The sequence below is a fragment of the Muntiacus reevesi genome, chromosome 1 (assembly GCF_963930625.1).
Source record: "Muntiacus reevesi chromosome 1, mMunRee1.1, whole genome shotgun sequence".
Taxonomy (NCBI): Eukaryota; Metazoa; Chordata; class Mammalia; order Artiodactyla; family Cervidae; genus Muntiacus; species Muntiacus reevesi.
Genome location: NC_089249.1, coordinates 54,814,411 through 54,954,768, shown reverse-complemented (window position 1 = coordinate 54,954,768; position 140,358 = coordinate 54,814,411). Strand labels below are relative to the sequence as shown.

The window sequence follows — 140,358 nt, the reverse complement described above, 5'->3', positions numbered from 1 at the left end:
TTCAAATTCCTGTCGCAGCAGATGACAAATTTCCACCTGTTACAGGACTCTGGGGCTCGCTCAGTCTAGTGTGGAATCAGTGAATGGTGGGTAGGAAGGGGCTCTGCTATGCTCACTGCCCGAGGGCTTACAAGCTGCTTTAGTGGCTGTAGGGTCAAGCCATGCCCTGAAAAGGCAGCCCAGGTCAAAGAATGACATGCTATGGTGCTCTCTTTTGCTCTCTTTCTTATTTCTTCTCTGCATGCTACTTGGAGAAAATATTTGGGGTGTTTGTTCCAACCCACCCAGCTTTGAGAGTAAAAAGACCCGCCAAGCCCTGCACACTTGCATGCAGGCCAAGTTCAGTATGTTCTTGGAGCGCTATACTATTCTTAGAGCTCTATATGTGGTGTTCTATACATTTGGCTTTTTGCTGGAAGGGAAGGCAAATTTAATGAGTGATGGCTGCCTTGGATGGCTACCAACAGTTCTCTAAGTCATTCCAAGCAACCGGCCTTCCTTCTTTCCCTTGAGAGGTTGTTCTGTGATCCCTGAAACACATTGCGTTGGCCTGGACAAAATCCAATGCAAAGGGAATTTCTGCAAACAATTCTGCGATGACCCACAAGCTCTGGGTGACATAGCCAGCTGGATCGGCTCCAATTCTGATTTCCGTGGCTCGGGAGAAGTTCCTTTACCCTTTGCACTGGCCTCTCATTGCTGTGAGACATTGGGAAGTGTTTGGAAAGCGGTCTCCTGTTCCCAAACTTATAATCAGGAAGAGTCCCTGTAAAAAGAACTGAATTCAAAAGACAAGAGGACAGCTGACAGCTGATACGGCTCACTTGGGCAGCGGGTGTGGCCACAGCCAAGGCCAAGAGCACTTGGGGGGAGGGGAAGTTTCTAGAGAGTGCTGATTATAGAGGACAGGCTCGTAAGCATTTATTACACATTTGGTAGCATTTATTGTGTAACAAAGCCCTTGTGACAGAAGCTATGCCGCTTCTAAATCACATCTCATTTCTTACAACCACACTTCCTGAAAAGTTTGTAGGGAAGCCCTGGACACCCCCAACCCCCCCTCAACCCCCTCTGGCCAAAGCGTGACCCCCAGGGAGGTTCACAGGGGCACCAGACGTGCTGTAAATAACAGCTACCCTTCGGTGAACACCGCTATGTGTCAGACACTGTACTGAGGGCTTTATGTGGATCACGGTGGCGGTTAATCTTCACGGCAACCATGGTTGTCCCCATTTTCCAGGTAGGGAAACTGAGGTTCTGAAGGGTGATTAACTTGTGCCAGGTCACCACAGTTAATAACCTCACCGCTGAACCCAGGCCCTCTGACCCCAATGAGTCAGTTCTTTTCCCTGCCGCTATGTTGTCCTGAGGTGTCTACCTTGGAACTGCCACAGTGCCCATGGACAGTCAGCCTCCGAGCCTTTGTTAGCTCAACCGCATGCTCTTTTCCCTACAGACTCGGGGAAAGAGGCACACCCCTTCCTGGCTCAGTTACTGCCTCTGGGATGTCCCTGATGGTCCAGAGATTAAGAATCTGCCTTCCAATGCAGGGAAACTAAGCCTGCACACCTCACCTGAGACCTGATGCAGCCAAAAACATATATATATATATATATATATTTATTTAAAAAGGACTTCTCTGGTGGTCCAGCAGTAAAGAATCTGCCTGCCAGTGGACATGGGTTTGATTCCCAGTCCAGGAAGATTCCACATGCTGTGGAGCAACTAAGCTCATGTATCACAACTGCTGAGCCCACGAGCCGCAACTGCTGAGTCTGGTGCCTAGAACCTCTGCCCTGCAGCAAGAGTAGCCACGGCCTGAGAAGCCCATACATGGCAACGAAGAGTAGCCCCCGCTCACCGCAACCAGAGAAAGTCCACGCATAGCAGCAAAGACCCAGCACAGCCAAATAGAAATAAATAAATAAAATTTAAGAAAGAAAAGTAAAGACCAACTATACATAAAAAAAAAAAATTACTGCCTCTGATGGTCCTTCTTCTGCATCCAGTTGGGACCTGTCTCCTCTTCCACTGCCTTCAGAATAGCCTTCCTTCCTGCCTGCCTGCCCTTTCCCTCTTTTTTTCCTTTCCTCAGCTTCTTAAATAATGCCTTGTGACCGTCTCCACCACTACTCTCTCTGTATCCCAGCTTCTAGCCCACACTCTGTATTGAAACTCACTTCTCAAAGCTCATCTATGACCTCTTTGTGGCCAAGATCCAAGAGACGTTCTCAATCCTTGTTTCCATGGCTTCACCACTATGTTTTACTCTGAGAATCTTCTCTTGATTCCTCAAAATAGCCAGCTCCCCTCCTACCTCTACAACTGTTCATGCTCTTTTTCATACCCCCTCTTTCTCTCAGCTCCTTCTAAGGAGTCTGTCTCTCTTCTCTCCTTATGTTGCCTTCCAGGGGTGTGGTGGGGGGGTTGGGGGAGTGGAGAGCAGGATCATTGTCCTCCCTCCACCTCAGACATCCCAATTTCATCTCTCCATCCCCAGCCTTCATTCTGCAGGCCGCTTGCGGTGTGATCTTGTGCCAGTCATATAAACTGTCTGAGCTTCAGCTTCCTCATTTCTAAAATAAGGGTACTGGATCAGATTTGTTATTCTGGACTCGAAGATAATAGCAAGACCCCAAGTTTGTAAGCACATGCTCTGCCAGGCGGGACTGGTCATGCGAAATGAAAGCATGGGGCTCCTTGTTCCAGAATTATGAAGAATTTCAAGACAGCAACAGCAGAGCATTACATCAAATGTGGGACGCTCTGCCTTCTGGGTGCAGGGCCCATGGGAGCCCTCAAGTTGCATGCTCACGAAGCTGGCCCCAGTGCCAAGTACTGCTGTGTAATTATATAGGTATTAACTTATTCAATCCTCATAGCAATCTTATGAGGTCAGTACGGATGAGGAAACCAAGGCAGAGAGAGGTTAAGTAACTGTCCAGGGTCACAGTTTTTAATTGGTAGGGCTGAGGAAACTTACACCTGTTGGCTGAGGTGGCTGGGAGATCTACACGGGAAGGATGGTTCCCTCCTGCAGGAGGACTTCCTGGTGGCCTCTTAGCCAGGACACACCCATTCCTTCCTCAGTGAGTTTGTCTGCACGGGTGCTGCTGCCTTGGTTCCCCCTTCCTCCTTCCCCAGTTCCGAGGTGTACACTTCTTTCAAGGCTCAGGTCCAGTCCCTGTTCCTCTCAGGGGCTTCTGGAGCAGAGAAGCCAGGCCCACATCTCCATTCCCTAGATTTTCTCACTTCCCTGTGTAGAGTCAGACCCAGCCCAGGCCTGGCCGTAGGGACTGTTCATAGCTTCAGAGCCCTGACTTAACCCTCACTTACACTCTTGAGGCTCACTGATCATACGAGGCTGGAGAGAAAACTTCTTTAAATCTCTCCCCGCAACCAAACAACAGCTTGTGATAGAGTCTGTCTCCCCCACCAGACTGGGGAGGCCTGGAGGGCAGATATTGTAACTGAAGGACATAGAGAAGATTGTATGGTGTTTAAAACTCTCTTGAAAGAGTTCTGTCTAGGCTCTGGACATTTTCCTGGAATGTCTTGCCTCCTTCTCCCCTCTCCCATTCACTCTTCAGGTGTTGGTTCAGAGATTACCTCCTCCTCCAGGAAGTCTTCCCTGACCTCTACCTCCAGGTTGAGTTAAGTTCCTCCTTTGGCCTGCTACACCCTCTTTGCTTCTCCATCATCACGCTTGCCTTCTGTGTCCATCTTCTAGACATGGTTATTAACACCTTGAGGGCAGAGACCAAGTCTCTCTTATTACAGTGCCTGGGGCACAGGAGTTTCTCAGTAAGTTTGTTTGGACTAACAGATGAATAAAAGCAAATGTTAAACACATGTTGGTTATTATGGCCCTCAGCACAGGGCTGGGCACCTTATGTAAACATAAGGACACTTATGAGAACTTATGAAATAGGTGAAAACCAACAACCCCAGAATTTTTGTTAGGAATGAAGCTCAGTGGCAGCAATCTTGTTGGGGGTGTGGGCTGGGGGAGTCCTCTTGGTGGAACAGTGGCAAAGCAGTGAAGGATCGCAGTGGTGACAGTTGGCAATTAGAGCTGGGAAGCGGGAGGAAAGTGGCCCTGGCCAGGGGTCCACCTGGCTTGCAGGCCAAATCCAGCCACTGCCTATTTTTGCACAACTCTTGAGCTGAGAATGATTTTTACAATTTTAAAAAAGTGGGTGGGAAAACAAAAAAATGGGTAATATTTTGGCAGGCAAAAATGATACAAAATTCAAATTTCACGGTCGACAGTTTCATTGGAAAGCCACCTCACTGGCAATCACAGTGCTTTCAGGCTTTACTGCTGCAGCGGATGTGGTTGTCACCGACCCCCTATCCTCCACGTCCCGAAAGTCTAGAACATCTACTCTGTGGCCATTTATAGGAAGTTTGCTGAGCCCTGGCCTCAATCTTCTTCGGTCAGCCCCAGGAGGAACGCGAGGCGCTGCGAGCAGCCGCCAGGGGTCAGCATCGCCCCGCGGAGCCTCAGCCGGGCGCTTCTTCCGGACCTGCAGCCTCCGGTCCTGCGCACCCACGCCGGCCCTGGGGCTCCTCCCGGTCCATCCCCGGGAGATGCCGGCTGTTGTGGCCGGCGAGTGCGCGGAAAGGGTTAGAAGGAAGCTGGGAAGGGTCAGGAGCGTCGTGGAGGGTTCGGGACTGGCCCGGAGGTTCGGCGGGCCTGTCTGATGTCCTTGGTTTGGGTTTTATTTGTATTTTGTATAGGAAGGAGTCGCCAAAAAAAATGAAAAAAATTTTTTTACCCCAAACTAATCGGTCAAGAAAGGTTTGGGACTTTTGCACAACCAGTTAAGACGGTGGCCCTCTTGCAGGCTTGCAAGTAACAAATGCTGAGAGCTGGAGTGGGGGTGGGGTAAGCGGGCACCGAGGAGCTCGGGCCCTGAACAAAGGGCGCCGCGTGGCATCTCTGGAACTTTCCTTCCTCTTTCTTTGAGAACCTAGACCTGGAAACTTCTTCCAGGTGAACCACGTGCCAACTGTATACTGTGCTCAGTCGTGTCTGACTCTTGCAGCCCCATGGATTGTAACCCACCAGGCTCCTCTGTCCGTGGGCTCTCCCAGGCGCGGGAATACTGGAGTGGGTTGCCTTTTCTTCCTCCAGGGGATTTTCCAGACCCAGGGATCCAACCCTCCTCTCCTGTGTCTCCTGCCTTGTCAGGAGGATTCTCTGCTGCTGAGCCACCTGGGAAGCCTGTGTTGGGCCAACTACTCACCATTGAAAGTGGCCATTTTCCCGGGAGGGAGCAGGGGAGAGCATCTAGAAGAGAATGTCCCAAGAGGGAAATGCTCCCCCGGTGCCCCCCCACCCCCACCCGGAGCCACACACCACCAGAGGCATCAGCCCTTCTATCTCAGCCACTGAGCTGAGTGCTTCACTCCCCGGGGCCTCAGGAGAGTGGTACCAAGACTATCCCCATCATACTCGGATGGATGTGGAGCAGCTTGCTGGGTCATTTAGCTGATGTGTGCCGGAGTGGGGAAGCCTGCCTCCCTGCTCTGTACTCTCACTGCCACGAGCCTCAGTGAAGATGACAGCCAGCAGGATGGGCCCCCCATGCTAAATCTGCGAGGGACTCCCTTGCTCACCATTCATCCCCAGGCCTGGCACGCAGTAAATATCCATTGAATGAACAGATGAATAAAGCCTTCCAGGTACCGCAGTGAAATGCCTTTCCTTGTCCAATCGCCCAGCTTCCAAGACTTCCAGGAGATGAGCCAGGGAGTCCAGCCGCTCCTCAGAAAGTGAGGGCCCCCAGGCACTGTTCTTGGCTCTTAGCACAGGATGGGAGGTGCTTTTCCCGTGCTTGTGCCCAGAGGACCGTGGCCTCTGCGGGCATGCTGCCTGTTCTTGCCTTTCCTCCCTTCCTCCTCCAGGTTCCCCAGGCATTTGCTGACTTCCATAACAGGTCCTAGCAGGTCTATGACATGGACATCTGCCCCTAGAGCTGCTTTCTAGTGGCTGCAGACAAGTGGCTATCACTTGGAGAGACCATGGGATGCAGTGACAGTGCTCTAGGAGGGTCTGAATAACCAGGTTCGAGCCCTTCCCATGACTTGTTGGACGGCTGTGGACACATTTCCTCACCTCAAGGCCCATGTCCTCCTCTTCTGCTTTTGTGTTAGCCTTTGCAAGAAGCACATAGACAGGGTCATTCCTGAGCAGCCAGAGAGGCCTGGAGACCTGGGCAACGGGGAGATGAAGGCTGTCCAGTGAGGACACACAGTGAAAGGAGAAGCCTTCCCAGATTTGATCAGGAAGGACTCCAAAGTCCTTAAGAAATTAAATCCTGTTTGGTTTCCCTGTCCAGTCTCAGGAGTTAGGAATAAGACTGAAAGGTCAAAGGGACTTCGCTGGTGGTCCAGTAGTTAAGACTGTGCTCTTCTAACACAGGGGACACAGGTTCAATCCCTGGTGAGGGAACTAAGATCCCACATGCCGTGTGTCAGAACCAAAAAAAAAAAAAGACTGAAAGGTCGTGATCGATTCCAGAGCTTCTGACACCACCCACAAGTATGAGCCTGACTTATTCTCTGTATCACATGGCTGTCAAGTGTTCAATCATCTAATGAGTCATTACTAAGCAGATACTGCGGACACGATGGTGAAGCAGAAAGACAGTGTCCCGCCTCCAGGCACAGAATGGGTGTGTATCGTTTCAGGCAGAAGCATAGAGCGGGGAGTGGGAGGCAGGGCCTTCCTCATTTCAGAGCTGGGACGGCAGAAGCTTCACAGAGGAGGGTTGAGTCAGTCAGGCCTGTCCAACTTTTCAAAGCCTTCTGGCTGATCCAGCAATGCCCTCCTCCCTGCCCCTCCACCCCCGCGCCCCAGAGAACACGCTAACATCCGTCCCACCACCTCCTAAGGTGTGCGTCCTCTCCACCTCGGCCTGGCTCAGCTTCCTGAACCCAGGGGGCCTGTTCTGCACCACACCTCCTTCTGCTGCTGCAGCAGCAGCGCAGACGATGACGGTGACAGCCGCTGGGTCCTCCAGGCGGGAAGGACGGTGGCGCACAGCCAGGCGATAAACTATACACATAGCGCATGGCAGGGCTAATTAGCTGCTAAGGGGGCTTCGTCAGTGTTTACTCGGGACGTGTCATGGCACCCCAAGGAGCAGTCCCCACTGGCCTGCATGGAGGAGAGTGGATGTCTCTCTGCTGTCAGCCCTGGCTGCCTTTGGAGGTGGGGACGTGGCTGGGCAACACACAGGTGATGCCCATCGGTGCTGTCTGTGTAGGACTTTAACTGAGACTGAAGGAGGGGGAACAGACTGGGAGGAAACGCGGCAGGGCTCTGAGTGGAGGAAGACAGATGTGTGCACATAAACACACCTGTTCCGGGGAGTCCAAGGCGGGGACCAGCTAAGCTAGGTAACTAGAATGAAGATGGAAGATGCTATTGTGTCAGTCACAGAAAGCAAAATCTTTGGCAAGTCAACCAGTCTCTCTGGGCCAAAGTGTCCTGTCAAACAAAAGGAATGGGTTTGCAGGAGATACGCCCAGGAAAGCAGCCCAGGGAGGAGCACGTGGCCTTTTCAACTGAGCTCAAAGAGCTCTCTTTCAACTGGGACCATTTAAACCCCCTGCGACACTTGGCAACATCGGGAGCTATTTTTGGTGGTCTCACCTGAAGGGTGCTATAGCTTCCCCGGTGACTCAGACAGTCAAGAGTCCGCCTGCAATGCAGGAGACCTGGGTTCAATCCCTGGGTTGGGAAGATCCCCTGGAGGAGGTCATGGTAACCCACTCCAGTATTCGTGCCTAGAGAATTCCATGGACAGAGGAGCCCGGCGGGCTACAGTCGATGGGGTTGCAAAGAGCTGGACACGACTGAGTGACTAAAACACACTTCCGTTGTGAAGGTGCTTCTGGTAGTCAGTAGGGGGAGGTTGGGGCTGCCGCTAGGCATTCTACCGCACGTAGGACAGACCCTCTCCCAAGAGAGAATTTGGGGTCCAGGTGTCACTGGTGTTGAAGGCAGGAAGCCCTCAGCTGGAGGACAGACCTGGGTCTGCGGGGCTGTAGGACCGTGAACAGTGTCCTCCTGGTCTGAAAAACAGAAGCGGTTAAGAGCTGAGTTGCTTATCACACAACTTTGTGAGGCTCAGTCTCCAGAACTGGAGGCTCCAGGCTTTGGGAGGCTGCAGGCTCAGAACGGGAGAACTTCCTGTTCACTTTGGAAAGGGCCTTTCCCTGAACTTTTTCTTAGATCGAAACCTGCGGGTATAGGACTTCCCTGGTGGTTCAATGGCCAAGACTCTGCCATCCCAATACCGGGGGCTGGGGTTTGATCCCTGGTCAGGGAACTAGATGCTACGCTGCAACTGAAGATCCTGGGGGGGGGGGGGATTCCTGAGTGCTGCAACCAAGACCTGGCACAGCCAAATAAGTAAACAAATATAAAAAAGAAAGAACGAGATCTTCGGGTAACTGAAGCACCTAGCACAGTGACTGGCATACAGGAGGTGTTCGTAAGTTAAAAAGAGAAAAAAAAAGTCACAGCAAAAAGAAAAAATAGCCCCCACCCCACTTCTGGTCTGATTTCCTCCCTGTCTCAAGGCTGCCTTCTTGGTCTAGCCTTTCTTTCTCTTAGGGTCCATACAGGCACAGAGTAGTTCTGTTGGCTGAGGCCATCTCAAAAGCACCCCTGAAGGATCAGGGCTAACCAGGCCCCGAGGATGGCTGACAAGGGAGACTGGGAAGTTTTGCAAAATGTCAAGGGAAAGCCCCCCACCCCCAACCCCCATGCAGGAGTCCGGCCTTCTCGCTCCAACGGGGCGAGGTTGCAGACCTCAAGGGCTTCTGCTCCCCCGAGGTCGGTCTCTCAGGGGGCTGTGCTGGTTGGTGGCACTGTCTAGAGAGGCCGCACTCTGAGAGTGGGCAGCTTGGCGACCGGGGCGAGGTGGGGGCCGAGAAGCCAGGCCCCGCACCCAGAGCACTGTTTCTTCCCCATTCCTCCCAGAGCCCTACTGACGTCACCAGCCTTCTGGAAGCTGCTGCGGAGGGACCAAGGGCATGATCCATCCTTGAACTTGCCGTCCAACTGGGAAGGCCAGATGTCCCCCTGAGATTTGATGACAGAGGGAATATTTCACCAAGTGTGTGCAAGTGCTGGAACCGAGAAGCTGAGAGGCAGAACAGAGGGGCTGGAGCTCAGGCAGACAAGCTGCTTTTAGGACTGCAGGGTCCTCAGCCACGAGGCCGGCTCGCCCGAACCTCTGTAAGGACGGGGAGCGGTGTCCTGTCACAGGCCAGCGTTCTTCCTGGGACACTGCACTGTGTCCTCCTCAACGTGTGGTCTCCCACCCCGCTTGGCTTCTCTGCAGAGAGTGAGAACCACCCTGGGCTGGCTCAGCGAGAAGCCGGGGCAGGATGGACAGCCTGGCTCAAGGCTGCAGAGACTTGGGACCTCTAGTCTGGAGCCTCCTGCATGTCAGCGGAGGGAAGGGAACTAGGCCTCCTTAGGGTGGGAGACAGGAAAAAGATTTGGTGGGCTTACTTCTTCTTCTAGGGGAGGCACGGGCAGCCCTTGGCGCAATCACTTAGGAGCTGGTCCCTTCCTCTGGCCTCCAGAGGTGTCCGCTCTCTCCACACAGACACCTTGAGCTGAGGCGGAGCCGCCCCCGCCACCTCGTTTGCCACCTCCCCGCTCCTTGCCCCTCTAGAACAAGCAGGGCCACGTCGCCAGGCCTTGGTACATAAGGAAATAGTTCCCAGGAAGTGTTTAATCCTCACACAAGCTCAGGGAGTTGGGGTGGGGGGTGGGTCAGGTCCCTCAGCCCCCTACCCCCTTCGGGAACCAGGTCCTCCCTTCCTTCCCCTGCCCTCCTCCTGCCCACCTGGGAGGCCAGGCTCCTCTCGGAGGACGCTTGGGGCTCCCCTGCTCCCACTGCCACCAAATGCAGGTGTTTGCACCACCTGAGCATGTGACTCCTCCCCAAGGTGCTGCTGGTGTCCAGGGTTTTGCAGAAGGAAAGAGGCAAGGACGAGAGTTTGGCTCAGAAGGTAGGAGGCTGGGAGAGGCTGAGCGTGGTGCTTTCGCAGTTGCCGTAGCCCTGGGCTCTCCAGGCCCCCCATCAACCCAGCCAGAAGTGGGGGCCGGCCTCAGTCCCTGTGGTCCGGCGGTTTCTCTGCTGTCCACTCACCAGCTCTCTCCGCAGATCTGCTCTGTCACATATATGAAGAGGGGGCAGTGTGCGAATTTTAGCTGGTCTTCCTGGCCTGGCATCATGGCATTTAGGCCCGGGCCCTTAGAAGCCAGGGAGGCTGAGGCGCCTCGGTACAGTCCGGCTTTGGCAGGAGGTCAAGGCTGGTCTTTGGCCAATGTGTAACTAGAGAAGGCATGCACATCCTGGCTGGTGAGAGGGACCGAGGGCCAGCACTGGGTCCTAGGGTGGAGGGAAGGCAAACACTCCTGAAGATGGGGCCCAGCCTCCCACACCACCAGAGCATCAGCCAGGGTCTCCCTGCTTTGAAGCTGCAGATCAAGGCACAAAAGGTGGGGGGCGGGGAGGGGGGCTCAGGTGAAGGCACCTGGGGAACCACCACATCGGCTTGCAGCAGCCAAGGAGACCTGGACCATTCAGGGTGGTGCTGGGGAGGGAAAGGAGACCCTAGCACCAGGGCTCTCAAAATGTCAGGGTCAAAGTTTGCCCTCGATCCACGCAGAGTCTAGAGTAGGAGCCTGCAGAGACAGGCCAGGAAGGCCACAGTCCCAGCCCCCAGCCATCCTCACTGAGCCTCCCACCTCGAGTTCAGACGCTCAAGTGAGAAGCAGCTCGGGTTCCTGGCTCAGAGCCCTGTCCTCGTCCCTTCTATTCCACCAGACCTCTTGGGGAACCAGCAGCACCAGGAAGCCCAGGGAAGGAGAGACCAGGGGACTGGAGCTGCCCCGGAGACCCCATCACATTCAGGTATAAAGATGTAGGCTCACCCCACCTGGGGGCCTGCAGAGTGAGGCTGGCTCAGGGGAGGCAGCGGGCTGGGCATAAAGGAGAGCAGACACTAGTGAAGCTTCCACTTCATGTAAACAAGGGGTGAGCCCGGCCTGGCCACGACAGCCTTGTGGAGGCATGCGGTTGACTTGAGATGCTGCAGATCCTCACATCCAGGATACAGGGTCCCTGAGGCCAGGATGGAGGCTGCTGGGGTGGAAGGCCAATAGGGTCCGATGTGCAAACTGGCACAGGGTTTGAGCTGTGTCTCCAAAGGACAGGACGGGGGCGTCCACAGGTCCTCCGATAGCTGGCCTGCGGCTCAGGAGATCACGCAGTTGCTATTCTTGGCAGGACTGGGACTGCCTTTACCTGCAGAGACAAGGCACACAAGTGAGGGAAGTGTAGGTGAAGCACTCACTGGGCTGGCCTCCAGCACCTCTCCTATGCACCGACCACACTTCAAATTTGGGTGCTCGGGTCACTGTCTCCCTCCCAAGCTGCTGAAACCAGCTCCTAGGATCCTTAGGAAAGCAAAATGAAAGGTCCTGTCCTGATGGCCTTATCAAGACCACCTCTGGTTGGGACATCAAGGGATCTGCCATCTCCTGGCCTCAGTAGGGTGGTCTGTGCATGTGTGCTTAGCCATGTCCGACTCTTTGTGACCCCATGGACTGCAGCCTGCCAGGCTCCTCTCTGTCCATAGCATTATCCAGGCAAGAATACTGGAGTGGGTTACCATTTCCTACTCCAGGGGATCTTCCTGACCCAGGGATTGAACCTGCGTCTCCTAGGTTGGCAGGCAGGTTCTTCACTCCTGAGCTACTCTGGAAGCCCCAGCAGAGGCTCTATGCAGCATCACAGCTCACAAGCGCAACCACAGTCACTTTCGAGAATCCTTGGGGTGGCACTGCTGGGACGGGGTGTCCTCTGCCCGACCTGACAGTGGGGACAGTGGGGTCAGCAGCCCCCAGAGCTGGCAGCGCCTATGCCAGTGCCTGGCCTGCATGGTGGTGCAGACCCCAGGCTTAGGGGGCACAGGGAGCCTTTCATCAGGAGGAAAGAAGGGGGAGCGAGACACAGCTCTTCTCTTCCCAGGCCCCTTCCATGTGCTTCCACTGCCTTTATATCCCAGGCGGAGGCCGGCTGGGTTCCTGCCCTCAGACCAGCATCCCGTTGTTGCGAGGAGCCCTCCTGGGGTACTGACTGCCTCTGTCCTCTTTCCTCCAGTTCCTCTCCACACCGCCAGGGCCAGAGTCATCTCGCGGCACTCACACCACCTTCCTGTATCACCTCAGCTGTGAATTTCACAGGGGTGGCGTCGGCCTCTTCTCCTGGGCCACTAGCAAGAATGACGCTGAAAAGGTCCGAGTAGAGCCCTTCCTCTGTCCGGCCGGGTAGGGCTCAGGCCTTGGGACTCTCTGAGTGTCCAGCTGAACCTCCCTGGAGGCCATCCAGGAGCAGGTGGAGCACTGAGGAGGAGGGAGGGGAGCCGGATGACCGTGCCCACTGGCCATGGCTCCAAGGGGCCCAGAGCTGGGTGGTCCTCCAGTCTCCATCCTCCCGGGGTGCTGAGGCTGCCTCTAGGGCCCTCCGTGTCACAGAGTCCCCTCACTTTGTCCACTGCTGCACCAGGAAATGAGGACAATGTCTGGCACAGAGCAGACAGTGCACAGATATACACTTGCTGAAAACAATGAACAATCACACAGAGGCAAGCTATGTACAGGTTCATGCCAATACTAACAGCAAGAGCAACCACAGTGGCAACAATGGATGGGGACCGAATCACGTACATGCCCTCACCCATGTAGATGGTGACAGAAGCCCTGGCCGGGCCCAGGAGAAACCAGCAGGGCAGGAGATTCTGACAGCTGCCAACAAGACCAAGGACACCTGCTTCTTCGCTTCCCGGTGGGAGGATCCTCAATCAGCTCCCCTCATCCGTGCCACGTGACGGAGGAGGCCCTGGCTGGCAGTGGTGCTCAGGTTTATGGAATCAAAGCGCAGTCTGAGAACATCAGCTGAGGCCTGACCTCAGGTTTGTTGTGGTTTAGTCGCTAAGTCGTATCTGACTCTTTGTGACACCACAGACTGCAGCCCGCCACGCTCCTCTGCCCATGGCATTCTTCAGGCAAGAATACTAGAGTGGGTTGCCATTTCCTTCTCTAGGGGATCTTTCCGACTCAGGGATTGAACTTGCGTCTCCTGCATTGGTGGGCAGATTCTTTACCTCTGAGCCACAGGGGCAGCCCTCCTGAGCTCAGGTCTGACACTGAGTGTTCAAACTCCATCTTGGCCAGACAGCAGTTGAGGAGGCTCACCCTGGAACTGGAGGCTTGACCCCTGAAGGAGCTCTGAACCCTGGCAGCATTTACTGGGCCTTCCATCCCACACAGGGGACCAGACTGCCACCCGGAAAGTGACGCGGGTAAATCCGAAATCTGGGAGCCCAGCGAGCACAGCCCTAGGAGCCAGACCACACTGCCAGCCAGGGTGGCCCATCCACGCGTGAATTGGGTACCTGGGAGAGCTCTGGAAAGGCACCTGTGGCTGCAGTCACGGCAGAGAACTCTGGGAACAAAATCCTGGGCTCTGGACTTCCCTGGTGGCCCGCAGGTTAGTTAAAACTCCGCGCTTCCAGTGCAGGGGTTGTGGATTTGATCCCTGGTGGGGGAAGCTGGGATCCCACATGCTGTGCAGTGCAACAACCAAAAATAATAATAAATTTAAAAGCCTGGGCTCAGAGGCTCTTGGATGAGGGTGACCCAGAGGCACTCTCCTCTTCCTCTGCGCCCGTGGGCACTTGGGGGAGAGTCAGCCATGTATCCAGGCCTCTGGCCCTTCCAAATAGCCCTTAAAGACAGACGGAAGATGCCCACCCTAACCTTCCGGAGACCACGTGACACTCTGTGTAAGGCCCTGGGAGGCAGGAGACCTGCCGCCCTTTTCTCCTCCGTGACTGAGGACACAGGACCTCGCCTCTCTGCACCTCGGGGGTCTCGTCTGTAAAATGGCGCCATCAGGCAGGGTGGCCGTGCGAGGGCGTTTAGCACCGTGTCCACCCAGCACACTCCAGCTGCTCAGCCAAAGCCTGTGCCTTCCTTCCTCCTCTTACCCTGCTGCACAAAAGTGCTGACCGTGTCCCAGGGACTTCTCCAGGGGGACGAAGGGTGGGGGCGCTTCAGGACACCCCCTGGAACCTCTTCCCCCGACCCGGCAGCCCCCAAGGGCAGAGCCTTGTCACCAGATCTGCTGCTCCAAGGGCCCCTGTGTGGGACAACATTCGGGCACTTGTTTAAAATGCAGATTTCTGAGCCCAGCCCGGTGGGACCGACTCCTCTCTCTTTTCACCAGGCTCTCCAGTGACTGCGGTCCCCTGAGGTGGGGTCTCTGCCCCCGAATCCGGAGCTCCTGGATGGCTGCAGGTGGCCAGCTCAGGGAAGATGCTGACCGGCAGCTAGCACAGGGGCAAGGAGAAAAGCTGCAAGGAAAGGTGCCCGGCTTCCACCAGCAGAGGGAGCTGTGGGCCTTCAAACCACCTGACTGCCCGCAGCCGGCCCGCCAGACCCGAAGGAAGGGATTTCAGAAGGCTCTCCCCGGGGCCCACACTTGGGTGTGCAAAACTCTGCATGCTGTTTGACAACTGTATACTTCTTATCAAGCAGTTTTACAGGTTGTCAGTTCTCAGCCTTCCTATTTTTCTCTCTTTCACCCACTCTGTCATCGTCCCGGGCTCTCTGCCTTGAAAGAGGGCAACAGAGACAGAAAGGATGGAGTCAGAATTGGAGGGGTCTCTGGACCACCCCCTCCCCAACCCCACAAATTCAACCCATCTCTCCTCTTCTCAACCAGGAAACAGCCCCAGGGAGGTGAAAGGATGTGCGCCGGCTTTGGGAACCAGGTACTAGGAGCCGAGATCCGTCTGATAGCTGTTTTGATGCTGCTCTCTGAGTTCACTGGAGGAGAGGGGTCCTTTCCTTGGAGGGGCCCTAAGGGAGCAGTTAACGTCATTTCCTCCTTGATGGTGGTTCCATGCATGCTAGGATTGCTAGTTCCAACCTCAGGGACCCCCGTCTGTCGGTAACCTGACCCTCTGGCATATGAAGTCCTGCTAATAAGCTTTTGCTGCCTGACAGGAGGCAGTAAGCCAGTCAAACATTTGGGAGGCTGGAAGCCACCCAAAGGGCCTTTGGGGAGAGGAGTCTGTGCTTCCTGCCCTGCCTTCCAGAGGAAAGGCCCCAAGAGGGGCTTGAATTGCAGGTCCTCGGGGCGGGCTGCCTGTCCAGGTGTGCGGACACTGTGCTGGATGAGGCCGCTCTGCGTGTCTCCTAAGGGACAAAGCAGGGCTACTGTGATCTCGCCAGACATCCCCGGCGTGGGCCGCTGCACTCTCGCCCTTCTCTGTCTGTCTCTGGTTCTCGCTCTCTGGGTTTCAGGCACTCAGGGATGGAGCAGGTACAGGGCACGGTACCCGGCTGCTCGGCTGGCTACTGGCACCCCGTGAAAACACTCAAGAGAGCAGCAGCATCAGTGACCGTCCAAGTCATCCAAGCAGGGGCACCGATGCTGAGACTCACTGAAGCAAACAGGAAGGGAGAAGATGATGGCCTTTTGTTTCTATGGAGACAGCACCTTGGGGTGAGGGGCTGAAGGAAGAGAAAGCTTCTATCGCACCTCCAGTCAGGACGTGGCAAACGGTCCCTTTTGTGGTTGGGCCCACCCCTCCCCTTCCCTTCCCTGCCAGGTGTTCACCATGGCAACCCTTCTTCCAAACAAGAGGTGCAGAGCCGCAGCAGCAGCATCTGGTGTTGGGGTAGCCGGGGAGTCCCGGGGGGATGGGACAGGCCCAGCTCCCCCTCCCTGGCAGGACATGGGCCCTGGCCTGGCTTTGTCCTGGCCCCTCTACCACTTCCTGTGCCCCGGGACCACGTCTTTCACCTCTCTGAGCTTCCATCTGCCACCTCCGTGGTTGTCGTGAAAGCCAAGTGAGTGAGGCTGCGGCACATGGAGGTGCTCAATAAATGCTTCCTGGCCGAATGTAGCTCTAGCTCTGGCACTGCTGTTGTACCCAAATTCTCGGACGCTCCAGGCCTGTCCTAATTCTAAGAGGCACGGACTTAGTCCGTCAGGCTCTGGAGCAGAGCTGGGGAGTCAGTGGAGGGGAAGACCTGCACTCCAGTCAGGATCAGGTCAAAGCCGGGGCCTGGAGGGTACCCAGGAATCCTGGAACGCAAGGCCCTGCCATCACCTGCCTGACCAGCCAGGGAGCCTGGTCTCACGGCTGCAAAGCCCCACAGCCAAGGAGGGAGACATCCCAACATGGAAACCCCTTCGATCCCAGAGATGCTGACATGAGAAAAGGTGCCGGCAGCAGCCCTGGCTGTCCCCACCCCCAGCCAGAAAAGGCCACTCTGGAGGCCGTTCCAGAGAAAGATAAAGGCCAGGACCTCTAGGGCATCCCAGAAAGATGCCCACCCACCCCCGCGTCCCAGAAAGATACTACCAGCAGGAACGATCTCTCCCAGAAGTAAGCAGCATGGCAAATACCACGTATCAAATGAACAAAGGAAGGAGCCACGTCCAACTTTTACAAAAGAAGTGAGGAAAAGTGGATCAGGGCATTGGTGGGGTGTGTCTGACCAGGACAACACCTGATCCGGCAAGGAATGAAAAGCTGAGGAGGAGCTCTAGGTTCAGAGGCGGTTTACAGGGGAGTTGCTTCCCCGGCCTGTGGTACTAGTAACAAGAGCTCCCCGACGACTGCTGCGCCCAGCTCTGTCCTGAGCACTTCATGTCCTCGGAGCAGCTGGGCCAGGCAGGATCACTCTCCCCCGCCTTTGGAGAAGGGGAACCTGGAGCTCTGAGCTGCAGTGCTGGCCCCAGGCCACACACGGGCAGAGGCCAGAGCGGGATGGGGACACGGGAATGGTGGGGCCTAGAGCTCTGTGCTCTCCTGCCCGGAGGCTGCCTGTCTGCAGAATCCGCAGCTACTGGAGCAGGGTCAGAGGCCTGGGGAGCCCTGGCCTGGGGATGGTGGCGGACGACTCACCTGAGATGTCGGCACTGGAGCCCTCGTTGGGCCTCTTCCCCGTCATAAACTCCGCTTCAGCCAAGGCCTTGGGGGAGAGGGTGCTGGCCGTGCCGTTGGGTGCTGCGGGCCTCTTGGACCGTCGGCTGAAGATCCTGCTGCTGAAGCGCCTGCCCTCCTTGGCCAGGGTGGCCTCCCCGTTGGCGGCTTCTCCCTTGCTGTGTCGGGCAAGGGCCTCTCGGGGTCTGGACTTCAGGTCCGTGTGCGGGTGGGAGACCCCCCGGCCGTCCCTCCGACTCAATTCTCCCAGGGGCACTGGCTCCACGGGGGGCAGCACCTGCTCCAGGGTGGCCAGGTCGTGCAGGAAGCTCTCCAGGCGCCGGGCCGACTCGCCCTTGCTGCCCTCCTCCTGCCCCTCGGCGCGGCCGCTGGCCTCTTGCTGCTGCCGGGCGGCCCAGCGCATCATCTCCCCGGGTGGGGGGCGGCTGCCCGCCACCAGGGCGTACTTGGGGTTGATCAGCTTGCGCGCCACGGTGGAGGAGTAGTGGAGGCCAGGCCTGCCAGCGCCTCCTGCCAGGCCCAGCTGCTGGTACAAGTTCACCTCCTCGGAGATGGCGTACAGCTCCCGGAACTCCACATCGAAGGGCTCCACGTGCTGCCCCGTCAGGAGGAGGAGGAGGTTCCTGTCCACGTGGGAGGAACTCCAGGTGAAGCTAGGAACACGGGGGCAGAAAAGCAAGACACGTGGTGCCCAGGGCTGCAGCCACGCCCTGCCAGCCGCTGCCTGGCTAACCCATCTCAACACCCCCGCCACCCGGCCCAACCCGATCCACCAGGGAGGCTGGACGCCTTGCTGCCTTTGTGCCAGCTGTTTTCCTTCCACGGACCCAAATCCTCCCTTGGGTCCAGGTCTTGGCCTCACGTGCAGAAAAGCAGGCAGTGGGTGCAGGGCAAGGGTGAGAGAAGTCAGGCCTGGATCCAAACCTGCTTTCTGCCCTGCCTGCCTTGTAAAACGTGAGGCGTGTGGTCAGAGCCGTTGTGCGGCTAAAGTCCAACAACGTCGTGTACAGAAGGTTTCTCAGTTCCTGGCACAAACATACATTTAAAAGTAGAATCTGCAGCTGCCACTACTGTTACTAGCATTTCATTTCTTATTAGTTCTTCTCTGAATTTTTAGAGCACATGGCATCTGCAAAGCACCATACTTTAACCACGTAAGAGGGCTGATGCCGTTTATTAATTGTTCCATCTGCTGGGGTCTCTTCTAGCCTCAGAATGCAGCCTGCTGTTGTGGACCGTGGAAGGCAGGCAGTGCTGAATGCTCAACAGAAGTTGACCATCTTTCTCGAATAGTCCATCAACCAGAGAGTTTGAGGGAAGGGGTTGGCCGGGGGGCTATTCTTTGCCATCAGAATAGACAGTGGCTCTTAGACTTACGACACTTAGGACCGTGGAGGCTCCAGTCTAGCATCCTTCTGAACGTGAACATTTCTGACCGAGAACAAAGACCGCCCCCCTGCCCCAGGGCCCAACTCACCTGAAGGATCCAGTGGCTACTTTGTCCCCATCTACCATGAGGAACTTTGATGACAGGGTCCCCTTGATCTTCCCCATGGGCATGTAGAAGCCCACACCTGTCACAGAGCGGACACGGATATTCTGTTGGGAAGAGGAGAAGGGCACTGTCACTCAGGCTGGGGGCCTAGAAGCTCTGTGCCGAGTATCTTCTTGGGCAAAGGATGGACCCTCTTGTCTACGGGGTCCTGCCTGCTGGCTCCTATCTGCACTTGACTCTGCTTCCTATGGCCCGAGGAGGTCAGCAAATCTTGCTTTGGGCACGGACAGGCCCAGGGCAGCCCTGGTTTGCTCTCAAAGCTCCTCGGCAGAGAAACACAACCCTACCTTCAACCCTGACCGTGACTCCGCGGGCTGAGCACCCAAGACTGGGCCAGAGCCTTCCCCCTCAGCAGTCTTTTAGGATAAAATGTTAAGCTGGGTGTGCAGTTTAGGGTTATCAGTTCACGAGGTGCGGTTTTGGACAGAAGGAAGGGGGTTGGCAGTGCTGCTCCCCTGGACCCCTGAACTGGGGAGCAGGCCGAGGAAGGGGCAGAGGGGGTTTTCATCCCACTTCCTTCCCACCCCCCACCCTGCCCCAGGGGTACAACTTACCCGAACACGGAAGTCAGGGAGCTCCAGGCCCTGACACATCTCCAGGAAGTAGCTCACGCCCGCCTCGTCCAGGATGATGTACACTGGGACCCGGCGCTTGGAGGCGGCATCCACAATGTCTTGGAAGATCTCGCCATCGGTGAAGAGGTCCATAACCAGAGCAATGACCTGGACCGGAAGGGGTACTGGTAAGGCACGTGGTGACTACACCTCTAGAGAGTCACGCCGTGGCCTGCGGAGGACCAGCGGGGCTGGGGTAATTGGTGCCCAAGAGTCAGAAATGCCATCTGCACCCCCCCGCGCCCTCTGAGCACAACTGGGCAGGCGATGGGCGCTCTGCTCTGGGAAACGAAGATGGTGCAGAGGGTGCTGGCCATGCATCCTTGACAAATCCCCAGTGCCTATCCTGGGGATTTCCCAGCAGCTCTTCAGAAGCCGTATCAGGGGAGATCTAGGAGGCTGAGGAGAGCTGGTCCTGGTGTCCTTGGGAAATAAGCAGGCTCAAGAGGCTGCAGTCACGGAGAGGCGTAGGACAGACAAGCTCCACAAGCTGCAGATCTGGTCAGATGCGACTTTCTCTGCAGACCCGAGCGCTTTGATGTCCCTGCAGCTGTGCAAAGCCCCGCGCTTCCCTGAGCACAGATTCGGGCACCGCTCCAGTTGGCTCAGGCTCCCTGGGCCTCCAGGGGTCCAGCCATCCTGCTCCATCCCCACAACAAGGTCCCTGCCTCTGCTGGCTGTTTAGTCACTAAATCGTGTCTGACTCTTGTGATCCTACGGACTGGAGCCTACCAGGCTCCTCTGTCTGTGGGATTCTCCAGGCAAGAATACTGGAGTGGGTTGCCATATCCTATGCTAGGGGATCTTCCCGACCCAGGGATCAAACCCAGGTCTCCTGCATTGCAGGCCGATTCTTTACCATCTGGGCCATGACTTCCAGAAGCCAGTCTTGATTAGTCATCCTGGGAAGGAAGGCCTTCTGCAGCCTGAGGCAGCTTTGCCTTTCTTACCTCAGCCGCCTCACTTTCCGACACAAACAAACCTTGTTCCAGGACTTCCCTGACAGCCCAGTGGATAAGACTGTGCTTCCACTGCAGGGGGCACTGGTTTGATCCTTGGTCAGGGAATTAAGATCTTGCATGCCATGTGGTCAAACAAACAAACAAAGAAACAAACAAAAACCCTTCTTCCACTCCAGAGGCAGGGTTTTCTTGCTGGCCCCAAGCACTGAGTCTGTGATGCAGAGGAAAGGGCATGCTTTGGGGTCAGAGAGGTCTGATTATAACCACTTTCCATTCCTGTAACCTTAGGCAAGTCCCTTAACCGTGATGAGCCTCTGTTTCCTCATCTGCCAAGTGTGGATACTCTGTACCTGGTACATTTGGCATCAGGATTAGCAATGACATCTGTAAGCATCAAACACAATGCCTCAATTAATGATAACCACCGTGTGATTGAAGGAGGCTGCTCATGGTTGTAACTGAATGCCCAAACTCTGAAGTCGGGCAGACCAGGCCTGGTACACCAACGCCACTGCTGACTCATCAGTGCCCAGCTTCCTTGGCAGCAAAATGGAGCTAATAGTAGCACCTGTCTCAAAGGGCTGTTGAGAAGGCTTAGAGAAGTAAACTGTGAAAGCGTTTAGCAAAGTGCCTGGCGCATGTTAAACTCAGTAAGTGCATCCTCCGCCACCATGACCTCCATGTGTGCTCTGCCATTATCTTTCCCTCTAAAGACCACCCCCAACACCATTTATGCAGTGTTACAGAAGGCTCTGCTTAGCGCCTACATTTACTGTTTTTTAACAGTATAATTGCTCTGGGTTTCCTTGGTGGCTCAGACAGTAAAGAATCTGTCTGCTAATGTAGAAGACCCGGGTTCAATCCCTGGGTCAAGAAGATCCCCAGGAGCAGGGCATGGCAACCCACTCTAGTATTCTTGCCTGGAGAATTCTACGGACAGAGGAGCCTGGCGGGCTACAGTCCATGGATTTGCAGAGTCAGACACGACTGAGCAACTGTCACACACGCACACAATTGCATTACAGAGTTGTGGTAGTTTTTGCCGTACAACAACGTGAATCAGCTACATATATCTCTTGAGCCTTCTTCCCATCCCTGTAGGTCCTCACAGAGCACTGAACTGGGCTCCCTATGCTAGACAGCAGCTTCTTGTTAGCTATCTATTTTACACACGGTAGTGTATATATGTCAACACTCTCAATTCGTCCCACCCTCTCCTTCCCCACTGTGTCCACAAGCGCTCTACATTGAATACTCAATCATTCACATAAGTAACATTTGCTGAGCCCCACTGGCAGAGGGAGGACCTAAAGACAAATAAACTGTAGTCTCTAACTTCAAGGGCTTAATCCAGTTGGAATCATAAGACATCTACACAGAATAATATGACATAAGGGAAAACGAGATAAATGCCTTACGAGATGCACAAATGACACACGGTGTGAATTCAGAGGAGTGGGAGGAAGAGAAGGAGGGATTTGGGGGGGGGGGGGAGTTGAAAGATTACTTTCAGTCAGGGGAGACACAAAGGTTTCACCAAGGAAGCAGAAAACTGAAGAACGGGCAGCCTTGGGCACCATGAGAAATGAGCAGAGAATAAAACCAATCGGGGAAGCGGGAAGGGCTGCCATGCACGGGCAAGTAGGTTGTGCACTGCACCCAGGGCTGAGGGGGTGAGTGGGAGCTGAGCCTGCTGAGGAAGAGAGGCCCTTTTCTAATCTGCACACGGGTGCCACCTGGGCTACCCAGGGCCCAGGAGACGAATGTTCCAGGCGAAGGACACAGCACAAGCCATGGCCCTGAAGACAGGCGTGACTGACAAAAACAGAGGAGATACAAGCAAAATCTGCATGAGAAAAGAGAAACAACCATAGACATGTGAGGGCTTCCCTGGTGCTTCTGACGGTGAAGAGTCTGCCTGCAGTGCGGAAGACCTGGGTTCAGTCCCTGGGTGGGGAAGATCCCCTGGAGGAGGAAATGGCAACCCACTCCAGTATTCTTGCCTGGAGAATCCCCATGGACCCAGGAGCCTGGCGGGCTACAGTCTGTGGGGTCGCAAAGAGTCGGACATGACTGAGCGACTAACACTTTCACTTTCACAGATATATTCACTTTTTAATAAATTCTTACTATTCAAGAAAGGGTAAAAATGGTAAAAAGAATAGGACCATATACACATTGATGAATTTGAAAATGATGTTGATAGGCATAAAAGTGAACTAAACATATCAACTATATTTCAAGTTTTTAAAAAGCATAATCAAGTAAGGTTTATTCTAAAAATGTAAGGATTATTCAACACCAGAAATATATTAGTTTATCATATTTACAGTGTAAAAGAGGGAAAATCATATATTACCTTAAGTTTTTAAAAAAGTATCTGATAATACTATTTATGATTAAAATTCTCAAAAAACTAGGAATAGAAACTTCCTTATCATGATAAAGGCTAGCTACTAAAAATCCCTCTTGAAACATACTTAAATTTGCATTCCCTTTAAATCCTAAGCAAGTTGAGAATATTCACCTATCACTACTACTGTTCAGAACAGTTCAGCTGTTGAACTGCTGTTATACTGTAAGTCCTGAACAATGCAATATGCCAAGAAAAAGAAATGAGCTGGAAGCATTAAAAGAGACAAAACTATCAGTATTTAGAGATGATATTTTTATTAAAAATCCAGTAGGATGCAGAGAAAAACATTTAGAAGTAGTAGGAGAATTTGGCAAAATTTCCAGATACAAGGAAAACAAAAAGCAATAGCATTCTTCTAATATAGCAATGATCAATTTTTCTTAAAAAAAAAAAAGGAAAATAAGATCCATTCAAAATTATAATTTAAGCAGGTAATATTTAGGAATTAATACCTCTATGGAGAAACTTAGAAAATTCTATTAAAGGACAGTTAAAATTATTTGAGTAAATAAGATAAATCATGTTCATAGATAATAAGATTCAATCTTTTAAAAATCCAGTCCTCATATTAATAAGATCTAATACAATTCCAATGAACAGTCAGTAAATTTTTGTTTTGAGGCGCTCAGATATTTCAAAGATGTGAGGAAGAATGAAGATCCACAATAACTAAGTCAATTTTGAAAAAGAAAAGCTAAAAGGGCACACTTGTCCTACTAGATAATAAGACATACTGTAGCATCAAGGTAATAAGAACTGTGGTACTGAGGTAGGAAAGAACTGACAAATAGACCATGGAACAGAATGGAGAGACCAGAAATATATACGGACCTACACACATGCATAAACTTTAAGTCTGGTAGAGGTAGAATCACAACTCAGTGGAGAAAGGATGCTACGTGCTATTGGGACAATCATCATACTAAACAGAGAAAAATAGAATGGATCCCTATCTCATACAATGTACAAAGGTGGATTTCAGGTAGGCTGTACCACCTAAATGTGGAAGATAAAGCTAATAAAGGAATTCATGAAATGTAGGAAAATATCTTCCTGACATAGGTAAGAAAGGATTTCTTAGGATTCCAAAAGCATGAATCATAAGACAAAAATTTTAAAAATGCCTTTAGCAAATTAGGGATTTTCTGTTCAAAGAAAGATGTCAATAGACAAAGGGAACTGGAGGTGACAGAAGATACCTGCAATGTCTACAACCAAAAGAAATTAATAACATACAAGAGATTCCTGCACATCAGCAAGAAAAAGACAGAAGATTAATTAGAAAAATGGGCAAAGGCTATGAATAGGCAGTTCCTTGAGGAGAAGATACCTGAATGGCTAATAAGTATATAAAGAGAAGCAGACCTCATAAGTAATCAGAAAGATTCAAATTAAAGCCAAGAGATAGTAATAAGAGTAAATGCAACTTTTAAAAATTTTATCAGTTCAGTCGCTCAGACTCTCTGCGACCCCATGGACTGCAGCATGCCAGGCTTCCCTGTCCATCGCCAGCTCCTGGAGCTTGTTCAAACTCATGTCCATCGAGTTAGTGATGAATAAAATAAATTAAAAAAGCAAAGAGATAAAAGAGATACCACTTTACAACATGAACTAAAAACCAGAATGCTGGACAGTTCTAAATGTTGGTGTGAGAAAAGGGGACCCTCATTCACTGTGGGGGGGATGGAACACTAGTACAGCTGTTTCTTAGGGCAACGGGCAGAGAGTTTCATGGATTTAAGATTGTGCACACCTAGAAGACTAAATATTAAAAAAAAAAAAAACCAAGATCATGGCATCTGGCCCCATTACTGCATGGCAAATAGAAAGGGAAAAGGTGAAAGCAGTGACAGATTTCCTCGTCTTGGGCTCCAAAATCACTGCAGACAGTGACTGTAGCCATGAAATTAGAAGATGATTGCTTCTTGGCAGGAAAGCGATGACAAGCCTAGACAGTGTGTTGAAAAGCAGAGACATTACTCTGCCGACAAGGGTCTGTATAGTCAAGGCTATGGTCTTCCCAGTGGTCACAAATGGTTGTGAGAGCTAGGCTGTAAAGAAGGCAGAATACCAAAAAATTGATGCCTTCGAACTGTGGTGCTAGAGAAGACTCCTGAAAGTCCCTTGGACAGCAAGGAGATCAAACCAGTCAATCTTAAGGGAGATCAACTCTGAATATTCACTGGAAGGACTGATGCTGAAGCGCCAGTATTTTGGTCATCTGGTGCGAACAGCCAACTCATTGGAAAAATCCCTGATGCTGAGAAAGATTGAGGGCAAAAGGAGAAGAGGGCATCAGAGGATGAGATGGCTGGATGGCATCACTGATGCAATGAACATGAACTTGGGCAAACTCCGGGAGATGGTGAGGGACAGAGAGGCCTGGCAAGCTGCAGCCCACGGGGTCACAGAGAGTCAGACACAACTGGACAAACAACAGCACACCAAGAAGCCAGCAGTACACTCTTGGCTACGCACTCAGGGGAACCTCTTGGATCTTTGTCCAGGTCTATCGGGGGCAGAAACAAAGACATTCACTATAGTGTTCTTTGGGATAGCAGAGAGTTGGCAACAACTTAGATGTGCATCTCTAGAAGAATGGGTGAATGTGAGGGATGCTCAGGACAGAGTCCTCTACGGCAGACAGAAGCAATGGACAAGTTACATGTGGAGAACTTGGAGAGTTCTAAAATGGATGTGCATGTGTGCATGCTCAGTTGTGTCTGACTCTTCGGCACTCCACGGACTAGAGCCCGCCAGGCTCCTCTGTCCATGGGATTTCCCAGGCAAGAAGACTGGGATGGGTTGCCATTTCCTACTCCAGGGGATCTTCCCCACCCAGATGCATCTCCTGTATCTCCCACATTGGCAGACAGATTCTTTACCACTATGCCACCTGGGAAACCCTTAAAATGGATACTTGGATTTAAAATGTTAGAGCATGTGATCTATAGCCCAGAAACATTAATGTAAATCGAAGTACACTACATAAGATAACTCTTCATGTTTTTCAAGGATATACACTGAATAGAGGGAAGGGGCTGCCTATGGCAGGAGAAAGGGATGGGAGGGAAGCAGAGAGGAAATTCAGAGGGGCTTTCCCTGGATTGATGACGGCAGTGGACCATGAACAGAGGTTCACAATTGGGTCTGCTCCTGAGAGCCCAAACGAACAAAAGGAAATTGGCCTGAAACAGTCCAGTGTAGGTGTGGGGCAAGGACAGCGGGGAGCCTGGCATGCTGCAGTCCATGGGCCTCAGAGTCGGACATGGCTTAGTGACCAAACCACAGCAAGGACGATGGGGTGGGGCTGGATGGTGGTGGGTTTTGGTTTTAACAGGCCGCTTCAGGCTTCATTCCAGCAGAACACAGCTCCCAGCATCTAGTAGGCATGGGATATCTTATCTTCCACGTGCTGCCTGAGGTCAGAGTCCACTGTTTGCTCATTTCCAGACTCTCTGCGGTGTCCAGCTCAAGGCGGACTCTCAGTATGTTGCCGGGGAGGGCTTGACTGGCTCAGGAAAGCACGTCAAGATTCACTCGTATTCTTGTTTTGTAATTGAAAGCTCAGGGAGCCAGCTCACCCTCGCCCCGACCCGAAGGAGGAGGTGTGGGGAGAGCATGGCAAACCAGAGGGAGAGATGTGTCCCGGTGGGGGCGCCCTGCTTTGGGGAGGCTTGGTCTGCAGCGCCCTGGTGAGAGTCAGCCATCTGTGTCACTACCAATTAAGCAGTGAAATATCTGTAGTGGGAAAAAAAATCAATTGCTTGCTGACTCCTGCAATCTCGTTGTGGAGGAGAGGTGATAATTACCCTCCGCTTTGGTCTCGGAGGCCTGGCTTGACATTCCGATCCACAGGCTGCATACGGCCCACGAAAACTAGCTCCCTACTCCCGCCCGGTGTTTAATGTGCCACGTGATGCTCTGGGCCAAACCCGACTTCAAGGCTCCCGGTATAAATGGAAAATCGGGTTTTAAAAGAGGGACGTGGATTTCGTCAAGAGGGAAGTCATTCCTTCTTCCCGGCGGGCTCCCAGCCTTCTTTACCTGGTTACCCACTGATGCGCGGCACCTGGGGGGAGAGGTTAATTTGAGGCAGCAGGAGTTTCTAGAAGCTGTCGCAGGCCCTGGCAAAGAGGCTCTGATGCTGTAATACTTCTCATCGGGTACTTGGTTAGCTAACTGTCTCCTCCTTTGATATCTGGCCTCAGTGGTGGGGCGGGGAGGCAGGGTGCGTTAGGGAGCCTCAGAATTCCCCTCCATCTGTCATTTACCTTTAATTAAACTGCCAGCTTTTCAGATTCTCTTCCTCTAATTACCATTAGATTAACAAAATGAATGGAAAGGACTCCACCTGCCCTGTGCTCCACACGGCTCTGCCCAAGACCGCGGGGCCCCTGGGTGTGTTGGGATGACCTGGTCTGAACGCCCACCACACTGCTGGTCCCCGTGCCACACAGCAATGCTCTCTGGCCTGCCCCGGAGGCACTTCCAAAGTCAACATCCACTCGGTCACCCTGGCCAGAAGCCCGAGAAGCCCGAGACTACTGGCCTCCTCCCTCCCCCTCCCTGTGACCAAATCTGATCGCCACCAAGTCCAACAGGGCCTGCCTCCTCCGTGTACTTTCTCTGGGTCAGCTCCTTTCTGCTTTCACTGCACGGCTGCCCTCACTTGGCACCCCCTTGTTTTAACATTTATTTTTATTTATTCGTCTGTTCCGGGTCTTAGTTTCGGCCTGTGGGATCTTAGCTGCCCAGCCGGGGATCGAACCTGGGCCCTCTGCTCTGGGAGCATGGAGTCTTAGCCACTGGACCACAGGGAAGTAGTCCCCCTCTCATTTCTTAGTGAACTTCTGGGATAGTTTCCTGATTAGTCTCGCCTTTTCCATCGATGTGCTCCAACTCTTTCTCCATACCAGTGACACTCCCTCTCCCCCCAAGCAACAGACTGATGAAGTGGTGGGTCCCACAGTCAAACTCCTTAACTTGGTATTGAAGGACCTCATGATGGCCCCTTCCTCCTCTCCAGCTTCATCCTGGACCGTCTCGCGCCTGCCCCCTGCTTTCAGCCATGCAGGATGACCTGCAGTTACCCTAATACAGGGTTTTTCTGCAGAGGCACTTCCGGGCACAGTAGGGAGGCGGGGCATGCTATCCTGTGCATTGCAGAATGTTTAGTAGCAAGCCAGTAGCATCACCCAAAATGGTGACAACCAAAAATGTCTATAGATACAGATAAATGTCTCCTAAGGACAAAATTGCATCACCCTCTCTACCCCGATTTGAGAACCACTACACATAACACGTAGTTTCCAGTTCTCCTGTTCCTTCCCCTCCCATACTCCTGTGAAACATCTATGCATCTTTCAAGACCCAGGCAAGAATTTCCTGAACGTTCCCCACTCCCTGCCTCCTGCCCACATTGTGTCCTGGGCAAATAACAGAGGTCCTTGACTTTTTATTGTAACATCTGCTCAATGGCTCTGTTCTTTACTGGGCTGTGGGCTCCCTGATGGTAGGAGTCATCTGATTTATCTCGAAATCTCCACCCTCAGGGGACATCTCAATAGTCAGTTCTCCATGATTGTGGAATGAATGTCTAAATGGAGGGTATTTCATGTCTACTGTTTATTTGTGGGGTGTGGACCTAGCTTTGTGGTTATCTCTTTAATTTCATTAATGACTACAAACCTTGCGGTGGAGGGGGGACAAAAAAAAAGAATGCTGAGCAGGATTCTTGGTTAGATCATTTTGCTGGAAGGCAGAGTTGGAGTTCTTCCTCAAGGCCACAGAGAAAGGAAAATAAATGAGTGCCTCCTGGGACTGCTGCCTGAACGCGGGTCCCAGGCCTGGCCTGCCTCCACTCCACCTACCCGAGGTCTTGACGGAGCAGCCAGCCGGTGAGTGGGGACAATACTCAACCAAGGGGTAAAAGTCCACACCAAGGACATCTGGGGGCAGAGCTGCCCCCAGCACGTACAACCAGCACCCGTGGCCCCTGCACTGAAGGACATTCCAGACGTGCAGAACCTCAGAGCGAGGAGGAAACAGAACAGAGCCCGGCGCCGAGGTTAAGTTTCCCAGCTGCGTCTTTGGCAGAGGTGGGGCGAAAGCCCAGGCTTCTGACCCCAGTCCAGTGCTGTCACCCCCAGATGATGCGGTCAGGGCAGGCTCTGGGGACATTTGCTCTGGCTAGGACCTGAGGTCACCCCGATCATACAAAACCAGGGCGCACACACAGAGCCGGACAATACCACCCTCTCCTTCACTGGTTTCCCCAGGCCTGCTGACGTGGAGCCCAGGCACTGGGGTAGGTGTGGCTGCCACCGCTGTGACATAGATCCGCCCACCTCACTGAGCTCCATGGAGGGGGAAAAGCACGAGGCCACAGGTCAAGCATGCTCGTTGCAGGAATGTACTGGTGATGGTCACTTTTTCCTGGGGAGAAAGGGGAGGAGCCCATCGAGGCACAGGGGCAGTCCCAGTCCCCATGGGCCCACTGATGACCCATATAAGCCTGGGGCCCAACTTTTACCTCCCATGTCTGCCCTGCCTGCCTCCCAGGGCTGTTGGGAGGTTCCGATGAGATCATGCCTATAAAATTCCATGAAAAAGCTTATGAGGGGCAATCACCAAACAGGGTTGCTGTTGTCCAGTCATTCGGTCATGTCCAACTCTGCGATCCCATGGACTGCAGCACACCAGGCTTCCCCGTCCTTCACCATCTCCTGGAGTTTGCTCTGACTCACATCCATTGAGTCGGTGATACCAAACAACCATCTCAACTTCTGTCACCCCTTCTCCTCCTGCCCTCAATCTTTCCCAGCATCAGGGCCTTTTCCAATGAATGGGGCCAGCTGCCCACACTTCCAGTCCGAAGGAGCGTTGGGGTAGGAAGGGCAGCAGGTGGGCAGACTGGTCAGCTGCTGCCTCCTAGGAGGGCCATCTGTCTGGCAGTCCAAGGGAGTCAGTTCTGGGTGGACCACCCAGCATTCGGCTCAGACAGCCCAGCTGTGTGGAGCACCTTCTCTGATCTGCCCAGGGAGCCATCAACGTCTCCAGAGCACTGGCTGTCACACTGGAGCATGTAAAGAGCATCAACCCTGTGTGGGGCTGGGTGAGGTACACCTGCTGGGTGCGCAGATTCCAGGGCCCCATCCTCAGAGCATCGGACTCAGCAAGCCCATAAAAGTACATTTTAACAGCAGCCCCCCACCCCCACCCTGCCCACCTCAGGTGATCTGAATGCAGGTGGAGGATGGATCACACTTGGGAGTAACGGCGGTGTGTGGGAGAGAATCTACTCCTTGGAAGCAGAAGGTCTCACTGGTTGTGTGATCTTGAGTGAGTCACTTAATCTAAGCCTCAGTTTCCTCATTTTAAAATGGGGAGGTGGTTGCTTCACAGGGTTGCTCCGAGTTTTAAATGAGAACACAGCAGTGCAAGGAGCATAGAACCTGGCCTGTCGTGAGCTGAGGGTCCATGCCAGCAGACCTTTCTCTCCTCTGAAGGAACTCAGAACACTTCGGAGGTGGCCGGGTCAGCACGGGGGCGCATGCTCCCAAGGAGCCAGGCGTGCAGAGCTGCCCACAGGCCCCGGACATCACAGCGGAGATGTTTTCCTCTGCTTGATACCATGTCCGGCAGACCCAGCCCGGGGGTGGTGATGAAAGTCCAGGCAAAGCTACACTTCCAGGAGAGTCAGAACCTGAACTGATGGAGGGGAAGGGCAGCTCAATCAAGGGATGAGTGAGTCTGTACAATGCATGATCCTTCAAGCGATGCTGGGAGACTGCACTTGCTCACCAAGCAGGAAACACACCGCTAGGAAAACTATGGCCCGGGGAGTTCCCTGGGGGGCGTCTAGTGGTTAGGACTCAGAGCATTCACTGCTGAGGGTCCGCAGTTCAATTCCTGTTTGGGGAACTAAGATCCTGCAAGCCACATGGCATGACCAAAAAAAACCAAAAATCCCTGCTGTCCCAGTAGAGAGCACCTCCAGGTGGGGCTCGGGACCCAACTGGCCGCTGCTGTGCACGGCAAAGACTTTCTTTTGTCATGGAGGCTGCAACAGGCCCCATCCAATTTCTGCCTCAGTGGGATGCGAACAACTAGGCGAGAAAGCTTTACCTTAAGCATTCTGGATGTGCTCCCTGGGGTGAGAGAGAAAAGGAGAGCTCGGGAGAGGAGGTCCGCACGGCCACCCAGGGGACACCCACAGACACCTTGCATCCTCCACCCCTGGACTCTAGATTCATTTCTCGAAATTCCCACAGTCCAGGAGCAACCTGGAGCAAGTGGATGAAGCCCAGACTAGAGTCAGGGGTCCCACAGAGGTAGTGAGTCGGTGGGCGTTGCTTGTCCCCTGTGAACTCTGCTTGTAAAGCGAGGCTGCCTCATAGTTCTTGTGAGGCCAGGCGCGAGCTGGGCGCTCAGCATCAGCTCCATGGGAGAACGAGCTCCCACAGGCCTTCTACTCTTGACAGGTGGAGCCAATAACTCAACCCAAACTATGCTGCTTCCCGGCCCAAACCCGTGGCCTGATGTCGGCCTCGCCAGAGGCCCTCTGTGTGCTTCTGGCCCACTCGCTTCCTCGATGATAACCTCCTCTGCCTCCTCCAGGCACACCCCGCTGGCTCCAGCCCTGGCGCCTTCACGCACACTGTCACCTGCCTTCTCCCTGAGGGATCAGGAACGCCCGTTCCGTGTCGAGGCCCTTGTTTCCCTCTCCCCGGGCCGTCCCCGGTTCATTCTGGCTCCCGGGCCCCCAGCTCCCAGGGCAGTGTGCGCCTCTCCCAGGAGGCCTGTCTGCTCAGGCCTGGGTCTGTCTGAGCGCACGGCGGGGGACAGAGAGCTGCCGGGCTGTGCCACACGGGAAGCGCGGGTCTAAACAGGGTACCTCCGCAGTAGGGAGCGTCCCTCGGGGGGCCTGACGAAGCAGACTGGACCAGAGCCCTGGCCCACCGAGAGGGCAGAGCCAAGACCTCTGGGGTGGTATTGTCGGCCTGGAGGCCCGGTGTCTGGGCTTTGTCCTCTGAGAATTCCCAGCTGTCTGCAGCCATGCTACATTGTTTCAGGCTCACTAATTAGACATCATTAAACACCAGGCTCCCTCCTGCACTGCCAGTGCCTGGAGCCCAACTCTGCCAGCCAGGCCCCTTCCTCTCGCAGACTCCCTGGCCTCCGGGCCAGTTCTGTTCCCGACTCTGCTGTGCGCCACTGGGGCTCACTCCCCGTCCATCTGAGCCTTACAAGGTGCTCTTGACACTCATTCCCCAAACGAGGTGGATGAAGGGGTGATGGAAAGGAGACTTGGGCTGGGTCTCTGGAGACAGAGAAACAGACTGTGCCTGTGTGAGCAAGGTCAGCGAATTCAGCTGCGAAACGGCATCTGTGATCCACCAGGGAGTACGCAGAGCAATTCTTTTTAAGATCCTGGGCCAGCTTTTCACTGCCCCACGGCACGCTTATGGGATAACTTTCCCTGCACTAAGTTGGTGTTAATTAGTGAAAATTATCTAATGCAAGCTCATTTAACATTAGCTTAAAGCTAAACATAATTAGGAAGATAAATCAGCTGCTAAGAAAAAAAAATCCAAGGAAGATACACAGATGATTTTTAGGATCAGCTGCTGGTTTGGGTTACTGGCCTGAAGCTCTGAGCATCACACAATATGCGGGGAAGGCAGGACTCCAAGAATTACCTTCGAGCTATTTCTTGATTGATCCATCAGGGCAAGACAACTGGAGTTGGCAGTTTGCCCAGAAGGTTCTGCGAGGTGGTCAAGATAACCTGGTGTCCACTGCCAGGTAGTGAAGCTACCTGGGAGGGCTTCCCCAGAGAGGCAAGTGGAGGGTGCGGGGAGCAGGGGAAGGCAGTCAGGAGGAGCTGGGCGATGGGAACAGTGTGAAGCTGTGCACTCCCAGGCCTCTGGTCTTGCATACCCTGCCCTCTGCCCACCCGCCCTTTCATACTGGCTGCTGCAGCGCGCAATTCCCAAGAGTTCTCTGTGCCCCCGGAGCTCGGTGAGACGCAGGCTCATCTCAGCTCCCGTTAGGCTTCACTATTTACCCACTGCCGTGAGACAAGGGAGAGGCAGGTTCAACCCCGGGGTTGGGAAGATGCCCTGGAGGAGGAAATGGCAACCCACTCCAGTATTCTTGCCTGGAAAATCCCACGGACAGAGGAGCCTGGGGAACTACAATCCAAGGGGTCGCAGAGTCGGACAGGACTGAGTGACTAAGCATGTGTGACTTTATGCTCAGTGGCTCAGCCGTGTCCGACTCTTTGCAACCCCATGGACTGCAGTCCCGCAGGCTCCTCTGTCCGTGGGATTTTCCAGGCAAGAATACTGGAGTGGGTTGCCCTTTACTACTTCATGTGTGACCTTGTCATCTGTAAAATGGAAAGTTCCTGGACTGTTGTGAAGGTTAAATGAAATTATATATTTCAAAAGGGCTAGTGTGGTCCGGTATTCAAGAACTCAACAGTTTATGGCTTCCCAGGTGACTCAGTGGGTAAAGAATCTGCCTGCAATGCAGGAGAAGTAGAAGACGAGGGTTGGACCCTGGGTTGGGGAGATCTCCTGGAGAAGGGCATGGCAAGTGTTCTTGCCTGGAGAATCCCATGGACCGAGGAACCTGGTGGGCTACAGACCACGGGGTTGCAAAGAGTCAGACAGGACTGAGATGACTGGGCACGCACACACAACAGCTAATAGCTATCAACACCCTCCTCCCACCTGTACTGCAGTTTATGTTTTTTCAGGGTCCACATTTTATGATTCTGTATATTTCTGGAACATGGCACATACTAGGTCCTCAGTGAAACAAAGGGAGTGAATGAGCAGATGTGGGGAAGGGAACCCTCTTGGGATAAGGAGGTAAGCATACTCACAGTTGGTCCTCGAAGACCCACAGAGAGGTAAAGAGCCCTAGTCCTCGCCCCACCCCCACCTTCTGCTGACTCACTGCTAGGACACAGAACAGAAAAGAGCTTTTATCTGGAGCCTCCTACTGGCCTCACCAGTGCCATGAAAGGCCCAACACGGTGACCACAGGACAAGATGGGTCAGGGTGAGTTAACAGATTATTGGAGACTCGGGCCAGAGAGACCACTAACTAGAAAACCCACTGGCTCTTTTCTTGGGCTAAGATTCTGGGATCATTAGCAAGTTCACAGACTCCACGAATTTCAGAGGAGGAAAGGAAAACAGGGGCAGGCAGCGGACCAGCTATAGCTGACCGTTGACTGGTCTTGGCCCCTGGGGAGGGAGGTGTGGTGGGAGGGCAGGGGAGGGGCCGGGATCACTAGAGTGACTCAGCCTGGGGTGGGGGGTGGTCAGGACAGCGCCAGGAACAGAGGCAGGCGGTCAGCCAGGACCCGACCCCACTCATGGTCCTCTGCCCTGCTCCTCTCTCCCTCCAGACTGGAAGCCTGCCCCAGAACAGGCTCTGCCCTGTACACTCGGCAGAGAGGGTGGTGGATTTGACCACCAGCCAAGGCAAAGCAGTGAGATAGCATCCTGATGGGGTGGCATGGGGGTGGGGTTGCTGGCTAGGACTCCCATCAGGGTCTCAGTTTGACAGTGAGGACCCAAGTCCAGGGAGGAGGGTCAGAAAGTGGCCAGTAAGAAATCCCTGGAGACCATGTCTAATCTCTGGTTGGGGAACTAAGATCTCACATGCCTCGAGGTGACTGAGCCTGCTTGCTGAAACAAAGAGCCCGTACGCCGCAGCTAAGACTTGACACAGCCAAAAATACATTAGAAAAAAAAAAAGGTCCCTGGGAGGGAATTCTCTGGTGGTCCAGTGGTTAGAACTCAGTGCTCTCACTACTAAAGACGAGGGTTTGATCCCTGGTAGAGAAGCGAAGATCCCACAATCGACGCGGTTCGGCCAAACTAAATAAACAGGTCCCTGGGAGCTACCCAGACCAGCTTCTTGGTGATGTGACCTGTCCCAGTGCCACAAGCAGCAAGAATCCTCCTCTCTCCTACTCCAGCCGAAGTAGTCTCGTTCTTGTTTGTTCCCAGAACCAGTTGGTGAGTTTCCCAGAGTCTGGGTGGCAACAAACATACTTAGTATCTGGGATTTCAGAGGGAAGAGGTGCCCATGGGGACAATCCCCAGAAGCAACTGCATGTGTAGCAGAAGGACACAAACCTTGAGCTCAGACCTGGGTGAATCCTAGCTGGGCTCTTAGCAGCTCTGCGGCCTGTCGCTCTCCCTGAGCCTCTGGGAAAAGTCCTTTTCCCGTGCCAGGTGCTGAGGACTCGATTAATTAAAGGAAATAACACGCGGAGCACCTATCTTTCAACAATGTTAGCCCCTCTTAACATAACCCCCCCCTTTTTTTTTTACAGGTTTCCATTCAGTTTTCTTCCCCCATTTATTTTTATTAGTTGGAGGCTAATTACTTTACAATATTGTAGAGGTTTTTGCCATACATTGACATGAATCAGCCATGGATTTATATGTGTTCCCCATCCCGATCCCCCCTCCCACCTCCCTCCCCATCCCATCCCTCTGGGTCTTCCCAGTGCACCAGGCCCGAGCACTTGGCTCATGCATTCAACCTGGACTGGCGATCTGTTTCACACTTGATAATATACATGTTTCGATGCTGTTCTCTCAGATCATCCCACCCTCACCTTCTCCCATAGAGTCCAAAAGTCTGTTCTATACATCTGTGTCTCTTTTTCCATCTTGCATATAGGGTTATCGTTACCATCTTTCTAAATTCCATATATATGTGTTAGTATACTGTATTGGTGTTTATCTTTCTGGCTTACTTCACTCTGTATAATGGGCTCCAGTTTTATCCATCTCATTAGAACTGATTCAAATGTATTCTTTTTAATGGCTGAGTACTATTCCATTGTGTATATGTATCACAGCTTTCTTATCCATTCATCTGCTGATGGGCATCGAGGTTGCTTCCATGTCCTAAAAATATGGAACGCTTCATGAATTTGCGTGTCATCCTTGCGCAGGGGCCATGCTAATCTTCTCTGTATTGTTCCAATTTTAGTATATGTGCTGCCGAAGCGAGCACAACATAAACCCCTTTTATTTGCATCTCTCACTCCTCTTTTTCAAAATGCTGTCTCATAGTCTTGCATTATAGTCTCAGAGCAATCATATGAAAGTAAGTGAGAAGAATTATTCCCATTTTACAGATGCAGAAGTAGAGGTCAAGCCAATGTCAAATGATTTGCCCAAGGTCAACTGGTGGCTGAGGAAAGAGATAACCAGGGCAAGAACGAGGCTGCCAACCATGTACCCCCTCCCCTGGCATTGCCCTGGCCTCCTGAGACCAGTGTCCAGCAAAACTGGCTATGCCACCAGAAGCCCAAGAAGTCACGAAGAAGGCATTCCCCATCGAGGCCCCATCTTCTACTTGTGATCCCCCTGGGAGACACCCATCTTCAGAGTTTCAGAGACCTAAAGTGTCAGATTTCAGAGGAACCAAGCCTCTCCAAAGACAGAAACACAGCCTGTCCCACGCCTCAACCCACCCCACCGCTGTGTCCCCATGCCCCCTGTGCAGCTCTAGTTCTTGAGAAGTCTTTACAGACTGATCTCAGGCTCCTTGAACTGGCTCTTCCAGGTGATTCTGGGAGGGGAACGCCCTCGGGGATCCCCGGTTCAGGGCACCCGTGGCGGATCCTACAGAAGAACCCTGGCTGAGAACTTGGCTGCCACAGCCCTGCAGGAGAGCTGCCCTGACAAACAGCCATCAAATCTAGGCCAGCAGAGAAGTGTGGGGCTGGGGGGAAGGGAGGGCCGTTGGAGCTGCTCCCCTGATAAGAGGAGGAAACAAGAAGCACACCTGCGCGGGGCCTCCAACCTGAGGACGAGAAGCAACCCCTGGCTGCCCGAACTCTGATCTCCTGGCCTGATCTCCTGGCCGGCAGCCCTGAGTCCTGGGCGCAAGACCAGCCACGTCTCCCTCCCAGCTCCGAGAGGGGACTTGTACCATAGTTTCTTGGTATCCTCAGCTTTCACACTGTTTCTTCCTTGTTTTTCAAAACTATCCAAAATCTAGGTAATATCCTCCAACTGTGCAGGTCAGAAGTCCCAGGGAGGCAAGTGATTCAACCCAAAATTAGTAAGTAGACAGATCAGGGCAGAAACCAAGACCTTTCAGCTTCAGAGTCCATTCTCTGTCCTTGAAGCTGGGTCTCTGTTGCTCCCAGGATCAGTGATGGAGCATAAAGGAGAGAGACTTAAAACTCAGTAGCCACAGCGCCCAGGGCTTGGCAGAGAGGCCGGACAGGCCCAGACAAGATCCTGCAAGGGCTGTGAGGTGCTCGGTCCCTGGAACTGCAGCTGTGTCATCACCAGCCTCGAGGGGGAAAGGACTCTGGAACTGCCCTGAGCCTCAGAAATAATGCCCACATGGAATGATCCACAGCGGGAAGAAGGGTTAGGTGGGCAGATGGTGTATGTTGGACCACAGGTCACAGGCTGCCCTGAGAGACCTTCTCTTGTTCTGGACAGCAAATCAGGCTTTATTAACATTTATTTCTTTGGCTGTGCTGGGTCTTAATTACAGACTTGTGAACTCTTGTTGCCGCATGTGGGAACTAGTTCCCTGACCAGGGATGGAACCCAGGTCCCCTGCGTTGGGGGCTCAGAGTCTTAGCTACTGGACCATCGGGGAAGTCCTCCCGAATCAGGCTTTTAAAAGGCAGCTCAGAAGCTCTAGCTAAAACCTCTGCCATGGAAGGGAAGGAGAACAGGGAAAGCTATTAGGGAGAATTGGGACCAGCTCTCAAATAAGGCATCAAGGTGGGTAACCAATGTATCATCAGACCCAAATTTCACAAACCAGCAATATTTAAGTTCATATATATGTAAACTGCTCTTTTGTTTCTTCTCTCTTTCCTCTGTTCATTGTCTATATCCCAGTGCCCAGCACAGTGCCTGGTACAAAGAAGATGCTGTGTACTATTTGCTGGATGTACCTGAATGAGGAAGAGCTGATAGAGGCTAACGGGGGAAGACAGTGGCAAAGGTGGCTACCCGCCAAGCTGAGCCTCCTGGTGAAGTGAGCTGCACCCCCTGGGCATGTGTGCCCAGCAGCTCTCGCCTATCACCTACCCAGACCTCTAAGCAAGCCTGCTAACCTGGCCAACCGTGCCTTCTGCTCTGGAGCCCTTCCCCAGAGGCCTCTGCATCCCTCCCCCCAGGTTTAGAGCACTCTTCCCTCTACTGCCAGGTGGCTTGATATGAGGAGGATTAACGGAGACCCTTAGCAATGTGCAGTTCAACTGGAGCCTCTGCAGACTTCCCTAGAGGGATGGAGAGGGGCTGGGGGCCAGTGGGAGATAGTCTCCAATCAGTTAAACAAACCACTGGTCACCTGTGCTGCTGGGGCTCCACAAAGACAATGGAGGGGGTGTAGGAAGGAAGTCCCGGCCCTTCCAAAGCTTCTGGCCTCTAAGGATCAGACGGGCTCTCCTCAAGCAAGCCCTGTGCCAGGCACACAGGTGGCACAAACAAGGAGCCACATCTGGGAACAAAAAGTCACTTTTGGATTGAAAATTTTGATCGAGTGCCAAGGAAGCGGCGACCTCTGAGCCAGGCCCTGAAGGGAGGGGACAAACCACTGACCGGCAGAGATCGGGGTCCGGCCAGGCCTGCTCCCCACACCCCTCTGCCTCCCACCAGCTAGGTGGGCCTGCCCCTCCCCGCTGCCACCGGAACAGAGAGCAGGGCTTCGGTTCATCAAAGCTGCCTGGCCCTGCATCCCGCCCTCTCCAGGGCTGGGTTTATGTTTATGCGGGGTCACTGGGAGTTCTGATCACTGGACCTGGGGGAGCTGTCATCCCCTCTTCTGAAGACAAGTCATCACACCTTTCTGGACCTCAGAGGCTGCCCCTGTGAAAGGAAGATACTATCTGCCTGACATGGTTACTGATACTGACATGGTTACTGAGGCTCAGAGGAAATGCTCGGGGAGGAGCTTGTGGTGAGCAAGCAGGAGCCGGGTAGCTGGCACCCTGGAGTGTGGGGCCCAGGAAGGCAAGGGCCAAGGGTCAGTCTTCGAGGTGGTTAAGCTTTCCTCTGCTCCCGAGGCACAGGCAGGACTCTCTAAACCCGCCCGGTAGCCTCAAAACTGGGTGCCGCTGGTCTGAAGGGAGCCGGGGTGCCAAGAAGGGTGGATGCGCCGCGCGGTCTCATCCTGTCTGCTGCGCTCAGACTCGCCCGCAGACAGGCGGCAGCATCAGAAGTCCTCCCCTCACACGGCTCGGGGGCTGGGTTAGGGCCCCCGGCCACGCCTTCTGTCAAGCACTCATTAGTCTGTATTAAAATGATAGTTTAGTAGACTGTTAGGCCATTTAAGAGCAGAGGTGCGTTTTATATGTCTGTTTTCTACTAAAGTGCTTAGCACACCTTGAAATATTTGTCCAACGACCCAACTCACTATCCTTCCAAACTGCAGTTGTTTGGTCCTCTCAGCTCTGCCCTTGCGAATAAGAACCAACCATTTCCCTGTCTTCACGTGGCCTCGCTCTAAGTCCAGGCCCCCGGCCCCACTACCTGGGTTACAGCGGTCAAAGCAACCAAGTGGCAGCAACCTCCTTGGTCCCCTCTGCCAGTGGGAGACAGGCCATGGGCTCACTTCTGGGTTCCAGAAGGCACCCTTTCTGCCTATACTTTTTTTTAAATTAATTAATTTGACTGCACCAGCTCTCAGTTGCTGCATGTGGGATCTTTAGTTGTAACACGTGGGATCTAGTTCCCTGCCCAGGGATGGAACTCGGGCCCCCTGTGCTGGGAGAGCAGAGTTTTAGCCACTGGACCACCAGGGAAGTCCCGGCCTGTACTTCAAGCAGAGTACATCATACAGTGACCCTGAAAATAGCAAATCACGTAAGGGGCATTAAAACAGCAGGGAAAACCCCCGCTTGACAAGGAAACGAGTCCGAATGTCTGAATGCCGGCTATCCGGTACAGCCAGGATGGCGTTCTGCCATTTGCAGAGGCCCCGTGAGCACATAACTTGAGACCGATCAAGTCAAAGGCCTCCTCCCACCAAATCATGTTTTCAAAGTGTCTTTTAATCAGGCTCCTTTCTCCACATCTCTGAGGCGTAGGCTTAAAACTCTTGCTGGTCTGTGCCTGTGGGCAAGGCACAGCCACTCCCCCTGAGCCTCCGTTTCCTGTTCGTCACTGAGGAATAAAAATGACAGCCCCTAATGAAGCTATTGAGGATTAAATGAAATAAAATCCTCTGGTGCCCAGGTGGACCTGTGGATTATGTCCTTCTGCCGCTCCCCAACCATATCTGCAACGGTCCCCTGCATCTCTGCACATACATCATCTTGGTCCATCCCACCCGCCCTCGAGGCAGCCAGACTCCCTGGAGACAAGGAAATTCCCTCCCTCAGGTGAAAAGGATGGGGAAGGCTCTAGAGTAATAGTCACAGAGGGTGCCCCGTGCCAGTTGGCTGAGGATGAGTGGGGTTGGGGGGTGGGGACAGGCAAAGGTCAGAAGGTGTAGCCTTCAGAGTAGAAACTGGGGAAATGGGTGTTTCCATGACCAACCACATGACCTTTGGGCAAGGCTCTTTCCTTCTCTGTGCCTCAGTTTCCTCGCCTGTGAAAGAGGGTCAACTTTTGCCCTGTCTACTTCATAAGATCTTTGGGAAGAAGGTGCCGCACGCAGGTGAGTGGTCATGATTAAAGAGTCAGGGTTCAGAGAGTCTGAGGGTTTGGGGCATAGACAGCGCCAGAAGCTGCTTCTTCTTGGGGGGCGGTCATCTGGCTTTGGACCCAGTTTTAGAACCCTTGCGCCAGGCCCCCCACATACTCAGCTGTCACCACAATAGCTTTCTCCTCCTGTCATTCAAAGCTGCTTGCTGATCTGAAGCACAAAGCTTTCTCTCCTGAGTCTCTTAAGGAGAAACAAGAGTTTCTTAAGTTTCTTCTTCCTCCATTCCGGTTTTCTCTCTCCCTTTTCAACCCTGCAATTTACCTCCCTTGGGAAGCCCTCCCAGATTGGGCATATCCAGCCTCAAAATCTGTTTTCCTTACAGCATATCCCCTCGGCAGCATTTAACTCTTGGAGGGCAAAGGCCACAGCTTATATCTTTCTATGGCTAGTGCCTGGAACCCAGGAAATAATAACTGGTTTAATATGTAAATACTGGATCAGTTCACAGTTGTTCAAGTTTCTGTTGTTAAATATTTAAAGAGTTCAGAACACTCCACTACCTAGGAGACTCCCAACATCCCACATGGGACTAGAGGTCCCAGTGGGCAGGGCTCTGTCTCTCCCTTCTTGTAACCTGTTGCCCAGGTGTGATCAGGCTAGTGCCAGTCAAGATCCTTGGTTTAATCTGTTGCATCATCAGACAGCACTGTGGTTAAGAGGAAGTACTTCGGTGTTTGAATTTTGGCTTTGGCAAGTAACTTAACTGTTTTGAGTCCCAAAATAAGGAAAATACCCATCTCACTCAGTAGTTGTGAAAATCACTAGCACCGTGGCTGGCACACATTAAGTACTCAAAAATCAAGGCTTATTAGTATTACATCGTAGGACTTGACCCCTGACCCCAGCTCCAGCCTGCTACACAGGATCGTCGCCCACATCCTTTCTCCTCCTCTGTTCAAACTTGCCTTTCTCTTCTGCAGAATGCAATAGACAAAAGAACTCTCAGGCAGACAAGCTGGGATTCTTTAGAGAGGGAGGGTGGAAACACAGACAGTGAAAACTTAACCCTTCCTTCTAGCAGTCAATCTAGCCAACCACCTGCATCATGCCTTCCAGAAGAGGAGCCCCACCACGGGTGTCTCAAGTTCAGCCTCCAGGGTGTAACAGGACTCCAACCACAGTCCTCGAGTTGAATTAGAACGGTGAACCCAAGCCACTTCTGTTGTATATTCTGAACTGGGTACCAAAGGCTGCTGATGTCTCTTAACAAATCTCAATGTAGGGGAACCAGACTTAGCAAATAAAAACACAGAATGCCCTCATTAAATCTGCTTTTCAGATAAACAGTGAATGACTTTTTAACATCAGTATGTTTCATGCAATATTTGAATCATACTGTATAATGCTAAAAAATTTCTTCTTGTTATTCTGGAATTCAAATTTAACAGGACATCTCATATTTTATCTGGAAACTCAGCCCAACAAACTACTGGCCCTACCAGTATTCTAACCAGCGACTCTGCAAACGTCCCCTCCTTTCAATGCCCTGGCAGAGTAAGTAGATGGGATAAGTGGGAGCTTTACCCCTGACCTGCTGAGTTTAGGGGCTACCCTGTGAAAGGGCCCAGCACATAGTCAGGCACAGAGTAGGTGGTCAAGAAACATCCTTCATTTATTCCAGGCTGCTTGAGCCCTACTGCTGGGCACAGAGCCAGTGTGAATGCCAGGGGCCAGGCCAGCTTTGACTCTGGGTGGGGGTGCCTCCTAAGAGCAATGTGGTTGGGGTGGGGGTGGGGAGGCCACACTACACTTCCTACCATTGCCTGAGGATCAAATGAGAAAATGATCAGGGACAAGTTTTGTTAAATCCCTGGGAAGCACACAGGTTATTATCAAGACCTTTGAGTGGCCCATTTTACCACAGGGCTCCACAGTCCCCACTCCTGCCTAGAGAGAGAAACCAGACAGACACATAGACCGCAGAGCAGAAGAAAGCCAGCGGCGCTGGACACTGTAAAAATGACCAGCAACTCTCCAGCACCTTGTCATTCGCCAAACACATCCATGCTCTCCTCTGCAGCCCCACGGTGGATGGGAGGGTTCTGCACCCCTTTTCCTGAGGGTGGTCAGGGCCGCCAGCCCCAGGCCTTGCCTCGGAGGTGGTGTTGGGGGGGCCTGGTCCTAGGGGTCAGTCGTGGGGGTCCCCATCAATGTGCGTGGCCGGGGCAGGGGCGGGGGCCTACCTTCTGGGCCTGTTGGATCATCTGCCTGACCAGCTGCTTCAGATGGGGCGCCTTCTCGTCCTTGGGGGGGTGGGTGAAGAGGGTGACGCGGCTCACGCCGCGGTAGAAGCCCGCGTCGGTCCAGCCCAGGTCCAGCGGGGGCACCTCGGTGTCCGAGCGGTCGGGCCAGTAGGCCAGGGACTCGCCGGACTCGGCCGCGGCCTGCGCCGGGGTCTTGGCCTTGGCCTTACTCTTGCCCCGGGCGGCGGCGGCGACATCCTCGTAGGGGCTCCAGGCGGCGCGGAGGGCCTGACGCTCCTGGCTGGAGAGGAAGTCCCGCAGCCGCTCCTTCTTGACCCGCTCGCGGTAGGCCTGCTCGCCGCCGCCCAGCAGCGCCTCCAGCGCGGCCCGCCGCCGCTCGCAGTAGTAGAAGGCGGCCTGCGCCTCGGTCACCCTCTCGTTCACGTGCGTCTCGTCCAGGCAGCTCAGCTGGGACTCGGCCATGTCGCCCCGGCCCCGGCCCGGCCGCGGCCCGGTCCCACCGCCGCACCTGAAGCCGCCGGGGGGCGGGGCGCCTCACCTGGCCGCGAGGGCGGCCAATCCGGCGCGGGCCCCGGCGCGGGAGCGGCCGTCGGGCGGGGAGGGGCGGCCGCGCCCTCCGCCTCTGCAGGCACGAGCCGCGGCCGGCGACCTCGGGGCGGGGGGTGCTCCGCTGGGGACGCGGCGAGGCCTCGGCCTGCGGGGGCCCAGCCGGGGGCGGGAGCTCCAGAGCCGGCAGGAACTTGGAGCCGGGCGGTGCTTAGACCCACGTGCGGCCTCTGGCTCGCTTCTGCCTTCTGGCCCTGACCCAGCGGTGAGGGACCTAACTCTTCCTGCCGCCAAGCCGGCCAGACGCATCTCAGGTGCGCTTTCATTTTCCCGGCTGGTAGGGCCTGGAGCACGTGGTCTGGCCAGGGCGTTTCAGGGGTGGCCGACCTGATCACTGCACCGTTGCGGGGGTCGGGAGGCCTATGCGAGGCCATACTGTGAAGGCCGAGGAGGGGGGTTGATGTGCAAAAGCGAAATGCTAATAAAACCCCCAGCTCCTCCCACCCATGTGTCCCAGTTCTGAGAGCAGAGGCCTCCAGGGGCTGAATATTCTTTGGAAGGACTGATGCTGAAGCTGAAACTCCATCCAATACCTTGGCCACCTGATGTGAAGAACCAATTCATTGGAACAGACACTGATGCTGGGAAAGATTGAAGATGGGAGAAGGGGACGACAGAGGATGAGATGGTTGGATGGCATCACCATCGGAATGGACATGAGTTTGAGCTTGCTCCGGGAATTGGTGATGGACAGGGAAGCAGTCCTGGCCGTGCAGCAGTCCACGGGGTGGAAAAGAGTCGGACAGGACTGAGACTGAATTGAACTGAACGGCTGTCAGTCCAACACCTTCACAAGGACAAAAATTTCTTTAAAAAAAAAAAGCCACCCAAGTACAGCAAGGATGTAAGCACCAGCGGTGGAGCTTTCTCATTTTATTTTGAAGTGGTGTCTGAGCGTGTGTGTGTCTGTGTGTGTGTGTGTGTTGGGCAAGATAGGCAGCCAGAGGCTTGATTACTATATTAGTGATTTAAAATATATGTTTGAGCTCAAGGAAGGAAGAGACACACACATACCTGCACACTCACACACACACATCACCACCAGCAGCAGTTCTGCTGTTTCCCACTGGATGAAGTATAATCTTCTTAGTCATTAACATATTATTTTGTTCATGCACTGCTGTACAATTTGATTCTCCACGTTCAAAATATTTTCAGATCATAGCAACCAAAGGTTCATGGTTCTCTCATTTTATAGCAAAGCATTTTAGCGCTGGAAGCAGCTTTAGAAACTAATTCAACCCTCTCATTTGACAGATGAGGAAATTGAGGCCTGGAAACCTGTGGTTGGCCCAGATCTCCCTGAAAAGTAGACGCAGCAAGTGGGGAATATTATGTTCTCTGTGTTCTCTTTGCCCTACATCACAGCCACCTTTGCCCTTTCTTCTTCTCTCGTGAAATGACAGAAGGTTACTGGGGCCATGGTTTTAACCCTGGGGATTTTGAAAATCTTACCTAATATTTCTGGGTTTCCCTTTTGATAGCCTGGAAAAGTGAGGGTTATATTTTCAATATATGCAAATTTTGTGGCTAGTCAATTCTAGCACGCTGTATAAGGTCAAGAATGGTGAGCAGAGATGTGTCCATCATTTCACCTGTGTCCTCTGCTACTCTTGGAAACTTGAAGGTCCCACTCCTAGGAACACTGAAGTATAGACAAATTTCACCTTTAGATGGGAGAGCATTTAGTTTGTTTTCTAATAACTTGAAGCCCTACAAGATGCCAAACTCTCTGCCCTGGGGACACAGAGGCGCTCAGAGCAGTGGGAGGAACAGAAAAACACACAGGAGGATGACACAGGTGTGATGAAAGTGCTTTTAGTAAACTGAGTCAGCAGTGCACTGGGAGCAAACATTTACTAACTGCTTACTATGTGCACGCAGTAGGTACTCAGTACGTATTTCTTTCAAAAGAATGAGATTAGGGTCAAAAGAAAGGACGTGGGAAGCTGTGGGGACTTTTAGGGATCAAGAAATTAATCTGCCCAATGGAATGTAGGTAAGAAGGCTTTTACCCAGCAGCAAGGGGTTTTGAGTGGAGCCTAAAAGGAAGAGAAGAAGCCAAGGGTAAGAAGGGGAGTGAAGACATTTCAGGGAGAGGGAGTTGGCATTGGATGAGGTCAGAGCGTCATGCTGGCATAAGGTGCATTTGGGTTAGGGCTAAGATACTTAACCCTCAGAGCCTGAAGTGTCCCCATCTGCAAAGTGGGATAACAATGCTGACTCCTGTGACCTCCCAGATTGTTTCAGGGACTAAATAAGATCACATATTTGCTTTAATTAGCACTTGTGACTGACGAGTAGAAAGTAGTTTACAAGAACACTTCTGAAACTTTATTGTGCACGGTAGTCAGCCTGGTGGGGGTGGGGAGTATCTTGCTAAAATGCAGGTTCTGATTCAGTTGGTCTGAGATGAGACCTGAGAGTCTACATTTCTAGGAAGCTCCCAGGTAATGTTCACAACGGTGATCCGTAGACCTCATTTGGCATAGCAAAGATTTCAGAAGTCCGTGAAGAAGAGTTCAAACTTTCATGTTAAAGAGTCCTGGAATGGAATCCCACTTTCCTGGTATAAGCTGTGTGTCCCTGAGGAAGTTACTTCTCCTTTCTGAGCCTTGGTCCCATCAGTGGCATATGGGCAATAATAGGTCCTACCTAACAGGGCTGTATGAGAAGGAAATCTAGCTAATGGATACTCACCACTTAGTGGAGTGTCTGGCATAGCGTAGCAGCCAGTAAAGGGTAATTAGCGTGGGAAGATGAGACTGGAAAGAGACAGACCTTGGTACCAAATTCTGGGGACCTTGACTTTAGATCTTATTTTATAGCTAGGGGAGCCATTGGAGGTTATTATGAGACTAATATGGTCATAAAAAATTGCAGCAATTACTATATGCCAGGCACTGTGCAAGACATATATCATTCAAATACTCTCATGTAATCCTATTAGAAAAATTATTATTATCCTCATTTTACAGGTGAGAAAACTGAAACAGAGAGGTTCCGTAGCTCACTCTAGGTCACTCAGCTGCTAAGTAGAAGAGCCAGGATTCAAACCCAGACCACATGACTCCCAGGCTTGCCCACCTACCCACCTTGCTGTACTGCCTCTGTTGAGAATGTTAGAGAATTTTAAAGAAATAGAATTTCCCTTGTTTAATAGCTTATCCATTCAACGAAAATTTGCGGAATGCATAGCATTGTGTTGAGCGTCAGAAACCATTCATTCATTTACCAAATCTTTATTGAGGCTTAACAGACACCAGGCTTCCCTGATAATTCAGTTGGTAAAGAATCCACCTGCAATGCAGGAGACCCCGGTTCAATTCTTGGATGGGGAAGATCTGCTGGAGAAGGGATAGGCTACCCACTCCAGTATTCTTGGGCTTCCCTTTTGGCTCAGCTGGTAAAGAATCCACCTGCAATGTGGCAGGAGAGCTGAGTTCGACCCCTAGGTTGTGAAGATCCCCTGGAGAAGGGAAAAGCTACCACTCCAGTATTCTGGCCTAGAGAATTCCATGGAATGTATAGTTCATGGGGTCACAAAGAGTCAGACATGACTGAGTGACTTTCACTTCACTTCACAAACACCAGGCTGTTTTAGGGACTGAGGGTTCAGCTTTGAACAAAACCAAGTCCCGGCCCACGTGGAGCTTACATTGAACTAAGTGATTTAGATATGAGTTGTGTTCTCAAGGAGTGCAAATATCATGTGACAAAACTTGGAATTGGACAGAAGGTTAGAATCAGAGTAGAATATTTTAGTAACAGTTCACATTGGGAAAAAGCTTTCCTAGATCTAACTGCTATGAAACACACAGTGGTCTTCTCAAGATATTTCCCTTTGCATACTAGTGACATTTATTCAACCAACTTTTCTGAGCAGTCAGTGTATACTAGATAGCATGCCACTGAGAATAAACAAGAGGAATCAAATGTGATGGCTTGTTGCCCTGGTGGTTCCCTTGGTTTAGCTGAGAGTCAAATACCTACAGCCATCTTTACAAGGCAGGGTGATGTGACCCAATGGAATTCACAAGAGAGGTTACAATGGAGGCGCTGTTGAGTATAAGGTATCTTGTGAAGGAGATTGCTGTGAAGTGCTGCATTCTAATAAACTGAGGCTCTTGGAGGTGAGATGTCCTCTTCAAGATTGTTGTTGTTGTTTAATTGCTAAGTTATGTCCGACTCTTTGCCACCCCCATGGACTGTAACCCGCCAGACTCCTCTGTCCATGGGATTTCCCAGGCAAGAATACTAGAGTGGGTTGCCATTTCTCTTTCCAAGGGAGCTTCCTGACCAAGGGACTGATCCCATGTCTCCTGCATTACCAGGCAGATTCTTTACGACTGAGCCACCAGGGAAGCCCTTGTTCAAGGTTATCAGCCAGTAAGTAGAAATGATGGTGCACACATCCCTGAGGCCTGATCCCCTGCAAGAGTTTTTAGACACCTTATTTTTGTTCAGTCGCTAAGTCATGTCCAACTTTGTGGCCCCATGGACTGCAGCACGCCAGGCTTCCCTGTCCTTCACCATCTCCTGGAGTTTACTCAAACTCACGTCCATTGTGTTAATGATGCCGTCTAGCCATCTCATCCTCTGTCGCCCCCTTCTCCTCCTGCCCTCAACCTTTCCCAGCATCAAGGTCTTTTCCAATGAGTTGGCTCTTCGAATCAGGGGGCCAGAGTACTAGAGGATTAAATACCTTACCAGCTGGTCTATGGCCATACCACCCTGAACGCACCCGACTGCATCTGATCTCAGAAGCTAAGCAGGGTCAGGCCTGGTTAGTACTTGGATGAGAGATCTTAGCAGCCAGGAAACTGATTCTTTTAGGCACAGTCCTGATCTACCTGGTGTCTGTGGACACCCCACAAGACAGTGAAACCCTAGGAAAGCCCCTGGTCCTCTACTGGTCCCTCCTGATCTGTAGAGTGTCTGGTGTTTCCCTGAACTAGGTGGGGCCCACCATGGTTGCATTTCTTCCAATTTCGGGAGCCACCTTGCCCAAGGTGACTGCGCCTTCCTGAGAAATTATGCCTCCTCCGCCCATTCCCTGCAGGCCTCCTTCTCCTCTGGCAGCAGCCTCCCTCTCCGCCTGGGCTCCTGGCTCTCACTCGCCTTCCCTCTCCCCGCACACACTGCCGGCCGGGTGTGCAGTCGAGATCTGACACCTTGGCGTTCACATTCATTGTAGCTGCGTTCATCCCTGCTCACGTCTATGTTCCCGGGCCCGCCTGTGTAATCCGAGTCCCAGAATAGCCCACTTCATGATATATTCTTAGATAAGCTTCCCAGGGCTGATTTTCCCCCACCCCGCTCTGCGGCAGTTTGTGTCATGAGCACCTGTTATGAAACTTTGGGGGCTTTCTCACGCCTCTGTGAGATTCGTGCTTACTGCCTGTTCCTGGAGTGGATGAGAGAGGAAGAGGAGGCGGTTACAGCTGGGGCTGCGAGGAGGAGGGTTTAGATCCTGGGGCTGAACCAGCTGAGCGGTTTCACCTCTGGCCTCCTCTGCAGACTGGAGAAGCGAATGCACCCAGGCCTCTCCCCTGCCATTCAGGACCCATCTCAGGCTTTCAACTATTGGTTCAGGATGGATTTGTGGTGTCCTGATTCTGGACTAGGCAAGTACGTGCCCTCCCCAACCTCCAAACTTGGTTGTATCTGCAACCTTGGAAACATACAAGCTTCTCTTCCCAACTGATTTGCACCTACCCCTTCTTCCCGACTCGCTGGCCTCTCTGCACCTCCCTACCACTTCTTCTTGGCCTTCTTTGTCCATCCCTTCAATGTTGGCAGCCCTCAATGCTCAGCCTTGGCCTTCTTGGTTTAGACCTCACATGCTCCAAGGGTGCTCCCACCTCCCTAGGGCTTGGATGACTCTCCCACTCTTCTCTCAACTCCAGGATTTTCTCCTCTGCTCCAGACCAGTCAGTCAGGCTGCCTGCTGTTCATATCTGCTCATACATCCCTCAGGCACCTTCAGTGTCTCAAAAGAACCCTGCATCCTCTTCTCCTCTCCCTGTTCCCTCTACTTTTCTTCCTGGGTCCCTTTCCTCCAGAAGGACACTACCATCTGCCTGGTGGCCTGAGTGGGACACATGGATGCATTTGAACTCTTCTCCCGTCTCAGGGCCAGCAGGCCAGGTGAGGCTCTTCTGGGATGTCCCCCATCAGCCCTTTTTGCTCCATCCTTCTTGTCACTCCCCCCTCCCCACATTGTTGCAAGTTTCATAACTGATCTTCCCCGACTCAATCTCCCACTGCTACATTCTTTCTAAAATGCAAGCATATTATGTCATTTCCCTGCACAAAACTCTTCCAAAGTGCCCTATTATCCCTCCATCATAGGCCAAGCTTCCTGTTAGGTTTCTTCTGCTTCCTCAATATGTCATGGCTTTGTTTGGGGACTTCCTATAACTGAAATGCTTTTCTGTTCAGTCCATGAGCTATTCATCTGAATCCTTTGTCTTCAGCCTGGTCACTTCTTCCATGGCATCTCTTCTGGCCCTGGGGGTCTGGGTTAGGGGCGCTCAATTCACTCTCAGCCTCCATTTAGCCCTCAGGCTCTGTGTGCTGATGGCTTGTCTCCCCCAGCAGGTGGTAGGTTCCTGGAGGGCAGGACTGTCTTATTCGGCATAGTACTCCCAGGCATTACACCTTGAACACTGGACTTTCACCCCCATTTTTTCCTTTTCCGCCACTGTTTTACTTCAAACTGACAAGGAATTCCTTCTTTTTAAAACTAATTTTATTTATTTATTTATGCTAGAGAAGACTCTTAAGAGTCTCTTGGACAGCAAAGAGACCAAACCAGTAACTCCTAAAGGAAATCAACCCTGAATATTCATTGGAAGGACTGATGCTGAGGCTGAAGCTCCAATACTCTGGCCACCTTATTCGAAGAGCCGACTCACTGGAAAAGACCTTGATGCTAGGAAATATTGAGGACAGGAGGAGAAAGAGGCAACTGGCAGAGTAAGAGATGGTTGGATAGCATCATCGACTCAATGGACATGACTTTGCACAAACTCTGCAGATGAAGTGAAGGACAGAGAAGCCTGGCATTGCTGCAGTCCATGTTGCAGAGTCAGACTAGACTTAGTGACTGAACAACAATGTTTATGCTGGGTCTTTTTTGCTTTTCTCTAGTGAGGGTGGAAGGGGATACCCTCTAGTTGCAGTGTGAGGGCTTCTCACTACAGTGGCTTCTCTTGTTACGGAGCACGGACTGTAGGGTGTGCAGGCATCAGTAGCTGTGGCCTGTGGGCTCAATAGTTGCAGCTCCCAGGTTCTGGAGCACAGGCTCAATAGTCGTGGTTCATGGGCTTAGCTTCTCTGTATCATGTGTGATCTCCCATGATCAGGGATCAAACCTGTGTCTCCTGCATTGGCAGGTGGATTCTTTACCTCTGAGCCATCAGGGAAGCCCAGGAATTCTTTCTTAAAAATGGGTAAGATTTTCTCCCTTGGTATAGTTGAAGTAAGGATATGAGATTAAGAACCTGGAATGAAAAAGTCAACTCAGTTGGATGTGAGTTGTTTCAGCCATTCAGTTACACAGTGTGATCCTGTGTGTGTTGGGGCGGGGGGGGCGGAGAGTGGGGCAGGGGAGTGTGTGTGAGAGAGAGACAGTCCATCCTAAAGGAAATCAGTCCTGAATATTCATTGGAAGGACTGATGCTGAAGCTGAAACTCCAATACTTTGGCCACCTGATGTGAAGAACTGACTCGTCTGAAAAGACCCTGATGTTGGGAATGATTGAGGGCAGGAGGAGATGGGGATGACAGAGGATGAGATGGTTAGATGGCATCACTGATTCAATGGACATGACTTTGAGTAAACTCCAGGAGTTGGCGATGGACAGGGAGGCCTGTTTTGCTGCAGTCCATGGGGTGGTAAATAGTCGGACATGACTGAGCAACTGAACTGAACTGAAGGTATACTTTAAAGATGTGATAGAATTTTTGCATCCACATCTTCCTGGGAGGTGCAGACTAAAGGGTAAGTGGGTGGGGGCCAGGATCAGGAAGGGACAGAGGGCAGAGTTCAGCCGAAGTCCAGCCTAGGAAGAGGCCCAGGAGTTCATGCTTTTCCCCACCTGGAGACTCCTCCCCTTGCCCAGGTGTTCCTGTCCTTTGTCTGAGTCAGCGCACTGTGGGTCCTGGGATGGATGCAGTGATCTAGAGCAAAAACTGATCACCGGAGAGATGACTGTGGTAGGTTAGCTTAAGTTCTGACTCAGAATTCATTCCAATAAATATTTAGTGCATGTACTCTGGTAAGATACTGTGGGAAGCACAAAGGTCGTCGATGCCTCGCGCTCAAGCGATTTCTGCTGGCTTAATATCAGAAGAAGATTCCTGACTATGAAGTAGGTGGACCAAGACAACCTTAGGTTCCCAAACCAGGCTTTCACACCCTCCCCACCCCCACTCCCACTCTCCCACCCCACCCCTGCCGGCATCTCTCCCTGCTCAGGCAGAGGCACCTAGCCTGACCAGAATGGTCTGATCCCAAGGGCTTTATGCCCAGAGTCAGAGGGTGGCGCGATCACTAGCAAACATGTTTCCTCCACTGTTAGGTTAAGTTTTCAAGGCTAGGAACTATTGTGCTTGCCTATGTGTTTCCCATAGTATCTTGCCAGAGTGCATGCACTAAATATTTGTTAGACTGAATTCTGAGTATTGTTATCAGTGAATGCAATGATTCTATCAGCAAACATATGTGGAGACTTGTATTACAGGGAACTCAAGAAAAAAACACAGATGCACTCCCAGCTTTAAAGGAGCTCAGAAAATGAAGGGACTTTCAGAACCCGTCTACCCTGCTGTCCTTGAAGCTGCAAAGGAGGTTGAAATTCTACAGTATTTCAGGCCACCCAAATATATTCAAAAGCCTTTAAAAATATTGACAAGGTTAATAGTAGGCTAGAGATCATTATCCAAATAAATATTTAATTTCTAGAGACAAAGCTTAAGATCAACATTTTTCTAAGCATTTTCTAGGCACAGGCATCCATTTGCTCATTTCATCTTTACATTGTGTGTTTCAACCCATTTCTGATGTAACTGATAAAGCTGAGACTCAGAGAGGTTTAGCGACCCAATCAAGGTCACAGAGCTAAGGATTAAACCTGAGTCTACTTGCCATTAAGTTTGTGGGATGCAAGGGCCAGATGGGTTTTATAAGAGAACTTATAATATGGCTGTCCAATAGGGGTGCTGCTATTTAAATTTAAAATAGTCAAAATTAAATAAAAGTTATTAGAAAGCTGGGTGAAGAGTAATTACTCCTAGGAGAAGCAGGGAAATTGTGTTCTTCTCATTGCATCCCAGCTCTAATATGGACCTGGCACTGAGGGAATGTTGGATGGATGGATGAATGAATGAATGAATAAGTGAGTGAATGAATGTAATGCTCAGGACAAATACAGGTGAAACAACAAATTAGTTTGTGTCATGGTCTAAGTGTATATATATGTGTATTTATGTATGTGTATAAAGTGAGTACTTGGAAAAGATCCTGATGCTGAGAAAAGATTGAGGGCAAGAAGAGAAGGGGATGACAGAGGATGAGATGGTTGGATGGCATCACCAACTCAGAGGACATGAATTTGAGCAAATTCCGGTAGATAGTAAAGAACAGGGAAGCCTGGTGTGCTGCAGTCCATGGGGTCACAAAGAGTTGGACATGACATAGCAACTGAATAACAAAAACATGCTCATGTATAGATATGTGTATAAGTGTGCATGTGTACGGGCTTCCCAGTTGGCTCAGTGGTAAAGAATCCGTCTGCCAATGCAGGAGACACGGAAGATGCAGCTGGGTCGGGAAGATCCCCTGGAGGAGGAAATGGCAACCCACTCCAGTATTCCGTCAGGAAAATCACATGGACAGAGGACCCTGGCAGCTACAGTCCAGGGAGTCACAAAGAGTCTGACACGACTGAGCATACATGTGCATGTGTATACATCAAGGATGGGGAGAGGGATGGGTTGGAGATACTGGTTGCCTCATGAAAGTTCTTGAATCTTTGAATTCCAAGTTGAGTTTGAATTTAACTCCTGGCAGTTGGGAGCCAAGGATGGTGTATGAGATGGGAAATGGTGGATGCGAATGATGCTTGAGATGGATGTGCCTGGCAGAGGGCACAGGACGGCCAGAGGCAGAGAAAGCCCGCGGTTGGCTCCAGTGACACTTGCTATTAGAGAAGGACCTCTGCTCGGAGGCTGGGGAGCCTTTATGAGGGAAGCCTCAGGAGGGACGGAGGTGCCTCTCACTTCCTGTTGGGATCTGTTCCTGGAGGGCAGTTCCTGGAGCAGCGCACCTGGTAAGTGATGGAAGAGGGGAGGTGCCACAAAGCAATTCCCGTTCCCAGTGGCTGGGGAATTGGGGTGTGTCTGAAATATTTTTAGACAAATTTTAAGACAGCTCTGACCCCAATGGAAGGATCTGGGCTGAAATTATTTATTCACTTAGTATCTGCTCACCCCTGTCTTTGTGGACTGGAACCCCCAAAGTCACAGTGCACAGGCTCTGAGCACACATACCCCTCTCAGACAAGGCCAGAAGAGCACGTGTCCGGAGAAGTTTCTGCAGAGAAAGAGAGTTACTCCAGCCTGAGGGTGGAATCAAGGAAGACTTTGTGAGGGTGGTGGCATTTTCCCTGGTCTTGCAGGCTGGCTAAGATATGGACAAAAGTAAATAAAAAGAAAAGGGAACTCCAGGTGGGAATTGCAGGAGCATAGTCGTCAAAAAAGGAAATGAAGGGCAAGGTTCAGGGCAGAGTAGCCCAGATGTCCTGTCTCCACATCCCCACCCCCACCATCTCCAGAAGGCTGCTTGAACGCCAAGCCTGGCATGGGCAGGGGGAAAGTTTTCCAGTAGAGTAAGTGCCAGATCAGGGTAGCAGAGAGCCTGGAGGCAGGAAGACGACCCAGAGGATGGTGGTTGCAGGACACCCCAGCCTGTCCTGGCCTTCTCCGTTCAAGAATCATTCCTGGGACTCCCTGGTGGTCCAGTGGTTAAGAATCTGCCTTCCAGTGAAGGGACCTCAGGTTTGATCCCGGTTGGAGAACTAAGATCCTGTATGCCTCAGAGAAAAGAAGCCTGCGGTGCTGCGATGAAAGATCCCACGGGCTGCAACTAAGACCCAACACTGCCAAGTAAATAAAAGTATATGTGAAAAAAGAAAGATCACTCCTTCATTTGGCCAGCACCCTCAGTACTTTGTCCCTGGTGGGCCACCATCACGGGGCAGCAAGCCCCTGGAAGAGGGCAGGTGAGGCCCAGGGAGGGGTGCTCCCCACAGTTAATTTACTACGTCAGCAAGTGGCCAGCTTGCTAGGTGCCAAGTGACTTAGCCTGACAGGACTGAACACAGGACAGGCAAGTCTAAAGGCAAGGAGGCCATCGCAGCAGCACATTGGGGAGTGGGGTGAGGTGAGGAAGCCTGTCTCTGCCAAGCTGGGGTGGGGGCGAGGGGCTGCCCACCGCTTGCAGGGCCCTCACCAAGCAGTTCCCTTTAACTTGTTTCCTTCTATGACAACTCCGAGTTGCTCTGTCCAGTTCTCTAGAATAGCTCAGAGGGGTCAAGTAAGCTGCCCAGGCTCAGGACTCGTCAGGGGCAGTGTCTGGACTGGTCCCTCTGACTCAAAGCTTGTGCCTTCTCGACTTTTCCACATTGGTACAGGAGTCCTTAGAAGGAAGGCGGGACTAGGCTGCATGACTCAAGGATGGGGCTGTCTCTGCGGGTCTGAGATGGTCCAGAGGGCCCCGGAGCAGAGCCGGCAGTCAAAAAGCCACTCGCCCTGACCAACCCGGTGGTTCTCATTCTTTGTGTACAAGGTATAAAGTCCTCTTTCTGCCTCCAACTAGGGGACTCTGTAGCGTGGGGTGATGCTGGGGTGACTCCAGCATCCTGGGGCAATTCAGACACGATCCTTTCTGCTGTGTGTGTGGTTGGAGGAGGGAAGGATCGAGGGTGGCCAAGACTTAGAACTGAACCAGGAGGCAGGGTCCAAGGAGGAAGGGAAAGACCGATCAGCTGCTGGGGGTGGAATCGGGGCACAGAAGTCACCTGCGACCATGGGCTTTGGGCGGTGGCGGCGGTGGTGGTGGCGGCATGCAGCTGGCAGCACCAGGGGCTCCAGCACAAGGTCACAGGAATGCCAAGGGGTGAAGCACCCTACCATATTCGAAGCTTCAGGTGGGCAGACCTGCAGGATGGCAGCAGCGTTAGGAAACTTAAGTCGCAGGAGCCTGGATTCTGGGAGGGGGTTTGGCATGAACACGATGGAGTTGGTGGGTAGGGGCCTGTGAGAAGCTGGGTTCTGCAGAGGTCCTGGCGTCTGGGCCTGGGTGGGGAGCCTGTGGCAAGGACCAGGGAAGAGGGAGGGGCCAGGTCTCAGTACGAAAGCAGGACCCAGCAGCAGACCCCAGAGGCTTGCACAGAGCCCACACTGTAGGAGTCACGGTTGACTCCCCAGGGCCCGAGGAGGGCTGGGCAGGTGACATGGCTTCAGCACGAACATAAGGGGACTTATTTAAGAAGTCTGATTTCAGAAAAGCACCCGGGGAGCCCCATGGACTTATGAATATTGATTCCAAAAGCTAAGTTTCTGCCAACAGAAAGAAGAACCTCTGTAACTTCTATGTATCCTAATGGAGACACAGGCTTACTAGTTTCTGTTTTGTTTTAAAGGCAAATAACTCAATCCACTCCTTTTCTGCACTCATCTTGAGTCATCCTTACCTAAGAGTCATCTGATGATCAGTGTTTATTTAGTTTATGCTGCCTGCATGCGTCAGCTGTTTAGAGCCAGAAGAGATCCAGCCCCTCCTGCATTTTACTGATAAGGAAACTGTGGCTTAGAGGGGTGAAGAGACCTCCCCCAGGTCCAGTGGCTCAGAGAGAGTGAGGCGGAGTCCAGTCTACCAACCCCCGGCCCATGCTCCCTATCCTTTGCATGTCCCAACTCATCTGGACTTGCCATGGTAACCAGGCTTCCTCGGCGTGGGAAGAAGCAGAGGCTGCGAAGCCGTTACCTAGCAACTCCCCATAACCAGGTCAGAGCAGGGGCAAGAGGCACCCTGCGCTGCTAACCCTGGGGAGTTCAGACCTGTCAGAACGGGGTCACCCACGTCGGACCATGGCCACAGATGACCCCGGACAGAGCCACACTTGGAGGTCCCTGCCTGGGGGAGTCTCAGGACCAGGGAGTTGCTGGGACTGTGGTGCAGACCCGGGCCAGCTGGGGCCCCATCCTCACAGCTGGCGCAGGGCCTTAGTATGTACAGTTCTGGTTTCTTTGAACAGCATGGAACCTGTCCCCACTGACATGCACGTGGGAATCCTTAGAGGAAGGCTGTTGGTAGGGTGTGTGTGTATACATGTGTATGCGTATATCTGTGTGTATGTGCGTATATATGTGTATGTATATGTGTGTAAGTGTGCATATCTATGTGTGTATATGTATGTGTATCTGTATATATCTGTGTGTATACATGTGTATGCGTATATCTGTGTGTATGTGCGTGCATATGTGTATGTATATGTGTGTAAGTGTGTATATCTATGTGTGTATATTATGTGTATCTGTATATATCTGTGTGTATACATGTGTATGTGTATATGTATGTGTATATCTGTGTGTATACACGTATATGTATATGTGTGTGTGTATGTATACCTGTGTGTATATGTGTGTATGTGTATATGTCTGCATATATCTGTGTGTATACATGTGTACATGTGTATGTATGTGTATATCTGTGTGTATACATGTGTATGTGTATCTCTGTGTACATATGTGTGTATCTGTGTGTATGTGCATGTGTGTGTATCAGTACAGGTATTTCATCCTGGAAAGGGAAGCTAGGAAGCTGTATTCTCTCATGTTGCCTTCTTGCTTCTTAATTTAAAAAAATAATTAAAAATGCATTTTATTAACATTTTACTAGACCATGATGAGTTTTTTTTTCTTTTGGCCACACTGTGCAGCATGTGGGATCTTAGTTCCCTGATCAGGGATCAAACTCGTGCCCCCTGCAGTGGAAGCTCGAAGTCTTAACTACTGGACTCCAGGTCCTTAATTATTTCAAGAAATGTTTATGAAATGGCCTGGTCGTAAGCGAGGTGGATCTTCTTCTAATGATCCCTGTAGTTGGGTCTTGACAACAATTGCCCTCTGCCACTCTACCCCCACCTGATTCTTCTTGTGGGCAGAGCCCTGCCTGGGTTCCCAGGTTCTGTCTCCTTTCGGGTCCCCCCTGATGGCCTAAGCCAGTCATCATGGTCTTGTCTCTTGGAAGCAGTTGGTTTAACAATGGCATGTGGGACTTTCCTGGTGGTCCCATCGCTAAGACTCCGGGATCCCAGTGCAGGGGGCCTGGGTTTGATCCCTGGATGGGGAACTAGATCCCATGTGCCTCAGCTAAAGATCCTGTATGCTGCAGCGAAGATTCTTGATTCCTCACTCACATCTCAGACCCGGTACAGTCAAATAAATAAATAATTAGAGAAAAAAAAAGAATGTCATGTGATCTAGTCATTTCCAGTGGTATCTGAGGAGATGGCTGCTGAAGGGCTTCCAGAGAAGGTTTTTTCTTCTTAACTAAAACTGGGGGAGAATATGTGTCTTCTTCATTGGATATTGTCAGTGATGCCTGTGATGCCTGGAACTGCAACGGCCACTGAGAAGAGACACCACCGATGCTCAGAGGATGGCATTGATGAGCCATTGAATTCCACAAGCCAGGAACTTCGAGGCCTCTGGACATCTTATATAGGACATCACAACCCTTCTGATCAGGTCAAAGTTCTGTGTTCTTGACAGCAAACCCTCCTAACTGGTTCTCTTGCTTCCTGGCCTCAGGCTCACTCACTTTCCTCTAGTCTTACTGGGGCACTCAGTAGATACCCCGACAAGGCTTACTATTAATGGTAAAGAACCCAAAGGAAACAAAAGTCTGTCTTCCCGAATAAGTCAAAGACATGATGCCTCAGTCTTTTATCTGATGGCGTGGAACTGAAATCAGACTCTCAGCCGCATGTCCTGCTTCTTGCAAGTCTGAATAAGCTTCTTCCTCAGGAGTCTGAAGGTATCTCTTATATTCCCAGCATCCAGCACACTTCATTCATTCATTTGTGCAGTAGTGTGCTGGAGCTGGCTCCTTACATGCTGGTGAGAGTCAATTGTGCACATCTCTATCCCACTTTAAGTTCAGTGATGTCATGTTGGTAGCTTGAAGTCAGCCAAGCTGTTTGTTTTTTTTTTTTAATAAACTTGAAATTTGGAAGCAGTTTTAGGAGAAGTTTTTAGAGAAGAAGATAGAGATTTTTATTATTTTTCCTCCACATCCCCACATATGCCTAGCCTCCCCCATTATCAATATCCCCCACCAGAGTGGTCCATTTGTTCCAGCTGATGAACCTGCATTTACACATCACTATCACCCAAAGTCCATAGTTTCTATCAGGGTTCACTCTTGGTGTGGGTTTTGACAAATGTGAAATGATGTAGAACCACCATTATAGGATCAGAGAGATGAATTTCACTGTGAAGCCCTACAAATCCCCTGTTCCACCTCTTCTCCCCTGCTCGCCCTTGGCAACCTTTGATCTTTTCATTGTCTCTATAGTTTTGTGTTTTCTGGAATATCATATTGTTGGTATTGTAGCCATTTCAGATTGGTTTATTTTACTTAGTAATATGTGTTTTGGTTTCCTTCATGTCTTTTCATGGCTTGATGACTCATGTCTGGGTGTCCTGTAGTTTATTTATCCATTAACATCCTGAAGGCTATCTTGGTTGCTTTCAAGCATTGGCAATTATAAGTAAAGCTGCTATAAACATTCATGTGCAGATTTCTGTGTGGATATGTTTTCAACTCTTCTGGGTAAATGCCAAGGAGCATGAGTGATTGATAGATCGTATGTTAAGACTATGTTTAGTTTTGCAAGACACTGCCAAATTTTCTTTCAAAGTGGTTGTACTATTTTGATTTCATTTCATTTGCATCAGCAGTGAGTGAGAGTTCCTGTTGCTCCACACCCTTGCCAGCATTTGGTGTTGTCAGTGCTTTAGATCTTGAGTTTTCTAAGAGGTGTGTAGTGGTATCTCATAGTTTTAATTTGCATTTCTTTAATGATGTAGGAGGGGCTTCCCTGGTAGCTCAGCCAGTAAAGAATCAACCTGCAATGCAGGAGACCCTGGTCTGATTCCTGGGTTGGAAAGACCCAGTGGAGAAGGGATAGGCTACCTACTCCAGTATTCCTGGGCTTCCCTGGTGGCTCAGACGGGAAAGAATCCACCTGCAGTGTGCAAGACCTGGGTTCGACCCCTGGATTGGGAAATCACCTGGAGGATGGCATGGTAATCCACTCCAGTATTCATGCCTGGAAAATTCCCATGGACAGAGAAGACTGGTGGGCTACAGTCCATGGGGTCACATGGATAAGACTGAATGAGCACAGCACAGCACATATGATACTGAGCATCTTTCATATACTTACCTACAATCTTATATCTTCGGTGAGGTGTCTGTTCAAGTCTTTTGCCCATTTTTGAATTGGATTGTTCATTTTCTCATTGTTGGATTTTAAGAATTCTTTGTTTATTTTGGATCTCAGTCTTAGATAACATATCTGTCAGATAAGAGTTTTGCAAATATTTTCTCCCATTCTGTGGTTTGTCTGTTCTCTGGTCACATAGTAGGAGTGTTTACATCACTGAATTGACAAACATGACAAATCAGGGCTTTTCCTCAAAGAGTCAATTGTTAAACTTGTACCAGTGCACTAAAGCATTCATGTTGTTGAGTGAACTGTTTGCCCTCAAAAATATTCAGGGCAGTGGGGGAGGCAGGTTGATGCAGTGAAGTTCTGAGTGTAGGGACAGAGACAGAGCAGAGATGCTACAGGACATAAAAAAGGAGAATCCACATCAGTTGCGAAGTTGGGGTGGCTTCTCAGTGCAGAACGTGAGCCCTGAATGAAGTACTTTAAAGGGAGTAGCAGTTGTCTGGATCCAAACAGCCCAATAAGTAGGCACTTGGCTATCTAACTCAGCTGCACTGGACACACTGCATATATGACCAGAGGCCACCACATTGGACAGAGGGAATAGAGACTTTCCCATCATTATTGCAGTATTGGACAGCACTTATCTAGATCAAAAGTGGGAGAAAGACAATCCAAGCAGAAGGAACAGGCTGGGAAGACTCAGAGGTCTGAGATGCCATGACTCATTCTGGGCAGAGATGGGGATTTTAGCTGAACAAACAAGCACAAGTCAGGACATCACAAAATGTCTTTAGTGAGAAGCTAAGGAGTTTAAACTCTAGCTTGAAAATCGTGGGGAGCCCCTGAAGGCTTTACCAGCAGCCCGATGTCATCTGCTTTGCATGTTAATCAGCTCTGGCAGTATGGATTGAGGGGGCCAGCCAGGAGTCAGGGAGGCCAGTTCTGAGACCATGGCAGTGATCCGGGAGGGAAGCAAGGAAAGTTTGAAACAAGGCAATGACCGTGGCACAGAATCAGAGAGAGGGCAAGGTCAGGAGATGGGAAGGACCCAATGGCTGATTGCATGTGGCCCCTGGGAGTGCTTTGTAAATATTTGTTGATTTCATAAATGAATTATAGCTAAGCCCAGATTGTACAACTTGAGTGCACATCTCCTGGGACACTATTGCACAAATGAAGAGGTACAGGAGCATTTTTTTAGCTGAAGGAGAAAGGGGCGATAGGGAGAGAGACAGAAAAGAGACGAGGTCCATTGGCCATTCCCAATGCAGGAGGCACAGTTCGATCCCTGGCCAGGGAACTAGGTTCAATCCCTGGGTCAGGAAGATCCCCTGGAGGAAGAAATGGCAACCCACTCCAGTATTCTTGCCTGGAAAATTTTATGGAAAGAGGAGCCTGGTGGCTACAGTTCATGGAATTGCAAAGAATTGGACATGACTGAGCATGCACATGTACACAGACTTCAGCTACATCTGCCACAACTAAAGAACCCGCATGGCCATGATGAAGATGGAAGTTCCTGCATGCTGCAAGTAAGACCTGGCACAGTCAAATAAATAGATTAAAAATAAATTTTAAAAAGAGTAACAATTTATTTTAAGGAAAGAAAAGAGATGAAGGAGAAGGTGGCATCACTGTCCCAGCTGATGGAGAGACTCTGGTGAGGGACCCTGGACCCAAGCAGTGCCTCTCTGGGGCCAAGGGACAAGGGCTACTCAGAGTTGGGTGCAGGTCATTCTCCACTCCACTCCTTGCCACACGGATGATGGGGCAGATTTGTTTTCCTGAAGGAATGGGCCATTTCGCCAGCAGACAGATGCAATACACAGTGAATCTGCAGCATCAGGGGAGATGTTGTCAGCAGAGGGTGTCCTGGGCAATTGAACATGGCCAGAGTAGGAGATACCAGCAGACTGGTGCTTAAACACATGAGAGATACTATCTTCTGTCTCTTGGGCTTCCAGAAGTAGCTGGAGATTTTGAGGGCAGATGGCCAAGAGCCAGGTGGCTCAGTGGTAAAGAATCTGCCTGCCAACGCAGGAGACACAGGTTCAGTCCCTGGATCAGGAAGATCCCCTGGAGGAGGAAATGGTGACCCACTCCAGTATTCTTGCCTGAAAAATCCCATGGACAGAGGAGCCTGTTGGGTACAGTCCATGGGGTCTCAAAGAGACATGACTTAAAGAGACTGAGCATGCATATGTGGCCAAGAGCTACTATAACTTGGGCATCAATGTTAATATCAAGATGCTGGGGCTACAGTGGTTTACAAAACAGAGACGATTCTGCCTGCAGGAAGCTTCCTGTCTAATGGGTCATAGTAACCGTTCTGGTACCATCCTCTGTGTGTGTGCTACTCAGGAGAAGTACCAGGAACCATGAGATACTCTAATGGGAAGGATGATGATAAGGATGATGATTTTTGGTTGTGCTACATAGCTTGCAGGATCTTAGTTCCCCAATCAGGAATTGAACCCACGCCCTTGGCAGTGAACTAACCACTAGACTGCCAGGGAAGTCCCGGGAAGGATTATTTTTGATTAGGGGTCAGGAAAGGACAATTTGAGAAAGTAACATTTAAAGCAAGAGCTGGAGAGGTGTAGGAGTTGAGCCAGGTGAAAAGCAGGGGATATGCATTCCAGGCAGAGAGAATAGCAGGTGTGAAAGATATGGAGACAGATCCTTGGTCATCTGGAGGCTGACAGAAGGCCAGCGGGGCAGGGACAAGAAACAAAAGAGGGGAGATGAAACAGAGGAGGCTGGGGAGGGAGAAGGCGGGCCTGACCTCACAGATCTGCGTTAGGACTTTGGATATAAACCTAAGTGCACTGGGCTGGGAAGTGGTGCCATTAGACTCATGTTTTACAAAGCTGGCTCTGGGATCTGTGTAGAGAATGGATTGGGGACAAGGGGGTGTGCAGGGAGAGAAGGGTGGAGGTGAATTCAGTTGCCTAAGGGAGAGATGATGGCATTTCCGAGGTGATAGAAGTATTTAAAGACTTGAGGGCAACACTTGTGACTCAGTGGTAAAGAATTCGATTGCCAATGCAGGAGACACAGGTTCAATTCCTGGTCTGGGATGATACCACATGCTGCAGAACCCAGGTGCCACAACTAAACCCATGTACCACAATTATTCAGCCTGTGTTCTGGAGCCGGGGAGCTGCAATTACTGAGCCTGCATGCTCTAGAGGCCCATTCCCTACAATGGGAGAGGCCAGGACAATGAAAAGCCCATACACAGCAACTAGAGAATAGCACCCCCTCACCACAACTAGAGAAAAGCCTGTGCAGCAATGAAGACCCAGCACAGCCAACAATACATAACAAATAAAATAAAACAGGTTTTTCTCAGGCTCTTTCCTTGGTATTCCAGGCCAATTTTACACAAAGGAAACAGCAAATATTTGAACCACGCCAGTCCGTCCCACACGTGACCTGTTTTTGCTTGGAGTTACCGGAGATCTGTTGATGTCATGGGGCCATCCCCCTGCCTCCAAGCTGGACCACACCTGACAGGAGCTTAAGGCTTTCCTGAGAAAGCTTTCACAATTTCTATGATCTCTGCTTGTATTTACAGTAATTACTGTTAGGAAATCTCTATCTGTGTTTCATCGGAATGCCTCTTGCTCTGATGTTCCTTGATTCTTGATGGAGATGAAGATGCTAAAAGAAGAAGTCTGGGCTGCCAAGCGCAAATGGTGTTCTGACAGTTCTGAGTCATGTCTGTCTATTCCACAGCCAAAGTGACTTGTTAGCTACAAAGAAAAATGCCTGAGTATCCCTAGAAGAGAGATTTGATTAGATTTTGTAGCTGTTTAGCTCACTGCCAAGTTCTTTCCCTTTGCTACTCAAGTGTGGTCCACGGACCCAGCAACATCACCTCAGAGCTTGATGCAGGATTGAATCAGACTCCGCATTTTATACATTCCCCACTGGACTTCCCAGGGAATGCTAGTGGCAAAGAAAGTGAAAGTGAAGTTGCTTAGTCGTGTCTGACTCTTTGCGACCCCATGGACTGTAGCCTACTAGGATCCTCCGTCCATGGGATTTTCCAGGCAAGAGTACTGGAGTGGGTTGCCATTTCCTTCTCCAGGGGATCCTCCCGACTCAGGAATCGAACCCAGGTTTCCCGCATTGTAGGCAGACGCTTTACTGTCTGAGCCACCAGGGAAGTCTAGGTTGGAAGTCTAGTGGTAAAGAACCCACCTGCCAATGCAGGAGACAGACATGAGAGATGCAGGTTCAGTTCCTGGGTCAGGAGGATCCCCTGGAGGAGGGCATGACAACCCACTCCACTATTCTTCCTGGACAATCTCATGGATAGAGAAGCCTGGTGGGCTACAATCCATGGGGTCTCAAAGAGTTAGCGAAGTGACTGAAGTGACTGAAGTGACTTAGCAAGCACGCATTGGGCTTTTCCTGGTGGCTCAGTAGTAAAGAATCTGCCTGCCAATGCAGGAGACACGGGTTCCATCCCTGAGTTGGGAAGATTCCTTGGAGAAGGAAATGGCAACCTGCTCCAATATTCTTGCCAGGAGAGTCCCATGGACAGAGGAGCCTGGTGGGCCACAGTCCATGGGTCTCAAAAGATTTAGTGACTAAATGACAATAACCAGGCAATTCATAGGAATGTTGGTTTTGAGAAGTGCTGCCTCAGGTCACCCTCGGGCCATCTAAAAGTGGGTGGGCAGGGGCAGTCACAAGATATTCGAAATGCTGCGAGCCTCGGCAAGCAGTGAGGGAGACCGGACTGGTCCAACAGGAACTGGGTTTTCTCTGGAAGTTCCTGGTAGCTCCCAAGTCACCTAGAGCGGTTCAGAGACAATGCTGTTTCCTGGTTGTGTGACTGGTGCAAGGCCCTGCGGGGGACCCACCCCTGGTGCTGAAATGCTGGAGGTGGAGAGAGCTTGTCCCCGGGTAGGACTAGAGGGCTCCCCTCCCCCCACAACGTGGAGAGAACTTGGTCCTTGTCCCCTTAGTCTGGTCCTTGTTCTCTCTGTGGGTGGTTAGGCCGACTCTGGCCTCCTGAATTGAGCTGCTCAACGAGCAGGAGAAAGGCTCTCTGAGCACCTCAGAGAGGTTAAAAGCTCTGGTGGATTATGGACACAGCTGGGAAGGGGAGAGGAAAGAGAGGGTGGGATATGTGGAGAGAGTCACATGGAAACATGCATTACCATGTAAATTGGATTGCGATTGTTTTTTAGTCGCTCAGTCATGTCTGACTCTTTGTGGCCCCATGGACTGCAGCACGTCTGGCTTCCCCGTCCTTCACCATCTCCTGGAGCTCGCTCAGATTCGTGTCCATTGAGTCGGTGATGCCATCCAAAATGGATAGCCATTGGGAATTTGCTATATGACTCAGGGAACTCAAACCCAGGCTTGGTAATGGCCTGGAGGGGTGGGATGGGGTGGGAGATGGGAGGGATATTCAAGTGGGAGGGGACATAGGTAAACCTATAGCTGATTCATGTTGATGTTTGGTAGAAACCAACACAATATTGTAAAGCAATTATCCTTCAATTAAGAAAAAAAAAAAAGCTTTGGTGGAACAGAAGGTCCAGATCCAGGGGTTCTGAAAGCTTTGCCCACACTGTGTGGTCAGCCGCTCCAGGTCAGTGACCCCTGCCCTCCGCCCAAGGGGTGTGTGACACAGACATCAGATCCAGCCCGGAAAAACAAAGGCATTGTGTTTTATTAACACGACCGCTCTCCTGAGGAGTGTTTCAAGGCACAAAACCCAGGCTAGAATCAAGTTGTTTTCCTGTCTTCCCTGGGACTGGTCTTCCCACAGCATCAGACAAAAGGGACCCAATCTGCTGGCCGCTTAAAGCATGAGGTTTGTAAATACTGTAAAATCAAATAGTACGTTTGGCTTTTATTTACTGTAACTTGTTCACATCACTCAGCACGGGAACAGCTTTATCAGGGCTCCTTGGCCTTTGTTCTTTTGTCTTTGGTCCTGTGGCGTCTCCTCTGCCTGCTCCCCCCTGCCCACCAGCCTCGGTCCCTCCTGCCTGAGCCCCTTCTGCCCCCTGACCCATCACTCCAGTGTCTTCCTCGCCTGTTCCCACTTAACCTCCTGTCCCTTCTCCTCCCCTCCTGCCTTTCACGCTGCTCTGGGATCTTTTGAAATGTCTCCGCTCCCTGCTCCCTCATCGCACTTTCATTTCCAGAGGCTGGCTTCCTCACTCTTTCGACACCCCCTGCCTCTCAGGGCTATTTTTCTCTTCCCTCCCGAGATCCACCACAGAGTTTTTTCATTTCCCCCTTTTCTCTAAAGGCGATAGGGGGATCAGAGAATGAGAGATTTCAGAGTCAACAGGACACAGCCTGCGTTAACATGGACAGTTGACTTTCTGAGTCAGAAAGGCTTCTTCAGCGCCGTGGGTGGCGGCTGCCTTGCCCCTCCTCAGAGCAGGATGGGTGAGAAGAGGACAGGGCCACAGGTCCGTCCCCCTCACCTCCCCCCCCATGTTCCCTCACCATCACTTCCACCCCAGACCTTCCATTCCTATCTCAGGACACCCCCCACCCCAACACACATGCCCACCCGCCAGGTGCCCGCGGGGCAGACCAGTTTGTTCCGGCTCCGCTGGCCGTCCTCCTCCAGGGTCCCTCCCTGCTCCGCAGTCAGCCTGCTGTGTGCTTCACGCCCCCAGGGTGAGCCCTTCAGACAGGGGTCTATTTTGAGGTGAAGGAGAGACAGCAGCAGTGGGGTTCCTTCCCAGGTGCAGCTCGTGGGTCCGGGAGGCGCCAGCAGCGGTCCCACAGTCGGAGGAACAGGAAGCTCTCTCAAAGCCCCCTGCCACCCAGGGTCACGGCCCATCAGCCCACGAGGCGCTAAACAGCATTCTTGAGGGATGGGGGTCTCTCTGTGCCGCTGGGCAAAGCGTCGTCACAATACAGAAAACCAAGAGGGGAAACAGACAGAGCCCTGAAGAGACACTCCCGGAACCACGAAACAGTGGTTCTCAAGTCCGCCATCTTCAGCTGGGCCTTCTCCAAGTGCCTTACAGAGGGTAACACGCTGCTTTCTTGGTTGCAGGGGGAAATGGAGGTTATACCCAAGAAAGCCAGCGAGGTATTTGTGAGAAACCCCTCTGTTTCCCAACAGTGCTTGGCTCTCACGGTGTCTCCATTTCTCCGCGTCAGCCACAGGCAAGAGGATTAGCTGAGGAATGTTTGCTTGAGGGAGCATCGGCCGGGGGAGGGTGGGGGGGGCAGCCTAGCCCAGGCTCCGGGACCCCTGGCTGCTCCAGCCCTCCCCTTGAACCTCTCCCACGCCCAGCTCAGAGCTGTGCCTTCATCTTCCATCCAGCAGTGCCCACCCTGGCCGGAGAGGAGGTCAGGGGCCCGCACACCCACCCTAGGGCAGGGGAGAAGCAGGACATTCAGGTAAACTAGAACAAGCCCGGCCAAGTCCAGCCCCACCCTGCTGTTCTGCGTCCAGTGCCAGATGTGGACCTGCTTAGCTCCTCTCAGCGAGCATTTCTGAGATGAGGAGGGAGCCATGCTGACTGAAGGACAGGAAGCGTTTCGATTTCTTTTCCCTGACTCCCCGTTTCCCAAAGCCCCCTGCTGCCTTCTTTCAGCACACCGGCAGAGGGGAGTAGAAAAATAAGTATGAATATAAATCTCCACCTGAGTTCCTTTCACACCGACTAAGTAAGCAACTAACTTGCCAATAAATTACTATTTAAAAAATGTGTGGACACATAGGCATATATATGCATGTGCATATGAACATATACACACGCATATATATACACACATGTGTGTGTAGTTCCAAGCTTTTCTTCCTTGCTCAGTCCCTTGCAGGCGGGCAGCTTCAGACAAAAGCCTCCGTCCCCTCCAGAGGGCCTCATCGGATCATGGGCGCCACGTAGTTGGCAGGGAAGAGGCCCAGCTTGTTGTGCAGGCGGCCGGTCCACCAGGAGGGGTTGGAGCTGTCCAGGACCTCAACCACCTCTCCGCATCGGAAGCCCAACTCGTCGTCCTCCAGGGCCTCGAAGTCGTATAGCGCCCGGGCCCACCGCACCCGCTGTTGGGAAAAACACAGAGAGAGGCCCTGCTGAGCCCGGGCTCGCCAAGCTGGGCTCTGAGTCACCGGCACACACACGGAGGAGAATCTGCTGGCCCTGTAGTCTTTTTAGACAAAGCTCTCCATGAGCAGCCTGCCCTGAAGGCTGATGAATGGCTCTCCAGAGAAGTCTCAAACCCTGCTGCCACTGAAAGCAGACCCGGGTGCCTAGCCCTGAGCAACCCCTGAGCCTATCCCTCAAGGCTCCGAGAGGATCCTTGAGAGCTGCTCTTCCCTACATCAATAGGTGGTCTTTTTTATTTTCTTCAAGTGACAAACAGAGCACAGCGTGCCCAGACTAACAGTCCTCGGTGCCAGCACAACCTCATCAGCGATAAAGGCAACAGATCTCCCTCTGCTAGAATGGCAGCCAGGAAATATGAGAACCGGGCAGGGCCCGACAGCCAAACTGAGAACAGCAGGCTGGATGATGCCAGCTGGGATCAGCTCCGCCGGGGAACTCTCGCCCCACCGTCACTGGCTGGGTTCCCTCCACCTCTATGTGAACTCTGTGCAGTGTGAGGCCTTTTCTGGAGGACCAACTGTCTCTCTACTTGGCCCCTTGGCCTGCTCCACTGAGCCCAGAGAGGGACGTTCACATACCCCGACCACTTGGAGTTGCACCGGATCAGTGTGTCTCCGGTGCATGAGAGCGGCATTCATTTCGGTGCCAATGCCCAGGCCACAGGGCCCATCGTTTATGTCCAGACTGGCTCCACGGCGTTCCTAGAAACAGATGTGACAGAGAGCCATCACCACACCGCTGGAAGCATCCCTCATGGTATCCCCCAGTGCCTTGCTCCGATGCCATGGACGCAGCCAGAGCTCCAAGAAAACTTACTGCGGAGGACGATAAACCCCAGATAAGGGAGAGGGGTTATAGGGTGACAAACAGACCTTAGGTTGTGAAGATGATGCCAAATTTCACTCATTCAACCAAGGAATATTTATCAGGCACCTACCATATGTCTAGTATTGTCTTAAGCATGGGGATGTGTATCTGGAAAGAGAAGGCCCCTGTCCTCAGAGAAAATCAGTTCAGAGGGGGAACCGTATGCATTTACGTGATGAGTGAGTGGAGACAAGTGTCTGAGTTGGTCTGGGTGATCAGGGAAGGCTTCTTACAGCAGGTGATGCTTGAACTCCGGTTTAAAGAGTAGAATTGACTAGGACATGGCATTTCAGGCAGAAGGGACAGCAAATAAAAAGACTCAAAAGCATGAGAGAAAATGCAGTGAATTGTTCAGATAACTAAAGGAAGTACAACAATGCAGGGATGTATGTTTGCATGGGGAGGGGGCAGGCGATGAGGCTGGAGAGGCTGATCTGGGCAGCTCACGAAGGACTTTGTATGCCCTGCTAAGGAATTTAGGGATGTTGTTATCTGGCTGTATTGTCCATCTCAGTGAGCCACCTAAAATCCCATCTGGAACAAGGTGTGGGATAAACAAATAAATAAGCAAGGCTCCATTTCTGACCTTAATCCGTTTTTCCTGTAGATCTTGACAGCCAGATGGGTCAAGGGGCACAAAAAGTTTTGGAATTGTGCTGATAGGAAAAATGAAGTCATTGTTCACGGAGTCCTCAGGGTGAGTGTGTGTGTGTGCGTATGTGTGTGTGTTTGAGTGTAGGTGTAAGTGTGTATGTGTATATGTGTGTGTATGTGTGATTGTGTGTGTGTATGTATGATTGTATGTTTGCATGGATGTGTGCATATGTGTATGCATGTGTATGTTTATATGTATACACATGTGTGTATATGCGCATGCATGTGTATGTGTGTTCATATGTGCATGTGGATGTGTGCATGGGTATATGTATGCTTATGTATGTACATGTGTGTATGTGCATGTGTATATGTGTGTATGTGTATATGTGGTTTGTTCATATGTATATATGTGTGTGCATGTGTGTATGGATGTGTGCACGTGTATGTGTATATGTATGTGTATAAATATGTGTATGAGTGTATGTGCATGTGTATATGTGTGTGAATGTGTGCATGTGCGTATATGTGTGTTTGTGTATGTGTGTGTGTGTATATATGTTTAAGCAGGGACTCATTTAATTCACAGAGATATCTTTGCCAAATGCAGTTTCCATGTTTCTGCCCTCTGAGGACCCAGAATCTTTTCTCTGAGCTCAGTGAGACCAGATGGGACCAGGCTTGGACTGGGACATTCCTCCCCTGACAGACAGTCCTGGGGCCACAACTGGCCCCCAACATGTATTTGTTTCTGTTGTTTCCAGCACTGTGGGGTTTTTCACACATTGCGTGGCAGTGGGGACAAGGTTGCAGAAGCGTGGGGGGAGAGCAGGTCCTCCTCCACTCCCTGCCCACTTCATCCTTCCCAGGTACCTGATTAAAATGATGCTGTGGCAGGTACCGCTGCTGTGGCGGCAGTGGGGCTGGGGAATACTGCGAAGGAGGGGGCAGGGGGTGATCCGACGTCTTCCTGTTCATCGAAGGCCGGATTTCTTCTCCCACAGCCCCACTCAGGGGATGGCCTCCCTGGGACCGCCGGTCCAGGCTGTTACCCCGCTGACCCTGGGAGAGTACAGAGATGACACGGATCCATCCTCCTCCCGCCTCTCCTGCTGACCCAGCCCTTCCAGCAGCTGTTCCCAGACTTAGCTTCTGACAGCTCCAAGAAACAGCTGATGGGGGTGGGATATCATCACATTTTCACAGAGGCCTGTGCATTCTCAGATTCTCCCGGTTTGGGGAGTTCGGGTCTCTGGTTCATACCCTTTCCACCTGGTACCCATCTCGTCCCTTCCTCGTGGGCTTGTTTTTCTCTGTGTAATCAAGCTTAAATATTCCATTTTACTGACACAATGCCACCCCTCCTTATCGCATGTTGCCACACTGCTGGACATCCTATCCTCCAGATAAGCTCTGCTATTGACTTTGCATGATTTTGAACTGTCATTTATAGCCTGGTGACAGAGACCCAAACAGCAACGCTCTCGCAGCACCATGGAAACCAGGCCTGCTGCTGGGCATGTAGGGAAAAAACAAGACCTTTCTCCTGAATGCTACCGCAACCTCATGACTCAGAGACACTTTCTTGTTATTTTTATTTAACAAACAATTACACAGAGCCCTGGGCTTAGCATATGCCAGGCACTGTTCTAAGCACTTGGCAAAATGAACTCATTAAATCCAGTTTAGTGCAGTTTTATGTTTCCTCTCTCATCTCTGTGTGCACATCTTAGTAAATGAGTATCTCTGTCCATTTCCTGGTTGAAAGAATTCACAAGGTCCGCATTAACCTTTGTTTTCCTTTCTGAACTTTTGTGTGCATTTGGGAACACCCTTTTCTCCTTTGATTGTAACTTCTCAGGCTTAAAATCAACCTATTACTTGAAAGGGATGGTTTTCTTTACTTCTCCAAAGCACACATTGCTTTGAAAAGTCTCAATGCCTTTTCAGATAACCTGTCAGTGGGATTTCAACTCTTCCACTCAGTGCTGGTTCCTATAATATCCATCTCCTATAACCATGATATTTCCTTTGAAACATATTTTATAGATTGTGTGTGTGTGAATTTACTTTTGGAATCAAATTAACATTTCCTTAGTGCCATCTGGGGACCAGACTCTGTGGTGAGTGCTATGATTATATCTCACTTATCCTCACCGCAATCCAATGAAGAAGGCATTATATTCTCTCCATTCTACAGATGAGAAAAACTGATGCTCAGAAAGGTTTTTTCACTTGACTGGGTAATCAGGATAGTTAGCAATGAAATCAATTTTTAAAGCCAGGTCCGTTGGAGATGCATTTTTAAAAAGATTTTTTGGTGCAGGACCATTTTTAATGTCTTTGTTGAATTTATTGCAACATCGCTTCTGTTTTATGTTTTGATTTTTTGACCTCAATGCACATGAGATTTTAGCTCCCGGACCAGGGATAGAACCTACACCTCCTGCATTGGAAGGTGAATTCTTAACCACTGGACTGCCAGGGAAGTCCCTGGAAGTATTTTCTATTAAGACAATACTTCATGTTCCAAACTGTTCCAAGAGCAAGAATTCCACTTCCAGTTTTCTCCTCCAATGCCCCCTGCTTCTACCCTCCCCACCCCCAAATCCTGTCACAAAGCTCTACTTGCTGCATTAGTCCTGGACTCGAGGTTCTAATATCCCCATGTGTAGCCTCACCGCTTCTCCCAAGTTACTTCATCCTTGGGTAGCTCCTGAGCTAGGCTGAAAACTGTGATACGGTAACACCTGTGAATAATGAAACAACAGTGTCCATAATAAGAGCCCATGTATACTGAGTGTCTGGGGCATGATTAGGAATGACATAAGGGATGGACTACATCATTCTCTAACCTTCAGAACCATCCTGTGACGTAGCCGTCACTATTATCCCAATTTTATGGATGAACAAACTGAGAATCAGAGAACTTCTCAAAGTCACATACCTAGGAAGTGTTAAGCTAGGATTTAAACTTTTCAGAATATGCAGGGACCTGCCCATCAAACGCATGGTTTTAGGGGTTCACGTAGGGACCCAAACTGCCCAGAATCTCTGGATTGGGGGTGATGGGGGCCAGCAGCATACCTGTTCCTCCCGAGTCCTATCCCTCAGAAAGATCTGCTTCTGTTTGGAGATGGAATTCTTCCTGTAGTAGTCCACCAGCTTGTTGAGGGATGGAAACTTCTCTGTCCACAGGAAGTAATTACCCTTGTTGTCCCTCATGACTTTGAAGTGTTGAACATCATCCTCATGCCTAAAGAGCAAGACAAATCCAAATTATGTATCATGTGGTGAGCATGTCTCTGCCTCCAGGGCCGACTGCATCCAGGGATGCTGGAGTTTTGTTTGGGCAGGAAGCGGAGGTATGGTTGGCTGGTCCATCCCTGGGCAGGTGGGTCGGCCTAGTCAAACTCTAGGGGAGATTTCCGGGAGAGGCCACTCAGGACTCAACTGAGATAGAGGGGATTTTTTGGGGTGTGTGTGTGGCCATGAGGCTTGCGGGATCTTTGTTCCTCTACTAGCGACTGAACCTGAGTCCACTGCAGTGAAAGCACCAAGTCCTAACCACTGGACCACCAGGGAACTCCTGAGAGGAGGTTTGCTTTTTTTTTTTTTTTAACATGAGCAGAAAGCAATCTTTCTTCTGATACTGGAATTGTCCTTTTACAAGAAAAAAATATTCCAAGGACTTTAAAGAATACAAGGTTGAGGACTTTTTTTTACAATGTTTATTTGAAGCATGGCAATGCCTAAGACCTTACTAGGCTAAGAACTCTGCCAAGACTCAGAGGGGAGGAGTTTTTCAAGCCCTTGTTGTCTTTCTGTTAACAGAAATAGTCTGAACCAGCTCCTTTAAGTTCAAAAACTACCCTGAGAAATCTGTCACGCTTTGTTCTCTACATAGCTGGGATCTCTTGGTTGGTATTGTTTTGCATAAATAAGGTTACAAAGTATTTTGAGTTGTTGGGGAAAAAAATGTGCTGAGGCTCAGAGAGGTGGAGGGACTTGGTTAAGGTCACTGTTAAGAGCAGAGTTGAGGCAAGGACCCTGGTTCTCTAATTCCAGTCTAATGAGCTGGTATCACACCAAGCACACATGCTTTTTTTTTTTCTCTCATGTTAGCTTCTTTTAGATCAGCACTTTTGACACCAGCTGAACTCAGAAGTGATGGAGCATGTTTGTACCTGGGGTGGAGAATTTGGATTTTATTCACTGAAAGAGGAGACTGGACCTTTACTAACAGCCCCAGCCATTTTCCATCACCAAGTCATTCTTGTTTGAATGTCAAGTTTTTTTGGTCAAATGGACACACATTTATGTCTAAAAATAAACTGATGTTATTGATATCAATTGCATGACCCAGCAGAAAGGTAAAAAATTTAGACTGTTGGAGAGTAAAGATAACTCTTTCTAAGGGATGGATTTAGAGGTCTGTGCTCAGAGGGGACAGGCGTTTTGATCTTCCTCCTCATCTTATTTTCGGGGCTCTGCTCAGAGACAGACGCACCTATTCAGTGACCTCTGCTTAACTACCTTGGGGGTCATAGCTGACACTTGGCAATCAATCATTGCTTGCCCTTCCCCTTTTGGCTTCGGTCACTCATATATGCTTTCTTCACTCCAGCACCACATGGATCGGCTCACAGTCATCACTCCCCACATCTGGCTGAGGAGGAGGGAATATTCTTGTGACACGATTATTCATCCACCATCTCTTAGTCAAAGAACTGGGAATGAGAAACATTAACTCTTTCACTCCCATATACTGACAGTGTGCATGTCAGGACTGCAGCTGGTCATCTGGCCAATGGAGAGAGAGGGGCTGGACCACTGTCTTGAGGTCTGAGAAGGGCAGAGAAAAGGGTGTAACTCAGGGCTCCAGAGTCTCAGTCTAGTGTTTCAGACCCTCAACTAATCCTAAGTGATAGACAATTACAATTAGCTCTTAATTATCTGTGCCAGGACAGAAAGCAGATATATAAATAAATTAGTGATTTTGCTTTGGAATATATTAGACTACATTTCTGCAGAAGAGGTAAAACTGATTACAGTAATAATCACCATCACAAGAGCCTGCATAGCCTCAGTGGCAGGGAAGATCATGGCAGACATCAAAGCTGATCGTTTTTTGTAGAATTCAATTTGATCAAGGAATGATGAACCCTAATTCCTCACTGAAAAAGCCAGCCTCAACATGCAAACCAAAGGCACCAAGAGATGCCTTTCAATCTAACAAGTTACTTGTGTTGCCTCTAATTGTGGCCCTGAAGAAACAGGTTTGAGTTGTAAGATTTATTAATAGAGAAAAAAGTTCATGAATTAAGACCTAACAAGTTTAGAATTAGTGATACATTAATATTGACCCGAGCTAAAATTTACCATCATCCCAGCTATAAAAAAGAAAGCTTCAGTTAAGGGAAATTAAGAGTTTGATTTCAAGGGCAATGCTTAAGAGACCAAGCTATTCTTGAGTCTATTGGGGACACAAATGGATACAAATACTTGACCCATTATTATTATTATTTTTAATTTATTGATTTATTTCCTTGGTTGCACCAGGTCTTAGTTGCAGCATATGAGATCTTTAGTTGTGGTATGTGGGCTCTAGTTCCCTGGCCAGGGAATAAACCTGAGCCCTCTGCCTTGGTGGCATGGAGCCTTAGCCCCTAGACCACTAGAGAAGTCCCCTTAACCCATTCTTTTAAAGTCTTTCCTACTTATTCCTTAAAGTACTTATTCCTTAAAGTACTGCACTTTCTTTCTAAATAGTAATGTGGCCTCTGTTTATTACCCGAGACTGGACTTAGGAACTTAAAGCTGCATGCCTTTCAGATTACACTGCAGAATCCAGACAGCACCTCTAGTCAGGTAACTTGCCAGTGAGGTTTAACCGTACAGGTTGTCACACCGCTCCCTGTGCTGCTATTGCCATCCTTGCACTTTCACGTGTGGTCACCAAGTCTGATGTGTGACTCGCCAGCGCCAGCACGCTGACCACACGCCGTGTGTTCAGACTTGGGGCTTCTGCGTGTGGGGCTATGTCATGTTAAACTGAGTCACTTCCTCCCGAGGGGTGGGTGCCGCGCATTGGCGAGACTTTGCTGTCAGAGTGCCCCCACCGCAGGCTTCCTGGGCTCTGCTCTGTCCCTGTCAGTTTCACAGCATTACAGAGCGTGGAGGTAGCCTTTCTTTCTGTGCAGCCACCTACGACTACGGATGTGTCCTACGGCGGTGACTGGGGGTTTTGATCTTTCTCTGCCCTTCTTCAGACATGCATTGGTAGTAAAAGAAAATGCTAAGATTGCAACCCTGGACTTCCCTGGTGGTAGAGTGGATAAGAATCCGCCTGCTAATGCAGGGCACATGAGTTTGATCCCTTGTCTGGGAAGACTCCACATGCTGCAGAGCGACAAAGCCCGTGAGCCACAGCTACTGAGCTCATGCACCTACAGCTTGTGCTCCACAAGAGAAGCCCCCGCAATGCACTGCAAAGAAGAGTAGCCCCTGCTCACTGTAGCTAGAGAAAGCCAGCGTGCAGCAACAAAGACCCAGCATGAATAAAAATGATTAATTAAAAAAAAAGATTGCAACTCCAAGATGGATGTGGACCTCTGGAAATTCTCTGTTCCTTCTCCCTTCCCATTCCCCTTCCACAGACACTTACCCGGCACCTGTTGGGTTTACATGGTGCTATAAAACGCACAGAGGTGAGGTTGATAAAAATCCTGTCTTTCCAGAAGCACCTGGGCTGGAGGGGGAGGCAGGTGAATGTATTGATACATTATACCCAGGCCCCTTGCCACTGTGCTCCTGAGGGGTAGGTCATGTTTAAGAGGCCACCTTGTTTTAGTGCTTTAGTAGGTCAGGGCGGAGTCAGGATTGGCCGGTACCTGACGGATATGGAGAAGTCCCCGGGGGAGCTCTGGCTGGCCCGGATGATGAAGCAACCGAGCTCCTTGCCCATCAGCAAGCTCTCTGCCTGGTGTCGTGAGAGGCCTTCGTGAAACCACCTATCAGGTGAGACAAAAACAGAGGATCTTGGTGAGATGCTAGACTGATGGGGTTTGGGGGTAGGGAGGGAAGGAAGTCGGGGAGAGATGACCCAGAGGGAGAAGGGCTGAGGAGAGATCACAAGACGGGCCAGGCGCTTTTGAAACCAAACAAACACTCTAGCAGTTTTCAGGCGAGGCAACTGAGTGTCCCTTTGAGGTACCTCCTGCCCTGTGCCCTCAGGAGAAGTCTCTCTCCTGCCTGTTTGGAAATCCTGAGTCATGGAAATGTGCCACTGCCCCAAACGGGACAACGTAGGAGGGAGTCACTGCAGGAGCGGCCGCCTGCCGGTGGCTGTGAGAGGGACATCTCCAGGACGGGACTGCAGGGGCAGATGGTGCGCCAGGAGGACCGGGACCCCTTTGGGCACTGGGACGGGCAGGGCCCTTGGGTGCTGGCTTCAGGCTGAGACCCCGGTGGCCGGGAAGACAGGTCACAACCGAGGGCCTCTGGGTGGCGTGGGGCGGGAGCGGTTGTGACGCGGTGGGGCACCCAGGGAGGTCCCCACTCACCCTTGGAAGTGAGCGAGGCTGGCGGCAGCCAGAGAGAGGTGTCTACACAGCTGGCTCCCGGGCCCTCCCTGAGAAACCAGGCTGGAAAATAACCTTTACTGTGGAAAAGAAGGCACCGAGACGAAACTGCTCTTTCAGGTCAGCAGTCAGGGTAGCAGCCTTTGGAAGTATTGCTGCGGGCGGTACAGCGACTGTGAAAAGGCTGAGCCCTTGCATGCAGGCAAGACAAACAGTGACTCCAGCCGCAGGGCAGGCCAGGAACCTCTCTCACCCTCGTGGAGCAGAACGCGTGTTCGGGCTCCTCCGCGGCCAAGGCGGGCGGGCGGTGTCCCTTTGCTGCAGCATGGCTGCCTGACTGCTGCCCCAGAAGGCGAGCCTGTGTGTCCCTTTAAGGCGAGCATCCGACTGGCCTCTGTGAGCAGTTCCCCTGTGCCCTTTGGAACTTAGGAGCTAGACAGACAGAGGTGGTGGGAGGATTATCCTTTTTCCAGACCTGGGACTGCAGCGGCAGGTTGGTCAGGCTCTGAGGGGCCAGAAGCAGAGGTTTTCTGACCCTCATCTGCCTGGAGTTCCTGCCAGAGTAGGTGCCATACAAACCTACAGGACTGAGCAGTGGCCACCACAGGCTATATAATGGGGAGAGGAAAAGAATGGGACCCCCCCCTTCCATAGCAGCCATCCTCAGAGGAAATCTCTTGAAAGAGGGGGCAACCAGAGAGGGGACTGTTTAGAAAATACACACTTGTCCTCTATCTGGGTTTTGTTAAGTGACTTCTTTGAAGACTTACAAAAATGTCCACAGGCTACTTGTGAAATGAGTGCCAGAGTTTCATATTACACGTCAGTTCCAAAGCTATTCAGTCATTGAACAGCTTTTATTAAACATGTACTATGTGCTGGGCCCTCTTCTGAGGATGTACTGAATGCAGTGGTGAGCAGAACAGACAAGAACCCTCATGGAACTCAATTTCTAGTGGGGTAGGGGCAGAAACATCATAAACAATGAAGTAATTAGAATATGGAGTGTGTCAACCGATGTAAGTGCTGTGGGGAATATGAACAGAGAGCAGAGGTGGGGAGGGGGAGTCCTTTAAAATGTGGTGGTGGGGAGGGTCTCACTCAGAGGGGGCATTCTAACCCTAAAGGAGATGAGGGAGGTGGGGAGGAAACAGCAAAGGAGGCAGAGAAGGAGAAGCTAGGGAGGAGGGAGGAGAACCGGGAGGAAGGATGTCCCGGAAGCCCAATGAAGAAAGTGTTTCCATGGGAGAGAAAGGTTCCTTACATCAAACTGTGCTAGATGATGGCCAACAATCGACCACTGGGACCCACAGTTCCCTGGGACCTTGATAAAAAGGTTTCCAAGGAGTCATGGGGCTTCCAGGGAGAATAGGAGGAGAGGAATTAGAGACAGCGAATAGAACGATTGTTTGAAGAAGTTGAGTCATAGCGGGAAGGGGATTTGGGATCAAGGGTTTTCTTGTCTGGTTTCATGTTGTTTTTTTTTTTTTTTTTTTGGTAAGCCGGGAGAAATCGCAGGATCTTTGTTTGCCACCGGGTTTGAGCCAGCAGAGAGGGAGGAAAGTTGATGTGGGAGAGAGGGGAGGACTTCTGCTCGAAGCACAGACGGTTCTTTCCAAATAACTGCAGGAAAGGCAGTGTCTGAGCAGTTGCGGGATGTGGGTGGAGGCAGTGAGTCAGGACGGGTGGTGTAGACGGGCTTTTCTGGGGGCCTCCGCTGTCCTGGAAGCCAGGCGGTCGGTTGAGAGTGTGTGTGTGTGAGGCGGGGGGGTGAGTGGAGGAGCTGCAGGTGTGCTGTGCTCACCTAGAAGGTGACAGGGCAGCCTCAAGGGCCCCTGGCTGAGGTCAGTGGTCACTCTGCTGGTTCAGTGGTCAGTGCTGATTCCCTGTGAGTGGTACCGTTGCACCTCACCAGAGTCACCAACACCGCTTTGGTTTTCTAACAAACCTTTGCTCTTCAGCTAGACCCTGACTCTCAGACAAGATTAGATTTCTATCTAACCCTTGTGGTCAATTCTTGAGACGCACGTGACCCAATCTCAACTTTTCGTTTCCTCTTTATGGAGGGAATTTCCCCGACCTCTCTCACTGAGCGTGAGCACGGTTTCGGGAAGCTCACGGTTTAGAGAGCTTCGTCATGTCATCCTGGAACTGGGATGGAAGGTGGGTTGGGAGATAGGGGAGAAGAGCCCTTGAAGCAGCCGCCGTGGAGGTGGGGTGGCTGACAGCGCCCCCACTGGAATTCTTGGAAACGCCACGGTTACAATCAGAGATGGCTTTGGCTTATAAATTTAAAATAGGTGATACTTGCACATGGTATCAAATTCAAAAGAGAATGCCGTGAAATGCAAATCTCCCTCCCACCCCTGGCCTTCAGCTCCGTGGTTCCCTCTCCAGAGGCGACCGTTTTTGACAGCGTCTGGGCTGTGCACGGATAATTTTAGTGGCTACTGAAAAAGTAAGGGGAGTGTGTGTGGGCAGGCCCATCTCCGCAGGCTGGAAATACTTACTCAGGAAACTCGATGTCTATAAAATTCTTGGGCACGTATCCTTCTTGGCTCCCAAGCTCCGCCTTGAACCACTCCTCTTGGTTACTTAGGATCTACAAGGAGGAGAAGGAAGGACGGAGTCACTGAGGAGAGGACGCCAAGAAGCAGGAGAAATGGGCTGCAGGGCAAAGAGCTTATGCAGCTCAATCCAAACTCCACCCAACCCAAAAGAACAAAGGCTTTTGAAGTTAAAGGAAAATAAGCAAAAGGCTTCCCAGGTGGTAACAGTGGTAAAGAATCTGCCTGCCAATGCAGGAGACGTAAGAGACAAGAGTTTGATCCCTGGGTCGGGAAGATTCCCTGGAGGAGGAAACGGCAACCCACTCCTGTATTCTTGCCTGGAGAATCCCACAGACAGAGAAGCCTGGCAGGCTACAGTTCACAGGGTCACAAAGAGTCAAACATGACTGAACGACTAAGTGCGTGCACACACACACACGCCAAAGAAACCACAGAACCACCGGAGTGGGGAGCAGCAGGCTTATCTTTGGAGTTTGGCTTCTCTTGTCCCCAAGCTATTTTTGTACACTTGGGCCACCTGCTCATGTGACTCCACACTGGTGGGGCCTCCCAGACTCAGTACTCAGGGGTTTCTCTGAACCCCTCTTCTCCTGTTTTGAAGATTTGTGTCTCAGATCTTAGCACTTTAAGCTCCTTATCTAGGCAGGTGGTTTCTCCTTCTCTGCCAGGTAACCGAGAACCTTTTACAATTTTAATTTGTTCTTACTTTTTTACGCTAGCTAGCGGATTAAAACTTAAACATCAAGTGGGGGCTAGCTTTGAAAACAGTAACTATTTGTGTCCATATTCCATGTTTGCACAGTTTGGACATAACTCAAGATTCCCAGAATACCTTTTCTAAATTTGCTTTTAGACTGAGATCATAGGCAAAACCAGAAGTTTTCTCTCATTACTATAAGATCTTACCTTGCCCATGACCCCAAATGTTATCATCTGCCTTGATTACTTATATGGCTCTCCAGACTTGGCTCTATGTGGCTTCTGGTCATTTCAGAAAATCTCCTATCATCAAAAGGCAAATACTTGACTTCCTCTACACCCACCCCTACTGAGAATATTTCTAAAATATGTAGTGCAGACTCAAACAATAATTCAAAATGAAGATGGCAGAACAAAAAGAGGGGAAGAACCTTGACGATGTCATGGAGCTACTAATTAGCCGCTTAGGAGCCCTCTAATGCCTGGACTTTGTATGAGAAATTATAAATCTTTGTTATTGTTTAGGCCATTTTAAGTTTCTGTTTCTCATAGCTGAAAACGTCTTAACTGATGGAAGAGAAGCGATAAAGAGGAAAGCAGAAGATGGATAGGAAAGCTTACTCAGAGCAGGGACTACCTGGGTTGCCCAGGTATTGAAAGGAGTTACCTAGGCAAAGTCTGAGGGCAAAATAACTACTTCCGGGGCATGAGGAAGTGAGGTGCTTTCTTGGGACAGAACTCCTCAATATGGCGGGAGTTTAGATTGTGACCCCAGGAGTAGAGAGAGGGGAAACCACGGTTACAGGGCCTTGTAGCCCACGTTCAAAAGTCTGAATTTCTATCTTGAAAGGTATGGGGAGCCGTCAAAGGATTTTCATCAGGGAAACAGCGCAGTGAGAGTCAGTGTTAAGAAAGGCGTGCGGTATCACAACTTGAAGATGGACTTGGGGGGTGAAGTCAGGGAAGAGAGTGTAGGAAGAGGAGCGTAGCCATCCAGGTATAGACGAAGGGGATCTGGGCTAGGTAGAAGTGAGGACAGATTTCAGAGGAATCAGGAAGCACAAATGGGTAGGATTTCGTGACTGTTTGAGGAGCTGAGGGAGAAGGGGATTCTGGGATGGCTCTGGATTTCTGGTTTGGGAGATTGAGTGGGTGGTGATGCTTTTATCAAAATAGAAAAGACAGGAGGAGGAACAGGTCTGAGGGAAAGCTCTTGGACCTCAGACCGCCTGTGGGTGAATCAAGTTGCCCCCGGGACCCTCAGAGAAGGATAGCTCAGAGAGCATTGGAGATGTGTGTCTGGGCTCAGCAGTGAGGTGGGGGCTGGAGCTGGATTTCAGAGTCATCCAAAAAGTGGGTGGACTTGAAGCCTCTGGTTTCTGCCTCCCAGAGATGGGAAGAGAATTGAAGAGAGCAATGTAATTGGGAAGTAGTGATGACCTAGTTCTAATATCACTCCTGAGTTTGGAAGGAGAAGCCCTTGGTCTTTGGATCCTTGGTCCCCTAGATGTTTGACTTCAGGTGAGTCAATTATCATCTGCAAAATGGGGGCAATAAAAACTGGCAGCCCGTTCACGGAGCTGATGCAGGGATCAAATGTGCCCTCGTCCCTGGACATCCTCCAGAGAGTACAGGCTGTGTTTTTAAATATAATTCTGTCAAATGTGATATTCTTATGAGGGAAAACTCCAGGTCTGATGGAGGGTTGATAAGTTCTTTAAAGTGTTCTACGTGTATGTTTTGAATGTGATCATTTTTTCTGAAGAAATAAAAGTGTGTCCCATATTTGAGTTCTAGAATTGCTGAGAAAAGGAAACTTCATAGTTTCTAATATCAAATGTGACTGTTGGTATCGCTAAGGACGTGCGGGTATGTGTGTGCTGAGCGGGGTGGCAGGGGTAGGGGAGCAGGAAATCTAGGTCAAAAGAAGAACTAGGGAACTTGGCACCAGGGCATCGTCATCACATAAGAAACACAAGGGCATTTTACTCTGTGCTCCCCCAGATTTCAAGACTCTGGAGTTCCTTTCTCCCATCACACATGGGAAGACGTGTGGCCTGGGCAGCAAATGTCAAATACCAAGGTGAGCAGGGATGAAGTAAAAGAGGCCATTTGGAAATGGGCTCATCGCGGTAGGAAATATATTTTGCACTTAGCTCTCTGACCCAAAACTGGCTGTAATTTTAGTAATCATGGCTCACACTCATTTACACCCTCTAGCCACCGAAAGATTATCCCCAAATGCCGTCCATTTTCCTCACCACCTGGTGCTCTGTCTGCCTGACATGGTGTTCCCAAAGAGGCGAATTTATAGGCTTTTTATGAAGTGTAAAAGGCAAGGGTTTAAAAAAAACTCACTTTCGGCAAAGAAGAGTCTTTGGGGGGTGGTGGTGGTGGTTTCCTCCCGCCGTTGTTGGCAGGGCTGGTACTTCCTGTCCCTCTCATCTCTCCATCTCCTCCGTTTCTCTATCTCTTGTCCCCATCATGCAAACCTGCACAAGGAGTTCAGCCTAAACCCATGAGGTTTTACCCTCAACTTCGCTGTAACTTAACTCTTACGGTGTTGCCTGCTGGAATCATTTTCTGGGTTACGTGGCCTGAGAATAAGTTAAACGTGGGAAGAGGACAAAATGTACGGTTGGAAGAATTTCAAAATTGGATGAAATTATAGCTCTTAGAGGCATAGCAAAAATCAGAAGTGTTGAAGAAGTTAACTATGTAGGTCTAACTCTGGGGGCTCTTTGGTCGCTGTTTTAGTGGGAAGAAATGGGGTTGTGTTAGATGAACTGCAGAAGCACATAGAGATGGCCTGGGTCAAGAGATATTTTTTAATAACGACTGGCAGATTCGAATGGGAAACGTAAGCTGGGTGCTATGTGCAGCTGCAGGTTGAGAGGTCATGATACGCACATGAAACATTTTCAGCTCCTGACTTTGGAATGTTTCTCTCACAGGAGAAATGGGATCCAGTCATTTGGCTAGAGTTCCATGTCTGCCATCTTGTTCACCATTCTGGGATCCGCATCTAGTGAGCAACTGCTGTTTGCACTCAGGTGCTGGGAATACAGAGATGAATAAGCTGGGGCCTACACCCTGGGGAGCTCACAGTCTGCAGGGGGCAGCTGGTGATGAGCAAATCAGACAGTTTTTGTATCTTCTAATGAAAAAGTCTGTTTAGTGTTTTAGAGGCATAACATGAAAGAGCACTCAGGAGTGCATTGCTGGGGTAGTCAAGAACTGGCCTTGAAAATAATTTCTAAAAAAAGACCCCAAGAAACAGAACACCAGTTTCCAGGCTCCTGGGGCTTGCTACCCATATCTGGATGAGACAGTTGTACGTGGAGACCCACAGGCGGGCCCACTGACCACCATGATACCGACCTTCCATGAGACTCAGCCCACAAGACCCATCCCTTTTCCTCTTTACCACTGTGGCTGCAATGGATAGAAGTTGAAAGGAAGGAAGGGTTTGGCTTTCTGAGGGAATTTTAAATGAGTGTGCAGAAACACAGTCTAACAACTCAAGAAATATGTACTGAGCACCCATCTGGGGCCATGGTTTGTGTTAGGTGCTGGGAAGACACAAAGATGAACCCGGCAAGACTCTGCTCTCAGACCAGCAGTGGGATGACCCGCTCATTCATTCACTCGTTGACACTTCCTCACCTTTCTGCAGGCCCAGCCCCCACCCCTGCAGAGCTCTGGGGAGCGAAGCAGCCACTATGTGACCGGACAATCAGGATGGCATGTGGGGAGAGCAGCAGAGGTGGTGCTCGGGTGCAGAGAGCGGAAGCTCGCCTACCTGTAAATAGGGTGTGAGTGCCTTGAACAGACTGTGTGAAATGCCATGGAGGAGCTGAAGAGGGGGTGATGAGTTTACTGGGGTGGAGGGGGGTGGGGAGGATTCATGAGGGTTCCCTGGCAGAGGTGGTCACACGCATGAGGGCAGAATAAGGACATTCAGACTACAGGGAGAGCCTGAAAAAGGACAGTGTATATATTACAGTGCAATTTGGGCCATTTCATATACAAAGATGAGTATGTGCATGTGTGTGTGCGTGTGTGTGTGTGTGTGTGTGTGTGTATGCATGTACACATGTTCTTGCACTCGAGCATGATGAGGTTGGGTGGTAAGTTGAGCTCCGATGGCTTAGATTTCCATCTACTGGTCATGGGGAACCACTGAACACTTCTGAGGAAGGAAGTAATATGATCTAATTTATCTTCTAGAAAGATCCCTCTGGGACTAGTTTTTAGAATGAAGGAGGAAGAGAGAGGAGACAATGAGTTTAGTCAAGGGATGTGGCAATAGTCTGAACAGTCAGAGGGAGAATGGGTGATATTGACAATATGGGGATTGTTTATGGGTCATCCAGTTTCCTTTTGACTGGTACCAGACTCCTCTCTGGTAAAGAAGTGGGTTGCTTGGGAGATAGGATAAAAGGAAAATACTCAGAGTGGAGTACAGTGTTTCGAGGTGAAATAGGTCTCCTTTCAGATGCAAGGAGGGACAGTTAGCAGTGTTAAGTCCTATAGTGTTTGGCAGGGTCCTTACATTCTACACTCAGGAGGTCACTGGTGGACTTTAAGGGAGTGATGGGGGTAAGAGTCAGATTCCAGAGGGTCTAGTGGAGTGAATGGGAAGTGAGGAAGTGGAGACAGCCAGCGCAGAGAATTCTTCCCAGTGTGGCCATGAAGGAGCTGAAATTAGAAGCTGAAGCAGAATTGACGAAAGATTTTTGCTTTTTGTTTTTCCTTTTCTGGAGAATAGGGAAAACTTAAGCCGGATGGTTTGGTTTGAAATGGGAGGTGAGGGATGGAACTTGCCCCACACCCACCTCCCAGGGCCTCTTCTGGGTGAGAACACTGCGGAGTGGTTGATAACCACATGGTCACAGTACCTGACAGGGAAGGGAGGGACTTCTCACCTTGTCCCAGACCCCTCAGTGACCTTGGTAAGGTCCCAAAGAAGTGAAGGTCACTTTTTCCTGGGTCAGCAGCCCAAGCAGTATTTTGGCCTTGAGAAGCTCCAGCATTGAAGGCGTGCTCTTGGCAGCCAAATTTCCAGATATCGCACAGTGAGGGCAGTTAGAAGGATAAACACTCAGAGTGAGGGATGCGTGCATGCTAAGTCACTTTAATCGTGTCCAACACTTTGCGACCCCATTGACCGTAGCCCGGTAGGCTCCTCTGTCCATGGGATTCTCCAGGCAAGAATACTGGAGTGGGTTGCCATGCCCTCCTCCAGGGAGTCTTCCTGACCCAGGGATTGAACCTGCATCTCTTATGTCTCCTGCATTGGCAGGCGGGTTCTTTACCACTAGTACCACCTGGGAAGAGGGCGGGGAGGGGGTTGTTCAAATTCTACCTGGCTTGTGCGCCACAGACACTTTCCGATTCCCCTGATCACGTGTGACAAGGTTATTTCCATAGTAAGCTTTTGTGTTAATGGAGAGACTATGGTGGCCGTATGAACTGCTGAGGACTGGGGATCAGGCTGTCCGAGGTGCTCAGAGGCCAGGGGGGCATGGGTGCCGCAGACTCCCCAGGGACTGCTTTAAGGCCTTGTGCTGTTTGGCACTCTGAGATGCAGAGTCCATGTAAGTGTGGCTCATGGAATGTGGAAGAAGTCCAAGTCCTCTTCAGCTCAGCAAACTGCCACTACAAGTCAAGTGTGGGTGGAAGACAAGCTTTGAGAAGCCCCAGAGTGGCCAGGTGTGAGTGGCCTTCACTGACCCGAGTTTCCTCCAGCAGCCTTTTCAGGTGTCCCCACCCACACCTTCCTCCTGTAAGTTCCAGCCATGCTGAGCCTCGTAATGCTGACCAGACTCTGCCTGAGCTTGACCATCTCTGAGCTTTAGCCAAAAGCCTGACTCACGTTTACTGTTTTCCCTGACAACTGACGTTGCCACCCCTTCCTACAACCCCATCTTTCAAGGTGGGATCACTTGTCCCCTACCTGTGCTCCTGAGCACTTAGATAAAAACATCTATGAGAAGCCTTGCACACGGATGTATCTCCCCCTCCAGACCATGAGCATCTCAGGACAGGGATGGTGGCTTATACCAATTGGATTTCCATCACCCCGCCTGGTGGTTAGTGCACGGGTGCTCAGAAGAAACCTTTTTGGTTGAGGTGAATTTCAGATTTTGAAAGAACTGTTTGTGTTTCTTGAGAAACAGTTTAAGCAGTTCAACTGTTAGATTAACTCAGCAATTAAACCAGAATAACCTAAACTCTCCCTGGCTCTCCTGGGTCCCTCGTCACCTACCTTCAGAACATCGCCAGCATGAAAGCTCAGTTCATCTTCTCCCGAGGCCATGAAATCGAACTTGGCAATGGCTTCCATGTTGTAACGTGAAGCTGGAAGAGAGATAATGTGGTCATTGTATTTTCTGCCAGGAGAAGGGCAGTCCTAGCGGTTGGCAGTTGAGGGTCCAACGTCTTCAGACTGGAGAGGGAGGTGCAGGCGCACAGGAAGGGCTTTTGTTTTCAGAAAGAGCTGCCTGAGCCCTTAGGATCTGCTTTCCAGCATCGTTCTCTGCATCCCCAGATGCCAGGAGCACGAAATGAAGGCCAGTGACCGCCTTCCCCCTCTCCTTTCATCCCCATTTGCTGTCCTGGCCTATGATCATTTCTGGGGCATCTCTGTTTCCGGTTGATAAGGACAGAAGGCTTGCTATCGTCGCTACCTTGGGGCCTGAGGGACTGGAAGGACTGTTCTGTAAACACTGTCCCTCGGCAGCTATATTTAACCAGGCAGTGTTAATTAGACAGATGCCATTTTCTCTTTTACATCTGAATCATTTAAGAGAATTAGACAGTGTTGGTCAGTGGGGAGCTTAACCATCTTCTACATGGTTTGAGAGTAGAAAGCATTCTCGTTTTAGAACTGGGAGACTCAGATTCCAAATTTTATTATTATTACTACGAAAGCCAACACGTTTTGGAAAATTTCATTTTCATGCCTCTGAATTGAGTGAAAATATTGGCCCCTTGTATAAAGATAAAGAAGTCAACTTACAAATGAAATATAGTTGGGTCTTTTAGGAGACAGTGGGGTGTAATAGAAAGAGAGCAAAGTCCTGGTTTTGTTGATGGACAGCTGTGTGATCTTGTGCAAGTAAATAAACCTCCTAGAGTCTCAGTTTCCTTGTTCATAAAAGGGTGATCATAATGTTCAATGAAGAAGGATGTAAGATGAAATTAAATAATAGACACCAGATGTTATCCAAGACAAAACTGAGGGAATAGCATTTATGTTTTTGAATAATTTTGTAGAATGAATTTATCCTCAGCAAAGGCAGCCTAGCCAAAAGCTGAAATAATTTTCTTCTGATTTTCCCTGCCTCCTATAAAGTTTTCTCTTTGAAATTTGATGCTTATTCTCCATGACCCTCAAGTTCTTTGGTTCTCTGCTCACCATCAGGACACCGTCTTGAACGCTACTGTTTGGCATTAATGTTTTGCAAAATGTGTCTTAAGTATGAAACTCTGTAGCTCAGAAAACTTCAAACCTAACTGACTTTCAATGACCAGTAAACTGGGACCACAGTTGTCCTCTCAGTGGGAATTTCTGCCCAAATGAGGAGATTTAGGTAAATAAGAAAGGTAGTTGCCGGTGGGAGGAGGTGACTCGCATAGAGCAGGGGATTAAAGCTGACTGCTGCAGCAGTGATAGCAAGGGGCGCCTCCTCTGATTCTCCACATTTGCTTAGTCTTCCAAAGGCCATTTGTAGGAATGAACATTACCAATCCCAAAGACATATTAAGCAAAAAATATTTCAGGAACCAAAGTAAAATGTCATAGCTCAATGCCTGAGCTTTATCACCAGCCAAAACTTATTTCCAGACTCAAAATCTATATACTTTTTATGCACTTTCTTCAAGATCTGTCCATCTAAGGCAAATTAAAATTTTTGTGACCTGGGATGACCCACTCAACAGGAAGGAGTACTCTGTCCTCCTGGGTGAAAGCTAAATGCTTTTGCTGATTGGATTCACCCCATTACTTTCACATGCAAAGCTTTCCCTAATTAAGGCCTTGCCTCTGGTTTGCAGGATGATGGGTTCCTGTGGGTCACCCTCATGGTATCTGCAGCAGACACTGGTCACATCGGGAGATCAAGTGTCAGGTGAATGGTCATGAAAACCAAGATCTCATTTCTATGCAAATTTACCTTAATAAGCAGGATGGAGACAAGGAGAGGGCAAATGCTAGACATATTAGAAAATCACATACATTAGAGATGAAAAAAAGAATCTAAGCCATGCTCTAGAGATGACTTTGAGCTTAGAAAGATCTTTCCTACGTTACATGTAACTCAGATCAGGCCTGGATGCTTGGTCCAGGCTGGCTCTAAGTCATTCAGTGAGAAGGCTGGAAGCAGAAGGAAAATTGCTTCTGAATGGTGGCACTTTTCTCTGCCTTCCCCCAGGAGGCAGGTGATGTCGCAAAGCCAACAACAGAGGCACACTGCAGAGCTCCCCAGCTTGTAATATTAATTCTGGCTCAGAAAACTCAATTAAACAGGCCCACTCTTCATGAAATCACTTTGAAAAAATTTGCTTGCGTCCCATTTCCATTTGTGAAATGAAATCTGTTCAGATGCTGCGTGGTGGCAGAGAGATGCCCCGGCTGGAAGGGGTTGGGGGTTGCTCCGTTTTCTTTCAAATCACAGGGCTTTGCAAGCTCTTCCCTTGAATTTACTGTTCCCTGCTTCCCTAATAGCAGAGAACGGTAAATGTGCCAGCCCCAGGGGTTGGTCTTCTGTTTGATCATAAAAATGCATGGAAATTGATATCCTATTCCTTGCTATCCATTAGTTTTAATTTTGAAAAGTTAAAAATTACCCCCTGGGGAAAGGAAAACAGAGCTAACACAGTTTATTCAGTATTTATCCATTTTGTTTGATAGCCTGTACCTACCACTACTACATACTGCATCTGCAAGAGAAAAGTAATAAATGATGGGGATAAAACATGGTAGCAACAATTCCATGAGAGAAAAGGTGGGGGTGGGGCCGAGAAAGAAAGGGCAGCAACCCCAAGAACGCAGTGGAGCCTTCTCACTGCTGTTTGCAGTAGAGTGCTCCTGACCTCAGGGGAACATGAAGACAGACACCTCTTCAGAGAGCCACACAGATGGGTTAAATATGCTTTCCCTTCCAGTGATCAGTCTTAGAAACGGCTGCATTGCTACCTGCCATAGTGTGAATGAGAAGTGACAGCATTCAGGTGCCGCTGTCAGCCGCTTCCCCCATTCATCCCAGGCCCGGGGATGGTACCATTTGTCCAGGAATCCCACCTCTGAATCATGCAGGGCTCCTGCCCCAGGTGCTGGCTCTGTTTCCTCACCAGCCCTCTGCATCTCTCTCCCTCTCCTGCTTTACAAATGGCACGGAATGCCCATTAGCAGCCCTGAGACATAGATCACCCCGCATGCCAACAGGATGCCCCCAGCATGCTTTTATCTGCCCTTGTGTTTCCATTTAAGTTTCGTGTACCACCAAAATCCCTGAAAAACAGTCAAGCTATATACTAGGAATGCTTATCTACTTCTAAAATATGTCACCACAGAGGATGAAAACAGAAGTTGGGAGACAGTTCTTTATAAGAGTCTGCATTTGAAAGCCAGAGTCAGGTGATGTGTTCAGAAGAAACACATAGTTTCCATCAAAATGGTACCAGGGAAGCAACTTCTTGAACAACTTCAGCTCCTCCTAATTTGGCTATGAATAGCCACGGTTTCCATTTTCTGTATCTCTGAAAAAGAGTGTTGGCATAACAGCACAGAGCTGTTGCAAGATTCAGGCTCAGGCCCCGGGGAAAGAAGGAATCCTGTGTGTGTGCTCAGTCGTGTCTGACTGTTTGTGACCCCATGGACTGTATCCTGCCAGGCTTCCCTATCCATGGGGTTTCCTAGGCACACATGCTGGAAATTCTCCCCCTTTCAATCTGTCAGACAAAGCCCCTCTTGGAGTCAGTGGGAAGGCAGCCCTTCCCCACCTGCCTGCCTAAATGGACAAGGTCAGTGACTTTTCAGGTGTGGGAAACCTTATGCTGCCAGGAAAAAATGATGCTCGCTAAGCCTCACTGTACACAACAGATCTGTTCTTGAAGAGTTATTATGAAGAGAATATTTGTAAATGGAATCATATTAGCGTGCATTATGGAGGCTCATTCTACAAAGGAACCCCATGGTGAATCCCTTTATAAAATGAAAGGGAAAATTTTGTTATGCAAATAGCTACCTTTTAATTTCTCTGTTTTAAAGGCTGGGTTTTTCTTGCACTGAGTCTTAAAATAGAGCACACCTGTGTATCTCTTCTCCCACCTCACAAGGTAGGTTAAATAAATATTAGTTTCCCCTTTTCTTAACCCCCAAATGCTTTGTAAAAACCTATATATATTGATATATAACATTTCACCTTGTAGTATAGACTCGTGTGTGTGTGTGTGTGTGTGTGTGTGTGTGTGCGCGCACGTGTGCACATGCGCATGCACACGCATGTGAAGGCTCAGTTGTGCCCAACTCTTTGCGACCCCATGGACTGTAGCCCACCAGGCTCATCTGTCCATTGGATTTCCCAGGCAAGAATGCTGGAGTGGGTTGACATTTCCTCCTCTAAGGGATCTTACCCACCCAGGGATCGAACTCTCATTTCCTGCATTGCAGGTGGATTCTTTACCTGTTGAGCCACTGGGGAAGCCCGAGTATAGACTAGTAGTCCTCCAGACCATTTTTGCAAAGGACCAGAGAGGAGATTTTCAGCTTTGGGGACTGTACAGACTATGCCCCGACCAGGCGTATATCCTTTTTCAGGCAGGTAGCCCGAGAGAACAGTAAACCAGCAGGCAGAGCTGGGTTCCAATACAGATGGATGGCATCACTGACTCAATGGACATGAGTCTGAGCAAACTCCAGGAGGTGGTTAAGGGAAACGGCGTGCTGCAGTCCACGGGGTCGGAAAGAGTCAGACACGTCTTAGCGACTGAAAAACAACAAGTTTTATTTATGCTCACTGAAACTTGAATTTTGTATAATTTTTACATGCCAAAAGATATTATTATAATTTTCCCCCACTGTTCAAAAAAGTGAAAACCATCTCATTTGTGGAAAAAATACATGAATCAAATTTGACCTACTGGCCATAGTTTAAAGACTATACCCTGTATAGACTTTAAAATTTTTCTTTTTGTTTTTTAGAGTTTGGGAATAGGCTATTTTTATTTTATTATTTATATATTTTTGGCCATGCCCTGAAGCATGTGTGATCTTAGTTGCTGGACCAGGGATCAAACCTCTGCCTCCTGCAGTGGAACAGAGGAGTTTTAACCACTGGATAGGGAAGTCCCATGCAGATGTTTTTAGCTATATCCTATCTCCCCTGGTAGTCTGTAAACTTCCTGGGGTCTCAGGAGTAGATGAACCCGGATTTGAACCTCAGATGTGCCATTTACTTCCCAAGCATCCTGCTTCTTCATCCCTAACCTGATTCAGTTCAGTTCAGTCGCTCAGTCATGTCTGACTCTTTGAGACCCCACGGAATGCAGCACGCCCGGCTTCCCTGCCTTTCACCAACTCCCAGAGCTTGCTCAAACTCATGTTCATCAAGTCGGTGATGCCATGCGACCATCTTATCCTCTGTCATCCCCCTTTCCTCCTGCCTTCCTAACCCGGTAGCAGCCACCCTTACTTCATGGGGGTCTTGTGTGTAAACGTGAATAAAGACTCTGGCACACAGTAGTCATCTGATGAACAGTAGTAGCAGTTGTTGTTATTTCTCCTTACATGCCTTGTGCTACCTCACCAGTGCTTACTGGCACCTAGCAAATGCTCGCTGAGCGACTGGCAACATGATGAACGACCTGCCATCAGAATTACAACTGTAATTGATTTCCTCAGAAGAGGGGCAGCCGATGGAAGGACCCATTTACAAGGATCGATTAATTTCCCATTCAAAGGTGCCCTGACTTCTTGGCAGACTCAGCCAGAGATAATGAAACATGCACCCACATTAAAGGTTTGATTTATTTAATCCAATAGAGGGCAATGGTGCACCCCAAACCATGGATTTCATCTCGTAACTTTTCTATGCATCTTGAGACCCTCACAATCTTTCTCCAGACAGGTTGGCGACTGTCTTCTTTGTCTCTAGTGCATTTTAAGGCATATAAACTTTAACATTTCAAAGACTCTCAAACCCATAAAATACAGATTGCTTCGATGAAAAAGAATCGGAAGACATCTGCTCCTACACATTTTCTGATGCTTCAGTTCTCCTTGAGCTCCCTGGGAAGCAGGTCCCCTTTCATCTCCAAGTGACCAGCCCCTCACTCCTGCCTGTGGGTCTAGGTTGATGTGTGCTGAAACCTCAACTGTGTGTTTTCTTTTATCTTAACCTTCCAGCTGTGCTTAGGGCCCTTCTGCTTTCATTTATCACCTCTTACTGGGCATTGGACAGAACAGGAAACTGAGAAAGGTCATAGAGGGCCCTTCTTGAAAATTCGTACTCATAGGGTGGACAGCTGGGCTTCTCTGGTGGCTCAGATGGTAAAAGAATCTGCCTGCAATGCAGGAAACCCGGGTTCAGTCTCTGGGTCCGTAAGATCCCCTGGAGAGGAGAATGGCTACCCACTCCTGTATTCTTGCCTGGAGAATTCCACGGACAGAGGAGCCTGGTGGGTTATAGTGCCTGGGGTTGCAGAGTGGGATGACTGAATGACTAACACACACACAGGGTGGACAACTACCTATCACTCACCTGTTAACCTTGGCTTAAATATTCTTCCAAAGACCCAAATCAATCTGATTTGGAAAAGAAAGTGGAAAAAAAAAAGAAAAAGGCTGAGTATGACCAAGAGATCAAGGCTGGTCTTTCCTCACTTTGATTTCTCAAATGACAACATTTTGACTCTGTTCTAAACCAGCAGAATTCTTGCTCACAGGGTGCCTCTTAATCAGCCAGCTATGCTGGAAATAACCTTCTTGCTGAACATCTTACAAGGCTTACAGATTCCTTTTCTGCGCCTACTCTTTGAATTATTCCTAACTTGTCCTCTGGAACCCTTATAATAGAGTGCCTCCAATCCTATTTTCATAAGATCCCTTTTCTCCTTTTTCTGGAGATTTGGATCTGAAGTCATGTGTGGAGGGTGAAGTGGGAATTGAAATCATGGCTGCTACCATCGACGGCAGATAGCTGTGAACTTGGGAGCAGCCACCAGGGGCTTCTGCTTTAAACAATTTACAACCAACAGCTCCTATGCTTCTATGGATCTCCCACGTCAGAGAGGCAGGACCATTCCTTTTTGGGTTTAGCATCTCAGAGGCCTTCTCAGGAGGATCTGGCCTGTTTCCATAGGTACTCTCTCCATGGGATATAAACATTTCTTCCATAGGTACTCTCTCCATGAGATATAAACATTTCTGATTTTTATTGCAACCAGGGTGAGCCAAGACAAGCAAAATGTACCCCACCAAACCATTTCTGGCTGGCTGGCTGAGATTTTAGTGCTCTCTAATAGCCTCCATTTAAAATGATTTTGTCCACAGGGACATTCTTATTTTCTTCTCGTCCCCAGATGACTCATTATTTTCTCCTCCTAAGCTCCAGGAAGGACTTCCCTGGTGGCTCAGTGGTAAAGAACCCACCTGCCAATGCAGGAGACATGAGTTCAATCCCTAGGTCAGGAAGAGCCTTTGGAGAAGGAAAAGGCAGCCCACTCCAGTATTCTTGCCTGGGAAATCTCATGGACAGAGGAGCCTGGTGAGCTACAGTCTATGGGGTCACAAAAGAGCTGGACACAACTTAGCAACTAAACAACAGTGACAACATCAAGCCCCAGGAAAGGATAAATCCCCTGGCATGACCACCCTGGGTGAACACATGCAACTACACGGGGCCTTTGAAGCTTGTCCAAGGATGGTAGTTCCTTGACGGCTGACCTGCTGATGCCAGTCCTGGAGCCACTAGGAAGTGGCTTATGAACGGAAGTCTCAGGGAATGCGCCATCTCCCTGCACAGGTGTGTCCCACACAGAACAATGCATCCTCTAAATGTTTAATTGAGGAAAGCGGCGACAGAGCGGTCCCTGTCAGGTAGCTAATGGGCAGCAGGCAGTGGGATAGGAAATGTGGAGGCGTGCTGCCTGGGATGGGCTCAAGCTCAGCCCATAACCATCCACTGCAAGGCTGGCGGTACCCAGCCCGAGCTTCTAACATCTTTCTCCATCAGGGCTTCCTGCAGACCCTCTGCCAGCCTCTTAGTTTCAGTCCAACCTGGGATCCCCAGCCCCACCTGGACCCCTTGACTTTGCCCTGAGTTTTTTGTTGTTGTTGTTGTTGTTTTTTCCTATTTTCCAAATGGAAATCATCTCTCCAGCTAGAAGGCACTTGGTTTCCAGGCTTGGAAGCTAAAGAAATATATTTCAAAGACTAACAGACAAATGTGATACAAACTAGAGAGTCCCTCTAAGCTCCTGATATCCTTATTTAATCAAATTGCTCTTCTGCTGGTCCCTGTCTGTCACTGCGGATTATGGAGATTTCATTGGTCTCAAGGATGCTTTCCTCTTTTAAAATTAGCTCTTCTTTTCCTCCTTAAGGTTTTTCGTTTTGTTTTGGGCAGAGGATGGCAAAGGGCGGGAGGTAGAAGAGGGAAGAGACAAGTCAGGAGACAGTCCCTGTGCAGGTCCCGCCCCTCCCCTGCTGTGTAAATTGAGTGATGCCCAGGAGATGTGTCACCAGTTATGTAAGGATGTGAGAGTTCGACTATAAAGAAGGCTGAGCACCGAAGAATTGATGCTTTTGAATTGTGGTGCCGGAGAAGACTCTTGAGAGTCCCTTAAACTGTGAGGAGCTCAACCAGTCAATCCTAAAGGAAATCAACCCTGAATATTCAGTGGAAGGACTGATGCTGAAGCTGAAGCTTCAGTACTTTGGCCACCTGATGCAAAGAGCCGACTTATTAGAAAAGACCCTGATGCTAGGAAAGATTGAGGGCAGGAGGAGAAGAGGGCGGCAGAGGATGAGATGGTTGGATGGCATCATCGACTCAGTGGACATGAGTTTGAGCAAATTCCAGGAGATAGTGAAGGACAGGGAAGCCTGGCGTGCTGCAGTCCATGGAGTTGCAAAGAGTCAGATACAACCGAGTGACTGAACAACAGCAACAGAAGAAGGGTCACTTGCTCTTCTTTCTTCCGAATATTTATTACCTTACTTTTCTTTCATCAACACCAGTGTGGCTTATAAAACACAACTTTCTTGTTAAACTCAAAGCATACCATATAAGATCGCATTCATTTTCAAACTTTTTGTAAGAAAAAGATCTCTTTCTTTAAACGTAGTGGGTGTGTTCTCTCAAACTCAAGCAAATTCTTTTTTCCTGTCTTGTCTTTCTGCCAGGTGAGGCTGCCAGCCACAGTGACCTGGTTTCAACGCTCAAGTCTGTTGCTGAGTTGGTAGCAGGGGAAAACAAGTTCTCTGTGCTACAGTTTCCTCATCAGGGCTTGAGAGATTTCTTACCCCACAGCACAGTGTTTTGGGAAGATGATACAGAAGGTATGGCTCATCCTTGGGAATCGACAGTTTAGTGCATCTTTCTCCAAAGCACTTATGGCCTCTTAGCTATCTACCATTCTGTTTCGTAGAGAAAAAAAATTTTTTTAAACTTCAAAGATGTCAAAACTCGTAACACAAGCATATATTCCTTTGCAGCTTTTCAAGGCCCCCATCTCTGCCCCCATCTTCCTCTGGGCAAGTATTAGCTTCTCCCTGCTTACTGAGGGCCCCAGGCTGCAATGTCATCACAGTGCATTGTAATCCAGACAATCCAGTAAGTAACGAGAAAAGATAGCACTGACCAAAGGGAAGTGGGGAAATGGAAGGTTGAGAAACACAAAACAGATTTGGCTTCTGAACCTTATCCGTGGGCCCAGACCTCGGTCACTGTGTTGCTATCTTGAAACAGGAAGTCCCAGCTCTTCCCTGTAGGAGGACCTCAGGGAACATGCCTCACCAATGCCTAGGAACAAGAACCAGCTAAAACTAATTTCCATTCATCAATATGATCCATTATGTGCCAAGGGCTTCACGAAGGGCCACTGTTTGCAAAATGCATAATCATAATCATTATTATTATTCACATTTGCTATATATTTTTTGTTGTGCCACAGAGCATGTAAGACCTTAGTTCCCCAACCAGGGATCAAACCCATGTCCCTGCATTGTAAGCACAGAGGCTTAACAGCTGGACCACCAGGGAACTTAATGAATGAGAAAAAGAGGTGAGAGATTAGGGTACATGTCTGCTGGTTCCTAAGACTGTGCCCTTTCTTCTCTGTCCTAGCAAAATACGCAAGTCCTGCAGCAGTTCAGGATAATTGCTAACTAGCTTAGGGCCCTCTGAACCTTCCTGGGTTGCTGTCTTTCAGCCAAGAAATTGACGGGAACAATTCCTCACATACCCTCAAAATTCAAGCCCATTGCTCTTTGGTCAAAGAGCGAAGACTCTAATAAACCTGGCTGACCTTACACCAAGCAATTGTGTTTTCAGGCAGTTCCAGATGTGGAAACAATCTCAGTTAATAAACTTATAAGGAGCTGTTCTCGTCTCTCCTTTCTGTTCTCCCTCTCTCTCTCCCTCCCTGTTTCTCTCTTGTAATGCCATGTTTTTCTAAACGTTCCCACCATCACCTTTTCCTACAATGTGTTCTTCTTCTTCTTTTTAATGTGGATTACTTGCAAAGTCTTTACTGAACTTGTTACAGTATTGCTTCTGTCTTGTGTTTTGGGGTTTTGGCCTGAGGCATGTGGGATCTTAGGGATTGAACCAGCACCCTCTGCACTGGAAGGCAAAGTCTTAACCACTGCAACACCAAGGGCAGTCCCTGCTCTGCTTTTTTTCAACTTCTTTTTCTGTGTCTTCCAAACATCAGTGAAACTTACCATGAATCTAGTTAGAAAAAGTATATCTGAAATGTCCCTGTTTAAAAATCTTCTATACTGTTATTTAAATAGCCCCATGAAAACATCAATCCAAAATAACAGCAACAAAAATGAAACAGAAAGAGCCCACCCCACTGAGATGTTACCTCTAGCCTAACTCTGCTGCAAGACGAATCTATCACTTGCCACTTCCTCGTTTTATCCTGATTGCTTCCTAAAGCAATAACAATTGTCTGCAGAAACACCATGAATCCTGCTGGCGAAACCCAACCAGGAGTGAAGCCTTAAAAATACCCACACAGAATCAGAAATTACTTAAGGAGCCCTGTACGGAGGGCCGGGGGGAATGGTGGTATATTTGAGTGGAAGACAAGAAAGAGACAGACCGACAGACATTTTACAAATCCCCAGGCTTCATTTTTTCACTTCCTATTTTCTATTCACATCATGATTTCCTCTGGAATTTATCACCAGGATTTTATGGTGCCTTCATGTTCTCTTTCCCTTTTCCCCTTCTGTTTGCTTCGCATTTGTTTTTATTGATTTGGGCTCTGAAAGCTTGGCTCATTTATCACATATTTGAAAGCCTTCATCTTCTTACTCTGTTGTCACCAGCGCTGTAACACCATTCACAAACACCACAAATACTCTCGGCCTCCCCCTCCCTTCCCGCACCTTCTGTGCTCGGGGCCACCTTAACTTCACCAAAGCACAAAGGGTAGAGTGAATGACTGCGTGACCACGGCTACTTCAATCTTCTTGTCGCTTTTACTTATATTCCCCAGTCCCCACTTATTATTGGAATGCAGGTCATTGATTTAGTTCACTGGTCTCAAAAGCTGGCAAAAGCGGACTTGAACCCTTGTGACAGCTTGCCTTCCTTCATTTCATGTCTATCCCTGAGAAATTGGAGGTAATTACATTTTTATTGATCAAGTCACCCCATAAAGGTACTAAAAAGCTGCCAACAGAAGGGAGGATATTGTGAATTGCTTCCATCAAATGAATAACTGGAATATTCTTACTTTTTGGATATGTAGGTCTTAATTTGAGTTTGTTTGAATGGAGGAACACCTGTATGGGCCTTGTTTAAAGTCATTCTCTTTCTTTTTTAATTTCCAGTTTTATTCAAGTAGGTCCTAAATCTCGGATTCTCAAAGCTGAAAGTGATTCAGAAAGTTGGTCTTTTCCTAATTTATTAAGATGATAGAGAATGGGCGTGGTGGGGGTGGGGCAGGTGGACTTGAAAGGAATAGACTAACAGCTTGGTGAATTGGTTACATGAAACCAAAATGTCTGATGATAATTTTCAGTCTGAATTTTTCCCTAAGAAGAAAAAAAAATATAAGAAGATGATACTCACAAGCCCCAAATTCTTGTGTCTAAGCTTAAATACAGAGAAGACAATGGCAACCCACTCCAGTACTCTTGCCTGGAAAATCCCATGGGCAGAGGAGCCTGGCAGGCTGCAGTCCATGGGGTCTCGAAGAGACAGACACGACTGAGCGACTTCGCTTTCACTTTTCACTTTCATGCATTGGAGAAGGAAATGGCAACCCACTCCAGTGTTCTTGCCTGGAGAATCCCAGGGACGGCAGAGCCTGGTGGGCTGCCGTCTATGGGGTCACACAGAGCTGGACACGACTGAAGTGACTTAGCAGCAGCAGCAGCAAGCTTAAATATCACCCCCTCCCACCATCCCAGGTCCTCCACCACACTAACTCTTTGCTTTCCTGGTCACACTGCAGTTTTCCAATATTCTTCTCAAAATGTGTTACCTAGAATTGGATTCAGGATTCAAGATGTGGTTTCAGCTGGACTGAGTAGTATAGGACTATTTAATTGTTTGATCTATACAGAAGGTCTGTGTAGTCAAAGCTATGGTTTTTCCGGTAGTTACGTGATAGTTGGACCATAAGAAAGCTGAGTGCCAAAGAATTGATGCTTTCAAATTGTGGTGCTAGAGAATACTCTTGAGAGTCCCTTGGAAAGCCAGGAGAGCAAATGAGTCAATCCTAAAGGAAATCAACCCTGAATATTCACTGGAAGGACTGATGCTGGAGCTGAAGCTCCACTACTTTGGCCACCTGATGCAAAGAGCTGACTCACTGGAAAAGACCCTGATGCTGGGAAAGTTTGAAGACAAAAGGAGAAGGGGGCGGCAGAGGATGAGATGGTTAGGTAGCATCACCGACTCAATGGACGTGAATTTGAGCAAGCTCTGGGAGATAGTGGAGAACAGAGGAGTCTGGTGTGCTGCAATCCATGGGCTTGCAGAGTTGGACACGACTTAGCAACTGAACAGCAACAAGATTTTTATAGTGGTGTCACACTGTTGTCTGTGAGGGATACAGCAACTACAACAAAAGTCCAAGTGTTTCTTAACGTGAAGGAGGGTCAAGCCAGGCTTGTCTACTTCTTCAGGGGATGTTTTTGGGAAAGAAAATGTGAGGTTCAACTTTAATCTCTCTGACTTTCCTCTTGTTTTTGTTCCCTGTTGGCAAGTCTTTAGTTCATCGCAACTTATCTAGGTGTGGATTTGTAGCCCTCCTCTTGGTTATCTCTTCCAACTCTCTTTTCATAAGCAAATTCGATGGCTTTTTGGTCTTTATTCCATAATAAACGGAACACGGGCTTTGGAGTCAAGCAGAGTTAGGTTTGAATCCTGGCTCCTTCATTTAATAATTGCGTGGTCATAAGCAAATTGGTTATCTCTGAACTCTGTTTCCTTCCTTAAAAACTCCCTCCAGGTTGACATTCACGGGTTCATCACTTTTGTGTATCAACTGCAAACCTTCCAGCTTCAGTAGTTATCTCTCTACCTGTCTTTCTTATCTTGTTCTCTATGGTATCACGAAAAATGCGATCATATGGCTTGCTGTGAAAGCAAACTGCGCCATGCCCGTGGCCCTTTCCAACCCTTGGGAGAAGAAAATAAACCAGAACAGGTCAACTCTTCCTTGAGGGACGCTTGGGGAAATACAAAGTGGAAGAAATTCGGCTTCTCACTCACTTTCCCTCTTTTGTGTTTTCTGTTCCCCGTTCCTTGTCCTCTTTTCCAATCTATTGTTTCATTTTCTCGTGTCTTTTAGATCAGCTGCTGTCACATTAGATGATGCACTCCCATCCTCCCTCCACCCTGAGCTGTCTACTTGATGGAGTAAAAACCCCTGTGAGTTGAAGTGTTCTGACACACACACTTTCTGAGGGTCATTTTTCTATTCAGAATCTGTCAATGTCATGTTGTCACGCTACCTCCCAGATCCACTCAAGTCTCTCTTGGGACTTCCCGGGCGGTCTAGTGGTTAAGATTTCACTTTCCAAGGCAGGAGATGTGGGTTCAGTCCTTGGTTGGAAAGCTAAGATCCTACATGACTTGTGGCCAAAAAACCAAAATGTTAAACAGAAGCAGTATTACAGGCAAATTCAACAAAGACTTAAAAAACGGTCCACATTAAAAAAAAAAAAAAAAACACCTTAAAATAATAAGACTCTCTTGTTTTCATTTCAGGCCTTCAGCAGTCTCTTTCCAACCTGTCTCTCTACACTGACTTCAGAGCACCACCTACCCTTTGCAAATGTGCCTTAGTGAATGGCTCTTCACTGTTCTCTAAGCAGCCATCCACATCCTCCCTCTATACTGGCCCTCCTCCTGCCGTCTAACTCAGGCTGCCGTACATGTACAGCTATGTAGGTTGTCTACTGTGCAAGGGCCCCCAAATGGGCTTAAGTAGGGACTGAAGAAATTCACCTGGTGCCCTTCTAACCAAGCTCCCAGTCCCAGTGGGGGACTGCACGTGCCTAAAATCATGGGCACACTCCTCTAACTTAGATAAAGGTAGCTGGTTGAACTTCATCTGCTCCTATAAGGCCTCAGTCAGGGGATCCCTGCTCATCCCCTGTGCCCCCACTCTCTCTTACTCTTCTTGGGGACTCAATGTCTCTGCCCCTTGCCAGCTGTTGTCACCATATCAAGTGAGATGGGCAAGTACGTGGGCTTTGCAGTCAGACTGCCAGAGTTCACATCCTGGCTCTACCACTGGCTATCTGGCTGACCTTGAGCAAGTTATTTAATTGCTCTGAGGCTCAGTATCCTCATCTTTAAAACAGAAATGGGACTTTCCTGGTGGTCTAGTGGTTAAGAATCCACCTGCCAGTGCAGGGCACAGGGGTTTGATCCCTGGTCTGCGAAGATTCCACATGCTGCAGAGCAACTAAGTCCATGAGCCACAACCACTGAAGCCTGTGTGCCCTAGAGCCCATGCTCCGCGAGAGAAGCCGCTGCAATGAGAAGCCTGAGCATCACAACTAGAGAGTAGCCCCGCTCACTGCACCTAGAGAAAGCCCACAAGCAGCAATGAAAACCAGGTACAGCCAAAAATAAGTAGGTAAATAAAAATTTTAAAGCCTGCCTCATAGTGTGCTGGGGAAAAACAAGTGACATATTCCCCTAACCCACTCAGCATGGGGCCGGGCACATAGTCGTTGTCGGCTGTGTTGACTCTTCGCGTTTTCCTCAATTATTGAGACATGTGGCTCAAGGGAAGCACGAATGAGGAAGTGTATGTCTCACGAAGTCCGGGTGCGAGATAAAACACAGAACAGCCAGTTCAATGTGAATTTCAGATAAACAACACATTGTTTCTAGCATAAGTGTATCCTAAATGTTTACCTTGTCCAGAGAACTCTCCAGCAGGTGGACTGGCTCACGGTCAGGGACGATGGTTTGATCTTTTCACCCTCTCATCTCGATTCTCCCTGCTGCTCCTTCTCCCCACACAAGGCCTCTCCCATGAGATCTTTTACACGAAAAGTGTGACAGAGGCTCTCCTGAGGGATGAGACCTGAGGTCTCCGAATGAAGCCTTTAGGCGTTCTTGTGAAGGTTGTGGTTTGTGTGTAGAAGTACGTATTTTCCCATTCATATGCCCTGTGAGCCACAAAATGTCATACTTCCCACTTTCTCTACCTTTCTGGTATTATTTGCTGCTTTTGATATTGTGTGTGTGTTCAAAGACACGATATTACTATTATGCATTCTGGAAAGCTAAATGTTTCGGTAAGTGGGTTTTATATACTGGAATTTCTCTTTTTCATAAGTGACTTTTCTTATAATCCATGTTTGTGGTAAAGCTGGAATCCTCTAAACCTTCTTATGCATTCAGACTTTTCTCTTGTGATTATTCTGGCATTTCGCATCGTTATTCTCAAATTCACTATCTGCTCTCTCCTATCTATAACGTGTCAAAAATTTCCATGCTTGGCATTTGCACTACAGTAAAAAAAATTCCTGGGCACCGGCCCCAGTAAATTATTAGTAGTCTCATCACGTAGTCATCAGGTTGACATTTACTTGTATCACCCATGTATCTAGTCCTGATGACAAATAATCCCTGAATGGGCTGCTGATACCTCATCCTTTCTTTATATTATTTTGCCTTCCTAGAGCCTTGTCTCTTCCTGGAATCATTGCAGAGGAAGTTACTAAACCACCAGCAGTACCAACTGTGGTTCTGTTCTTTTCATGATCTTGTTTTTTATAGTCTTTCATTTCAAATCCTTCATGACTGACTCCCTGCCCAGATTCTTTCCTCTCTCATTCCTCTGTCTGCACGACCAAGAAGCATCCATTTCTCCTCTGGTTAGTCTTCAGATTTTTTGCTGTTTGACCTCACTGCTCTCACTCTCCCTCTTCCTCTCGGGAGTATCTCCTATACTTTATCCATTCACTCAAGCATCAGTGAATGTTTGTCGAGTGAATGGATAAAGTATAGGAGATTCTTCTATAGGAGATACCCCGCGTTGTGCCTGGCACCATGCTTGATGTGGATCTGGCGTGGATCTGAGAGCATATCCTGCCCTCAGATGGCTCAGGGTCTTGTAGGACAGAAAGACAGGTCAACCAAATAAGCGAGAGAAGTGTGACAATGGAGCCAAACCTCAAGTGGGTGAGGAGCTGCAGGAGTGGCTCCTAATGTCTGGCTCCTGGTATGGGCACAGGCATAGCAGGGACCAGGGGAAGCTTCCCTAAAGAGGTGCCAATCGAACTGAGCCTTGTGGACAAGTAGAGGTCATGTATATCACAGACAGAGAGAGGTGTGTGTCAGTAGGAGCTGGGGCAGCGCCCAGCTGGTTCATGATGGCCATTGTCAATTGGCAGGAGGCGGGGTTGGTATTTCCAGTGGGGTCAGGTCATGGAGGGCCTTGCATAGCATAGGAAGGATGTTGGGCTTTATTCCAAGGGTGATGGAGACTCACTAAATGCTTTGATACTCTTTGCATTAGGAAATGTTTAATCTGGTGGCAGTATGCAGGGTTAGAGGGCATGGTGGACTAGAGATGAAGAAACTATTACAGGAGACTTGGCCTGAGATGATGAGAGTCTGAACTATGACAGTGAGAGGCGGGGCTCTTTCTTGGCATTCCTGTGCTTTTATCTCCATAGTAAGTGCTTCACATGTATCCTGTCACATTTATCCTCTTCATTTGCAAGAACCTGAGGGGTCACAAAGAGTCGAACACAACTGAGCGACTGAACTGAACTGAGGAATGAGAACTATCATTTAATCCATCTGATAGTTAAGGAAACTGAGGCTCAAAAAGATTAGATAATGCCCCAGGTTCACAGGCCTCAAAAACTAGTGAAGCCAGAATTCAAATTCAGCCCACTTTGCTCACATGGTGAACCTCGTCTTAACTCAGGTGAGTCACTGGGACTTTTTGACCAATTAGGAATGACTAAAAGGTAGAGAAGGGTCTAGAGCCGGACCATCCAATAGGAATAGAATACAGATCACAAATGCAAGCCACACGTGTAATTGAAAATATTCTAGTAGCACATTAAAAAAGAGAAGGAAAAACTTTAATTTATTCTATTTAATCTTATATATCCAGAATACTATCACTTCAACAAGAAATCAGTCTAAGGTATAAAAAATATTTTGTCTTCTTTCTCTGAGCGAAGTCTGGTGCATAATTTACACTGACAGCACATCTTGGTTTGGACCAGCTATACATGAGGTACTTAATAGCACATGTGTCCAGCGGCTGCAATATTGGGTAGTGTGGTAATAGAACGGCTTTCTTCTTTCTTCTGTGGGCAATATGGTAGATGGAGAGGACATTTTTGGAGGTAAGAGAATACAGGAAGAAATGATCCTTTGGAAGGAGTTTGAAATTCAAAACATCTAGGTAGAAACATCTAGGTGGAGATTCCTAGTCTCTGCCTTCTCTTGTCTGTAGGTGTGGATCTCAGCAAAAAGGTCTGAGTGGACATAAAGATTTGGGATCTAGTCTCATTAGATGGTTGTTAAAACCCTAGGTAGGAAGGAATCACATGGGGAGATTATGTAGATGGATTAGCCTTTGGAAACAGCGGGAAGGCATGGATGCCTTGTACATATGAAGGAGTCTTATCAGTAGCAGCAGGTGAGGTCTCTCCCTTTGAACAGGAAGGAAGGACAAGATGAGTACGGATGCAGAGGGTAAGTCTGTGCAGGTAAAGGGTGTGGGGATGATGGCAGGGGTCCTCCTAGCTCATTCTACTTTCTTCCCTTCTGTAGAGAAATGAACCCTGGCTTTTATGTCTGACTGCTTACAAAATCTGTATGTGAAAAGAAGAGGAAAAGGCAAACAAAATATAAATATTTGCCTAAATGGGGACCAAAACCAAGTTGAGCTTTCATTACTCCTAATTGCCACCCCATTTTCTTTCTCTCTCATTAAACTTTTTATTCTGAAATCATTATAGATCCACAGGAAGTTGCAGAGAGTACAGAGAGTTCCCCTATTACTCTTTATCCTGCTTCCCCTGATAAAGATATCACGAAACTATAGTATCAAAACCAGGAAACCGATATTGGTACAATACTAATAACTGGACCTCTAGCTTTCCTTTTACCACTTCCTAGCAAAAAGTAACCTGACTAAAAAGAAAAAAGTGATGTAAGATGTAATGTCCAACCTGGTCAAGAGCTTGGTGTGTGTTAAAGAGGTTTATCCCTGTAACTAAATGACATACAAAGACACTGCAGTAAATGGCAATAAAATGCTCAGGCCAAAAATACCTTCTTATAGCCATTTGTAATTTGCTCCAGCATTATTTGGTTAAACCAGGCTCTTCTCTGTTTGTTTGGTGGTTTTTTCATTATGGAGAACAGCAAGGAATGGACTGCTTTATTAGAGATAGATATAGATATATAGAGAGATATTCGGCAGCATCTCTAACAAGGAATGCATGGTTCAGAAGAGAGAAGCTATGTGCCCAAGGCTGTACTGTTTTATGATCTGGGTCTCGCTGACTACAGCACTTAAGCTCAGTTTACGACATTGTACTATCTCTTGGTATGTGGCTATTTCATGCCCTCATCAACACAGAGGAAAACTGATGGATTAGGAAGGAGTCAGCATTCAGATAAGTGACTCTATTCAATGTTCAAACAGGGAGGATTTCAGAGAAACCCACAGCAACCAACACAATACATTCCTTGATAAACGCTAAGGGGTTAATCGAACCAGCTCACAAAACAGACCCAAAGGAGACAGGCGCATTCCTCAAAAGCAGGATCAAAGAAAGAACCAAGAATCTCTTTGCTTCAAGGAAACAAAAACCAAAGAGAGAAAATTAAGCCGACTTGAAGAGAACAGTGGCTATCCATCGACCGAGGGTTGGTCAAGGCAAGTAACACATTTATTCAGAGAATGAGAGACTTCTGCTGTATTTTCACTGCAAGTGGTAATTTGTTAACGGGTAAATATGGAATGACTTTCTTTCTTCCTTGGTGATAAATGAGCTCACTTTCTCAAAAAAAAAAAAAAAAAACCCAATATGTCTGGCAAGAGGTAGAAGACAGGAAAAAAAAAAAAAAAGAAATATTTCATCCATTAAGATCCGAAAAGCAAAAGAAATACATATTTCTGATAGCTGGCTGGAAAGACATTAGCCTTGACAATTCCTGGGTGGCTGAAAAAGGAAAAATTTAGCAGGAACAGGCTGAATAAGGGTGGTCAGATGCCTTAAGACTGAGTGATCGCTATAAAATGACATTTTTCCTACACAAACTCCTTATTTATTCTGTGTATCTACACCTTACCTTATATCACTGAGTATCATATGTGTGCTACCAGTAATAAAATAGCTTTTGTCAAATCCAAGAAGACAGGCTGAGAGCAATTTGTGGCTGTGCAGACAAACTACAGGGGGCAGGACACAGGGACAGGGTTTCGTCGTCTGTTATAACCACTGGGAAGGGTCCTCAGCCTTATAGCCACTGGGAAGGGTCCTCAGCCTTCAAGGGCCAAGACACTTGGCCTTTGAGCAGCACACACGTGCTAAGAGCAGAGGAAATAACTGAAATCAACTTAGCTCTATAAACGTTGCTATCAAATAGTCAAGGGAGGGAAGAAGAAACAAGTCCCTCTTTTGATGGATTGGCTCTGCATCGACCCAAGGTCAAGCTCAGCCAAGAGGTCAGTTTTGTCATTAATCTCCCACCAACTGTGCCACTCGACTATTCGTATCAAATCCCAGCCATTGGTTTGGGGATGAAGAGAGGCAGTCTGCATTTTGAAATCCACGCAAGTGCTTTCCAGGCAGGCAACAAGAATAACCACCAGATACAACTTCAACTCACCTCACCTTCTAGCTGTTGAAACATGAGACGTTCCTCCCATATCTAGTCCGCTGCAGGGGAACTGTTTTTATCAGGGTCTTTCAAGACTGGCTCTGAGACATATCATAGATATTACCATCAAAGTCCTGCAAGTCGACAATGAAATAAAACCAATGCCCGGCCAACAGGCACACCCAGGCAGGCTGAGAGGGTAGGAGTCTCATCACTGCCACCTTCCCCCAGATCACTTTGAACTGCAGATAAGCTAAGCGGGGGCAGCGCGGGCACCGGGGCAGAATGTAAATGTGATCAACGCGGCATCTGGTTTCGCGTCTCTCTGCAGCATTCATGGAAGCGATCATGAAAAAAAAAAAAGTGGGGGGAAGAAGTGAGGAGGAAAAATAAGGAAAGACAGGGTCCCTTCTGGGGAAAACAATTCTAGTCCTGAATTCTCAACTGTGCATTCCGGTGATGGCTTCTACTGAGCGCTGGGTGATAGACACGCTGAGTTAGATCCAGGCTGGGGCCAGGCAAAAGGTGGCAATTTCTGCCTCAATCTTTCTGCTCTTCCTTCCCCACTCCAATCATGATAAATATATTTATACTCACTTGCTTATGTCAGCCAGACAATGCTCCCCTAATTGGCAGTGATCAGGGTTCCAGAATTGCTCAGGTGAACCCGCTGTCTCTATCAGGCAGATCGAGAAGGGGCGGCTAATGGCGTCCTCATTAACAGTTTCCAGTGGAATAAAAAGCAATCCCCCGACTCGTGCATGGTAGTGAATTTTCCTAACAGCTCCTAAAACCAGCCCTTGAGGAACTCAGGCTTACATGAACCTGCCCAGCATAGAATGCTTTTATAAATCTTCCCCACCCCCGGCTCAAGTGCACAGAAAAAAAACCCATAGCCACTTCCTTCTGCTCTTTTGTTCTTTTATGCTTTTTCTCTTTTCTTTTAGAGGGCTTATGGAGCTAACTGTCATTTTTGGTTCTTGGTTCTTTGCAAATTTCAGAGACATCTGGCATGCACTTTACAGCATTTGCCAGCTCTGGTGTTTGTAGATACGTACACGGTCTCTACTGCGTGTGCCTGTGAACATGCCACGTGTATAACTTACCAGTGCATAATTTGGAGCTTGAGTGTGTTGGTATATACTGACACGTAAGTGAGAATACCACAGTACTGATCCTTAGTAACTGCTCAATAAATATTTGTTAAATGAATGCGCTAAGGCAAATGCTATTCATTCATTCATCAGACACTTGAATGCCTCTCGGGTGCCAGGCACTGAGCTAGATGCTGGATGTTTGGTGATGCATACTAAGTCCCTGCCCTCAGGGAGCTCACAGTTGAAGGGCGGGAGGCAGGCACATGAATAGGTAATTATAAGTCATCTAAGAGACACAGAGATAGAGTCTTGTGTAGGGTAGCACAGAGCTCCTGGGAGAGAGAACTTAGCCCACTTACGGGAGAAACAGAGGCTGGGTGTTTGTGGGGGTGTCTCCTGAAGGTGGTAAGGGTTCTGGACAAAGAAGACAGCACAATCCGTGGCAAGACACAAGAAACAACAGGATGTGCACAGAGAACCAGAAGCCAGAGGATGCTGCTGGAAATCATGGAGGCAGGGGGTTGGCAGGAATGAAGATGGGGCTCAGGCAGGGACTGGATCTGGGGGGATGGATCCTGGGAGGAGTCAAGGAAAGTAGCTTCCACTGTCTCAGTTAGGGTCCTGATTTTTCTGGATTCTGCCAGAATGTGTATACGCACACCTCAAAAAAGAATTTGGACCAGCTGCAGAAGCTTTGCTGGAGTATAGTCAGGAGCTCTGGCCATGCCCCGAGCCTGACATTGACGAGCTGGGTGAACCTGACCAAGGGCTGGCCTCTGGATGGGTATACCAAGGGGGTGGACTTTGGGGGCACTAAGAACCCTCCCAGCTTTTATTCTCTAAGTTGCCTAGATTTTCTGAGGTTTGCAGATAGACCATGCCCGGCTCTGGTCCATGTACACACCGTGGGGCACAAAAGGAATGAGACCTCTTCCGAGCAGCATTCAGGGTCACAGAATCACTCACCATCTTTCAGTCTGGAGTCAGCTAGAGTGCAATTTCATAGAAATCACTAAGAAGTGCTGCCTGATGGAGATACCCTACTGTCTTCAGCCTGGGTCACAGTCTCATTATCGCAATTCTGAAGACCCCCAGTTAAATTTATAGCACGGATCTCTGTTTGATTTAATTTCTGTGAAACGTTGCTTAGCTCACATCCTTTCTGCTTGAAAATCCTCGAGGATTCCACTTTACTTCGAGAATCAAGCCCCCAAATCTTCGAGTGGCCTTCAAGACCACCCCTGATCTAGCCCCCTACCGTAGCTGCTACAACCGGCACCTCTGCCAGCTGGGACTCCTAGCAAAGGCATCCAGGAGTGTTCCTACCACTCTTCTCTACTCACTCTTCTCTCTTAGCAGCCTCCCCACTAAAGGTCCAACTCAAATTCAAGTCCATGTCCTCTGGGAACACTGTCTGATGACCCCTGTCCTTTTCTGAATCCTGTGGAGTACTCACTGACCACGTAGTTCATTAGTAACTATTCATTTTGCCTTGCAGTTCTGGTCTTCTTGCCCTTAGCTAATTTGTAAGCTCCAGAGGGTAGGAACCATGCCTCATTCCTCTTTGCTCGGTGTGGACCTGGCATAGTATCCATCTCATGGAAAGTTTTTTTGCTGGTGATGGGTTTTTCTACATTGCAGCCTCTGAGACTATTGAGTAAAATCCATCGGAAGTGTGGTTACTATTACTGTTATCATAGTTATGTTGAAGTTTTTTCCTTCTTTTTAAGAAAAATATTTATTTATTTAGTAAACTGTGCCAGGTCTTAGTTGTAGCATGTGGGATCTCATTCCCTGACCAGGGATTGAAACTGGGACCCCCTGCAATGGAAGCACCTAGTCCCAGCCGCTGGACCACCAGGATAGTCCCTTTTTACCTTCCTCTTGGGAAAAAAGGAACCTTGGAGAGAGTGGTTTGGTGCAACTGTGCTGGAGTAATGAGAACGTGAAACATTTCTCCCACGTTTCATAAACAGTGTTTTACATGCGTTATTTGGGAGCTTAAAGTTCATCCAGGAATGAGTTATTTCACAGATCAGAAGGAGCATATGTGTAATCCACCAGGGGCAATAAGCTCTCTGCTAAATTTAAAGGGGAAAACAATTGAACACTTCATCCTGAAAGTAGAAAGGTTTTGACATCACCTGACCAGAGAGGAACAAGAGGGACCTATTTAATTTCTGGCCCCCAGGTTTTCTTGTACATGTTCCATTGAATAACACATGGGAATTTTCACAAAAGAGGAACTGGCATGAAATCAATAAGGAAAATCACCATTTTCTTACTGATCCAACAGCATTTAAGGAAGTTGAGCTCTGCCAATTTGTAGCTGGGCAGTTTTTTAACTGTGCAGAATTTGAAACTGGGCAGTTAAAGCCACCATCTAAGCTGGGAGCTGTGATTTTCCCAGAAGCAGAGCTTCAGGAAGAAAAATATCTTTTAAACGTCAGTTCCATTTTTGCAAAATTGGATCTGTTCGTGAAAAATTGCTTTAAGTTCAGGTTTTTTTCTTTTCTTTCCTCATTATTAAAGGATATGATGATTTCTTTTTGCCCACACAGAAATGCATTCATTTACTCAACAAATAAATATTTATTGAGCACCTACCATGAGCCAAACACTGTTTTAGGTGCTGGGGATGTGGATGTGAACAGAAGAGGCAAAGTCCTTGACCTCTGGAACTTGTCCTCTAGTGGGGAGGGGAGTGGAGAGACTGATAAGAACCAAGTAAATGAATAAGCAGATATCTTAGTAGTTATCAGGCACAGATAACTGAAACAATGCTAATATCTTATTGTACCTAGAAAATCAATTTCCAGAAAATTAAACATTAAGACCCCCACATCAATATTATCTTAGCTCATGTAAGTAACATATATTAAGGGGTCTTTAAAAAGAATAACTAGTAGGGAATATATATATGTTGCTCTTTGCATGTGACATTGACAGTCCCTGCTGACCTTTAACAAGACTGGTGTCTTTGAGGAGCATTTCTAGAAGGATTTTTGCCAACTTGTGTTTGTTCCTTTTGGGCACAGTATGGGACTGTGGCCCTCATAGGGGTCCGCACTGGAAACCTATACTTCCTTCCTAGCGCCTTTCTCTCTTCTCCTCCTATTCTGCAAAACTGGCACCCCTCTCTACTGGGTCTTTTTCTGTATTTGTTTTTAATTGGAGTATGGGGATGACAGAGGATGAGATGGTTGGATGGCGTCACTGACTCAATGGACATGAGTTTGAGCAAGCTTTGGGAGTTGGTGATGGACAGGGAAGACTGGCGTGCTGCAGTCCATGGGGTCACAAAGAGTCGGACATGACTGAGTGACTGAACTGAACTGAATAATTGCTTCATGATGTTGTGTTAGTTTCTGCTGCACGACATGAATCAGCTATATGCATACATATATTCCCTCCCTCTTGAGTTTCCATTTCACCCCCTCATTCCACCCTTCTAGGTCATCACAGAGCACGGAGTTGAGTTCCCTGTGCTATAAAGCAGCTTCCCACTGGCTAGCTATTTTATACATGGAGATGTATATGTGCCAATTCTACTCTCTCGATTCATTCCATCCTCTAATGTGTTTTTAAACCCTATCTTTTAAATATGTCTAATATTGACTCCCTTCTTTCCTTCACCCTCTCCTTAGCTTTATAGTCTGTTTCTCCTTAGCTTTATAGTCTGTCTCCATGACCTCAGCGTCCTGCTTTTCCTCTCTCACTCTAGACTCAAAGGCCTCTAGTCTCCCCTCTTCATTGTTTCCAGAGTGATCTGTTTAAAACACACCCTTCCCCTGCTTCCCAGGCCTGCAGGACAGAGTTCAGGCTCGGGATGGTCACTGTGGGCCCAGCCCCAGCTGGACCTGGGCAGTTTTGCGTGTCTGCATCCTTCCTAGAGGCTGGCCCCAGGCACACCAGCACTACGGCAGTTAATGGTTGAATACACTCCTCTTTTTACCTCCTCAATCTTTGCCATTTAAAAATACAGCTCAAGCTGGGCCACAAAGGCGTGTGCACTATCTCTGGAGTTTGCCTCAAGCACAGTGAGATCTATGCCGCCTCAGCCAGGGGCAAGGGTCAGGGGTGAGGTCCAGGACCCACTGCTGAGAAGCCCCACCTGGACACTGTGGATGACATTGCAGACACTGCGTGGAGATCACTCCCGGTCTACCACCAGGTCTTTATCCAGACCTAGAGAGCATGCTAAAGAGCAGAGACATCACTTTGCCAACAAAGGTCCCTATAGTCAAAGCTATGGTTTTTCCAGTAGTCATGCATGGATGTGAGGGTTGGACCATAAAGAACGCTGAGGGCTGAAGAATTGATATTTTGAACTGTGGCGCTGGAGAAGACCCTCGAGAGTCCCTTGGACAGCAAGGAGATCAAACCAGTCCATCCTAAAAGAAATCAATCCTGAATATTCATTGGAAGGACTGATGCTGAAGCTGAAGCTCCAATACTTTGGCCACTTGATGCAAAGAACTAAGTCATTAGAAAAGACCCTGATGCTGGGAAAGATTGAAGGCAGGAGGAGATGGGGACGATAAAGGATGAGATGGTTGGATGGCATCACTTACTGGACAGACTTGAGTTTGAGCAAGCTCGGGGAGTTGGTGATGATGGTCAGGGAAGCCTGGCGTGCTGCAGTCCATGGGGTCTCAAAGAGCCAGACATGACTGAGCGACTGAACTGAACTGAGCAAGACAATTAGAGAACGGAATTCGTCAATGGTGACATGGATAACTAAACCTGGCCATGAGCTTAGGATGAATGGGGTACCACTTTATGACAAACAAACCTGAAACCTCAAGAAGTTAGGCTGTCTCACTGGGACACCTATGTATGGGATGATACAGTTTTTAATAAAAACTGAAAACATGGTGCATGGACAGGGAAGCCTGGTGAACTGGGGTCCATGGGGCCGCAAAGAGTCGGACACGACTGAGTAACTGGACTGAACTGACTGAACTGAATGCTCAAAAGTCACCTTCTCTGTGTAGCCTTCCTAGACCTACCAAAGTGCTAGTTGCTCAGTCTTGTCCGACTCTTTGCGACCCTATGGACTGTTGCCCGCCAGAGTCCTCTGTCTGTGGGATTTTCCAGGCAAGAATACTGGAGTTGGTTGCCATTTCCTACTTCGGGGGATCTTCCCAACCCAGGGGTCAAACCTGTGTCTCCTGCAATGCAGGCAAATTTTTTACCATCTGAGCCACCAGGGCAGTGCTGAGTTCTTCCTCCCTTCTGTTCCGAGGTTATCGTGGCACCTTCTTACTTCAAGTATAGCAGCAAATGAAAGATCTTGGCCATACTTTGTTTACTTCTGTGTCTTTTCTCCCAAACTGTAAGTTCCTCTAAGTAGGGTGTGTCTTATTTGTGATCTTAGAGAATAGCACAGTACCTGGCACATAGTAGCCCCTCAGCAAATATTAATATTTGATGAATGAATGAATAATTTATCATCTTGTCTGGCTTGGCTTCTGCTGAACTGTACATTTGAGAATTTTGTGACTATTGCAATATGACATAATAAAAGCAACTGACAAATATGGTAAAGAACATAACTTTGATCATATTAACAATAGTTTTAAACATTTGAGTTAATGGACTGAAGCTGATAAGGGGTTCCAAAGCCAAATTATTCTAGACAATATTTCTGCATGTACTAAATTTGAAGATGGTTGAGAAGTTCAAATAAATGATTAATGCATGTAATACAGAACGATTAAGTAATCTGGATCATTTACTGCAGAAAAGAAGCTTGAAGACACTTAATAATGGTTTTTAATGAAAGGAAAGATTGTATTCCAAGGATGACTAAACACCTTCATTCTGCACGTATATAAAAAAGAAGAAATAAGAAATTAAGTGTGACAAAGATGAAAGTTATGGGAATTCCCTGGCAGTCCAGTGGTTTGGAATTCACACTTCCACTGCTAGAAGCCTGGGTTTGAACCCTGGTCGGGGAACTAAGATCCTGCAAGCTGCGTGTTATGGCCAAAAAATAAAAAAAAAAAATTAAACTTAAAAATAAAAGAGAATTCAAGAGTTTCCTATTGGGATGTGTGAACAAAAAACTCCCATACCTTGAGAGCTTAGATTGTTCTCAGTGCTTCACCAGTTATAATTTCATTTAATCTTCTTAACAAACCCAGGTGGGTTACTTTTAGTTATATTATTCCCATTTTACAGGTGAGAAAGTGGAGGCATGGGGCGGATAAGTAACTCCCCTGGGTTGCACAGCTGGAAGACATGTGTGTGTGCTTAGTCGCTCACTTGTGTCCACCTCTCTGCGACCCCGTGGACTGCAGACCATAGACCAATTGTAGGCTCTTTTGTCCATGGGGATTCTCCAAGCAAAAATACCAGAATGGGTGGCCATGCCTTCCTCCAGGGGATCTTCCCGACGCAGGGATCGAACCCAAGTCTCTTTTGTCTCCTGCATGGGCAGATGGGGTCTTTACCACTGGTGTCCCCTGGGAAGCCCACCTATTCTGCTAGTGTGCTGTGCTGTGCTTACTCACTCGGTCGTGTCTGACTCTTTGCAACCCACCGGCCTCCTCTGTCCGTGGGGATTCTCCAGGCAAGAATACTGGAGTGGGTTGCCATGCCCTCCTCCAGGGGATTTTCCCAATCCAGGTCTCCTGCATTGCAAGCAGATTCCTTACCGTCTGAGCCAGCAGGGAAGCCCACCTACTCCTCTAACTGCTGGTTTGAGGCTGAAATCCATCTGATGGATGCCTAAAGCCAAGCTCACTAAGTTAATGGGACCACTTTAAGTTTAAACAAAATCGTAATTGTCCACCCTTGCCAGGGCAATTAACTGCCCTGTGGGCTGGATTACACCAATGTGTGTGTGTAAAGTAGAATATCCATTTTTCTGTTCTTCATTCTGGTGAACTGGTCTACCAGACCTTGTCTTCCTGATGAGACAGTAAGTGGTTTTCTTCTGGGGAGTCGGCGTACATGGTTTACGCATCCACATGTGTGTACGCATTTATCAGACCTGACATAAGTCGAATCAAATTTGGATATCATGGTTTTACTTTCAGAGTGATGGAATTTATTCTTGGGGCTGAAAAGTCAGCATGTTCCTCCTGCTACTTTTTCCCAAGGCAACCTTGTTCAGCGGGCCTGGGGGACAGAAGCGATGGGGTTACCAGCAGCACAGAGCAGGGGCCGCTGGTTGAGCAACCCCGCCGTCTGTGCAGGAGAGAGTCAGCATTCGTCTGACCTGCCGAGCCCTCCAGCCCTGAGCTACTCTGGGGCTGCAGGAGCCTGGAGGCTGGCTCAGGAGAAGCCAGCGCCCGCAGAAGCCTTGTGAAAAGGGTGTGAATGAGTCACTAGATTTTTCAGGTTGACTGAGATGACTTCTGTTGATTTTCTTCGAATTTAGATGTGTTATCAGTGTTCACACGTTGGGCATAACGGGAAGATGAGTGCACATTTTCTTGATAGAGCCTGACGGTCGGCAGTGTTGTGATAAGATTTGGGGTAAGATGTGACTCTGCAAGAAAGCTCTGGTCAGCGTGTGGCATGTGTCCCCATGTGCCCTGGGACCTCAAGGGGACATGTCAGCGTGTTCTGAGCTGGGAGGAAACCCAGGGTGGCAGGCATGAGTGTTTTGTGTCATTGTGCACAGGTCGGTCTGTGTTGCTATTTACCATTTTAGGGCATCAGGAGTCACTGCTAATTTGTCCCGCTGTAATTTCATGGTCTGGGAAAAGCACTCGTTTTCTAGCCTCAGGTTTCCACAATAACCAGAACGATGGTTGGTCAAATGTTTGAGTGACAGAAGCTCACTTTACCTCTTCTGGCCTTAGTTTCCTCATCTTTAAAATGGATATAACCATGGACCTATCTTGGGTAGGGTTAAACAGACTAACAAGTCAAAGGTTAAGAGCGGTTCCTGGTATTTAGTTTGCACTAAATTTGTATGTATATTAATGCAAGCATTTTGTCCATACAACTTTGTATTTGACAGAGAGTCACTCCACTGCTTCCACAAAATAGATTCTTGGTAAATATTTGTTAGTGAAATACATATGCAGTAACCTGTTCTGACTGCTCAGTAACCTGTTATTCAGGGACAGATCGGCAAAATTGGATATTAAGATTTTTATCTCTCATAAAAAAATGTATATATATATATATATATATATGTGTGTGTGTATATATACAAAAGCAGAGTGTTCTGCAATCAAACATCTCTGCAGAGAAGGAGGGAGACAGGTAGTTTTGCATGAAGATCATAAAGGAAATGGCCTGAAGAATTGAGCTGAGGAATATCACTTGAAGAACAAGTAGCAGGGTCCATGACTCAACCCAATCAACAGAATTCCCTAGTGTAGTAAAAACAAACAACCCTCCCCAAACCACTTTAAAACTACAAAATATATGTTACTTTTGAGTCTAAAAAATAAATGACTATGAGAAACAGGAGTCAAATCCCTGACCTATATTTACTTCCTACTGATTTTCTAATAATGACAGCTTCAACTTGAATCATTTCATTTAAAAAGTAGAATGAGCACTATAATGTTTTAGAAGCTGATACAGTATGACAAGAGTCCCTTAATATTAGGCTGAATCACATGAAATTGCCACTTCTTTTGATTAAAAAAAAAAACTGTCAGACATTGTCAGTTTTGAATGGTTCAGTCTAATATATTAATACTTAAGCTAATTGACACTAAATCAAAATTTGTATATTACCTTACCCTTTATTGCCTTTTAACTATGACTATAAAACTAAATTGGCCAATTTCCTCTCTCTTAGTCTTAAAATTTGTGCATAGTAGGTTCTAAACAAATGCCTTGTTAATTGAGAAGTGCTTTCCATCTTCTGTCAAAAATTAGGCCAAAATTTTGCTATCCTACCTAATGCTGAGACTACCCTAAAATATAATTAACGAAGTGTTAGCTTCATTTCATGTTTCATGATTTAGATAAATCCTCTCTGTTCCTTGTTGGGGCAGCACTGGGAAGCTAATTAATACATTATTAATACGTTGCAGAGGCAAACAAGCCTTGGCTTGCACACACAGCCATGACAAGAATAAATTCAGGTCAGAAATATTGCTGCTAGTAGAGAAAAATGTTATTATAATAATGAGAAATTATTGTTTCTGTGACACATCACTGCACATTGACACATTATAGACTTATAAACGAAGCAGATGGTAGAATCAGGCAGGCTTGTCCCATCACTTAGGGTCCGACTTGGGCATCCAAAGTGCCCTGCGATGAACTAGAAATGATCACCTAGGGGATCACAGGATTGAAGAGCCTCATTATTACTCATATAAGGTTTTATAACAGTTGGGATTGGTCCCAAATTTAGGAGCATTTACTGAAATAACTGAGCAGGCAGCATGAATGGTTTTCAATTCAGAAAGCAAAGAGCTTCTTCTACAGTGGAAGAGATGGGAGAGCTCAAGAAGGAGTGTGAATTACTGTGAGTTATTGCACCTCCCTGGGCCTCAGTTTCCCCATATTTGTTAATTACCTCCCAGAGGACAGTCATTCTCTATAAAATTTGTCATTGCATGGGATTATATCTTCAAATGCTATGTATTTCTTTGTTGGGGGGGAGGTGGTGGGGAAACAAGAGCTCTAAAATGTCTTATTTTGGTTTTGGTTGACCCAGTGCTGTGAGAGCAGCCACGTTGCATAAGCAGAGTTCTGAGAAAACAGAGTTGCTTTCATTTTTCAAACAGACGAACCACAATCCTCCCTGTTTGGATCCTTCTACAAATTAAATATATGGGTAAGAGAGAGCCCACGAAATCAGCAATTTTAACCTTTCCCTCAATGCTGTGGATTTTTCTTAGAGATTTTTTGGAGCATGGAGTATGCACAGTTCTGCTCCATTAGTGAGATCCCAGCCCAAGCTGACGTGCTCCTACAATAATGTCTTCATGCTAATTACCTTGTAGAATGGTTAGAGCAAGAATAATTCCAAACATACTTGAGGTAATAACCAGTCACATATCCAGAAGGTCAACAGTTCAATCAAAGAGAGAAAAAAAATTAGCATATCTTAAGAAATAATTCAAGTGGTTTTGTACAAGAACTCTCATTTAAGTCTACAAGAACACTTAAAATACTGATAAGCTAGGTAATTCTATATTTCCCTTTATAACTCGTTGAAAGCCTCTGACTTCAAGGTGCAGTGTCAGAACAAGAAGCATCTGGCAGGTGAAGGGAGAAAGTATGTAGTTAGGGAAATTGGCTGGAGTTTTAAGTGAGGGGTCTGTGCCAGGACTCACAAAGTCGGGGGGGGTGGGGTGGGTGGCAGTGCACTGGGCTGATGAAAGAACAGAGGCAATGCTGAAGAGCTGGCATCAGGTGAGGGCTCTGGGCCAATCTTCTATTATAGTAACAACACGATAACAATAAATCCCTCAAGTAACTGTACATCAAATCACTATAAACAAACTTACAATCTGCCCTCATCAATGCAGTTTCATAACAGGTTTGATCTTTTCCCCAAATTTCCATTTTTCTATGATTTCTAACAAACACAAAAGAGCAACAGCCGGAAACTGTATCCATTGCTGTCTGTTTGAAATGACTGGAGTTATCTTTTGTTTCAAAGGGCAAAGTATTTTCATTTATTTTAAAAATATTAATTGAGCACCTAATATGTACTGGCAATAGTTGCATGGTTAATCATTTTAGAGATGATTCCTAAAAAAGATTTTCTGCTCTGCCAAAGGTAAAGTGTTAAAATAATAGAACAGCCCAAGGATTCTTTTAAATGTGCTAAAGGGTGGTACTTTTCATTCTCCAAGAGCCCCACACTTTGCACACCGAGTTCCTTTCAATTACGGGTGCAATGCAAGGTAGAATTGTGTAGAACACAGTCCACGGGCTATTGATCTGAATGGGTACCATATTCAGTAGATAAAATACAGCTAAGCTGGGATGCGAAGGATGGCTTTTCTCATTTAAACTACTGGGAAACATTGAGGCTGAAAATCAAGTTAGAATGAAAATAAGTTATTCAATTCAGTAACTTTTAAATAGGATGGAGTCTTTTATATTCATTTAAAAATAAGAACTATTGCAAATGAAAAGTATGAAAAAGAGTAAGAAACCTGCATGTACCCCCCACTCACAGGGTTTTTTGTAAGTCTATTTAATAGATCCTGTTTCATTGCAGAGGGTCCTACAGTTAGTTACTCAAGTGAGGACATTTTTGTATCTGAGACAAGCCTCCAGGGATAAAGCTTTTTTGTAGGACATTTTTGGCCCGTGGAATTCTCTGCTTTATCCCCTAGCCACTTTACTTTGAGCTGTTGGGGAGGGGTGGGCCTGACAAACGCTAGGACGGCCGTGTTCTTCAGCAAGTCACAGGGAGATGGACACCCACACACATAATTTAAGCCTGACATAAATGCTGGGGACAAAGAGGTTAATTCTGTCTAGGGAAGAACTGGGGAGAGAGAGGGGATTTGGGTCTCACCTTTGAAGGTTGGCTGGGATTTCGAAAGGTGACTATGGAGGATGGGGATACTCAAGTAAGAGTGAAGGCCTAGTTCCAGGAAGGTGAGCAGACACAGTCCTTGGGCCAGAGTGTGTGTTCTCAATGGGATGGGTGTGCTTTGACTGTAAAAAATGTTAAAGACTTCTAGCTTACTGATGGAGAGGGTCAATGCCCCAAATTCTCTAATTTTCTCTTCCAACTGGGTTACCAAGTCTTACTGAACTTTTATATATCATCCAGCTGCTTTTGAAACCCTAAAGTCATATAATCCAGTAATAATTTACTTTGAGAGAGCATGTTACAGTTTACAAATGGCTTTTTTAATACACATTATTACATTTGATCTATATAATAGCCCTGTGACACCACAGGCTCATCTCCAGAAGCTATTTCCTTTTGAAAATAACTACTGGTTATAGAAGCTACTAGCTATAGAAATCAGACAGATTTCCACTGGCAGCTTTATTGTGCTAGAAGCACAAGCCAAGATAAAGTCAGCAATTTGGGAGAGATGAAAGGAGGGTCCTAACACAGACAGAGATTGAGAATCCCAGGAGAATGGTAAGATAGCAGTTTTGGAAATGGAGAGAGACACAGAAGAGGCAAGAGTGCAACAGAAAGTACAGGATGGAGTGAGAGGGTGGCGATCCAGTACTGGGTGGGCGGTGGTCCTTGGTGCTGCGGTGAACACACAGCCAGTCCATGGTTAATCAATACTTGTTCACCCTTGTTCATCATGTGTTGGCTTGTGTATGTATTGAATGGTGCCGTGTGAAACACAATTCAAAAATCTAAAATGGTGGCTTTTAGAACATGGATATTTAATAATATATAAATACATGGATAAAAATATTGAACATGGATATAGAGTGACAAATTTTTTATAACATTTTTCTCATTTTGCACATCTGCATGTTCTCTCATTCTACAGCATTCCCATCTATCGTGGCTTTGATAAACTGTTTTTCAGTGCACACACTGAAATGGTGCACTTTTGCAACTACTTAATAGAAGCTAAAGCAACCAACGGGCTGTGATTGCTGTAATCTAGCTGGAATAAATCTTACTGACGTAGGATGTATCAACATATCCATTTAGCTTGCTGCAAATCAGTTTACTTTTCTACTTAGAGACATGATGTGAAATGAAATTAATCCAGTTGCAACAAGGCAAGTGCATTCAGTTGAATAAATCCCTTTATGTGGAAAGGAACTTTGTTTTGCAGCTTATTTGAAAGAAAATCCACGCGGCAGTATAGTGCCTTCCCTGGAACTGAACAAATGTATTTATCCCAGCTTTATTTACAGTTAAATTCACATCAGACCTATTTTATACGATAGTGCACTCTATTGTCCTTAGGTGAAGGTCACAGTGGAAGCATTTGCAGGACAACTACAATTTTACAACAGAACTTTGCCTAAGGACTATTGTTCCAACTAGACTATGAACTCGGCAAAGACAGACACCTTCTTGGAGAGAAAAGAGACAGATAAAAACCAACAAAACCATGTATATCCTTTTCTATTCCGTCTCCTTTGCCTCCACTGTCAAAAGGGCAATCCACACACACAGTGTATATTTAATAAATACATTTTGGTAGTGGCTATCACAAGCAGGCAACACTTGGAGAGGGTCCAGAGAATAACAAAGGGATTAAGAGGTTGGGTAGAGGCTCTCAGGGTGACACGCTTATGAAATTGAGGTAAATTGAGCTAAAGAGCTTGGAGAAGAGAAGGCTGGTTTTGGCAGCTGCGAAGGTAAGTTGGTCTTGTTTACCATTACCGAATGTTAGAAAGCACAGCGTATGAAGGGTAGGATGAAAGAAAGTCGACTTACGTCCGGTAAGGTGATATAAGGTTAGGAATGCAGAAGCAGTTTTGACTTAGATGGTTTATAAGGCATCAACATAGGTCCTTAATAAATCTTTCTTAGGGGGACTTCCCTGGTGGTCCAGTGGTTAAGAATCCAGCTAGCAATGCAGGGACACAGGTTTGGTCCCTGGTCAGGGACCTAAGATCCCATGTGCTGCAGAGCAACTAAGCCCACCTGGTGTAAGTATTGAGTTCATGTGCCGCAACTAGAGAGTCCGTGGGCCAAAACGAAAGATCTCTCATGATGCCATGAAGATCCTGAGTGCCACAACTAAGACCCATCGCAGCCAAATAAAAAAATAAATAAATATTTTTTAAAAATCAATCTTTCTTTGAAAATGTTACAGTTGAAGAGTAGGCCACCTTTCTGAAATGAGTTAGGTGCTGTGCAATAGGGAAATGACTCAGAGGATCTCTCAAGTTCTAGCCAGTTCTTATGCTATGAATTTTCAGCAGCCAGTGTCAGGAGCCGATTTGCTTCTTGTCCAACTTACTCCATAGCTGGAAGCCCATGACCTCTTCCTGCAAGTCAACCACACTGTACTCTCAACCCTAAGGCTCTTCTTGGTTGGGAGAGATTTAAAAACTCACTCTAGCTAAGAGCTCAGCTAACTGTCATCGGGTCATCCCCTGCTGCTATCCTGGCTCTGAGGTGTCCAGTTCTAACAAGTGGGGTTCTGCCTTGCACCTAAGTCTGTCTTTTACTGGATTTACTGGAAATCCATCTGAGTCTTCCTATGATAACACCGGAAATCCTTTCTTGCTTTCCAGGTCTAATGTGACTTTGGGATCACATCGAGTATCCAGTCTAGGACTGAAGCTTTGTTTCAGCCCACACCACCCCCCACCCCCAGCTCAGACTTGATGTCCAGTCTCTGAACCCCAACCCTGTTGCCTAGGCAGTCTGTGCACAGAGCGTTGGTTACAAGCTCTCTGACATCTCTCCTCTCATCTGTGGCTGGATTCTCTATTCGCTGCCTGCCCAGGCTCCCAGCGTCATAACTCAGGCCACTACCAGTCCCCTTGCTCTTCTCCTATCAGGTGATGACACGCCACATGGCTTCATTTTCCTGCGTATCCTGCTGTGAACCGTTGCACGTAGGAGTCCCTCTCTACAAACCACATACCTCCACAACAGGCCTTCCCAACCTCGTTGCTATTGACATGTGTGTCTTTATGGTGGGGGGTAGTCTGTGCATTGTAGGATTCAAAACTAGCATTGCTGGCTTCTACTCACCAGATGCCAGAGGCAGCCCCTCTCCTCCACCCCCAAATTGAGACAAACAAAAATGTCTCCAAGCATTGCCAAATGTCTCTGATGGGGAGGGTGTTTCAAAATTGCCCTTTGTAAGGACTTCCTTGGTGGTCAGGTGGTTAAGACTCTGTGCTTCCACTGCAGGGAACATGGGTTCAATCCCCGGTTGGGGAACTGAGATCCTGCATGCCATGTGGCATGGCAAAAACAAAAGAAGAAGAATGAAAATTACCCCCTTTTGAGAATTCTTGCTCTACAAGAACCCAGAAAGGCAAGAGTATTTTAAAGTCAGTTATAGATGCTTTGGGGAAGAGTCAGCTGTGTTTAGAATATTTAAATCTGGTAAACATTTAACAACTCTGCTCTAAACTAGCTAAAAAGGGTTTCCCAGGTGGCTCAGTGGTAAAGAACATGCCTGCCAATGCAGGAGAAAGGGGTTCAATCCCTAGGTCAGGAAGATCCCTTGGAGGAGAAAATGGCAACCTACTCTAGTATTCTTGCCTGGGAAACCCCATGGACAGAGGAGCCTGGTGGGCTAAAGTTCACGGGGTCACAAAAGAATCAGATATGACTTAGCGATTACCAACAACAACACAAAACTAGTAATAAACACCAAATAGAATTTTGTTAAGGCTTATTTAACAATTTAAGGGGTAAAGTGAGATGAAATCCTTTCGCTCGAGGTCAGTAGTCCTGAAATCTTATTGTGTGGGAGAATCACAAAAGGACTTTTTTAAACGTTCATATCCTGATTTGGCAAGTTTCAGGCAGGATCTGATACTCAGTCCTAACAAGTTCCCAGGTGGTATCAATATCACAGGTTCTCAGACCTTCCATTGAGTAGCAAGGCCCTAGAACAAAATCACTCGTGAGAGTTAGGGGAGGGGCTATTTGAATCGTAATAATTACAAGGTCATGAGAGCAAGATTAAAATTTGCATTAGAAGAACAGGCTAGAAAAATGTAACTGTTTCCTGTGCTTTTCTGTAAAGAATAAAACAGCTCTCAGAAATGTGTTTTGAAAGGTGACATTTCTATTTGCTTGAAATTATAAATATTATACAAGCTACCCGCAAAAACTGGTGAGTGGCTGCATTAGTTTGGCAGGACTTTGAAAGGTTTCCAAAACCCTGATGCAAATAAACTTCAAGGTCTTCATAGTCCTTGTTTTAGGGAGGAAGAGTCTAGGGGTGAGGAGGCCTAGGGAAGGGGATGGAGAAAAGGAGGATCAGTTTAAATGGGGCCTTGCAAAGAAACAGATTCGTGGACCTGCCTCAAATGGCAAATTATTCTGTGCTGAAATTATACTGATACCACACGAAGTTATTGCAACCTCGAATCAGATAACTCAGTTATGGCTATAAACCAGTGGCAAAAAATGAGTGCTATTTACTGTAATGTATAGCGATCTGGGTAATCAAATCTCCTGAAAGCTGCCGAAAGCCTGATATAAAAATTTCCTCTTCTTGGATATTACTGCCTCTGAGTAACTCTGACTTGGAGCTTTGCAGACATCTGACTCACTGCTGCGTATCCCCAGTAAGGAAAGGCCCGTTCACGTTTGTTCCTAGTTCACAGTTAGAAAGATTTAGGCTCACTAGTTTGTCTAAAGATGTAGATAATAAAGTCCTGACCCTTATGAGATCTCTTCCAGGCCAGTGTTGAGACTAACTCTGCCCTCATGCCAGCAGATAAGTATTCACCTTGGGGAAGGAGACTAACATCCTAGCTCTGAAATATCAATATATTGATGGGTTGTTATCAGTTGGATCAAGTGTAATAGAATTTAATATCTCTACATTTAAAATTCTGTGCCTAGGGTTTTATTTATTTTCTTTTTTTTTTAATCAATAATATAAGTACAGAATAAGAACGAACTGGCTTCATAGTAGAGCATGGGAACTCATGGGTATGAGTTGACCACAGTTTCAGTATGAGTCAGCATACTAACTGAGTGCCAAAAAGACTAATGCAATCTTGGGTCATATTAATAGAAGTATAGAGTATAGATCAAGGGAGGCTACCATTCCATGGTATTCTGCACTGATCAGATCACTCCTGTAGAGTCCTGTCCCATTCCGAGCACCATGATTTAAGAGAGGCCTCACATCAGAGTCCATCAGAGGTAAACACTTAAAATGATGAGAACACGTCAAACCACATCACAAGAGGAATAGCTGAAAGAACAAAGGATATTTATGCTTGAAAAAGAAGACGTAAGGGGACATGACGAGAAGTAAAAGAAGAACAGGTTATCTGAGAAAAGAGTCTCAGGTAGAGTTTCCAGCAGCAGAAGTTTGATTTCTTTCTGAATCCCCAAGGAAAAAAAATTCCCAAGAGCCTTCTTGACTCTTTGTCATTTGCAAGGTAAACAGGTCTTCATCAAAGAAGATTCTGTTCCTCCTACAATGTCCTTGAAGTGTGAAGAACTTTATGTCCCTTTGCCAAGCCATCTTCCTCTGCCTGCAGAACCACCTCTTCCAGGAAGCCCTCCCTCCAAAGCCCCACCTTGAGTCCTCTTCCTCAGGAGCTGGCACTGTGGAAGCATTTGCTTTCGCTTGTCCTAGATTCCCTAATAGCTTGTTAGCTCTTTAGAGGAAAGGACCCTATTTTCTTTTTGTTTTGATTACCCTAAATGTTCTCAGTACATCTGGGTACTGAGAATTAGGGACTAAGGGGGTATCTGCTGACAGTAGCCAAAAGATGAATTAAAGTAACCAGACAAGGTGATTTTTTTTTATAGTGCCTACATGACAAACCATTACAATGTGTTCTCTTGATGATGATAACATGGAATTGACCCTTCGCTTTATGAAATAATATGAGCTGACAAAGTTGGCTGTATAGCAAATCTTACTTTTCCTTACATCTTGCATTTTAAAATAAAAGTTGTGTGTCCAGGGGACTTCCCTGGTGGTCCAGTGGTTAAGACTCCATGCTTCCAACGCAGGGGGCCTGGGTTCAATCCCTGGTCACTGAACTAGATCCCACATATCACAACTAGAGATCCCATACTCCACAGTGGAGATCAAAAATTCAGGTGCAGCCAAAAAAAAAAGAAGTTCTGTGTCCATGCCACTATTTAAGAACCCCATCTTCCTTGTCAGGTCTTAGGAATTACTCTCCAGCTGGGAGACTCTTCAGTTTCACACATCTCCTTCTTTGTTTACTTGGATATTTACAGGGTACCTACCAAGGGTTGCAAATAATCAGATACAACCAAGCACACAAGCACAAGTGTCAAGTCACAACATCACACAGCTTCTGGTTTGTAAAATGAATGAGTTGTCTATTTAACAACATTGGCCTCAGACATAGAAATTTCACAAATGAGTTTAAATGAGAAATCACCTTGTTACGCATTTTAAAAAAGAGAGATTGCACATTTATATTATACCAAAGATAAGAACATCTTTGGGGCTAACAATGCACAGCTTTTCTCAAGTCTCCTGTGCAGTGGCTTAAAGAACGGTAGAGTTTCCCTCAAGGACAGAGGCATGGATGGGGCACTGAGTCATCCACGAAGCTGAGAATAGAATGCAGAACACAGGAGCCAAGTTCATGCTCTGTCACTCGCGTCACTGGACAGTATTACCTCCCACAGTCCAATGACCCGACATGGTACAGAGCAAATTATACACTTCTCTGCAAGAAGTTGATAGAATTCCACTTGCCAGCCTGACGTTCAGGTAGAAAATGCAGTGAGCAGAAAGACAGGGCCCCCGATTTTTTATCATTGGCTGTTAATCACAGATAGAGACTGACACCTTCCTGGTTGCTGGGGTAGCCAGCCTGTCTGTGCTAATAGCACTTGGCTCAGATGCTTCAAAAGACTAAGAGCAGGGTGGTTCCTGTGATGTGTAGAAGAACTTTGATTCTGAGTTTCCACTGTTGGTCAACTGATGTTACAAAAACCTGGTTTACTGACATACGAAGCTTGAGAATTTTCTGCTTGTTTTATCTTCCTGGAGAAGTCCAAAATTAAACTGGGGCTGTCTCATGGGTTTTGTATGTCCATACACTGTGGACACTTTTTAGAAATCTGAAACAAAGGCTAACACACAAATTTGTCCTAATTATACTGACTCAAAGATTCTTCAACCATCTCCCAAAAGAAAGGGTTTGGTCACATTCTTTCTCATCTCAGGGTGCATGTGTTCAGTGCTGCTAGCTCTCTCTCAACTCCAATTTCCAAGCACATTTCAGAGACGTTGAAGGAAATAAACGTTAGTGATGAAAAATCAGGTGGAAGATTTGCGTCCTTCAAGAGAAATAACCTTTTTAGAAGGATAAGTTCTATCAGCCCCAAACAAGTCCATCAGCATTCTTTATTTCTATATCATATTCTGAACTACCTAAGAGGGATCATAAAATACCGTGGTATATCTGTCTGAAGCAGAGCACGGGCTTGGAGCAAAATTGTTGTGAGACTGCCAGCCCTGCAGGAAAAGGAGGCAACCAGCGGCACGACATACAAGCAGCCCACAGAAGCATGATCCATGCTGCTAGTTTCTAACAGGATTTGGACCTTGAAAAGGAACCCATATGAACCGGACGCCAGCTCTTATGACCTCCAGGGAAGGATGAAAGGTCTTGCCATCTCTCACTGAAAAGGTCATTTCTCTCTGCTCTCAGACTGCAGGGGGATGAGGTAGTGTGCAACAGAGAACGGAAGGGGCTTCAGAGAACATGTGGTCTAACCTCTCACTCAACTGAGAAGGAAACTGAGGCCCAGAGAGGTTACAATGTCACGTTCAAGGTCACGCAGGTGGTTTCCAATAAAGCCAGAATTCAGATTTCCAGAAACCGTGTCAAGAGTTCCTTGATGCTGTGCCCAGACTAGTGTGGTAGAAGGAACCCTGGCTACAATTTCACAGCCTTGGTACTATGTCTTGGTAGACATTAGCAAAATTACCTTGAGCAAGTCACTTAAACTCGCGAGCTTTGCCCTTCCCACTCTGCAACATGAGAGGCAAAATATGTGGTCTGCCTGCTTCAAAGATCATAGGCAGATCAAACGAGATAATGTGTGAAAATGCTTTTAAAAACTTTATAAGGCTCAGGTAAAAAAAAAAAAGGTAAAGTTAAAAAAAAAACTCCATATAAAGCATGTTTTTCCTTCTGAAGATATATGGATGGACTCTGCTGGCAGTGGTGGAGGGGGAGGCAGGGAGTGTCCATGAACTAGTGAATATTCTGTGTAAAGGTGTGTGTGAATGAATGCTAGGCATACTTTTTTTCACCCTGGGAAGTGCTTCTATAGCTTTCATCAGCTTCCTAAATGTGTCTTTGAAACTCCCCTGTACCTTTAGCCTCACCACCACCAGTAAGAACTTCTGTGCTGTGGATATCAACATGTTTAAGATCAATGTAAAAGGTTGATATAATGTATTAAAATATGACAATTTTCTTAGATTTAATGTGTAGTTGGGGTCTCCCTGCTAGCTTTACAATTCAATAATCCACATTTTTAGAATATAAATCTGTTCAGGCGAGGGGAGTTAATCTGACCTCACGCTTTGCTCCCTAAACTGCTAAAAATCTATCACTTATAAAACGAAGATGAAAATTCAAATGATAAATCAACCAGATTTTTTTTTCTACTAGTGTACTTCCTTAGTAGAATGTCTTAGCTATTTAAAAATATTTTTCTTTAAAATCATATTTAGCAAGAGAACTATCTACTTATTATTTATTGAGTTCCTACTGAGTTTCCAGCAGTTTGTTTCCAGTATTTTCCCATAAAGCACTAGACAATAGACACAAATCGTAAACCATTTGTAGGCGACCACATTAAGCCTGTGGTTCTGGAAGGCTGAGAGGTGTGGAGAAAAACAAACGAAAAAGTATTATTCATGACCAATTGATCAATTAGCCTGCTTTTCATTAAAAAACATAAAAAGGCAGGACCAATTTAGCAATGCCTGTGTTGGAAATGCGTAAAAACATTATTAATGTTGGATTTTTTTTTTCTCATTTATTTTTAGTTCTCTTTAGAAAATCACACTTGAGAGCTTTCTGTGGCAGCAATAGAAAGAGTGAATAAAACAGTACTGGAATCCTTTTTTAATGCTAATGAAGGGGTAGGGACCAATACTTGGCTTGTGAGGCCTTTTCTGTGTACAATTATGTATTTCCAAAGACACAGACTGACTTACGGAATGTCTGAGTGACCGAGATAGCCAACCAGAGAAGTTACCTACTATCAAGACTCATCTGTCATCCCATAAGGAAATCCAATGTGGTCTTTTATAACTGACAATGACTATACTCTTGTGCTTTAGTGCTAAAATTTTACACAGTACAGTAATGTGAAAAACGAGAGGCATTTTCTCCCTTTGACTGTATCAAAATATCATCTTCTGCCCCAAGACTCTGAGGTCTCATAACTCCCCTCTTGTATTATTCCTTTCAGTTTTTTTCCTTCCTCTTCCTTTATATTGAATAGTTCTACATTTTCCAGTCTTAACATTATCTCTTACATGTAGACTTTCTTATACAGAGCCTGAAGCTATAGAGCTGCAATAAGCATACTCATCTATGCTTACTAGAGTGCTATTATCAGATGAACAAAACCTAAAATATACTTTGGCAGCAACAATCTCAGGTTTGAATAACTCAGAAGAACTTAAAACTTGGGTGGCGATAGGATGCCAGGGTGGGGGTAGGCTGTAACTGCTTTTAGTTCAGTTCCATTTCTGTTCCTTCTCATTCCATGTGTCAGGAGCCTTTGGAGAGAATACTCTGGAATCAGACCACCTGGGTTCAAATCAAGGCTCTACCACATACTAGTTAAGTGACCTTGTGCAAGTGACCTAAACTCTCTGCACCCCAGTTGCCTCACTTACAAAAGAAGGGTAGTATTAGCCCTGGCTTCACTGTGCCCTTAGGAGAAGCAAAATGAGTTAACACCTGTACAGTGCTCTTGGCAAAGAGCAATAACAGACACTGTTTCAGAAACTTTATGTGTATAAATTGCTTAACTTTCAAAACGGTATGATGAGATAGCTGCCATTATCACTCTCATTTTATAGCTAAAGAAACTAAGACATAGAAAGACTAAGTATCTTGTCCCAGTTGGCCTAGTTAGTAACTGAAGGACTGGCCCTCAAACCTAGGCTCTACAGCAAGCACTCAGTAAACGTTACTTATTACTATCATCATCATCATGGTTGTTAGTACCTGAACTTAAAAAAAACACTCAAATATCTGCTGTGGCTGCTGATAATAACAAATGTGCATGTCTAATCCTTCTTCAAAGTATACTGAAAATGTATATGACCCCCAAACAAACAGTTGATTTAGGAAAGGATCACCTAAAGCCATTGAGTGAGGTTTGTTGGGAAACAGGATATCATCACAAAGCCTAAGCATTATCTTGCCAGACTACTTGTTAATTGCGAATGGATCCCTGAACTGAGATCACTACCGTGAGCCCCGATCAAACCTAAGCATTATCTTGCCAGACTACTTGTTAATTGCCTAAGGGATCCCTGAACTGAGATCACTACCGTGAGCCCCGATCAAACCTAAGCATTATCTTGCCAGACTACTTGTTAATTGCAAAGGGATCCCTGAACTGAGATCACTACCGTGAGCCCCGATTAAACCGAGTGTCACAAATAGAGGGACAATGTGGAACTAAGTGTCCCCTGTTGAGATACAATATGGAGCACCTTGTAAAATGCGTTCAATTGAAATGTAATTACTGTTCATCTTCTTAGTTATAATGATGGCATTGCAGTTATGTAGGAGAATGTTCTTATTCTTTGATGTGTACCCATTTATCTAGGGGTGAAGTATCATTTTGTCTGTAACTTACAAGTAGTTAGAAAGAAATACATAGAGGTGGAACAAATGTGTCAAAAAGTTAGCAACTGTTGAATCTAGGAGGTGAGTATAGAGGTATTCACTGTACAAACATTTCAACTTTTATGTTTAGACATTTTCTTCACTTTGTTCATAAGATGTAGGTCTTATATCTTCTTTGGAGGGCAATTTAAGACTTTAATCTTCACGTACTTAGTAATAGTTTCTTTTAATTCTCCAAAATGTTTGCTGTGAATGAATTTACTTTTTTAATCTGTCTTCTAAAAATTACTTACTGAATTCCTATTGGCCCATTGGTTCAAGCTTATTGGAACCTAATGTAATGTTAACATTGTTGCAGAGAACTCAGTGCCTGACACATAGTCAATGTACAATGTGCTAATAAACATTCATTTGTTAAATGAGGCTACATTTTCCTAAGAAACTGTAAAGAGGTAAAAAAAAAAAAAAAAGGCGCACGCACAGGAGGTTGTGTTGTTCCTTTATAGATCAAGATATGCTGAGTAAGTACTTGAGATGGACAAATAGGAGGGCCTGTCAGTCTCATCTTTCAATTCAAATAACTTAGGCCATAAAAATTCTTCACCAAGTTTTGAATTTCATGGCTGCACGAAAATGAAGCCTCTGTTCCTCAGACTAATCAAGCATCAGCTATATCTTGTTTAAGAAATCCTGATGGAATCACACATAATGACACTTTTTTGAATGCGTGTGTGCTCAGTCACTTCAGTCGTGTCCGACTCTCTGTGACCCCATGGACCATGGCCAGTCAGGCTCCTCTGTCCATGGGACTCTCCAGGCAAGAATACCGGAGTGGTTGTAGACTTTTCCTGAGTCAGGAAAAGAAGCAAGCTCTGTTTCAGGCATGAGCCCTGCAAGTCACCAACACCTACAGGTGTTATTCTCTGAGAATCAATAACCATGTGAGAAGTAGGCTCATTTTCAGCCCTTCCAGAAGGCAAAGACATAAAAGAGATGGCTTCAGGCAGTATGTCAGATATATTTTGTAAAAGAGGTGGGAAGGAAATGATCAAGATTCAAAGAAGCCATTAATACTGATATCACCTTGTGTTTTCACAGCACCTTTTTCCTAAGCCATTTCATATCTATGTTAACTCATTTATTCTTACAATATCCCTAAGAAATAGATGTAGAACAATTGAAAGTTTTAAAAAAGAAGATTTTCATTAGGGCCTAAGATATGAAAGATATTCAAAAGAATATTATATTAGCAATAGAGATACTTCTTCATTTTGAACAAATCGATCACCTCCTTCCCCTCTGCTTAAGTAAAGTCATTAAAAAAAAATAAAATCTATTATAATGGGAGAATCAGATTACAGTTTACTACATGGGAGACCCTCTAAGTTCAATCTAAAAAGATAGTTTTATTCAATGATATAGGACTGTCTCCCTTTACCAAAAAAACCACTCCAAGTTCTCCAAAAGGGTAAAAATCAAAATTTTTAAAATTTGAAATTTAAATACACTTAGATGGTTCTCAATTTTATTAGTGCTCATTTAAGAATGGATCCTTTTGTAAGGAGGATCATTTTAAAATTATTTTATAAAAGTGAAGTTTTATAAACAATACTGGGTTGTTAAAGCAGAGTATGCTTATACTCAGTCCTTTCTGAAACTAAAATAAGAGAAAAAGCAGAGAAAAGAAAAGAGGACCCACTGAAAAACTAATAAATCTATGATAAATGCAGTTGTAGATAATGAAAGATTTTTCAACCTGAGATTTCCCACCCTCAGATGACAGAACATGAGCACATGTAATCTTTTCTATTGGAGTTTTAATCCTAAACATTTTCCCCTTCTCTTAATTCATCTGGGGATGTATACTTACAGTAATGTACAGATGAAGTTACATGTACTTTACTAACAAGGCCTAATTCCAGATATGTAAACCTGATATTTTTAAATTGGATTAATCTTTGGTGGGTATATTCAATCCTCAGGTTCAAAGAGTAGGGTGTCAAAGAGTTGTGTTCAGATTTTATGCCTGAACTGAAGATGGTCTTAGGGACACAGTGTAAACTGTTAATAAAGGGATAAATATAGACAACACTCTCTCAAATCTCATTTCAAAGTAAAGTTTTCTTTTTTTGTAAAGGAACTCAATGTGGGGTTCTTTATAAAGGCAACATAAACACTAACAGAAGTAGAAGTGAAGCCCCAAGAACAAACCCTGACCACGCAGTACTAGTGTTCATTCATTGCTACTCTGCCCTTCACCTCCCACACCCACGCCAATTCGAAACAAATGCTGACACTGGTGAAGGGGAATTCCACCCCTGTAATCCCAGGTCCAGAGTCTTTCCCTGAGATGGCTCAGAAGCCAATTAGTGGAGTCTTCTTGGATAACATTGGTTGAAAGGAGCAAGTCTTCTAGTTCATTCACTGGAAGTTGAATCCTATCACTACAAACACTGTTACAGAAAAAGATTTAGAGACCTCAGCTGATGAACCGAAAATTAAAACCAATGTTTACAGAGCCCAGGGGATTCATTTTAATTAGATTGACTCCAAGAGAACATTCTGCAAATAATAAAAATCTGAGCCCTCTAGAGCGTGTAGACGGATGTTGCATAAAGACATACCTTTCAGAAGAGAAGAGGTTTAGTCTATGGCTTTGCACCGAATGGTCAGAATCCTCTCTTGGAAGAAGGAAGCTAAATTCCGATGTCAAAATGACTGCATTTCAGAGCCCGGATCCACCTTGGGCTGCTGTCCACGTACCGCACTAAACCAGGGCAGAGGCTCGCAGATCCATTGAGTGCCTCCTCCTCCTCCTTCTCCTCCTCCTCCCCGGCTTCTTACTCCCTCCTCCAAACTACCCCCAGTCAGCCCAGCAGTCTGTATGCAAACCACACAGGAACTAGCAGATATGGGGCTTCAGAGAGTTGGGCGTGAGCCTTAGACTGTGTGGTTTTGTTTTCTTGCTGCCGGAGTTGAACTAAAATGCAGGAGGTTCGCTGAAACACTTTTGCTTCTTTATGCTTGGTTTCAGTTTTAACAAGTTTACCCTGAACGATTATGTTCACATAAGAAAATTTTTAATCCCAGAGATGGTCCATTGGCAAGTTACTGCTGGTCTTAAGGAAAATGCACTTTCTCCGAGTAGGTACAAGCATCTGGAGGAATATTAGGACTTCTTAGGGGAACTTACTTCACAGCATCCTGGATCACTTACCTCATTCAAATCTCAGGGGGAAAAAAAAAAGTTTTTTTAGTGTACTCAGCCCATAATATTACCCTTAGCCCCTAATACTACCCATAACAAAAGAAGGAAGAAAAACTCAAAGTCAAGATGAGTTCCAACCCCAACTTTGCCATAACCAAGTGCGAGCTGGGGCTGGTTACTTAGATTTGGGGAATTTAATTTTCTCCTGAATAGGCTGGACTAAAATATTTCTGGGATTTGAAGACTTAATTCATTGACCTAACATTTTTGTCATCTTCAACTTCCTTAGTTCTTACCTTCAGATTTGTATCTCAAGCTCCTCGTTAAGCTCCTTCCTCCCAGACCAAGTGTAACTTGCTAAGGCCTCTTCCCCTGTCTTTGCTTTTGCTAGAAAATGGATTGCCAATGTTGCATCTTTTGCACAAAATTAGAGATATTGCGACTTGCTAAATGGCACTGTTCAGAGTCAGGGGACCAGACCCAAGATAAAGATGGGAATGTTGGCTGACAAGATGTTCCAACATTCATCAGATAAGACAACTTGGGGATCTCGAATTTAAACTTATTCTACATTGTAGAATGGTATCCTTTTCTATCTCTTTGCCCCTTTATACCTAAACCTTGCTCAAGATTTATGTTTTTTGGGGAGGGTGGAAATGTTGGTTATGACCACTCAACAATTTTATTGAAATAGAAAAGAAGAATCTGAGTACTTGATCATAGTAGGGGCTAAGCAAATGTTTGGTTAGATGACTTAAAGGAAGTAATTTGTTCCTCTTAAGTCTGTAATAAAGAGCTTTCCTTTTATTCGTGCAAGTCTGTCAAATGTTCTTGAATTCAAGTTGCCTCTGAATAGGGTCCCCACTACTTCCACATGCTACAAAGACAGAATTTTCAAGATAACAACGTGTGCCCAGTTTTAAAACAATCACATCTCCACGTGGACCTCAGGGTTCTTCAGTCTCTAGGGTCTAAGGGCCTTGTTGGTGGGAAACATCGTTATGCCTGATGACCTCATCGTTGGTTTTCAAACACTGGAGTTCTCTGGCCACAGCTCTCGCCCCAAGCCAGTGGTTTTGAATTGGGAAGAAAGCAGACTAGCGTTGCACAGGAAGCCCCATGGTGTTCTCAGCACTCGCCCTAAATCGTAGCTCTTTTCCTCGGGACACTGCCCCCAGGGAGCAGAACACAACCACTTCTCCAAGAATGGGGCAGAGTGCAGAACGGGAAAATCTCACAGAGAAGCTCTTTCAGCAGTAAGGAATGATCGGCAGACACGGTACAGAGCATATAGGGCGGGAAGCAAGGCTCCTTTAGTGGTTAATTTCCTAGCAGCTCTGTAATTGAACTAGTGCAAAGGCAGAACCTAAGAATAAAAACTCTCATGTGCGACTGTCAGCAACTTGGTCCTCACCATCAAGGAACACTCAGAATAGTATCAGCAAAATTGGGAGGATTGAGGAATATATGAAATCTGAACCTATCCAACATGGAGAAAATTTTGTTTAAAACCATACTTATTTAAAAATTTTTCAACAGTTCCTTTTGAGAGGTTGTTGTCAGCATCAGAACTTCTTATGTAAAATTATGCTAAATTTAACTTCATGGTACAATGTGTACTCTTCATCCAATAGCGTGGATTCAGACATTCTCTTTTTATTCATTCAATAGACAATGTTTGTACACCTACTCCTTGTTAGGTCTGTTGCAGGTGCTGGGATGTATCAGAGAACAAAACATAGTTCCTGATCTCCTGGATCTTGCATTTTGGTAGAGGAAGAAATAATACATGTGTCAGATGGTGGTACTAACAAAGAGGATTATAAAATGGGGCAAGAGTCATAGACTGTGTGGCTGAAGTGGGATTGGGATTTAATTAGGAGATCAAAAGACATCTGAGCAATGTCCAAAACAAAGCGAGGGATCTGGCCTGGTGGCTTTTTGGGGAAATAGCTTTTTCAGGTATCTGGACTAGCAGGAGCAAAGCCTGAAGGCGGAGAAGGGTCGAGACGGAGGTCAGAGGGGGAGTAGGGACCAGAACACATAGGACATCAATGGCCACGGCAAGGTCTTTGGATTTTATTCTTGAGATGGGAGTCAGTGGAAGATTTTGAACGGGGGAGTGATATGCTCTGTGAAAGTCACTCAGTTGTGTCTGACTCTTTGCAACCCCACAGACTATACAGTCCATGGAATTTTTCAGGCCAGAATACTGGAGCGGATAGCCGTTCCTTTCTCCAGGGGATCTTCCCAACCCCGGGATCGAACCCAGGTCTCCCACATTGCAGGTGGATTCTTTACAGCTGAGCCACCAGGGACTGTGTTTTGAGTTTTTCAAGGCTCACTCTGATCATTGTATTGAGATTAGATTGTAAGAAAGCAAGAGAAAAAGCAGCGCGAGCAGGTAAGAGGCTGCTTCCATGATCCTGGCAAGAGATGGTGGTGACTTAGGACTGATGGTGGGAAGTGTTGAGCTCTTAACATACAGGGTAACCAAAAAGTCTGGAATCATAAACATGATTACTTTATTGTGTATTAGAACATGGCATTGATAAACCATTTATTACCTATGGAGCACACATAACCCAGAATCAGTAGCCACTCTGTGTCACAGGTGTACTCATGGATATCACAGGCTGTATGAGAGACAGAGAGGCATCAGCAGTGATCCCAAGGTTCATGGCCTGAGAAACTAGAAGCAAGGACGTGTCATTCACTGAGACAGGAGAGACTGTGGGTGAGAAGGCCCGGAAGACCAGATGAGGAGTTTGCTTTTAGATGTATTAAATTTGAGATGTCTGTGAGACATGCCATTGAGGGTGTCAAGGGAGTTAGGCACCTGAGTCTGGAGGTTGACACAGGTTAGGGGTGATGACGAAGTCTTGATAGTTGCCGACAGAGAGAAGGGTGTTGAAAACCATGAGAATGGATAAAACCGTGCCGGAAATGAGTACAGACAGAGAACTGACCCCTCCAAAGTTGAGAGGTCAGAGAAATGAAAAGAAACGAACCAAGGAGACGAGAAGGTGTAGTAATGTCTTGGAAGCCAAGTGAAGAAAGTTTTGTTCACTTTTATAAAACTCTGAGTTCACAAAATAAGTTAAAACCCACACCAAGTTACTGGGGTAAAATGATGTCTGTGTTCTTGATGCTACAGTATTGCAACTAAATTATGATGCCCCCAAATGGAGGAAAGCAGACATCTCTTTTCACATGTCACCTTCAGTTCAGTTCAGTCGCTCAGTCATGTCTTACTCTTTGCGACCCCATGAACTGCAGCACGCCAGGCCTCCCTGTCCATCACCAACTCCCAGAGTCCACCCAAACCCATGTCCATTGAGTCGATGATGCCTTCCAACCATCTCATCCTCTGTCGTTCCCTTCTCCTCCTGCCCTCAATCTCTCCCAGCATCAGGGTCTTTTCCAGTGAGTCAGCTCTTCACATCAGGTGGCCAAAGTACTGGAGTTTCATCTTCATCATCAGTCCTTCCAATGAACACTCAGGACTGATCTCCTTTAGGATGGACTGGTTGGATCTCCTTTCAGTCCAAGGGACTCTCAAGAGTCTTCTCCAACACCACAGTTCAAAAGCATCAATTCTTCGGTGCTCAGCTTTCTTTATAGTCCAACTCTCACATCTATACATGACCACTGGAAAAACCACAGTCATTTTAGCAGAGTTAATTCCATAGGGGGTAGCATGTGAGCCTTTTGCCTGTCTGATCCACTCAGTGACTGCTACCAGCTTCTCCACCTGCAATGGGACTGCTGTCTTTGAGTTTGCACCATTCTCTTTTATCCATGTGCCTATTCAATCACCACCTATGTATGTACTGAATACTCTCAAGTTCATGAGCCCTGCCCAGAATCCTCTACCTTTGTCCCAATTTTTTCTACTCAACTGTCTCTTGGGCATCTTCACCTGGTCACACCAGACACCTCACCTCACATTCAAAATATCCAAAATAGAATTCATCACATTTCCTGCCAAATCTGCTCCTCAGACTGGGTTCCTATCTTAGTGAAACTAGCAACCACCATTCACAGAGTCACCCCAAAAAGAAACTTGAGTGTCACTGTAGACTCCCAGATATATCTGGAGCCAAGTCCAATAGCTTCTATGCTTTAATTTCATACACAAATGTCTGTGTGTCAAAGGAGAATGAGTGGAGTGAAGTATGTGCCACGCCCATGGCTTTGATTTGGTTATGACTTTCATCACTTTATGTTTTAAGACTTTTTTTTATGTGAACCATTTTTAAAATCTTTATTGAATTTGTTACAATATTGCTTCCATTTTTATGTTTAAGTTTTAGGAACTTGAGCTCCCCAGCAAGGCACCAAGCCTGCACTCCCTGCATGAGAAGGTGAAGTTCTGACCACCGGACTGTCGGGGAAGGCACCTTCATCACTTATTGCCAGAACTACTATAAAATTCTGTTCTTTTTCCAGTCCCTCTGTTCTGCTTCCAATCTAATTTTCTGCACACACTCAGAGATTCGTTGTGAAAGAAGAAAATGAATAGGTTTAAAATGAAAAAATTGAGATCTCTGACCTTCTCAAAATACAAAAGTTAAACTCATGACTGAGAAGGTCAGTGGAGCTCAACATTAAGAACAAAAGATTGATTCTCAGCATAGGGGAAAGAGCATAGAAGTGTAGATTTGGGTTCAAGTTCCAGTTAAATCCTTGCTAGCTGAATATTTCTGGACCATTCATATAACTTATTTGTTCCTGCAAACTCAGCTCAGTTTTAACTCTTCCAGAAAGCCTTTCCTAACCATGTAGTTTAGACCAATTCCTTTTTGACTCTCAGAACAATCTATGTTTGCCTTTATCATTGTAATTTATCATAGTTACTGATTTATTCCTGTTTCCCTTATTAGACTGTAACTTTCTTGTATTCCCATGGCTCAGCATAGTGCCTGGCTCTAATGGAGAATGAATGCCATGTTCCTCAAACTTAGCATTCTTATCTATAAAGTGGGATAATATCACCTACATTTCAGACTTCCTTTAAAATTTACATAAGATATGCATATGAAAATCTTCATAAACTATAACTCAATGTAAAAAAAAAAAAAGCACTTTTGGCTTATTTCTCACTGCTTTATAAAATCCAACACCTTATCATGGCCTTCAAGGTCCTGAACCACCCATTTCCAGGCCATCTTTTCAATTTCCCTCTGCCTTCTGCTCTCATTACTCTATATTACAGCCAGCTAAATTGGTTAGAATGCACCAATTTCTTTCATACTTCCTACCATTTTATATTATACTTACCTATCTACATGCTGGTATCAACAATGTAGGCTGTTATTATAGTAATTATAATTGAAGCAGTAGGGACTAAAAGCAAAGGTAACTTTTATTTACTAAGCATTTTCCTATTCTCTACATGTGTTTTCTTCCATTCTATTCAGTATTCCACATAGCCACCAAGGTTCTTTAAAACATAGGTTTTTGATTACATTTCCAATGACTACTGGATAAAACCACTTGGTAGTAAAGACAAGGTGCTCCATGATCTGACTGTCCTCTGCCACTTCACCTCCCTCTGCTGTTTCACTAACAGTCTTTGTGACTGCCACGGTAACTACAGAGCTTGCAGCTTTATCAAGATTATAGGCTCTCTCAGCTTTCAAGCCTTTACACATGATGTGCCCTTTGCCTCTAATGGCTTCCTCTTCTTTGTCTATCCAGTGAACTCCTGTCATCCTTTAAGAATCAGTTCATATGTAAATTTGTCTCTGAAACCTGCCCTCAACTACTCCTCGGTAGAATCAGATGGTCTCTCCTCTCTCATTTTGTTATACGTACCTTGTCACAATCTTCTGTAATGGTGCCTGTCACCTCCACTAGCCTGTCAACTTAATCGAACTCGATCCTTCGGAATCCTTGCTGCTTTAGGTGCTCAGTGAAAGTCAGTTGAATATTTCAGTGACTAGCCATCAGTGGTACCCAAGGCCCTCACTGGAAGCACTCAGTCATTTCCCATCGCTTTTCATCTCTAGAGACTACTACTAGAAATTACATTCTTTGTCCTACAGGTCACGTTTCCAGTCAGTTAAAATTAGACTAATAACACGGATTGTAAAATTCATTCTTTCATTGAAGGATTAGGCAGTGCCATAGCCCAAGTGATCACGAAAGGAAGACATCTGCCTTCATGCCGCTGGATAGCCACAAGCAGGGATTATTTTAACCAGAGGCGTCTCCCTTCCTCTAAGTCTTGGGAGTAGTGGGCATCAGCCGTAGGAAAGGCCGGAAGTGAAGGGCCGGAAGTGAGGAAGCGGAAGTGGGGGAGGGCGTGAGCTCTCTGGCCTGGTTGGAGGAGGGGGATCAGCTTGCGGGGGTGGGGTGGGGGCGCGGTCAGGCCTTGTGTTTGGGAGAGAAAAGGCCTAGATGCCAGGCGGCTGGACATTCCCTTCAGGTAGTAGCCTCTTATTTGGGGGTGGGGTGGGGATGCAGAAGACCTGGAGGGGCTTGGAGGGGTGCTCTCCGACTGCCCATACCATGCGGGTCCCTACGCCTTGTCAGGGCAGGCGGGAAGAGGACAAGGCCCGCAGGTCTCCCTGAGGGAAGGTCACTGTTGTGTGACGGCGTTACATCACTCCCTCCTTCTAGAAGCTTCTCCAGTACCCAGCCTCCCACTGCCACTACATTGCACGCTCTCTGAGGGCAGTCACTGGTCTGAGTTGTCTGTGTGACCCAGTGCCCGCCACATGGCCTGCATGGAACACAGTGGTCGTTCTGAAACCATTGTTGAATGAATGAAGTGATGCTAAGGAATGACCCTGGATACCGGAAGCTGATTCTCCCTCTGCTCTTTACGTTCACTTCTTTGCGGAGCATGTCATGTCTTTCCCACCACCCCTTATGTGGTGATTTTTTTCCCCTTATGCTGCAGATGGGGAAACTGAGGCTCAGAGAAACCCTAACAGGAAATGGCAG

The 140,358-nt window shown here is 47.9% G+C and overlaps 2 protein-coding genes and 1 non-coding gene across 3 annotated transcripts; all 3 read right to left on the bottom strand.

Moving 5' to 3' along the window:
- Positions 1-11,227: 11,227 nt before the first annotated feature.
- FAM83F (family with sequence similarity 83 member F) lies at positions 11,228-43,004 on the bottom strand. The gene is made up of 5 exons (XM_065923890.1): positions 42,522-43,004; positions 19,174-19,341; positions 18,542-18,663; positions 17,026-17,717; positions 11,228-11,345 (listed from the first exon to the last, which is right to left on the bottom strand). The coding sequence occupies exons 1-5, from the start codon at positions 43,002-43,004 to the stop codon at positions 11,296-11,298; spliced, it is 1,515 nt and encodes a 504-aa protein (XP_065779962.1). The 3' UTR covers positions 11,228-11,295.
- LOC136156608 (U6 spliceosomal RNA) lies at positions 35,561-35,667 on the bottom strand. The gene has a single exon (XR_010661102.1). It is a non-coding gene; the product is annotated as a U6 spliceosomal RNA (small nuclear RNA).
- A 23,252-nt stretch (positions 43,005-66,256) lies between the features above and the next one.
- Positions 66,257-132,961, bottom strand: GRAP2 (GRB2 related adaptor protein 2). The gene is made up of 8 exons (XM_065923878.1): positions 132,821-132,961; positions 86,373-86,464; positions 79,343-79,434; positions 76,143-76,262; positions 72,337-72,505; positions 70,123-70,311; positions 68,367-68,489; positions 66,257-67,724 (listed from the first exon to the last, which is right to left on the bottom strand). Exons 2-8 carry the CDS (start codon positions 86,448-86,450, stop codon positions 67,545-67,547), a joined length of 951 nt encoding a protein of 316 aa, XP_065779950.1. The 5' UTR covers positions 86,451-86,464; positions 132,821-132,961; the 3' UTR covers positions 66,257-67,544.
- Between the last annotated feature and the right edge of the window lie 7,397 nt (positions 132,962-140,358).

Coding starts and splice junctions, on each gene's coding strand:
- FAM83F (XM_065923890.1), bottom strand. CDS start 43,004: ATGGCCGAGTCCCAGCTGAGCTGCCTGGACGAGACGCACGTGAACGAG. Junction 19,342..42,521: donor TGATCCAACAGGCCCAGAAG/GTAGGCCCCCGC, acceptor CTTCCGGTCCAG/GTCATTGCTCTGGTTATGGA. Junction 18,664..19,173: donor TCCCTGACTTCCGTGTTCGG/GTAAGTTGTACC, acceptor TCTTCCCAACAG/AATATCCGTGTCCGCTCTGT.
- GRAP2 (XM_065923878.1), bottom strand. CDS start 86,450: ATGGAAGCCATTGCCAAGTTCGATTTCATGGCCTCGGGAGAAGATGAA. Junction 76,263..79,342: donor ATAGACATCGAGTTTCCTGA/GTAAGTATTTCC, acceptor CTCACCTGATAG/GTGGTTTCACGAAGGCCTCT. Junction 68,490..70,122: donor CACAGCATCATTTTAATCAG/GTACCTGGGAAG, acceptor ATCTGTTTCTAG/GAACGCCGTGGAGCCAGTCT.